Source organism: Parasteatoda tepidariorum, chromosome 6, assembly GCF_043381705.1.
Source record: "Parasteatoda tepidariorum isolate YZ-2023 chromosome 6, CAS_Ptep_4.0, whole genome shotgun sequence".
NCBI classification, from domain to species: Eukaryota; Metazoa; Arthropoda; class Arachnida; order Araneae; family Theridiidae; genus Parasteatoda; species Parasteatoda tepidariorum.
Window position 1 is genome coordinate 53,813,932 of NC_092209.1, and position 117,347 is coordinate 53,931,278.

Consider the following 117,347-nt stretch of genomic DNA (forward strand, 5'->3'; position numbering starts at 1 on the left):
AATTTTTGTAACTCGAGCTCTGCATTATTACTTTATGAGATAAAAGTTTTTTTACTGATAATTATCTTGTTTTCATGGTCTATAATTTATTCTATTTACTACACACACGCACGCACACACACACACGCACACATGCGCACGCACGCACACACACACACATATATATATATTGTCTACAACAAGGGTGTTTCCAACTTACATGGGACCGGGGGCCGCTATTAAAAACACCAGTCAAATGGCGTGCCGCAACTTTATCAAAATTTTTTATAGGACTCTTTTACGTTAGAAGGAACATTAAATATTAATGTCAGATTTTTATCAAATTGTACAAAATAAAAATATTGAATTACAAATTAAAATTAGAAGTAGATTACTAAGCAACATACACGATTATTTTTGTATTTGAATAAATATTTTCTTGGATGCAAAACCTAAGAAATATTTCTTTTTTTTTTTTTTCTGCATCGTTTGGTATGTTAAATTTCACAGAAACGAAAAAATTAGTTTTNTTAACGAAAGAAAAGTATTTTAAACCCATATAGATTTTTTACGAAAATTGTCCGCAAAAAATGACAGTTAATATATTTTAGTTCGCGGACCATAAGAAACCGGATGCTGCCAGCGGGCCGGCAGTTGGTAACCACTGGTCCACAACATAGATTGTTGGTCCATCTACACATCCCAACTTGAACGGTCAAGTTCAAGTATCCAATTTGTTCTCTGCCATAATCATTCACCCATGCAAAGATCTAAATTGTCATCATAAATAAGCCATCAGTCCCAACTTCTAATAATTTTCATTATATTAGTGGGGGTTACGACTTTCCTATGAATTCATATTATAGAGGGTTGATGATCTTTTTTTATTTTTTTTTATTTCTGCTGCAGGGAGGGGGGGAGGGCAAAACTTAAAAAAAATGCCTTAGTAATATTTGAATGGTCTCCGTAGTTAGCAAAACATTTAATGAAGAATTAAATATAATTTCACAAGTTTAACAAAAATTTTAGGTTAACACAATATATTCTTTGCATTTCAGAAATAAAAAATAGTAAATAATAATTTTTCCAATTATTATAATTCCCCCGCATTAAAAATAATGTGGGGAATTCCCCGTAATAAAAATAATACGGGGAATACCCGTATTAAAATAAATAAATAAAAATAGGAATTTATGAGGTCTTTTTATAATAAAATTAAAGTGACTTCTTATCACATTTTTATTACAATCCACTTTATATGGGCTTTTAATCAAGGAGCATCAAAAAATATATAGCAACCATTTGAATCACACAATTTTATTATTTGCAGCATTCAAAAGGGTGAAACAAATGGCTTTCAATTATAAATTTAATGTTTCTTGCAACAACATTTCCCGGAACAGAATAATAAAATAAAAAAATATTATCAAATCGAGTGAAGGGCATTCATCCTACAGCGTGAGCTTCCTAATATTGGAAACTGAAACTTATGAATCTATTACGTCATTTTACTTCATTCAGAAACTTATATAGCCTATATAAATATGCCCGGAACAATGCGTGACTTATATATTTCCTCGACGAAATTATCTACGCTGGTGTTAAAGTACGTGATTTGCTTTTAAAACATATCTTTTCGTAAGTAAAATTTTTTTTCTTCTATTAAGTTAATCATTACGTTAGTGTGTAATAGATTGTGTTGGTTAACATAAAGACCTTAGATAATTATAATATTGGCCAAGGGTGCAGGCAGAATAATATAAAAGGGGGTGCAACCCTCTAACAAACTACCCCCCCCCTCAAAAAAAAATTTAAAATATTCTGTTATTACATTTTGTTTTGTTATTACATATTCTTCCATCTGTTAATATTTTTTAAGATACATTACTTCATTGTTAACATATTTTTAAAAAAAAAAGTACGAATTTCTAGTGCTTGCAAATTTTGCCACGATAAACCGTATTGTTGGCGCTGGCATTGAAACACTAATAACTACAAACAGTAGTTTCGTATACTAACGTGTTTGTGCACGCTTAAAATTGATATTTATTGTGTTGATGAAGTTTTACAGTTGTGAGAAGTCAGTTTGTGTTATACACCTTTGTTAAACTAAATAACTAATAGAAAATATAATATTATTTATATTTTATTAAATGAAATTTAAAAATATAGCTTAGATATCTGCCAAGTTTGTGCATGCTCGGTGTGCATAAAAAAGAATTAAAGATGATTCAGAATTCATTGAAAAAGTTATAAACAGATTTGGACAGCAAACAAGACGATTACAATTCTTGTTTGATTAAACAATTTTTTAACTGTTGTGAATCAATAATTACTTAATTATTTGTTTTTGAATAAAAATATTTTTAATAAAAAATTTTTTATAACAAAATTGTTTTTCTGTATTGTTTTTTTTTAAAAAAAAGCCAGGGGGGTGCAAGTGCACCCCGCTGCCGGCGCCCTTGATATTGGCTACCATTTTAGTTTCAAAATCTCATGTTTGACCAATGTCTGCTTATTTTTGTATCGATGCATCTTAACCTAGAATACAAAATATTTAGTTCTTCTTTTCCTTCCGCTTTGCTTTCTCGTTACCAAAAAGTACGACCTTGAAGTTAAAACTTCACAATGAATGAAAAATGGGCGTAAATATCCTAAGGCACCCAGATAAATTATGATAATAATAATAATAACATCGGGTTCACTTAATTTTGGATGAATATGTAGGTACTACTCATATTATGAGCCGCGGTGACTCAGGGGATGCCTCCTCATTTGCCTCCCAATGAGGTGACCCAATTTCGTAAAATATCCTGAGTGGTACATGGATCAATGTTCTACGTCGATTATAATATAAAATAGTTATATTACAAATATATAATAGAACGCGAATGTTTTGTTTATTTTTTTTTTTCCTTACCAAAATAAATTTCAAGATAATTGGGTCACCAGTTTTCATCTTTTTTGAAAAAGTTAAAGGAAACGTGGGCCCTTTATGGATTAAATTCTTAATTGTTTGACGAAATAACTTTATTACTTGATGTAAGCAGGACGCACACAACAAAAATAATAGGGAATTATTATAATACTAAGTGACTATTTTACGATTTGTAGACTATATTAACTTCATACCAAGTCGCAAATTTAACACCCTAAAGTAAATATTTTGGTTATTATTTTAATGCAAATGAAATAAAATTCAAAATAAAATAACTTATAACCAGCTGTTAGCTTTGAAAGTATGAAAATTGTACTTTTAAGTTTCTTTGATAAATAAAAAGTTAAGAGACCACTTTCATAGTCTTAAAATTGGAAAAGTGGTCAGAACATTATTTCCTTAATTACATTCTTCTAAGAGCAATACGATCTTCTTATCAACCTTATTAAAATAAAAAATTGATTACTTATATTTGGTTAGGAAATTTGTGATTTTTATAAAGGCGTTGCATAGCTGCTAACTTTTATTCTTTTTTTTTTTTTTTTTGATAGATTTTTTTTTAGAGGAAGCAAAATATATTTATTAATGCTTGTTTATGAGTTAAAAAAATTTTTCCTTCAAGAATTTAGCTAAATCAAGAATTTTGAATTATCTTTTAAGTATTTTGAATTAAGTTTTTTTTTTAAAGTGTTAGCAAAATCTACGCTTTTTACTTCAATTCTTTTTATTTTATTTTGACCAGCTCAACATTTATAATCTTTTTTAAAAAAATTATTTCTATTCGAAAATCGCTGTTAGGGATTTCTGTTCTTATAATACTAAACAGCAAGATTTATGACAATATTTAAATCTTGATTCAATAAAATTGATTTAAAATTATTTAATCAGTCACTTCATATACCATAATTTAAACAAATATTTAATCTCTAGTAATCTATCAGACACGGTATTAAGTTTTAGCTAAAAGTAATTTATAATTTCTGCTTACTGTTGTTAATTTTTACAAGTTTTTTCCCCTGTAAATATAATCAATTTCACTAGAAAGGATAAAAATTACTGACCATTCATTTACGCAGAAAAGACAGATTTTTTCCTGTTTTTCTAAACAAGACAAAAAATTTGCAGCATCTGTATTTTATTATTAGTGTTTATTTTGGATAAGCTAAAAATACCTAATTGCCATGATATATTAGTAATAAAAGGTTTCTAATACGGAATTGCAATCATAAATCATCTGATGAATCACAAAATAATCTGTAACTTTTAAACGTAAATGATTTTTTTAGAAAAATTTAATTAAGGTAGCTAATACAACAAAACACTTACTTAATTTAAACATCGTACAAAGATGCTAAATTGTTCCACTTTGTAAAAAAATATTAATGGTAACGAAATTTAAGTTATTTGTTAAGTTTAGTATTCTTCATTATTTAGGTAATTTTTCTATAATTACGTACACAGCTGCCAACTATTTTGGTTATTCCGAAAGAATTTATTTTTATATTCAAAGTGGTAGCGAAGCTCATGTTGTTCCATTAAACTTTTTGAATTACAATAATAATTATAAATGAGTTTGACCACTTCTACATAATAATAATTACAACAAATACATAAAAGCCTATATCTTAATAAATTCTCTTTTTGTACCCCTAGTTTTATACTTGACCTTAATTTTGTATTATATTCCTTGTATATATTCTGTAAATATTTTGTACATAGTTTAGCTTAACTTCTGCTCATGTATATGATTAAACTCGATGTATAAATTTACATTTTGTAAATAATTTACTCACTATTTTAACAACTCATTGTGATATCAATCTCATTACTTAACAATAGAGAAAATATATTTCGATGTTAAAACTGGTCTATTTAAGTGAAATTAAACTTTTTATAATTTCCAGCAACTTCAGAAAGCGTTTGTTATAACTTTTTTAATTTTTCCAAACAGTACTACTTTTCACATCATTCCATAATAATCGACTGTTGAGGGATTAAAAATACTTGGTTATTTCAACGAAACCAATTTATATACAATTTCAGCGTTCAATTGCTCCCAATTTCAGCATTCGAAATGATATTCAAAATAACAAAATTGATTCTTGGTTATAAAATAATAATAACATCGAGGAACTCTTTTTGTTTTCGATTTATGCTACAGGAGATATTTGAATGCATATCAAAAATTTTCGGAGGCTGATTTCAAATCAGCAAAGAGTTTCTCCCTACAAGCTACAGTATTTATACAATTTAATATCGTCCCGCAGTGGACTCTGATGGTTAAGACACGTTTCCCAGCAGATCACCGAAGTCAAGCATCACTGGCTGCGGTCAGTGTGCGGATGGGTGACCACTTGGATCAGTCTGCGTAGGAACCGAGGGTGTGCGGTATTGGTCCTCGTTAAACTGTGCTACCGTAAAGTGCTCGACTTCGCGTGCAGGTCGTTGAGCTACCGAAGCGGGGGTGCCATCCCCTCCGCAGAGGATCAAAATTGTGATGGCATATCTTCGGATCATCCTCCGGGATGTTTCCCAGACCGTCGCCAATAGCCCATTGTGCAGCTCTAGTGCGACGTAAATTAACTACAACTACAACAACAACTACAATTTAATATCATATTCCCCTCCAGGATTTTTTAAAAATTCCCTCCAGGGAATACTAAGTGTCCCACTTCTCTGCAACGTAGGGAGTGGGAGTAGTGGAAGTAAAACGACAATACATCAGTTTATAGTTATCAGTTATATATCAGTTATCAGACTTTTATTTTTCGTTACTTATAAAATAAATTTTGTAAATGCTACAAAATTATACTTTTATACGTTCTCTTAAACTACCAATTTTATTCAAACACACTTCAAGAAAGCTGAAGTTAGGAACAAATGGAAACCTAAATTAAAAGTGGTAAAAAAGTTCGCCATGAGTAACTTCATAAATTGGTGGTAAGTTTACTTACCTTTGAAAAGGTTAAAATCTGCCCGGTAATTATGAAGAAAATCGATACATTTGAAGGTCAGTGCATTTGTCAAATTAATTTTACTTTTATTTTATAGAATATGGTGATAAAAGATAAAAACACTAGAGAAGTAAGTAAGAACACAACCATTTTGCCTTTTAAGAGATTCTCTCTTGATACTACAGAAGATCCGAAAAAGATATTCAACTTTCCATTTTTGATCAATAGCGAGACAATTTCTGTCATTAAAAACGATGGACGTGTTATGTTCATCATACGAGGACCACCTTACACAAAGAAAACGAAGCTCAGCAATATGTTGCGGGAAACATATCCAGCATCTCCTTTCTGCTGTATGGTAAAATTAACAGAAAACTATGAAACTAAGGATGACTCTTCTAATCTCAAGCATGAAACCTTAGAGCAAACAAGACAAGATTGTACAAAAGCGTAAGTATCTCTCTTTTTTTGTACTGTTTATCCAACTTAAATATCAGCACAACAACGCCGAGTTACAAAATCCAAATATTCAGTCTCTTGCCATACTATTAGACGCACTCTATGTAAAATTATACAGTACAGAATTCGTTATCCGGATATCAGAAAACCGGAAAACCGGAACGAAATTCAATAAATTTTCCCGCCATTTAAAAAAAAAAAAAAAAATTTTTCCTCATAAGATTTTGGGATTTTTCTTTCTTTTTTGAAAGATGTTTACCTTACCATCATTTTGGAAATAATCATTAGTGCATCGTTTTTTCTTCTTTTTGAGATTATTTCCAAACATATATATTTTTTAGTTGGGTTTAACAATAAAAAAACGGCTTTTTGTAGCGATTCACGGAAAAATCAGTTATCCGGAATAGCGATGGTCCGGATAATCGGTTCCCTACTGTAATTATCAGGTGATTCTATACAGCTGTATTGTTTTTACTCGGATGAAACCTATTTGCGTTTGTTTGCGCTCCTGTATCAATTGGTTAATAATGTAATAATTTAAAAATAAATACAAATAGGAAGTACAGGGTGTTTATAAAGTCCCGGACCCATTTTCATGTTTAATAACTCATAAAATAATAAAGATAGATTAAAACTAATAACATAAGTGGTTAGATAGACTCAAAAAGTTTCATGACCCTTGTCAATGAACTTCCACGTGTGCCCCCTTCGTGAGGATTGATCTTTTCGGTAAATTCTTCTGTAATTTCTCTGTGCTTGCACTATCGATTTCGTTTCTATGAACCACCCTAAAATCTCTGCTTTCTCTTGTGGTGTATGCATTCTCCTTAATATCCGCTCGAATAAAACATCACATAGAAAAGTATACATCGAACAAACACATCAAAAGTAAACATAACATTGCAATAGTTGCCAAAAACAAAAGAGAGAAAAATGCAATTAATAAGCAAAAGTACAGATATTTAGACTGGAAAATGAAATTATCTGAAATTAACCACACACGCTGACGATATTTACAAAAGTAAAGATATTCAAACCTGAAAAGGAAAATATATGAGTTATTCCATCAATAAATGCCATAAGTTTGCTTATATCTTCATTATTTTATGAGTTATTAAACATCAAAATGGGTCCAGGAATTTATAAGTATATAAAAAATCTCCTGAATAAAAACCCATTACATATTTGTTTAATTATAAAAGTATTGCATATAAACTTGTGCAAATCATATCATTATTAAAAAACAACAGTGCTTCTAATAATTTGATCTAATTATTATAATGCACTCATATAATGCTTGATGTAATAAATATTCTATATTTATATAATATATCGTCTAATTTAACCAATTAATACGCTAGCGTAAACAAGTGCAAACCGGTTTCAGTCACATAACAACAATAAAGCTGTATAGTATCACTTGATAATTAAGATTTTACCTAGAATCTTATAGTGCGCCGAATAAATTGGCCAGGGACTGTACTTTTGAAACTACCTTTTAGATATATACACTTTCCACCAAAGGTTTACATAAAGCGATCATCTTTTATGTTATGATCACTAAATAGTCTTCATGAATAAACATAGTTCCCATCGATTCTTTTTCTGTGCTATAAGCAAAAATAACCTTAATGCATAAAAATATATATACAAAATTAACTTAAACCCGGAAAAGAAACATTTTCGATGCTCCACTCCAGATAATAATCTAACACTCCGGCAATTTTACTATTACAATGTATATAAAATATGCACACCTTTGAGTTTCAGATTTTAATTAAAAAAATTTTTATAAATAAGAGCTTAATTGCTCAAAAAATACAAATTTAATTCGCAGTTCAGTTATTTGTTCAATCATAAATTCTCTTAAATTTAAATTATTATAAATGTTATATTTAATTCGAGGAATAGTTGGCTAATATGCAGTTACAATGCGGAAGACCCCTAGAATGTTTGAAGGATAAAATGAACTAGCTTCAGCTCTGGGTCTCTGATTTATTTATTCAGTTTTATAATTTTACATTCCAATGCCTCGTGAATTATCGAACCTATTTCAAGAAGGTTTTGAATTTTGTCTTAAAAAAAAAAAAAAAAAAAAAAAACACAGTCTTTTTTAAAAAATAAAAACTAGATTTTGAATTAGTGATATGATTATTTCGCACAAATGGTTCAAAGGGTAGGCCAAATTACTAAGTAAAGAGAATTGTTTTTTAAGTTTCGAAATCAGACACAAAAATGAACTTTCTCTCTTTCAACGGAATTTTTTACTCTTAAAATACGGGTGAGAGAGGAGTAGCCTCAGTTTGAAAAATATTGCCCCTCAAATCCCAATAGTTTAGTCAGGGGGGAAGCCGTAAGCTTTAATATTAATTATTAAACCTTTTCGCATATTTTACTATTTCTTTTTAACTATTTGAATGAAACAAAAACACTAATTTAGAACGATAATTTTTCCAAAATAATACCATGTAAAAAAATATTTTTCTTATAATTATTCATTGCGTTTCATTCTTTAGTTTAATAATGATGAAAATATGTTTGAACTTAAAGATGTTATTGTTTCATACCGCTATTCTTCAGTTTTCAGCTGGCATTCAGAACAGATATACTTTGAAAAGTAAAATCTATCTATTAATAATACTTTTTTTAAACATTTTTCAGGGTCTTAGAAGCATGTCGCTCAAAAAAGTCGACTATTATCATTCAAAACTCTCATATGCGTAAAAAGGAAATTCAACCATGGCTTGACTTGGCAGCCGAGTTTGACTACATTGTTATTATGGCAGCTACCATGTACAAATTTGATATCACACCAGAGGTATGATGCTTTGTTTATGTTTTTCATGGAAATTACTAAAATTGCATTATATTAAGGATAATCATACTTATTAATACCTGCAGAATGTCTAGCAAATTAGTTTTACTCCTTATTCTTTCTTAAGAATGTGTATAGCGCTAAAATAAAGAATGCATTTTTGATATTACAACTTAAATAACTCCTAGAAAGTGGAATTAGAAGGTTCTAGCATCAATTTTAACACATTTGAGCCAATATATATAAATATATATATTACTGTTTTGGCTGTCTATTGCTTACTGAATTTAATAATTAATATCGTTTTTCACAAAATTTGCCAATATATTCATATTTCACCGTGAAATACGTAAAATACATTTTATAAATTAATTATGGTGTTAGGAACTCTTTTAGGTTCTATTTTGTCTTTTTTGGCCTGCTGGTTCAACTTTCAAATTTTAGGGCTCAACCTGCCGGTAGGGTCCCATCTCTTCCTCTTTCCCCACCTCTTCTCGGAGATTTTCATATTTATTCTGAGCATCAACTTTCAAGTGTATAAAATAACGTATTAAAATTTCTGGCGTATTAAGTAAATGTATTCATTATGATAAGATGAAAACTCCCTCTCGTAGCAAGATAAATTACTGAAGTTAAGCAACATAATCTCACTAAAACGTTATCAAAAAGATTTGATTTTTTAACAATTAAAAAAAAAACTAAATTTTACCTCTAACAATGGTTTTAGAGTTCTCTCATTTTTAGCAATTGAAAATAAAAAATCTAAATTTAAACTCCAACAATGGCCGATGTTCACTCATTTTTCTACAAAAACGAATCTACATTTAAACTGTAGCAATATAAATATCCGTTGCCAACTATGTGTTGTTCTTTTACAACCGTCGTTGAACAGCCGACCCAATTTTTGAGTTTACGACTACTAATGTTCAACTCCCTAGCCTTATAATTTTAAACCCAATCCAGAAGACAAGGGAACTTCTGGATCTAGTATATTGAGAAATTTGCCTTCGTGGAGGACTTTTTGATGGAACTAACCCGCATTTGCGTTACATGGAATGGGAGACCTCGAGAATCTCTCATGGTTAGCCTGACGGCAAGGGCACTCTAACCCATGATCCGTCTACCACTGAGGATATTTGAAGTCAGCACTGAAGTCGGTGCAAGTCGGATGCGGATTCGTATCGACCAGCCATCGCCGGGATTTGAACCCGGTTCACCTCATTGGAGGGCGTACGCTCTATCCCCTGAGCCATTACGGCTCACTATGTATAGCTTGAAAGAAATTAGGACACTGATCTTAGTGTTAACTATCCTGTTATAACTTTTTTTAACCACTGAAATATAGTATCTATATTAGGGGTGCACAACCTGCGGCCTCCGGGCCAAATACGGCCCTTCGACTACTGAAGTGCGGCCCGCGAGAGCTTCTAAACACAATAAAAAAATTTTAAAAATGGCAATTTTTAATCGCACTTTTAAGTCATCACGTTTTGACACAATCAATTTTAACATATTCTTTAGTAAATGTACGGTTAACGCGCTTTCTTTAAGCCGATTTTATCGTAAATATAAATGATTTTTTTTAAACAGTTATTTCCGCTTTTCTACGTGTTTTCGAAAATGCTGAATTTTTATTACGACGCGAATTTCAGATCGCAAATTTAATCACTTTTTGTGCACTTTATTTGTGACGATTTCATCTTAAATCTAAGTGACTTTTTATCCTGCAATTTTTTCTTTTTTTTTCAAAATTTTTTTCCGTCAGTTATTGCTATGCGTTCTCTCGTATTATAAAAAATTTCAATTGTTCTATTACGACATACAAATTTTAAATCATGAATTTGGCACGCTTTATTCGTGCTGAGTTCAGCATAAATATATTTTCCCCAATTATTTCTATACTTTTCCAAATGATTTTGACGATCCCGTTATTTGACTATGATGTTATTACGACACGTGATTATTAATCGCGCAATTAAATAATCCCTTTTTGATACGGTATTTCGGTACAGTTTTATCTTAAATCCTAGTTATTTTTCCTTCGTTTTTATTTCCGCAACGAATATGATTTGGTCGAATGTGGTAATGAATTGTGATTTGATCAAAAATCAAATATTCGGCAAAAAAAGAAGAAAAAGTCGACTGAACGCCGTACACTTGGGGCCAAATAGCAAAATCTTTTAGCAGCATAGCAACACTGAAACTAAAATTTCAATGCTCAGAATAATATTTCCTGGAAAAACGTTTTCATAAATTAACTCTAAAAAATAAGGCCAATCAAGAACGTTTTTGAAAATATCGAAAAGCGAAACAGAGAACATAAAAATCAATCTTAATTTTTGAAAAAATTTTTTAAAGCTGAGCATCTCAGTTTTTCAATTACCAGAAAAAGCCAAGAAAAAGGAATTAAGTCAACAGAAATGCTATTAAAAATTACTACGTTATAATGAAAACGTCTAAAATGGTTTTTTTTTTTATTTGAAGAAAATAAAAAGATAGAAAAAAAGCGTTCTTAATTTTTTAAATGAAGATCTTATGCCAAAAATCTCAATTTAAATTTTTCTCATTGCCATAATTTTAGAAGAAAAAAAATTGCTATAAAATAAATTTTATTAGTAACTTTATTTATAAAAAAAATGCTGAGCCATAATAAAAATGCCTAAAAAAAGAAAAACAGAAAAAACAAATTTTCCTTAGTTCCTGAAACAAAACTTTAATACTGAATATCACACTTTTCTATGTTACTGGTTATTTATATTACAGTACAGGGAAAGAGCGGTAATAAACTCAATTCTCAAAGTATCGAAAAAATGACAAAATAGACTTGTCTGATTATAATTTTTTTTTTAAAAAAAAGTAATATCCATAAAAATTCAAAAATAAAATAAACTTGGAAAAATACATTTCTAAAAAATATTCTGCCGAATATTTGACTGATCATTCAACCAACTGGATTTTTCACAGAAGGGCCAAATACTTGTTACATCCCTCCCTAATTTAAATGCAATGTTATTGCAACTTAAGAAATTCATAAAATGACGGAAAACGTGAATTTTTAAACTGCTCACTGTTTGTAGTTTAGATTTCAATTTTTTGTTGCTTAAGTGATCTTTTTCGATAAAAAAAAGGGAAACTGTTTACGATATTAAAAAATCAAATAATTAATAAAATAAAATAATAAAGTACATTACAAAATAAGCATTGAATTTTATTTTGATCTATCACAGTTTTGTTTTTATTTTAGGCTTTTGTTTAAAACCTATAAATTTTCTTCAATTACAATATTTAATTTGAATTTATATTCCTTAATTATGACTAAACTTTTTCCTACTTTCATTCTGAGGGCATTGCAGTTTTTATTTTATTTATTAAAATTTAATTCTAAAATGAATTTTCGTATTGCATGATATGATAAAAAAAAACATTTCTTTTCTTCAATGTTTATTTATTTTGATAAATCTATTGTTCATATGATAAAAGTAGCAAGTTTTTTTTTTTGTAGAAAAAAAAGTATAAGTTTTTTTATTTTTGAATGAAATCTAATAATGGAACACTACTAAGTTATTGATATTACTAAGTTTATTGATAAAAAAAATGGAACGCTAATGTTTAAATAAATATTACTATATTTGTCATTAACATGTCTAAAGACATCTGCGGCCCTTCGTTAGCCAACCTGCTGTGCAAGTGGCCCTTCACTCAAAAAGGTTGTGCACCCCTAATCTATATTTAAACTTCAATAATCACCTTAATTATCACTATAGTGTTATTTTCCTTTTTAAACGTATTGGAAGCAGAAATATCTGAATTTAAATACCAACTTAGTGTTTGTTAATCTTATATTCAAAAAGCAAGAAATCACTATAAAAAATTATGGCAATAATTTGAAAAGTAAAGCTTTATAGTAAATTACTCACAACCCATTGATAGCCTTTTTCTTATCTGATGGTATACTATTCAAGAAGTATTGTAATTATTGTACGTAGTCTTTTTTTCCATTTATTACCATTCATATATATCAAACTGGTGTGACCGGGGAGCAACCTTTATTGTCGTTTTTCTTCCTCTTATAGTCCTTTGTTTGTCCGTTCATGAACTGAACTATATGCCTAGCTATGTCATTATCTTATTTCTTTGAGTCGTGCCAGATCCGATGAATCAGTGAGAGCCCTCTAGAGCTGGTACTAAGTAACCAAAACAATTCCAAATAAATCCGAATCGATACCGATCTTCATTTCCATTTTAATTGCTCTCATTTAACAGTCATTTGCCTACAAATCGAATGTTTCATACTTCCAGATTCATTTACTGAATATAAACAACTGTTTGCTAACTATTTGATATTTTTTTTATTTGTTTCAGGCTCTTATCAGAGAAGATGGTCTGCATGTCAGTTACTTACAAAAGAGATTTAATGAATGGGAAGATGTCCCACCCTTATTCACAGCATGGTTTATATCACCAAATGATTCAGAAAAACTGAGGAGCATTACGTTTGAAAAACTAAGGGTTCTAAATAAAATAAAGCTTATTCGATCATGGTTTGAAACTGGTAAGCTTACTATATCGATATCTAACTTAAAATTTATATATTTTATAACGCTGAGTGAATTGTTGGGTTAATAGGATTGCATTGTTTTTTGAAAATATGAATTCCCTAAATAAAAATCATTGAACGATGAACAGTTCGCATCAGCTTTACTTTAAAGTTTCTATTTAAGCTATGCAAAGGGAACTCTGGCTGAGTTTACAGGAATAGCCTGCGTTTCCCATTCGCTTGACGGTGGATTAAAATTAGAAATTAATTTCTAGCTATTGATAAAGAAATATATGCAGACAGATATTGCAATCAAATCTATATAATTATTTCTAAAACTAATCGGTTTTGTGAAGCGTTCATCCTAAGGTCAAGTTTGTACAGTTGCGTGGCAGAATTATCCAATATCATTCTAATGTTAACTAAATTATATGCATACAAATAACAAAAATTTATGAGATTTAAAAAGAAAAAAGCAATAGTCAGTTCTTTTTAAGGCCAAATGATGTTATGTGGACTAAGTAATATGATTTTTTACTAGTAGTTATATTTGTTCATCTAGCTTTAAAATATGATACTGTGTATGGTTCCCTTTATTTTGATGAGTTCTAAAAACGCAAGTTCTCAACTTTAAAAACGCAATCTAAGAACGTATAGTAAATCACCAAAAAGGGGAAAAAGAGAATTATTTAAGCTTTATTAACTATGTTGGTTTATACTTCTGAATTTTGTGCATGTTAATTAATATCGATTTATTGATTACTTGCTCTTTTTTTTTTTACTTCGTTCGAAGAATGGTTATTCAGTAAGTTTATAATAATTTAATTAAACACGTGATTAAAATCTTGTTCTCAAAGTTGGTTAATTGATGCCTGATTCATTTTTGATGAAAAGCAAAATATGAATGCTATGAGTTTAAAAAATTCAATTTTTTTCAACGTTAAAATGCTATTGATGATGTTAATTCTTTAAGCATCGTGCTATATCTCCAAATAATTTATTAAACTATTATCTATTTTTGCAGATGTTGCGAATTATTTTCAGCCTCGTGAAAATATGTGTAGTTTAGCTGGCTATTCTGCAAATGCTGATGCAATGAAAAAATATTATTTTTCAAACGACGTAAGTAATATCTGCAATTTTATCTATATGTATTCATTAATGTATTGAAAATAATCTATGCTAAGTAACTGAAACTGTAATATTAAGTTATTTACATAATTTTGTGATCCAAAACTAGGAAAATAGTTATACTGCGTTTCCCCCCCCCCCCCCCCNCCCCCCCCCCCCCCCATCAAGATGGAAAAAAAATGTGAAGTAGAACGGTTCAATAGTATACCTGAAAACATACTGTTCAAAAAATGCATTATTTAAAAAAAACAACATATTTTTCATTGTTGTCTCTTTAATAGTGTGCGCTGTTTTTTAAATGTGCATAAACTGTTATGTATAGATCAAAATAACGCAAATACTTTTATTTGAAATTTTTGCTTCAATGTTACTATTTTTTTATTAGTATTCAATTCAATGTGGAAAAAGAAATAAATAATTTTTGAAAGTTATTTTTTGTGCCATAATATTTTTATAAATTAGTTTTAAATTTGTGAAATAATTCAACTAGTTTAAAAATAATTCAACTATTTGTGAAATAATTCAACTGATTTAGTTTCAGAACCGCCTTAAAAAATAAATAGTGTTTGACACAAAATTTATGGATCATTAAAACAACGGTAAAGCATAAACATGTAAAGTATTGACTTTACATGTTTATTTGAATATCAAATTTGAAGAGAATTTATAAAACTAAACTGTCCAAACTCTACAGAGTAAAGTAAGCTAAAAAAAAAAAAAAAAAAAAAAAAAAAAAAAAAAAAACATACAATATGTTTATGATGGAAATTTTTTCAAAAGAGCTAAAAACAAAGTTATATACTATTTATATTAAAGGAGTTGAATCAGTTAATCATTAAAGTACCCAACTTTCATGAGTAAAAAGAAAGAAAGAAATATAACATAGTTTGATACAGTTAAGGCTGTTTTTCGAAGGATGTGTAGTCGCATTAAATGATGCTTTTTTGTGAATAATATGCTATTTTCATAATTGATCTGAGTTTGCAACTGTTACTCATAACCGTTAGGAAAAGTTTTGCCCATTTAAGTTATTCTCAAATTAGCGCAAAACGTTAATATGGAGAAAAGCCCCAGTTTTGAAAAGCATTTATAGTCTATTTTTTTAATATTTAGAAACTTAGTTCGATGCTGCATTATCTGGGCTCATAAAAATTTGTAGAAATGGGGGAATAAGGCATTGATTTTTATAATTTTCAACTAGATGAAAGAAATATGACAAGATTGGCGATTAAAAAAAAGTTCAGTAACTTTTAAAATATTTTAGTTATTTGTCTTTTCTAAAGCCCTGATAATTCTTTATAGCAAGACGGCATAAGCAGTTTAAAATTATAGCTTTGCTTCAAGTGTAAGGCACTAAAACTGCGGCTTTTTCATTTTCCTTGGCGAAAGAGCTACGAAAAGTTAACATGCAGAGGAAAAATCGAAATTCAAAAGTGAAACTTCGCCAAGTGTGGTAACCAATTTTGTTATCTTCTTCTTCCACTACCCTAGTATGGATGATCTTGAAACTGCTTGTCGAACTATATTAGAACAGGAACTCTATAAATATCTAACACACTAATAAATGATTCACACAGTAAAAATAATTAGTTTAATTTATTTAGTTTTTTTTTCTTCATAGAAGTGTACCTTTTAGTTTCCTATATTTTACATGCTAATATGAAGTACACCTTTTTGTTTTAGGTTCAACAGAGATATGGCAAGTGTTATCCAATATTTATCTTGGGATTTCTAATAACCAAAACAGATGTCATAGGCGTGGCTAAATTAAATGAAAATGGAATATCCCTAGTGATGGATGACTTGATTAAAAGGAATGGAAATAAAGCGATGAGGGAAATACCTAAAAGTATTTTACAATATGGAAAAACAACAAAGTTTCCTTTCGGAGCAGATTTACCACCGAAATCATCAGGATTCTTGTACAGGAAGGGAGAAAAAGTTTCAGCTAAATTGTGTCGCCCCATCCACGTTGCTCAGAAAGGTTTTGATGTCTTTAACTTGGAAAAAGTGAGCGAGCAATTCCAAGAAGGTCTACAACTGATGTCTGACAAAGACGGCAATTTGAATGAAAAATATTTCTTCAAGTCAAGAATTTATAAACTAAGTGATGATTTGTGGTTTACCAATGTTATGGAGAAGTTTCGTTTTTCAACTATTTTTACTGGATTTTATGTTTAATGTGAGGAGGAATTATTTATGATTTCGTTGACAAATGTAAATATTTTAGAAAATTAAATCTTCTTTTTAAAAGGACACAACTGATATACCTGAAAAATGTGTTTTATTATCTTCACAAACATACTGAAAACGCATAAATCATAGAAATAAAAAGAGAGAGACAAAAGAAAAGAAAGAAGCGTCACTTACCTACATTTATTAAAATATCTCTTAGATCTTTCGTACACTTAAGCTCTTTTAATTCACAGTGAATTACTAATGTATATCACACTTCCGACCACTTTATTTAATTATTAAAAATGATAATTGTCTTTTTGCAATTTCACAAAAGCAAAAAGATGTTGCACGATTTTCATTTCCATAACAAGCTGGCCAATGGCAGGCATAAACTTAGGTGTGCCCTTCTTCAAGATTTATAAATGCGCCCTATCTTAGACTTAGCACAAATATTTTAAAATTATAATAGAAGACAAGAACACTATGAAGAGACATTGGGACATTTATAATCAGTCATTTTATTTTAATTTATATAATTAAAATTTAAATTATTTTAATATAAATTAATAAAAAACTGATAATTGCGATGGTCAAGAGGAATTTCGAAAAAGTTACTAAATTGGTATATTGTATTGGTATTACCTCATTGGAATGAAATTTGTCTTAATAATACGACGAAATTTCTAGCTATCTTACAATAACTATATTCAAAGTTTAGTTAAGGGTTATTTTTATTTTTAAAGAAATATAAAAAAAATCTTATGATAAAAACAAATATTTTTATTGTAATTCATATAGCAGAGGTGCGTTCCCAAGAGTTTTAATATGTTGACGACAATAATAATAATTTTAAAGTAAATATGAGTGTTTCGGACTGTGTGTTTTCTTTAAAATTATTATCATCAAAAATTGATCAGTTTTTTTATCTGTTAACTTAGTAATATATTTGCATGAAATTAAATTCTTTTAAATAATTATAATTATGTTTTATTATCTTAATTTATTTCTCAATAAACTTAGTAATACATTTTCATAAAGTTAAATTCTTTTAAATATAAAAATTCAATAAAAACTGGAGAAAACCAAACTGACACTTTTAAAATCTAAAATATTTTCCTTTGTTCAAAAAAAAAAAAAAAACAAATAAATAATTTAGATTTATCGAAAAAAATATAAAAATTAGGGGAAAGGTAATGATTTTTTTATCACATCATGTAACAAGAAAGTGCACTTTAAAATAAATTATCTGTAATGTTCTAGAATAAAATAAGAAAAATAGATAATTACTTTATTGAGCTACATAAATGTGAAATGAATATTTTAATTAAAGAAATTGTATGGGGTGAAAAGTGATTTGAAATAAAACAAGACGCACTATAGCATAGTATTTCTGGAAAAAAATGCACAAACTTTTTTATTTGCGTAACACTTTTTTAATGGAAAAAAAGTAGAAGATGAATAAGGCATATAAAAAAACGAAAGAAATTTCCACCTAAAATCTGAAACTACGATCTGATCGGTAGACGACAAATCAAAGAATTAAGAGTATGTATAAGAAAAATTACTATAGTACTAGAATGATGTCTGTCTCAATACTCGTACGGGAAAAAATAAAAATTAATAGATGCTTACCATTCAAAGTTTGGACCTCTTAGTCTTATTTTTACTTTTTTACGTATTTCCCGAAAACTTATTAAGCGAAATGAACAACTTTTGCCTACAATTATATAATTCGTTTGTCTAAAGATAACTCCATGCAAATTATAATTTTTAGTAAATATTTATTATTTTATTTAATAATAGTTAAAAAAAATTGGAATTGTAAGATTATACAAATTTTTACATCATCTTAAAGAATTTAGTTTTAAATGGTAAAATTTGAGCTAAATTAGTCGCATAGTTCCGGAGAAATCTAATTTTGAAAAAGTCGTATTTTAGAAAAATATGGTATGTTTTTTCAAAGAAAGTATATTTTCGTGTCTGATCTTTCGTGTTAACTTAAAATACCGTCTGCACTTATTAATTAATATTTGAGGTCACACCCTCGAACTATTAAGATTGAGTCCTAGAATGTGAACATTCGATCAAAAGTTATTCATGGGGGTCTGTTTTTTATTTTGCGCACTGTATAACCCTTATCCCCCCAAAACCTTATTTTCTCAAAACCCTACGTAAAACCACAATTATTTACCTCTCTTTTTCAACTTCAATGCATTCAAAATGTCGATATACGGACAGATTTATTAAGTGCTGATCATGAATACAGGTAATGCAACAGAATTGTCTGTGGGGAAATATATTTTTTCCCAGGAAAAAAGTTTATGCAAAACTGAAGAAATTTCTGATTGAAAAAGTAAACGCATAACTTTTTGCACTACTTTTTTTTTAATTTAAAAAATAAAAAAAGAAAATATCCGATAGTATATCTGAAAACTAGAAAAACATTTTTTACAAAATGTGTTCCTATATTTTAGAGTATAAGATTAAAAAAAAGAAAATAAATAAAGAATGCGAGAATTACGAGTGTTAAAAGAAATATAGTTGCTCTGATGAATAACCCAATGACCAAAACGATTCAAAACAATTAATCGATTGCATGGTTACTGGAGATGTGCTCAGACTTATTTTTAGTATTCAGTGCCTGAGTCCGAAGACTTTAAATACGAGCCCACTCAAATTCAAGATTCAATATGTCAGATAAAGGCCTAATTTCTTAAAATGTGAAAGGCAAAGAGTATATTAGGACATAGGATACGCTATTTCACATTACTTATTTTTAGATTATTTAAAGCTAATAAATTTTCAAAACTAATGCTAATTATCATAAATAACTGTATCGTATAATTTTGAAACATACGTTTCGTTGAAGAGTAATAAATAAGAAAGTTTACGAAAATTTCAACTTGAACACGAGCTGGTAAACTGAAAGAATGACAGCCTGGTCTAGGGTTCTCGGGCTGAGCTCAACTCATGTCTATTAGCAACCATAAGTTGTGAAAGGGGCTGAAATTTAAAACTCTGCTTATTTTATGCAGAATAGCAGATGTCTCATCGCTCTTTACTATGTAAATAACATTAAAAAACAACAACAGAAATAACACTTAAAGAAGTTCTTTTATTTAAGAATAATCAATGCCTTTTTGCCCTTGGTTACGGTTAGGCGAGGGCGCGTGGGGAATAAGGGAAAAAACCCGAAACTTATATGCTTTGAATTTGTGGTTCGCTAGCCAATTAAAGAATTGGTATCATGTTAAACAGAAATTTTTAAGAATAGAATTTATTTTTTAAAATAATACCATTGCATTTGAACGTATTATTTTCTGTACAGCCCGTGCTAATACCGTTAGTTATCTGTTAGTAACGAGAAACTTTGCTTTATCCTGAGTAATAGTAAGTAAATTTTAGATTTGTTTTTGAAATCAATTGATATAAATATTTAAAACTATAAGTAGTATGTTTTAAATTTCATTCCATTAATTAAGTTTTGATCAAAAAGAAATCTGAGACTGATATTATTTTTTTATGGAAATTTTTTTTTCTCTAAAAAATATATAACGATTTAAACTTTTATATACTTTTTAAAAAGTATTTTAAATAATAAAATCTTGAGTTTTTTTTGTTCAACTGAAGTAGTGTTGTCGGATCCAAAAAGTGTGTTATGTTTGTCACAACTGTGCTTTCTTTTAATTATTGATTTATTTTCATATTCATTATATTATTAAAAATAAGTAAATAGTGTTTTAAAGAGCGATAATAAGGGTTTTGTCGATTTCATAATTGAAAACAGTCATATCCTTAAATTGAAAAAATTAAAATTCTTTGTAGTTTAAATATTGATTTGTGATCTCATGATAGGTCAAGTAATTAAATAATGTGTTTTTAATTACGATTTTTTTTTCATTTGGTTCATACTTAGTCTTTTTAGAGCGACTATAATGTTTTTATTATTATTTTTATTTATGTTGTTTTCAAACAATTGATAAAAATACTTAATTATTTTCTGAAATGTTGAAAAATTTTGATTAGTGATCATAATTACGTAATTAAAATAATTTTATGCTGTGATCTAAAATGTGCGTTTTTTTTTTGCTCATTTATTTTGGGTTAATCTGTTTAATTATTTTCTAACAATCTATATTAGTACATTTTGTAAAATAGTTAAGATGAGGTAAATGTTGATCTGTAATCTCAGATTATGTCGTATCAATAGATAATAAAAGTTTCGTTTTTTGGGTAATCTGTATTAAATTTGTTTCTTAGGATTTCATGTATTTAAAAACTGATAATAAAGCTTTTGTTGAATTTTTATAGTACGTTGAATTTTATAGAACAATTGATAATAGTAAAACATTATTTTTTAATTAAATAATACATTATTTTTTAATTTTATTTTTTAATTTTATTTTTTAAATAAAAGTTTTTAATGGAAATATATATTTGCGCTCACAAATTATATTAAGCGATTTGATAATATAATTTTGATGTGTTTTTAGTTTTTTTTTAAAAAAAATCTTTAATTAAACTTTTAATTATTAACGTTTCTCTAAAGATAATTTCTATCTGGTTGCCTTTCGAATAAAATATGTTTGTATCAGTTTACTTTTTAAGCAGATTTTTAATAAAAATATTTCATTTAGTTAGATTCGTTTTTCATTTAATTTCATGTGTTTCGAGAGCGATAATGAAAGTTTTATTTGATTTCCTCACAATTAATAATTTAAATAAAGCAATATTTTTTAAAAGTTAAAGTTATTAGTGGAAATGTTTATCTTTGACCTCAAATTATTCTCTAAGTAATTAGATAATAAGATTTCAATTTTTTAATCTACATTTAAATTTTCAATTACTGAATTTACTGTCTTTCTACAGAAGGAAATTCAGCATTGTTTTTCGAATAAAAAAAATGAAAGCAGTTTAAAATCATTAACACACGCCATCCAACGGAAATGTTTTTCGGATAGCTTCGCTCGAGTTTTCCGCCTAGGTCTTGTGTAGTACCAAATAAAATATTTTCATGTCTCTCAAACATTATATTAAATGGATAAGAGACTATTAACGGTATAGAGGCAAGAAGTCTAGAAATATATTGATATTAGTTTGGAAGGGGAAGCGGAATTTTGCAATTGCTTAAAATTTAATAAGAAATTCAAGCATTATAAAACATACTGTTCATCTTCAGATAGAAGAGTATGTGACTGTAAAAAATTATAAGTTTACTGTTTAAAGTCTTTGGCAAACAATATGCAGTGCAAAAAAAAAGGAAAAAACTCTTAAGTTAAGATACATTAAAAATCTAAAAACAAACGTTTTCTTATATGAATTATATTAAAGGCTACGCCCCCCTAAACACTACGCTTTTGACGCAGTTCCGCGTTTCTATAAATGTTGGCTGTCGCTCGCAAAAATCTCAGTTTAGGTTTTTTTTTTTTTTTTTTTTTTTTTTTGCTAAGTGGTTTTTGCAATCACAGCCGCTTGCTTGCTTATTTAATCTATTTTAAACTTAACATACAAATGTTAAAAAAATTATAATAAAATTATAATTGCATATTTTATATATTTCCGTTCGATTTAGAAACCAAAAATGGAAATTTCCTTAAAAATGTATTATTTCAATTTATTTAATTTCTTAATTTTTTACATTAACTTTAAATTACTGAAATGAATTAAAAAAATTAAATTGTGAACTATGTTAAGAATAAAAATTATGTTAAGAATAAAAAATAAAAGGTCAAATCGAAAAAATTTATAAGTTAAATTTACTTTTTTAATTTTTATCTAATTCAATTTGAAAGATAACTTTAGAAAACATACACAGATGTTTGAAAAGTTAAATTTAAAAATGAAAAAGAAAATGCATTGAAACCTGCAGGCAGATGCAGAATTAAAGATAATATACATGTTAAGAAAATACCATTACGATATAGTATTTAAGTATTCATCCGCGATTGCATATAGTTCTGATTTATCTCATTTTCTAAATTATACAAATATGAGTAATTCAAAGTTAAATACGTGCAGGTCGTCCGGCTGCCGAAGCGGGGGTGCCATCCCCTCTGCAGAGGATCAAAATTGTGATGGCATGTCTTCGGATCATCCTCAGGGATGTTTCCCAGACCGTCGCCAATAGCCCATTGTGCAGCTCTAGTGCGACGTAAATGAACGAATCAAATCAAATCAATCAATCAAAGTTAAATACGTCGAACAGAAATTTAAATCGGGCTATCTTTTACCATATATAACAGAATTATTAAAAAAAAGGCTATATATTTTCGAAGTCCTGCTGGAATCGTAGACTTGACGACATATTTCGACATATAAGGAGAACATTCGTTCCTGAAAAGGAATAACTATCAGGGGTCGTTATAACTATCTATAGGAATAACTATCAGGGGTCGTTGAGTTGAGGGGTCTGTTTTGAGTTATGACAGGGAGAACAACACTGAGTAAAAATTTTCTGAAATAGCAGTGACAGTGGCTGTAACTTATTTTTAAATATAGCGAGATACAGAGGGATTTTTACTGTACTGATCAAGGTGCCCCTCACAACCTGGGAAGTGTGCATAGTTTAATTAGTCTTTTACTAACGTTCAAAACGTAGAAAATAAAATTATTAAAAAAAAAAGAAACTAGAATAACTGCATGTAAGCAAGTTCAGAGTCGTGGTGGCTCAGGGGATAAAGCTCTCGTCGCCCGATGAGATAACCTGAGTTCGAATCCCAGCGATGGCTGGTTGATACGAATTTCACACTGCAAAGGCAAATTTCTCCTGATACTTGATCCAGGAGTTCCCATGTCATCTGGATTGAGTTCAAAATTACGGAGTTGAAACGATAGTTGTTAAATCAAAATTGGGCTATAAAATACATCAAGAACAAAGATAATGAATAAAATTTTATATTAAGAAAGAATACTATATTAGGAAAACATCTTTATTAACTTAATTATAACATTTTAAGTTAAAGAAATATCATTAAAAATTTTAAAACGAAATATTAAGAAAAATGAATGAAATTATTAAGTGCGATCGCTCCTCAAAAAATTAAGTTAAAGCTCAACGACATTATTACAACTGTATTCAAACGGTATAAAGTGTTTTGAAATTTTTGTAAGCAATAGAATTCGTAATTATATATTTAATTTTAACTGAAAATAATAAATACAATGTATAAAATAAAAAGAAATTATTTTAAAGAACTCCGAAGGCAATGATGCTTTATCTGTGCAGCATAAATTGCAATTTGGCGGTCCTTTTTCTGAACTCCTACAACCACCCTGGTTAAAGTTAATATATATTATTTAACATTTTAATTTAATTAATAAATACAAATATAGTACTACAGAATATAAAAGTATTTTTCACCTCATTTCCAAAATAGGTAACCGGAATCTTAGCACAAAGTTATAATCGGAATAAAATCAGGCATACATTTTTCTCGAAAACAAAAATTTATGGTATTTCAAACTTACTCCTTGTCAGGGTTGGAGTTTTTGCCGGCAAAAAGGGGTTTTTGCCAGGACAGTGGCAAAAACCTGGTAAAAACCGGCAAAAACTGGTAAAAACCGGCAAAAACCAAATTATCTAAATTGCTGATTAAATATGATTACAAAATACTTGAAACAAATTTAAATCAATCATAAGGAATAATAATTTTGATACATTACATGAAAAAATTATTTTTAACACATTAATAATTAAGGCAATAATTTTTACAATACAGGCTTACAATAAAGGCAATAATTTTTAAAAGATTAAAAGTTTTTGACCTCTTTTCATTTTAGAATCCTTAAATAAATGTTTTTTTACAAATAAATAAATATTATTTGTATAATATTATTATTTATCATAAGAAATTATTATTTGTACAACTACACATATTGATAGATATTTTATGCTTTAAATTATAGTTATATTAATTTAAAATAAGTTCATTTCACTGGAAAAAAGAGAATGATCTCGAATTTTCCAATCAATAATGTTTTAAACTACTAAAATGATATATTATTGATTAAACTACTAAAATGATATAACTATTATGATTTAATTATGGAATAATAATTTTGTTAATTTTTTTGTAATTATTTATATTTATAGTATATATTTCAATTTTTGGAATAATTTTGTATCAAAAATGTGTTTTTGTTCTCTCATCTTGGAAAATATAGGTTTTTGCCAATTTGCTTGGCAAAAACCTGTTTTTGCCAGGACGGTTTTTACCGGTATTTACCATGGTTTTTTCCACCTGCGGCAAAATCTTGCCAACCCTGCTCCTTGTCAATGCAATTGTTTTTCTTTTTAATGTTAGGGTAAGTAAATTTAAAGTGAAAATCTTTTAAGGCTTTAAGTTCAGGATAGTCTTTTTTTCTTTCCTTTTAAACTAAGCACTACAAGTGAACTTTTTATGTGTATTGAATAATAATAAATATTAAATTTAATTCTATAGAATATCAGATGAGATTAACTTAAAATTTAGGAAAACATTGTTGTGAAACTAACTTTACGATGGGTCCTTTTTAAAATATTAATGGGTTTATATTTGCAATTCGGAAAATACGTATTGTTTAAAACCTGCAGGATTATTTAAGGCAGAATGTGAATAAAAGTATTTTTTTTATTAACATTTTTATGTTCTTCGTCTGGTTATTTCGTTTATAAACCTTATTTTGTAATTTTATATTTTTTTCATTTAAGGAGAAAAATTTAATCAAAGATAGGCAGCAAAACATTGTTCAAATTAAGAGGAATTATAGAGTAGTTAATGGTTTATAAAAGAGATAATAAAGAAGTCAATTAATTTCATGTATTATAGAGAAATGAATGAATGCGCATTGAATGTCTATAGGAAACACAGAAATTGCTGGAACCTTGGAGCAGGGGAAAAATTAGAGCTCGAATTAAAACAACGGAGCGCTCCGGACTCTAGGTTCAGCTCCAGGTCTCTGATTTGTTAAATTGAAATGAGTTGTAACTCAAATAATATAGTAATATATGAGTAACTATAGGTTATAATTATAGATGAGTAAATTACTTTCCTGAATTATAAATTATTTGATGAATTTTGAAGTTTGGAGGTGAGAATTATTAAAGAGCAGAAGTGTAAATTCATTTAATGAGTTATTAGGAGTAAATTAATTCCATTAGTAATTGAGATACTGGCTGAATCACAAAAAATTTAATTATTCTTTTTAAATTGTTAACTGCTCAGGTCCGTTGTTTGAACACATGTTTCGATATGTATTGTTTATTAATTTTTTTTAATTAATTCTAGTAGTTTATGCCATCCAGACTCATCTAATATACACGAACGCTGTTCGCGGGAAATTTTTTACTAATGTTACTAAAAAAGAAAAAAAATAATCTGCCTCTTCAAAGAAAGTTTTTTTTTCGAATTCCCGAGGGGAAAAAAATCGTTTTAAGCTTTTTCCTATGAATTCAAACTTGACACACATCGAGATTCCTATTTACGCGATTTAAGATCACGTATCATGTTTTGTATTCTTACGATTTTATATCAAATATCGCGTTTCGTATTCACGCAATTTGAAAGCCACTATTATGATTCATTTTCAAGTGACTTAAAAATTATACATAGGAATTTGTATTCACGTGATTAAAATTGAACACTGAGATTCGCATTTAGGCGATTTTAAAATTAAATATCGAGATTCGTATTCGCATGATTTAAAAATGACACATTGAGATTCATATTCACACAATTTCAATAAACAAATGAAATTTCACGTTGATATTTTTATTAAAACTTTGATAAAGTGTTTTAGCACATAACATTTTTGGATTTCATCTTTTTTGGTATTTTACCAAACTTGTCCTTGTGGTAAGAATCAAAAATAGAATTCTATAAAAATTACACATTTTCATAAAAAAATCGGTGAATTTCAAACAAATTTTGCCAAAATAAGGTTGAGACGAAAGGTTTGAAAACAAGTTACAGGAGTTAATGCACGCAGAAATTTTTTTCATTTAAATTTTGTGTTTCATTGAAGTTTTTCAGTTTACCTAACTCTGATGCCAGCTAAAATTTAATTGAGAATATCTTTCTTGTAAGAGGTTGATTGTACTTAATTGATTGATTATTAGATTGATTTATTACTTAAAAGCAATACAATAATACCTGAAAGCTACTAAATACAAAACTGTGCATGCAAATAATGACTTGTTTTTTTAGTACTGAAGAAGTTCTGTAGTTTAACTAAAATTTTGAAAGGCGTTAGTTTTCCTGAGACAAGTTACTTCAATCAACAATTAATAAAAAAATAAATTTTTATTTGGAAATTAAAGCATCTAAAAGTTCTAATTACCAAATATATAGTTTGAAATATATTTTTACACTCTCACTTACATTTCATAAAAATGTAAATTTGAAATGTTTTTAAACAATTTATAGTATTATAAGTTCAACTAAGTAATATTTTTATCTTGTGTTTATAGGTTTTATTGCCTTTTTTCTCATACGATAAATCTAACCTTATGATTTTGAAGTTATTAAGCTCTCCAAAAACCTCTCCATTTGCTACAAAATTACTGTAGAACAACTTGAAATTAATAATTTAAACCTTTTTCATAATTTGTTATCACTACAAGTAATTTACAGTTAAAAAAAATCCCTAAAGTTCCTCCCTCCATTTTTATTTTTATTATTGAAAATTCTGTAATTAAATCTCCCGATATTTCAACGATGTTTCGTCTCCAAAATCACTCCATTTTCTATTTTTAATTATTACCTTTAATTAAAAGGTAATAATTGACTTCTATTTGTTTAGTTAACTCTGTCAAAACATTCACGTTTTTTTTCTTTTTTAAAAAAATCTAGCAATAAACTAAATTTTTTCTTCCTGTTTTCTGTTCAGGCTATGTCAAAATTGGGAAATCGAGTAAAAAATGACAGCAGAAGCCTGAAAAAGTATCCCCTGGACACCAAGGAAGATCCTAGAAAGATATTCAACTTTGAATATTTGACTAATGTTAACACCATTTCTCACATTAAATACCATGGACGGGTCATGTTTATAATACGTGGAATTTTTTCCTCTAAGAAAACTAAACTCAGCGACCTCCTACAGGAAACATATCCAGGATCTTCTTACTGTTCGGGTGTTAGACTATTGGAGAAATTTGATCTTAAGGATGATCCATCAGTTCTTGATTCTAAAATTTCGAAAGCCACTATTGATGAATGTATAAAACTGTAAGTAATTTTCCGTCTACTTGGTTACATTATTATTACAATTATTGCTACTTAAGAAAGTGTCGTTTATTCAGTAATATTCGAATTATTATCAAGCTACGAAACTGAAATTTCCGAATTTGTGTCAATTAAAATTAATTTTTTCTCTTTTTTCTTTTCAGAATTTTTTTGATATAGTAAAGTAAAAGCAAACTTAAACGCATTTTGATGTAGTAGATTGCAAATATTTTAAGTAAATGTTTACTTCTTTTTTAATGAATTGTCAATTTTTGTATTATCACATTCCAATCTTTTCAAATTCTTTACTTTTGTCTTATTGATGCTTTGTAATCAGTAAATATTTAATTAATAATAATATTTTTTTAATATTTTATTTTCGTTCATTATCTTCTTTTTTCTCCCATTTTTATTTTATAGAATTACATGTATATGCTTAACTTATTGTAGTTAATTAAGTAATGTAAAACTAATTTTCAGTATATCCCAACATACTTTATATTTTAAAATGTTTTGGACTTGTATTATTTAATAATATTTTTTGGTTAGATATGTTAATATGCCTTAACGATATTTAACCAAGTTTTACAAACACTTTCAATTAACAGCTGAAATGTTTCAAAAATTATAATTTAATTAATACAAACTAATTATGACATAAATAAAATCTCGGTATTTTTTCAAGCTATACATCTTAAAATGTTAAAGACGGCAAATAATTGGTCAGTTAGATATGCAATGAATAATAAATTAGTTTAAATCAGAAAACATTTAAGAAAAAAAAAATATAGTAATTTCTCCGGACAGAACAAGTATACTTTAAGACTGGTGTATTTGAAATATTTTAAAAGAACGTAAAGCATTTAATTAAACGTAAAACTTAATGGGTGTAATTGAAATATATTTATTATCAGCAAAAAAGTTTACCTGTGTGGCCAATTAAAAATCATAAATTAACAGTTCAATGTTACTCTATTCACTGATCAGACTTTAAAAAAGAATCACATCCTCAAGAATATATTTATAAAAATATTTTCGATTAATGATTTAGAAAAGTCAATTGGTTAAAATCTTTGATTTTCATAAAAAGACCACAGTTGACTTATATAATGACTTTCTTTAAACATCACAGTTGATAAAAATTAATGATTTTTTTTTTAAAATTAAGTTTAAATCATGCTAACTTTGCGTCAATAATAAAAATTAATACAGAACGCAATTTTACAATAATTGCAATGGCATTAACTAAACAATCAATTTATGAAACAGTATATTAATCTATATTATTATTAATAAAGTAACATATAAATCAGTGGTTTCCAACTGGCGACCCGGGAGCCGCATCTGGCCAGCGAAGCCTTTTTTGTGGCCTGCGAACTAAAATATATCAGTTGTAATTTTTTTGCAGACAATTTTCGTAAAAAATCTATATGGGTTTAAAATACTTTTCTCGTTAATAAAAACCTTATTTCTTCGTTTCTGTGCACTTTATCATACCAACGGTGAAAAAAAATTATTTCTCAGGATTTGCATCCAAGAAAATATTTATTCAAATACAAAAATAATCGTGTATGTTACTCTTTTTTATTTCATTTTTTTGTATTTTGTGAATATAATTTAGCATCTGTGTATCAGAAATTTTCTCGAAGAAAATCTCCGATTTAACTTTTTGAAACCACTCATTTTGGACGAAAATATTTACACACACATTTGTAAATTTTAAATTTAAAATGTAAATATCTATTCTCTGGTGATTGCAGCAGACAAACCTCAATTTTGCCATTGAACATATTGTGTGCTACTATTTAAGTTTTAATACCAACCTTTTTAAAGTTTTATATCTTAACAATTAGATATCTGTTGCACATTAATTGTTTAATACATGAGTGCACATCAAAGTTATTGTAGCCCGAATTTTTAAATATGCAATTAAATATTTTTAAAAATCTACTTTTTATTTTAATTTGTAATTCAATACTTTTGTTTTGTACAACTTGGTAAAAATCTGACAGTAATATTTAATGTTACTTCAATCATAAAAGAGTCCTACATAAAATTTTGATAAAGTTGCGGCCCGACATTTGATTTGTGTTTTTAATTGTGACCCCCAGCCTCATGTAAGTTGGAAACACCTGATATAAATGTAAGCACCAGTTTGAAACATGGCATAGAAAATATATTTTGTAATTTAATAAACATTATTATTAGCGATGTGCCATTGTATTATAAACATCTCTTTCAGTGTAGAGGAAGCTTGCCGTTCCAGTCAGCCCACCATTGTAGTTCAAAACTCTCACATGAGAAAAATAGAAATGCTGGTTTTTTTAAAACTGGCAATAAAATATGATTACATCGTTATTGTAGCATCTACTATGCACAAATTTTATATCACGCCTGAGGTACGTTTAATTGTTTGTACTTTGCGAACCTTAGAATGTATAAGACCACAGTCATTTCTTGTTTTTCTCTAACTGTTACGGCTTTTAAAGTTATAGTACTTGGTGAATTCTTAAAAAAAATATGTTTTTGTTATTTTTTAGGCTGTGGCCAGGAGAAGTCATCTGAATACCACTTACATATACATAAGATTGAACCAGTGGGAAGATGTGCCACCCTTATTCACAGCATGGTTTATATCAGCAAATGATTCGGAATTCATGAGGGGCATCACATTTGAAAAACTAAAGGTTCTAAATAAAATAAAGCTATTTCGATCATGGTTTGAAACTGGTAAGTTGTTGGTGTGGCCTATATATTGGTGCACGTGTTGCTAGGCATAAAAGAAAAAAAATATTTGTTAACTGTTACAAATTTAATGTGATTTTTCCTGACAACATAAGTTTTAATAAGCACTTTCAGATAGATAAAAAAGTATAACAATTAGAAAAAAAGAGATAAAAGAAAAAAGGTTAATATTATAAAAATTATTTTAAAATATTACCCAAAAAAGAGCTGAAAATATCGCTATCTAAAAACCGAAACCAGGAACGCTTTTATCTGAATAACATTCTAACAACAAGAAATTTCACTATCATTTTATGCTACTTTAAATTACTTCCTATAAAGTTATGCAAATACAGGTTTTTGCATAACTAACAATATGAATAATAATTTGCATAATAATACAGGTTTTGCATAAAATATAAACATTGCTGTCTGTAAGTTGATATTATGTCTGCTATCGCCTTACACATATTTACTTTTTTTTAAACTACATATTTAGCAGTTTATAAATGCAGGGTTCTCCTTAACCTGGAGAAGAGATAAAACTGATAATAAAATCATTTCTTTTCTGATTTGTTTTCACAATGAACAAATTCCGCGATACCAAGACTTATTAACAGTTAATTTCCAAGTGTAGGAAACAGTCTTTATTATGAATTATAATTTTCAAGAAGTTTTAGTAGCCAAAGTTCTTTAATTTATTCCCAAACAAGTTAAATAGGAAATGGTTTTAATACCAGCTTTTTTTCTCTGGCACAAAACAGCCTTGTAAACGCTTGTTTACACTAGTGTAAGCTGATTAGAAATACGTAAAAGCAACTATATTTCGATTATTAGCTATTTATTTGATGAAGCAGTAGCATTTTGGTGGGGTAATACTTTACTATTTTGCTATTTGTGTTATCCTAATTAGCTGCAGAAAAAATATTTAGTTGAATGATTTGGCTGGATATTTAGGTTTTTTGTCGGAAATCAAATAAAATTTTGATATTTATTAGAACTTTATTTAGTTTTCTGAAATTTTGTTCTTTAAAATATCATGTCTGTTACCCTATCTGGTACTAATGTTAGATGCAAAGCATCTATTTAAAATGTAAAAGAAAAAGTAAGGAGTCCTGTTACTCTAACGACAATTTTCATCTCACCTGGGCAAGAAAGTATCAACTAAAAACAATTGAAAAATAAAGGGAACTGCATGAAAAAATTTAAAACAGTTGTAATTAGTAAAAATTTAAAACAGTATACAAAATTTAAAAATTAAATGCATTTAAATATTCTTAAAAATACCTTATGTGGCAATTAATTTTTCTTTATTCAATTTTCAAATGGCGCAGAATTACAAAAATGACCCATATAACATTGAATTTATTTGAGTAACTTTTTAGCCATAACCAACTATTAAAAATAATTTCTACTTAATATAATGCATTTTTAGATTTTAATTCATTTATTATTTTATTTAATAATAGCTCGAAAACTTTTAAATTGTAAGGTATAAAATTTTTGTATCATTTTAAAGAATGCAATTTTAATTAGAAAAATCTAAAATTTACGCGAAATTAGTCGAATAGTTCCTGAAAAATCGAATTTTTAAAATGCGATTTTTTTCAAAATTTGATTTATTAGAGTTCTGAATTTCATTCAAAAAGTTTACTTTCGAAATTTTGTAAATTAAAGTAACATTTAAAAAATTCATCAATGTTAAGTTGCTTTCTTTTGATAGTTCATAAAACCATTGACTAACTAGTCAAGTTTATTTTATTGATTTACGAGATACACTTACTGCACTTGAAATATATATAAATTCGCTGAAAAGTGATTTTAGCCTGTATGCTATTCTGCATTTGTTGGAATAGTTAATCTTTTTATAAACAATTAGATTTTTATGTTAAAAATCGTACTACTATAACCTTGGTAATGACAATTAATGATATTAAAATAATTTTGAGCCTGCATAAGAATTTATATGCAAGAGTATTATAAATTTGATTATTTAAATTTCATAAACTAATATTTGAATTAATTTACTTTTACTCTTTCATTAGTTTTCTGAATGTTTAAATACATTAAACTTTTAAATTGGTAAATATGTTTCTTAAAAGAAAATATAAATTTTATCAAAACATATAGTTGGAGAAAGTTTTTAAATAATTTTCACTTTTTATCAGACGTTGATAAAATTTTGTCACAAAAATGAATAAATAAATTGATAAGTTGCAATCTCTTATTTCGAGGGATATAGCTTATTTCATAATTTTTTTTTAGCATAACATAATTCAATTTACAAGCCTAAAATTTACAACATATTTAAAATAAGAAAAAACTATTATGTAAAATTAAGAAAATATGAAAAAAGTTATTAATAAAATAGTTAAAACTAGTTAAGCAATATATAAAGTAAGCAAAAAATATATTTTAATCTTTTCGCGACCTACGTGTGTATTTCTTTATATTTTTGATTATTATATTTTAGTGATGCTAAATGCTCAGTACCATATAGTATATAGATATTGCAAACAGACTAAATTACCTACTAGAACATAAAGTTTCATTTTCAATAATCATTTTGTAATTTTTTTTTAAATGTATCATTTAATTCTCTTATTTTTAACTTATTTTTATTTTAATTTGCGTGCTAATATTTAGATTTTTACATAAAATTGGAACGTAAACGTTTTTTAGATTGTAGTTATTGTGAAAAAAATCGCACTCACTTTTTAAATATAGGATCTCTCATTTGTGTTGAAATATTCTTTTGATTGATTTGTGTGTTTTTTGCCAGATTTTGTAGTTGCAAAATACTTTGTTTCACTTTAATGACGACAAGGACGGTTTTAATTTCATAGATGCAGTTATTTAAAAAAAATTATAGCGAATGCAGCACTGAACGTTACTTGAATTTAATTTCCCATTATTAAAAAAAAATATTGTTCAGAAAATAAAATTAAAAATCATTTATGTCTTTCATCTCTTCTTTTTTAAATTATTAACCATAAGAACTAACCCCCTCATAATATTGTTTTTGTTTGTTTACAGACGATGTTGCAAGCTATTTTCAGCCTCGAGCAAATTTGTGTTGTTTAGCTGGCTATTCTACAGATGAGGACGTGATGAAAAATTATTACCTTTCACAAGATGTAAGCTATTCGATTTTCGTTAAACTATTTGAAATTTATGGAAGACGAACACAATTTTCTTCAAGTGATAAAAAGCTCGCGTAGTCCTGCGCGAAATAAAAAAAAATGATGCTTATTAATCATTTGGGGGCCTAACCTTAAATAAGCTAATCAATTGCATGCTATATTTTAACTTCTGATATCAGACACAAAAACGACTTTCTTTGCCTAAACACATTTTTTTTTCTCGACATAATAGGATTCTTGTCCCTCAAAAAATTATGGGGGATATCTGGAAAATTTGGTCATGATATCGGTCGAAAGCTTAGACCACTTAATGTTTTTTACTTTTTACGTATTCCACAAAAAAAAAATTAATTTTTGATGATTAAATGTAATTTTTGTGCTAAAGAGTAGACCACTAAAAATTGAGAATCACCAATTTGAATTACCTTTTGAGATAAAATAAATATTTTTCAAAATATTATACTAATAATACTACTATACGTTCAGTTTTTTATTTTTTAACTTGGAAAATGTAATTTATTAGAATATGAAAAATACGGATGGTATTACATTAAGCAAACTGTTTTTATTTTGGACCGCGATCTCAATTAATAAAATTTACATTTTTAGAGGACACAGTTATTAAACATGAAATATTTTTAATTGAAGTGTGAGTAAACAGAATTTCCAAATGGGTATAGGGAATACCATGTGCTACGTTTTAATAAAGCAAACCAACATGAATACAGGTGCATTTTATTGTGTTGTGATCCACGTTGTTTTTGCTTTACTCACACTCTAAATTTATTAATTTATTTAAAAATTGCAAATTTTTTTATGACAAAATCTAAATATTGTTCCTTATAATACGTGGGTGTATATTTTCTTCCTCTATCGTCTCGTTCCTTCAATTTTCTTAGTGACAAAAAAAAANAAAAAAAAAAAAAAAAAAAAAAAAAAAAAAAAAAAAAAACTGTACAAAAATGACGCTTAAATTGTAAATTTCTGAAGACCTTAGAACATGTTATTGTCAGAATGCAAAAATTTCCCTTCCTAAGTTAGCTGAATCAGCATTTTTATTCTATAATATGGAATTCACCTAATATAAAGTAATAATAGGTATCATTAATATTTTTTTCCTAGTTGAATTGGTCTGCTGTTGAAAAATTAAAGATATCGTTATATTTAGAATATTGTTTCGATCTTGAACAGTAATTTCAATTACAAGTTATTGGTGTCTGAAAAGAAAGGCGAAATTTTAATTTAAAAATACTTTCAAAATGTAACCGTTTGTTAGCAGGGGTCTGTCTAGGTTTTTCTGAGAGGTACCTATTTTGTGAAAATTTAGACATAATTTGTGAAAAATTTAAAATTATATAAAAAAAATCAACACAAAAATATGGTAAAAATATGGATTTATCGTTTCTTAAGGGATACAAAAACAAAATTTTAAGAAAAAGTATTTTGTGAAACTACCGTTTTTCCTTAAGTTGAATTTGTGAAACTACCGTTTTTCCTAAAGTTGAATTTGTGAAGGTACCGCTAAAAGGTAGTAAATTCGGCCTGGACAGACCCCTGGTTAGGGACATTCTTCGACAAAGTAACGTAGCTGTGGCATCAAGAAAGGATGGAAAATTCTTTTCTGCTAACGTTTATTGCTACATTTTGAATTTCTAGCCTAACCTTCAAAAATATTTTTTAATGTAAATTTAAAATAATTTAGTCAATTAGCTTCTCATAATAGCATCAGTTACCATACCCATATCTGTTAGATAATTGATTTACACTTCGATATTTACAGCTTTTTTCGCTATTCCGTTGATATCTAGATCAAAGTATCTTCTTAAAAATAAAATCTCACAATCTGTCAATCATTATAATCTGTTTTGACATAATATCTTCAAATTTTCTATCCAGCTGGCTTTCTGGCTATTTTATTGATATCTAGATCAAGCAAACTATCTCCTTTAAAATAAAATCTCACAATCTGTTAATCATTAATCCGTTTTAACATATCTTCATTTTTTTTTTCCTATTCAGTTCGCATTCTCGCTATTCCATTGTTATCTAGATCAAGCTATCTTCTTAATAAAATCTCATATTGTGTGAATCATTAATCTGTTGTGACATAATATCTTCATATTTTCTATTCATTTCAAGGGCTACAATGAAATAATATTCAATTTTATTTCAGGTTCAAAAGGTGTATGGCAAGTGTTTCCCAATCTTTATCTTAGGATTTCTAATAACCAAATCTGATATCATAGGCGTGGCTCAAATAAGTACAGACGCAAAATCCCTTGTGATGGATGACTTGAACAAAAGCAGTAGAATTATTACGAGTGAAACACCTAGTGATATTTTACACTATGGAAGAACAACCCAGTTCCCCGAAAAAGCAAAATTACCACCGAAATCATCAGGATTCTGGATGAAAGGAAAAAAACTTTCTGCTGAAATATGTCGCCCTATTCACATAGCTCAGAAAGGCTTTGATGTCTTTAACATGGAAAAAGTGATCGAACAGTTCAAGGAAGGTCTACAGCTAATGTCTGATAGCGATGGCAGTTTGAATAAAAGATATTTCGAGTCAAAAATTTATAAACTAAATGATGATTTGTGGTTCACCAATGTTATGGAGATGATTTGTTTTTCAACTATTTTTACTGGATTTTATGTTTAACTACATAAGAAATGAAGGAATTAATCATTACTTCATTATTGTTTGTTAATGTTTAAGTATGCAATATTTTGAATTGTTTTTTCTTTATGTATAAGGGTTTATTATTTTATTAAAGTTAATTAGATATATTTGTTATTTGTTAAAATTTGATTTAAATTATATTAAACTATAAATTATATTCGCAACAAAACGAGCTTTTTGTGGTATTTTTTATTCAAAGGCAAGTGCATGTTTATATTTCTTTAACTCAACATTTTATATATTATCTAATTTATTTAGATGCGCACATTATAATATATTAAAAGAAAAATCCGTATAAACTGAAAAAGTTTAAATTAAATAATTTAAAAAAAATTGGGGAAAATTCTAAATACTTATATTTTTTCCTGAGCTTAGTTTTTAATTATCTTGAGTTAAGATAAAAGGAAGTTGATGTGATTGTAGATGTACTTATTTAATTAAAAACACATTTATATCCACACACACAAACATGTATATATATATTTACTGCACTTATGCTAGGCTGCAAGTATATAAAACTCATAAAATAAGTTTAAAATATAAAGAAAGTATGGAAAATAATAAAGATAAATGAAAAGAGAAGAATAAAAATTATTAAAATGAAATATTTAAAATAAATTAAAAAGCCGAAAACAAAATATAGATAATCTAAGGAAAAGATATAATTTCTTCATCAGCTCACATGATTATATCAGTAAAAAGTAGTGCTTTCTAATATTTTATCATTAAAGCCAAAGCAAAGTGTATCAATACAATAAAGTGAGGAGCACTATTTTCGTTATTTACTATATTTCGTTTTGTTCTGTATTTCTTTTACATTTTATTTTCTGTTTTTTGCTTGATATGTTTTATTTTGTATATATATATATATTTACTTAAGGTGTTATATTTTCATTTCAATTTTGAGAGCTCCTCAAAATATTGTATATATTTTGCTTTGCCTATATTGATACAATATTAGAAAGCACTTTTTTTGCGGATATAACTGTGTGAGCTGATGAGGAGATAATATCTTTTCATTATTGTGTTTTGCAATTTATAATTTTCTTAAAAAATAAATAAAATCTTTTTTATATACTTTTTAAAAATATTTCATTTTAATTATTTTTTTCCCTTCTCTTTTCATTTATCTTTATTATTTTCCATGTTTTCTTTTTAAGACCTAGCGAATGCATTTGTACGAAAGTCTCCCAATCCCTTTTTTAAATTCTCTTAATAAAAAAGCATAAATGAGATGCCCTCTTCGCTTGCATTACCTTTGTATTCTTCGAATGATTTAAATTTAAAGAGAAAATATGATGGATGGATATAAATGATGAATTGATTAAATTACGAGCACCATTCATGAAAAACTCACGATCGATAAATTGTGTTAGAAATTGGCGATCGTTTGGCGCTGAAAGCGAAAAATCTTGCACATCATTGCAACCCTTATTTCCACAGTTAAAATTTACTCCCTCTGTTCTAGAAATGACAACATCGAGAATGTCTGTTAGTAGCGAAGACTTCATTGTTTTAAACTTCGGATGAATATAATTGAGGATACAGTAAGGCCGAAGGTATTAATTTATGCCTTTCTTTTCATTTTCTCCTTCAACTACAACGCCCCGGAAATGCGTTATCCAGTTTGATAGAATGTGACCTACATTTAAAGGAGCAGGTAGACAGCTCAGAATATTCTTTATAGCTTCCCGAAAAATTAAGTTGTCTACTATATGAAAAGTTGAGTGTTAAATACAATTAGTATTCTGTTATGCAATTTCTTATGAATCCGGGAAAAATGTAGAAAAAGCTTAGAATGTTCTCTATAATGTTACTTTCAGAAAAATTAAAATGCCATGTAAAAAGATGACTGATTAATATAACTTTTCGATTATGCTTTTTTTCCCCTTTCATTTTTCTATGAATCAGGAAGAAAAAAAAATGCTATTTTTATAGATTTCTTTCTCAGCATTGTGAGTTCAGTATGTATTTTCCAGTTATTTATGTATCAGAAAAATACGGAAAAAAATGCATGTTGAATATGAAATCTTTTAATGAAGAAAATAATTTTTTTTCTGTAATGATTAAGATTTTTATCACTCAACTTTTATTTAAATCTAGACATTGTATCAAAATGAGTAATTGAGTAATTTAATAAAGTTCATTGGTTGGGTTAAGGCTCTATAATTAAGGATGGTCTTCTAAAACAATCATTGCTCTAATATATTTTAAATTAAATAATAAATGAGATTCGGCAGAACATTACTTAATTTTATTTTTAAAATTTAGTAGATTTAATATGTTATCTTAAATGTAGTTACCTTTTTCTTACTTTAAATTATAGGAAGTTGCATAGGAAATCCTTCATAATAGCTTTTATATTTTAAATACCATGTTCATATACACCAGTGTTTCCCAAATTGTGGTACGCGTACCCCCAGGGGTACGGGAACAATTTAGCGGGGGTTCGCGTTCTTATGCGAAATATCTTGCAACAAACGAAAATTTCAAAAAATTTATTTAAAAACCAAGATAGCCATGAAAATTTACGATTACGTATTTTTCTATTGGCTATTTTTTGCAGAATTAACAATTAATAATTAGTGGTGTCAACAGCTAGTAGTAATTTTTAACTTTTGTACAATTTTTTTATGGTAAAAAATACATTCATTTTCTGATTAGTGATACACAGCGTTATGAAAAATTTAGTAAGGGTACATAAAAGTTTGGGAAACACTGAATATACTATTAATTGAAAAGCTTGATGTTAAGTTTTTTTTTTCTTTTTAAAATTTTGGGAACATTAACATTAGAAAAATACAACATCTGAAGGAATATGTTTACGAAATACATTTTCCCATTAAAATATCTTCTTATTCAAGGTCAGACAGAAAACAATAATTTTCCTTAACATAACATATTATTAAACCGAAAATTTGGTCCTTTCTCAGTTTCGTTCCTACACTTGGTACCTTCTTCTAAGCTTTTGTATTTATAAATAAAATGTGACTGAATCAATACAAATTTTAATTATTTTTTACTCTAAAATTTAGCCATAAATATTTTTTTGATATGCATAATATTTGCCGGCAAAAGTTCTTAATTTAAGGATCTTAATCATATGATTAACTTGTTGGTTTACATCTTACAGTGTAGTTCATTTTTTAGATAAATTTTGTACAAATAATTGCTCTCCAATTTAACTGTGGAAGTACTTTTTAATGGAACTGCATGATTTTAGTTTGAAATATAGAGTTTGATAGATAATTAAGCCAAATTTTAAGTTATGAAATCTAATATTTCAACTCTATTTTGATGAATTATCAAAGAAAAATTCAATAACGTAATTCTAGATCGATTCTACACGACACTGAAATACCCTAATGATATTCATTTAGCGTGTGTATTTTGCTATGTTTGTAAGACACTTTTTAATTGCAATACATTGAGTATGCGATATCTTAAGCTTTGAGTATAGCACGGCATAATTTGACCGGGCTTGTTCCTTTTATATTGAATTTAGTTCAAACATTTATGTTGCCAGTTCATAGAAAAAATATCCAGCAATAAAGTTTTAACCCATAAAACGCAGCATTTTGTAATCATGGAAAAATGGTCGGGCATTGGCAAAATTAAATTTTCTAACGTTGGCAAAATATCGTGCTTGCATAATTTCAGTTCAAAATATCGATATTTATATCATTAAGATACTATAAACATGAATGCCTAGTTACACGTTTAACCTGTATAGATTTCAAGTATGGTATAAGTGAATCATCAATATTAATTTTTTCGAAAAATGTATGGAAATGTTGACTCGCAACGGATAATAATCGAAATTAATGTATCTAGGGCCAGTTCAAATAGGTTAAGTACGTAAGCTAAGAGTTGCGATTCGCTCATATTATTTTTGCTGACTAGGAGTAGTATATCCCTGCTTTTGTAGTTTACTCTTTCGATAAAATTCCTTATAAACTACAAACATCACATAAATTTTGAGGAAAAAAAAACATTTTGAAATGAAAAATCACGTAAGCATATTAAGGGATTCATGATTTGCTTTATTTTTCGCCTCCAAGTCCAAAATCACCAACAATACGTTACGCCAGTGGTACCCAAAGTGTGGTACGCGTATCCCCAGGGGTACGGGAACAGTTTAGCGGGGGTACGCGTTTTTATGCGAAATATCTTACAACAAACAAAAATTTCAAAAAATTTATTTAAAAACAAAACTAGCCATGAAAATTTACGATTACGTATTTTTCTATTGGCCATTTTTTGCAGAGTTAACAATTAATAATTAGTGGTGTCAACAGCTAGTAGTAATTTTTAACTTTTGTGCAATTTTTTTTATTGTAAAAATACATTCATTTTTTAATTAGTGGTACATAGCGTTACGAAAAATTTAGAAAGGGTACTCAAAAGGGGCCGTTCAAAAAGTACGTACATCCCGAAGGGGGGAGGGGATTTGCTATTATGTACGGTTTTGTACGATGGGGAGGGGGGAGGTATTATACAAAGTACGTACTTTATAAACATGCACCAAATTTAAATTTGACTTTATCCTACACACTCCTTAAGTAAATATTTAATTTTATTTAAAATATAATTATTTTAATTTTTATGAAAAAGGGGGGTAGGGGGGGGAGTAAGACCTTATGTACGGTAATGTACGAAGGGGGGGGGTTTAAAATTTCTCCATTTTTGTGTACGTACTTTTTGAACGGCCCCAAAGTCATAAGTTTGGGAAACACTGCGTTACGCAATATTTGAACGCCTGGATAGAAGTTCAGTAAAATTTATGTTTACCTTAAAAATTTCTGTTTGCGTTAATTATCACTGGAACAATTATTTCGCATAAACTTAAAGTGTTGAAGGGTATGCATTTATTTTCAATTATCTTCAAGCATCTAACAGAAAAGAATAAAAAAAATTTAAAATATTTATAATTTTTAGAGCAGCGGTTCCCAAATTTTTTTTCTTTTTTGGCTACGGAGCCCTGAGCTATTGAACTTTATTTGGTAATACCCCGACTTTTATTTATTTACTTTGGAAATTTCCTAAAACTGTTAAAGTGGTTATTCGAAAAAAAAAATTCTTCATATTTGAATTTGGTTACTTCATTTTGAATTTTAAAGTTAATCATTCCGTATGAATAGAAAGAGAAATACACGTGAAAAAAAATTTTTTTTTAATTTTTCTATTCTTTTTTTATTGTTAATTTAGTAAAATAAACGAATTATTAAATTAATAATAGATTATTGGTTGGATACAAACCTGTAACATATTTCAAAAATTACTAGCTCAAGAGAAATAAGTCCTAAATTACGGAGCATGTGTGACCTTCCCACGGAACACTAGGGTTCCACAGAACACCATTTGGAAACCGATATTTTAGAGTGTTATTTTTTTTTATCAACTCACCTATGATACAAAAATGTATTTTTTAGCTTCTAAAAAACAAAAACAATTCTGCAATATTTTTGATCTTGAAATAAAATAAGCTATTAATAAAAACGCAGCGATAAAAAAAAGATAATTTGTAAAATTTTTTTCTCACTTCTCACTCCAACCATTTAAAAAGAAAGAACATTTTTAGATAGTGTTGAATGAGATGAACCAGACTTTCCGAAGTAAATTTTTCTCCCTTTTATTTGGAAAATCTCCAAAACTTCCGTAGAACAGGTGGCGAAAGTGTTTTAGACTACGTGACGCCATTTTATGCTGATGATACACGAAATTTGCGTGTGAATGTTTGGGTGTAACGCATAAAATGTCTCATTTCAAAAGCCTAATAAAACACCATTGTTTTCCAGTTTCGTTGGGAATTTTTTGCGATGAAAAACTTAAAGTTGACACTTGTGATTGAACAGTTTCCAAAAAATGTCTAATGCTTTTATATTTCTTAAAGGATGGAAAAGTTGACACTTGTGATTGAACAGTTTCCAAAAAACGTCTAATGTTTTTATATTTCTTAAAGAAAGCCTATAAATCCTGAGGAAAATAAACTTTTAATATTTTTTGATGATGTAAATGCTATTTTTATTTCTGTTTCTTTCCTTAATTTTTTTTTTTTTTTTTTTTTTTTTTTTTTTTTTTTTTTTTTAGATTTTTAGCAGCGCTGCGTGGTTACTTTTGGATTCAATGCAGGGATTTTTTAAATCCTCTAGCATCTTTCCCGATTAGGTGCCCTAAAAACGATAGTATAATCAGTAGAAAAAAAATTAAATGTTTTTATTTACAATAAAAAAGGGGGAAGACATGCACTTAGAAAATTCTAAATCCAGTGGCGTACATAGATGAGACTTAGGAGCGCCCCTCTGCAAGAATTATAATACGCCACGCCCTATCTTAGACTTAATAAAATTTTTTAAAAAATTATAATCGGAGGCAAGAACACTATGAAGAGACATTCGGGGATATATAATTATTTATATTAATTTATATGTTTTAATTTAAATTATTTTAATATTAATTAATAATTTATTTAGAATTACGATGAAAAGGCCGAATTTAGGAAAAAGCACTAAATTGGAGCATTGTATACACTTACTGACTAATGAAGAAATAACTCACTTTCTTATAATAAATATATTCAAAGTTTAGTTAAAGGTTATTTTTATTTGTAAAGTGAATTAAAAATTATCTTATATATTATAAAAACCTTTATATTGAAATTCATATAGTAGGATGCACAACCTTTTTGAATGAAGAGCAACATGTCCAAGTATTTATATATGTTGACGACTATTATGATAATTTTAATTAAAATATCAGGGTTAACATATCAGTGTCATAGACACAGTTCTTTCTATCAGTCAACTTGATAATATATTTGCATAAAATTAAATTTTTTGAGCATTACAATTCATTGAAAAATGAAGAAAACCAAATTGATGCTTTTCCAAATAAAAATATTTCCTTTTCATCAAAAATAAATATAATAAAATAAAATAAAAAATAGATTTATCGGAAAAAATTTTAAGATCACGTTGCGTAACACAAGAGTGTGTTCTAAAAAAAATTAACTGTAACCTTCTTCTTGAATGAATGCAAAAAATAAAAAAAAGGTAAATATTTTATGGAGCAACATAAAATGCAAATTAAATATTTCAGTTAAAGAAATTGTATGGGGATATAAAATGATTTAAAATAAAACCAATGCATTTTAGCTTGAAATAAGATTCAATATTCAATTGAGGTTAAGTTAAGTATATTTTTAGCCTTAAAACGTTTATATTCAGTGAATTATAAGACATTTTATGAATGTTAAATCTTAAAACGGTTTTTAAGCTACCAGAAATCAGAAACAAAGCTCAAAAACAGCAAATAGTTTAAAACTCACATTGGAATTTCACGTTTTGTAATAATATTGTGTTGAAAAAAATCAAGATATTTGAACGGAAAAAAAGAAAAAGAAAAAAAAAAAACGTGGAACAAAATAATATCAACTGTTAAAAATAGAGAAAAATAACATGGATTGACTTGACGATAAAATCAACACAAAATAAAGCTTACTAAAATTCATTAATTTTCGCATCACAATTTTGACGTATTAAAAATATCCGGAATTTTACAACGTTGGAAAGTCGTAGTGATCACTTAAAAAAAGCGATCGAAAAACTATATTGGTTTAGGTTTCGCGCGTATACTGCTTAAATAAGCAATTAATATTTTCAGATTTTTTATTTATTTTCTATAAAAAAAATTATTATAGTTTTTTTTATTATATTCAGGCCGTACATCAAGAGCGAACGAACCACAGGTTGTGCACCTCTTACATCAGGGGTCTGTCCAGACATTTTGTGAAAGGTCCGTTTTTCGTGAAATTGTGAAAAAATTACTCACATTCTTTCAACCAGGGTCCGCTTTATGAATTTGTGCAAATAGGGTCTGTTTATTGCAAAAATAAAATTTTTTCAAGGAGTTTTTAAATTGTATAGACATACAAGATTATGCTCAACACTGTGAAATTGTAATTAAAAAAATTAAATTTTAAAAAATAAACAACAATTGCTGCTTCTAAATTAGAGATGCAATATACAAATATTTGGTATTTAGCCTATACTGCTGAACGCAGAATATTAATTTCGGACGAATAATGGAAGAATCGTCTGCCGAAGACAAAACTTAATTCGTTTACATCCATCTTTCTTGTTTTCTGCCCTGGGAAGGGTTTATTCGATTAACAAAATAATAATGAAGATAAACAAACAAATTTGGGAAGGGTCCGTTTAAAAGAAAAATCATTTTGTGAAGGGTCCGTTTTCAAGTTAAAATATTTTGTGAAGGGTCCGTTTTTATGAAAAGAAATTTTGATATTTAACGGACCCAAATTTGTTCTAAACAGACCCCTGAACATACTATATTTTATTTTATAACCGTCGTTGAACAGCAGACCTGATTTTTGGTGTTTAGGATGTTTGGTTTAGTTGCGAGGATGTTATTCACGCCAATCTTAATCCTCAATTTGTAATATTTTTTCTCTTGCGTAAATCTTAGCAAAAATCATTCTATAGTTCAAAAATTATTTTACGACAAAATATCGTTAATTATTTATTTATTAATGTAAAGAATATTTTAATTTTTCTGTATCTCAATGATCTTCCGCGATAGCTCAGTGGTTAAGGCATTAAGCTGCTATTGTGAAGACCCTGGTTTCGATCTCCGGTGTTGACTTGAAGCCCACCCAGATCTATGGGTGTTAGCTTGTCTGGGAAGCAAAGGCGACCAATGCACAAAGCTGACCACATTGCCATGCCGTTGGTCATGAAATCGTTCAACCTGAACCTCCATGACCCACAACGAGTATTGTGGGAATACTTTACTTTAGATGATTTTTTTTTTTTTTAAGTGTTATAATTTTCCGAAACTTAATTATTAAATTTATTGAAAAACCATTTAGTTGTTCTTCACAATATATTTTCTAAGAATCAAATATTCATGTGCTAAAAAATTTAATTGTGTGATAAAATAACAGTGAAAGATTTAATGTGTTCTTAGTCCTTCATTGGATGCCCCCTTAGAATTTTGAATCTTTGTTTCCCTTATTCCACGCCACAATCTCTATTTCAAAAATGCTCCTTTAATAAAAGAAAACGGAAGTTGATTTACTTGTAAACATAAATTTTAAGCATATTTAAATAGAAATTTACTAATCATCAACTTTCTGTAAAGACCTATAAGGAGAATTTTATTTTAACATACACTTAAAAAAATAAATGAATCATTGGACCTATTATAATTTTAATTAAATAAAAGGTTCGAGGCATTTAACCTTGGTGCTTTTACTATGAATAAAATGTTCAATTTTCCTATCCTATCCAGATTATCTATGAATTGAAAATCTCACTTATATGTCATTGAGCCGCGATGGCTCAGGGGATAGAGCGTTCGCCTTCCAATGCGGCGAACAAGGTTCGAATTCCAGTCGATACGAATTCCACATCCGGCTTGCGCCGACCACAGTGCTGACTTGAAATATCCTCAGTGGTAGACGGATCATGGGTTAAGAGTCCCATTACCGTCAGGTTAACCGTGGGAGGTTCTCGTGGTCGTCCTCTCCATGTAAGGCAAATGCGGGTTAGCTCCCTCAAAAAGTCCTCCACGAAGGCAAATTTTCCCCAATATTCGATCCGGGAGTTCCCTTGTCTTCTGAATTGGGTTCAAAATTACAAGGCTACGGAGTTGAACATTAGTAGTCGTAAACCCATAAAATTGGGTCGGCTGTTCAACGACGGTTATAATATAATATATGTCATTTCTCTGTTTTCTGTATGTACATATATGTGTATAGAAAATCACCAAAAAAAGAACACCTGATTGTAAACTTATACGAAATAAACAAAATGAAGGTGGGAGCTTTCATTTCATTTATTATTTATAAATATTTGTTTATTAATCTTCTCACCGTTATTATATTTACACATTGTTATTCATAAGATGTATTAAGTCGGTAGTTTCAGAATATTATATTCTTGGTTATAATATGCATTTAGTTTTTCGTAATTTTATTTTATTTTTCTTAATATGTGACTATTACTTTACTGAAATACAAAACATTTTAAATAATAAGACAGCAAGCATATGATTCAATATTCATTAGGTCATTTTTGGTTTAGCTTTTTGTCTTATAAATAAAAAAATTCGAACAATGTTCATTTTTATCTACTATGTAACTGACAATATCAGGTTTATATATATCAAATATCAATACTTGAAAAGTTTTGTTGATATTGATTTTTTTTTATTCGTGATTACTTATTTATTTATTTATTAATTGGAATGACAATCAAACTGTTCAGTTTGTCGTTCGTCTGGATAAAAAGTTTTGGATATATTTAGAAATAGCCCTGAAAAGCCATGTTTATTTTTACGTACGTAGTTTACTACTCAATACTGTACAGTTCCAATAATAAAGATCTAGCAGCCAATTTGTTATTCATCAACTTTAAAGAGTTAAATTATTAATACATAACAAACAGAAAAATTTACCTTCTATTATTGTTTGTAATACAATGGTATAAAAGGCGATTGTTTGTCGCTGAATTGATTAAAACTATTCGTAATGACAAAAGACTTCAGACTTTAGAAATACACCCCTGGTAACGAATTTTCCGTTATCTTTTTTTTTCTGGTTTTCATTTTGTTCGATTTACTATAGATTAAACCGTAATGTTTTGAATTTGCTTACAGGCTAATTAGCCTATACCAGCTGCTCAATATTTTTTTTCGTCTATGAAACCCCAAATGATCGACCCTCTTTTGGCGGGATCACGAAACTAAATAAATTTTTTCAGCGATTGTGAACATAAAATTTAACACAAGACCTTTATTTTTAAAATATGCTATTATCTAAATTTAAATAAGTATTTAAAAAACATTTAGTGAATGAAATTTTTTTATCATATCGTTTTATCAATATTAGTCTTAAAATTGGGTCTTACATCAGACAATTGAATTTACATGTCTAAAGCGCAGAGCCGGATTTAAGTTTGGTGGGGCCCTAAGCTACTGAAAATGATGGGGCCCTTATAATTTCAATTCTATTTCCATACACCTAAAGTAAACTGTAACTATTTTTTATTGTTGAGTATTAACATTATATTATTAAAAAATTTGATAATATTACTTTATTGCTAAATATATTAATTGTGAGGAGACTATTATGTAGAACCTTTCTTTTATTGCACATATTTTTTGAATTAGGGGAAAAAGTTACAAAAGAAACACATTTTAAGAACAGATTAAAAATTTGGCGTGCTGGGCCACTATATATTTAACATAGTCTTTTTTCAGATTCATTTTGAATATATTTTATTTGCAATTTTTAATGATTTTTTCGCGAATTTTTTTCTCAATTGTTTTTTTTTACGTTACAAAATCTATAAGACTTAGAAACATGAAATTTTGAATGTGCCTAGAAAGTATGCAAAGAGTTAGAAAGAAAACAAGAAAATACAATTTGATTATTAGTTTTATTTTTTTTTATAACCGCCGTTGAACAACCGACTCAATTTTGAGTTTACGCCCTATCAACCAGGCTTTTTATTAGTTTATTTTATAACAGTCATTGCACAGCTACCCAATTTCGACTGCTAATATTCAACTCCGTAGCCTTGTCATTTTGAACCCAATCCAGAAGACAAGGGAACTGCTAGATTAGTACGCAGAGGTATTTATTTGTTATGAGAACTTGGAGGACTTTGTGACCCCGACAGATTTAACATGCACCAGTCACCATTTTATACATGGGTATTCTTCTGCCGGCTGGATTCAAACTCCCATTCTCACGAACTCGAGTCCAACGCCCTATCAACCAGGCTATCCCGGCGAAATTTATTAGTTTATTTTATAACAGTCATTGCACAGCTACCCAATTTCGACTGCTAATATTCAACTCAGTAGCCTTGTCATTTTGAGCCCAATCCAGAAGACAAGGGAACTGCTAGATTAGAACCCAGAGGTATTTATTTGTTATGAGAGCTTGGAGGACTTTTACCACTCTGAAAATTAAAATTGAAATAAATGTTATGTATTTTAGCCCTGTACCATCGGATGTTTATGAAACAGAAGCCACGACGACTGCTAACCGTAATTATCTCAATTCACTCAAATATACACTAGTCTATAAAATGAATGGGTGCTGCTCAGCCAAGGTATCAAAACAAACTAGGAACTATCGGATGTAATTTGAAAACACTTTATCTCTCTCGCATAAAAAAAAACTCAAATCGTAAAATGTGGGGAAAGTTTCGGGAAAGAGATCTAAGAAATAAAAGATAACTCATGTCCACTAAAATACATTAATATTTTAATACCTATGTTTATACTTCTTCATACCTGCCAACTCTTCCGGATTTTCCGGAAGATTTTATTTTCATATTTTAAGTGGTAGTAAATATATACTATTTTTTCTTTTATAAACTTAATTTTCAAATGATTTTGATCACCACTATTCTTACAAAAATTAAGCACATATATTAATATGCGTTACTATTATGATTGTCAACTTAAGTTTTCTCAAATACAACGTATTTGTTTGCTTAAAATTGAAGTTTTAATTCCATTTTAATACCACTGGAAAAAATGATAATGGAAAGGATTAAAAGTTGGCAGGTATGGAATATATATTCAAAATTAAAATGGTAGCTAAGAGAAGAAAATTTTTTACGAAGTTTAAATATGATTTAAAACACATAATATCACAAATATTTACACATTGCATTAGTACGTAACCCACACAATTATACAAGTTCGGTCGTAAAGGGTTAACACGTTATAAATTAGTTCAATGAGGAACAGACTAGATTTCAGAAGTTTTCAACTTGCAGTTTTGTTATTTAATATTTAAATTGCTAAAGAAAAGAAGCTATACAAATAATAGCAATAAATGACAATTAATATCCTAATGACATAAAATTTCTACATGATTTTATGTTTATCTAAGAGAACTAATACATCCTTAGCTATTCTAAATACGAAGTTAATATTTATATTTGGATTAGAATTTTAAGACCTAAATAAATTTAAAGTGGTTTAAAATAGCACTTTGTTCTGAAAGAAATGTATATCATATATAGAAATACAATACCACTGTATTAGTTATCTGTTATAAGATTAATTTAAAAATTAAGAAAAAATGAAATCTAATATTTTCTCTTTTTATGTTTATTTTCTTTTTTCTTTTATTTTAATTTTTAGAAAAAGCAATCAACGGAAATTTAAACCTTAACTAGAGTAAATTTTTATTCCTCTTTTTTGTGTTCTTTTTTTCCAGAAATTTAACCAATAAAACAAGTTTTGCTACCACTTTTTTCAAAGACAGCAAAAACATCAGAATAAATATTCACATACATTGATCAGTTAGCGTTTAACGTCATATTTAAAAGACCAGTTTTATTTTTTTTAAAAGAAAGGTAAATTTGCGGTAAGTATGTGATTTGATTATAAGCATTATCTTGGTTAAACAATGAGTATCCACTTAATTTACGATAAGCGGCATTCGTATCGCGTAACATATGATATTATAATTAATGATAGATATTTAAGGTCTACAAATTATATCAAATAATCATATATTCTGTTACAATAGTGAATAAATTATTTTTCAGGGCTTTCAGTAATAAAGTTCATGCACATCAATGAAAACCGATTTCAAGAAAACCATTACACCTGAATAATACAATGAAAAAAAAAACATGGTTTGCTTTCTAAAAAGATTGATGGACTGCTATATGATGAATTGATATTTTTCTAACAGAAAAGAGCTGATGTTGCTTTAAATATTTCATGTCAAATATAGAATTTCCTTGCTTAATGGGTTTAACTACAATGATTTTGTGAACAGAAAAAGAAGTTTATGATGAAATCTTTAGATAACGTTAAATTTACATAGTTGTAATCATTTCACGCCAATGCTAGCCAAACATGTGATTTTATATATTGTGATAACGGAAACCATGTTTTAATTATTAAAAGAAACACTTATTTAATCCACGTTAAGTGGCACCTGCTGGTCAGGATTGTTGTTTTATGCTTCCTCTTTATTTTTAAGTAAAGAGTTTTTTTTAACATATTGAATCAAATTTTCCAAAGATATCATATTTAAGCGCACAAATCAACGCACATTAATCTAAAAAGAAAAGAACAAAATGGTTGTTTTAGTGTTGTTTATGATTGCCACAGTAGTTGCTTTGGTGCTATTTGACTGGTATGTAGAAGAACATACAAGCCAACCTCAAAACTCAAGACCATTTGCAGAAGAACCTCGTGCGGAGAGATACTATAGTTCCAGTAGTATATTCACTGTACTTGGATTTTCAAGGGAAGATGTGAGAACTTTTACAGCATTTAGAGATAAATTCAGGAGCTATGCTGAGGTTACGAGTGCCATGAGACGAGCTGGCTTAGAAAGAATGAGGCTGATAGTGGCCATTGATTTCAGTGCCAGTAATGAATGGCAAGGAAGGAGATTTTTTAAAGGTACATTGCTTATTTAGTTATGCTATAGACATTTGTTATATTACTAGTAGTATGCATAATGTTCAATCCAATTTTTAAGCTTAGTTAAACGTCCTTGGAAAACAGAAAATCTGGTAGTTAAGTTTCTAAAAGGGTTGTAACATAACTTTCTAATTTAACTTAACCTTTTTCAATACTTAAACCTTTCTAATTTAAAATTCTCAGCACATAAATATCTACCCAGAAATAATTATTATTAGAAGTCTGAAGCAGTGGGTTATCGAATATCCCTTTAGAAAAGTAAGCATTTTTTAACAGTGTCATCAGGCAGGACGCTGGTAAGTCTAGTAATAAATTGTTTAATTTTAATAGTAATCTTTTAGTTAACATTTGAAATGGCTTATACAGCGTATACTTTTCGTATTTCTTATATTCCGCTCCGTGCAGTATAATATTCAATTGTATAAAAAAATACTCTATTCCACCCAAATATTTTGGAGCATTTAATGAAATAAACAATTTTAGACATTTATATTTAAAAAAAAGTATGACAACGAACATTCAAGCTCTAAATCTCGAAGCGGGTAAAAAAATATCTTCAAAGGCTTTTCTGCAATTGTTTACTTTTGTATCTGTTATGCACTTTAAGGTCTACATATTTTCTGGCTTTTAAATTTTTCTTAATTTCATAAATTTAATCATTCTTAATCCCTTTCAAACAAATAAATCAGTTTTTAAAAAAAATGTTCTGATGCTCGATTATTTTTAAATACCATAATTAAACTAGTATACTTTTCAAAACATTTAAACAAAAAATCACGTAAAGAATAATTAAAAAAAAACAACATTTAAAGCATATAATGTTGAAGAAATGAAATTCTATTTTACTACGATACATTTATGAACTCATAGGACACGTTAAGTGATAATAGAAATTAAAAATGAGAGTGAGCAAGATTTTTTTAAAATTAAAGTCGCACAGTAAACAACCGATAAGGATAATAATGTTCGGATAAGGATGCTTGTGGACTAAAATGGAGTATTAGTTTCCCCTCTTGGCTTAGATTTCGCTACAAACTTGTCTATCCTTAGGATAATGATTTTGCGGGAAGGCACTTGATAGAGTAGCTTTAGGGTAACCGTAACCGGAAAAAAACTCGATTTTAACTATCTTTCATGAGATGTCTTCCATGTGTTATTAAATGAATTTACTTTGACGATTCGGAGTGCATGTTTGCTTTCAAGCAAAGAAAAATTTTCTCCCCTCTATGTAGCGCTCGGCAGGGAAATTTTTTGTATACATTTTCCCTTCTTCACTGGGGTTAACTTTTAAAAAGGTTGTAGTTAAAATATTACAATTTGTAGCTTTAAAGTATCTTTTGGAAAACTTCTCCAAAAACTTTTTACCTGCACTTTTGAGATGTTCATTTGAAATGCTATAATGCAGTAATCAAACAGCGTAATCGCGACTTCTTATTAGACTGATTTAGTTAAATAATCTACGATTTTCAGGTGAAATGCTGCATGCTTTGAAAGGAAGTACAGTCTTCAATCCGTATCAGAAAGTGTTACATACTTTAGCTCCTGCATTCACTCCTTTTCTGCATAGTCAACCTATACACGCTTATGGTTTCGGAGATGTTCGCACAAAAGATTACGACGTGTTTCCCCTAAAACCATCGGGAGCAGCACTTGGGTGCATGGAAGATGTTTTAGATGCCTATAATCATAGTGCACGCAGAGTGAGTATGAATTTACGATAGTTTTAATTTTTACGCTTTCAGCTTAAGATCAGATTTTATGAAAATAATAATAAAGCAGTAAACTTTTTATCCCGACTTTGGACAAACCATAAAATGGATAAATTTGTTACAATTTCTTAATGAGGAATTTTCCTCAAAGGAAGGAAAAGGACTTTATCATCTTTATAAAATTGTAAAATAAAACGAAAAAATTCTAAGAAATGTCTGGCGGTCAAATTATTACGCACAACCTCATAGAGACAAACTATCATGAAGCAAAATTTCACTCTATTCAAATGTAACAGCAGATCACCGAAGTCAAGCATCACTGGCTACGGTCAGTGTGCGGGTGGGTGACTACTTGGATCAGTCTGCATAGGGACCGAGAGTGTGCGGTATTGGTCCTCGTTAAACTGTGCTACCGTAAAGTGTTCGACTTCGCGCGCAGGTCGTCGGGCTACCGAAGCGGGGGTGCCATCCCCTCCGCAGAGGATCAAAATTGTGATGGCATGTCTTCGGATCATCCTCCGGGATGTTTCCCAGACCGTCGCCAATAGCCCATTGTGCAGCTCTAGTGCGACGTAAATTAACAACAACAACAACAAATGTAACAGAATCTCAAGCGGGGAAAATACTTATTCGCCGTCTACCTTTATAGCTTTACTCCAGTGTTTCCCAAAATGTAGTACAGGGGTATGGGGATAGTTTAGCGGGGTGAAGCGTTCTTATGCGAAATATCTTACAACAAACGAAAATTTCCAAAATTTTCATTTAAAAACGAAGCTAGCCATGAAAATTTACGATTACGTATTTTTCTATCAGTTATTTTTTGCAGAGTAACAATTAATAATTAGTGGTGTCAACAGCCAGTTGTGATTTTTAACTTTTGTCCAATTTTTTATAGTAAAAAATACATTTATTTTTTAATTAGTGGTACACAGCGTTACGAAAAATTTAGAAAGTGTACACAAAAATCATAAGTTTGGGAAACACTGCTTTGAACATTGATTTCTGCGTGATGGGTTCGTAGGGAATTCAAACATCTTATTTCCAGACAACAAATTAGTACTTCCATGCATAGTGCACGAAAAAGCAGGTCAACTACCCACACTTGCAAACAAATTTTTCATCATCGAAAACAAATAATTATATTAAAAAATAAATCGAAAAATAATGAAGGGAAAAAATAGAAATCAATCCAAACCTCTACCACAAGTGAAAACAATCTCTGCAAATACTGCTCAATTATATTAAATAAGTAAAAAAATACAAAAAATAATAATAAATAAATAGAAATTAATACAAGCTAATCTTCTACCGGAATTCGAAACAACCTTTGCAAATACTGCCTCCTATCATGAGAACACGAAATACGGTCGAGATTTAGTCAATAGTAGTGGGAAAAATCGTAATTACTGTAACATTTAAACGCAACATATTGTCAAAGACCAGACAGCGATAAGATACAAAACCGATAATCGTGAGATTACAGAAATAAAATTATGAACAGCTGTAATGTATTGTTTTAAGTATTTGACTAATGTTACGTAACTTAAAATTGAACACTCTTTTTTTTATTTTTACAATCGCTGTTAATTTTGTAATTGTTAAATAGAATCGTGTACACCAGAAATGCTTTCTTAGAATTATCGAAGATTTTTCTAAAGTATTGGGAAAGTATTCACATACATTTTAACAGTTAAAGAGACTAAACGTAGGAAATAATTATTTTAGGGATTTTTTAAAAATCTATTTTTTACTGCAAATGTGACTAATATAAAATTTTTATTTTGGATACAAAAAATTTTTTTAGCGTAATATTTTCTAGATTATTTGTTCTACATTTCCCATTATGGTGGTGACTAACCGAAATTAAATTAATTACAACCTGTAAAAAAATTCCCACGGGAAACAGCTACTAGACATTCACTCCCAATTTACATTATTCTGCATAATATATTCCCGAGTATATTTTTATTCGCCTCGTGTGATTTGATCACGATAACTCATTTCATATGCTAGTCATAAATAAACAAAGTTTAATTTGAAGTCTGAGGCATGTAAAATTTTTTTTAGTTCGTAATATAATAAAACCCCGTTCTGGAATACTTCATAAATGTTAAAGGGCAATTCTATTATTTACGAATGACATATTTGCTGACTTTTTAGGCACATAATTCAGTTTTTTTTCTTTTTTTTTTTAAACAAACAAATAAAGCTATTCTAATAACACAAACCAGAGACTAAAAAATTGTTTAGAAACAAATAACTGATGCTAATAACTTAGGATATTGATTTCAAGATAAAAAGTGAAAAATTTCCACCTTTAATTATTTTTTCACAATTCAATTCCGGAGTTCCACAATTAAATACGGATTGTATTGTAATCCACTGAAAAAAAGAGTAAGCATATAGTGTCACAAGCTCCTCTATGGTCGTTGGTCGTACTAAAACAGAAGATATTTACGCTAGTTTGAGATGTAAATAAATAAATAAAAATTTTTAAGCAATAATATCTGTGCAATTTTTCTTCTTTTTTGATGGACTATAGTTTAAAATGCTTCTATAAGGGAAGAGGCTTTATAAGAATAGAAACTTGCTTATGCTGTTTATGAGTATGCCGCTTGGACAAGGCAACAAGCATGCTAGAAATGGCCCTTGTGAATTAAGTCAGAAAAAGTGCGCCTTTCGTTTTGACAAGAGAGCACCGCAATGGTGAAAGCAGTACGTCTACGCTCTGAACCTCCCAGATAGACAATACCACTCGTGAGGCAATTTCCACAATTTTGACATAGATCTGAAGAAAAAGGAAGTTTTCTCCAGATCCTTAAAACCATGGTACTGCTCAGCGACCGACCACAAAGCTTTTGATTCCATAGATTTTACGAACACGTATATCGCATGTACTTGGTGTGTCTTAGCGTAATCGAAGATCGAACCCCGGTCCCTCCGACCCAGAGTTCGATTCTCTAACCTCTGGGCTTTCACGATTCGAAAAGAAACTTAAATGTTTCCATCAATATAGTTGAAGAGTTGTTTCTAACTTATTGTTTTTTCACTGAATTGAACAAAATCAATCCCAAATCGATAGATAGCTTAGATGAAGTTTTTAATGATTTATGTACAAAAAGTACACTTTTGTACTAATTTGTACCATTTTTTTTTCACTTGGATCTATTCAAGCATCTGACATTTACCAACTCGGCTTGCTTTGTTTCTTACGTAATACAATTTTTGTGTTAAGTCCTATAAAAACAAAATTAAAATAAATTAAACTCTTATGTTTAGCTACTGATTTTCTATTAACGTTCTTTTCCTAGTGAATAAATGTTATTGTTTAACATATTAGATTATTTTAAAGATTTATTTAAACAATTCGAATATTTAAAATAAATTTGACAGATTTGATTAATATAGTTCGATTTGGAAGATTTACCGTTCACATTCTACACACATAGCAGTTTGTTAGATTGTGAAATATGTACAAATTTTATAATTACATATTTACATTAATTTTACATGATAAATACAAAAAACTAAAATGAATTAATGAATCATTTTTAAAATATGTACGATATAAAATTCAGCAAATAAAAATTGTGATTGTCAATTTAAATGGAATAAATTCATAGTCAAGTTATAAAATGTACAAAATATGTATAAAAGACTTACGAATTCCAAACTTAAAAGTTTGAGCCAGTGATTTATGAAAGTTCGAACATTTCGCTACTAATGCTAGAGGAAAAAAAAATAGAATTATTGCAAATAATTTTTCCATCTCTGGCTGTTGATGTACTCTTCAAGTATATCCTTAATACACAGTTAAACCAAAGAACCTAGAACTTACTTAAAATATTGTTCCAATTTTTTCAAAATATTATTTTTTATGCATCGGTTTAGTTCTTTGTCACAAGAACGCTATTTTAATTTATTTGAAATAATTTATCGTCTGCGTTTTACTTCAGAAAATTATTTATGCGTTTTTATTATTATTTTATTGCGAATAAAAAAGAAACGTTAAATTCACATGAAAAAGTGTGAAAACTCCAAATTAAGTATTATTTAAAAGTCGCCGAAAATAATTTTTTCTAAAATAATCTTCACCGATAACTTCATTTTGGCCAGGCATTCGTGCATTAATAATAGGTTTCCGCAGAAATGAGCCCTTCAAAGTTTAACAATACTGAAGTCCATCAAAAAGAACAATGGATATCTGTTTTAAAGCTATAAGTTGAGCTAAACCCTCAACTGCGGCTTTTTTTTAAAAATGAACCATTCAAATTTTAGAATAATAAAATCCTTCCATAAAAAGAAAAAAAAAACCATAGAAATTTATTCTTAAACTGAAAGAAATTTGAGTTGAACCCTGAACCGCGTCTAATTACTTTTTACGTCTGATTATTTTTTTATTGAACTATTCTAAGTGAAGCCCAGGGGCGGATCTACCTAAGGGCTTTTTGGGCTGCAGCCCAGGGCCCCGTGGATACGAAGGGCCCCAGTCCCCACTGAAAACAATAGGTGATATTTTGAATTTAAAAAAAATATCTAATATTAAAAAAAAACTTATAAGGTTGGCAACCCCGAGATCAATCAACCCATGCATGTGCGCGTCTATCGAACGGAACGGGAAATTCCCCATCACTTGTTTTTGGCCAGTGTATTTTTTCGTGTCTATTACGGGGGACTTTCCGCCGAGCCGCTTAACGCCTACGTAATTTTTTTTCCGCACTTCTGCTCTCGTCGTCAAAGTGACAAACTTGTTTAGTTTACTAACTTGTTTAAAAAATCATGAAGATTCTAATGAACATAAGAAACCAATGTTAGTGTGGTTGACACGAAAAGAAAATAGACCTGTTTTAGACAAGCAGCTTCAGAAACAATTAAGAAAAGAAACAGAATATTATCACTATGTCCTAAAACAGGTTATTGCAGTGGTCAAATTTTAAGTATAAGGGACTTAGCATTTAGAGGTTCCGAGGAAGTATTTGGCTCTCCACATAATGGTAATTTTATGGGTGCTCTGGAGCTATTGGCAGAGTTCGATCCATTCATTCGTAAACACAGTGAACAACGAGAGCTGAGACCAAAATCGATAATATCGTACTTATCAAAAACAGTATATGAGGAAATAATTGAGTTTATGGGCCAACAGATAATTAAACAAATTATAACTCAAATAAATAACGACGACACAAAGTATTATTCAATTGTGGTGGATTCTACTCCAGATCTATCTCACAATGATCAACTTGCTATTGTATTACGATACTATTTTCGGGGAAAAGTGTATGAAAGATGTGTATCCTTCATTAAAATTTGTAGTCATACTGGCTTACATTTATTTAATATTCTACAAGACGTTTTAGAAACAAATGGACTACTACTGGATAATTGTAGGGGACAATCTTATGACAACGCTGCTAATATGGCGGGTCACTACAATGGTGTACAAGCACTACTAAAACAAAGAAATAAATCCGCGGATTGTGTGCCATGTGCTGCTCATTCCCTTAAGTTGGTGAAGAATCTGTTAAGGTTGCAACCAAAATTGTGAACTTTTTTGGAGTAGTGCAAAAAATATACTTTTTCTTTTCTACTTCGACCCATAGGTGGGAACTGTTAAATCGTGAAACAAAACTCAAATTTACGTTAAAAAGTTTAAGACAGACTAGATGGTCTTGTCACTATGATGCTGTCAAAGCTTTGAAAAATAATTATGATGACATTATGAAAATTTTCGAAAGTTTCAGCGAAAATGAGGATGAGAAAGTTGATTTTCGGAAAGAGGCACGAAATTTATTCAATAAAATGGCGAAACTCGATACTGCAATTTTGATTATTTTTTTGGGAAGAAATTTTGGGGAGATTTAATTTAGTTAATAGAAAAATACAGAGCCCTGGATACATAGATGTAGATATTTGATATAATTGTGATATTTGTGAAGGCGACAAGTTAATTGTGTCATTAAAAGATTTCGTGAACAACATAAGGCACCAATCAGATCAGAAGCTAAAGGAATACGAAGAGAAAGCTAAAAAATTAAGTACTAGTGTGGGAATTGACAACAATGACATAAACAAGAGACGCATTACTCCAAAATTTTCGGATAAGTCTACAGCTAAATTCTCAGTATACGGCGCAGAAAAATTTAAAAGAGACACTCTAAACGTTGTGTTGGATAAGCTGATTATGGATTTAAATAAAAGGAGCCAAGTCTATGAGATGTATAGCAAGAAATTCAAATTTTTAATGGATTTGCAAGACGAAAATATGGAAAACATAGATCGTGTACGTAATATTTTTTATTATTATCCAGAACACGTAGACGAGCATTTAATGAATGAGTGCATTCAGTTAAAATCTTATTTACTTCAGCCTAAGCCAGTCTTACACCTCTTGCAGTGAAATTTTTATGCTAATTTAAGAAAAGAAACTTGTTGATGTTTTCCAAATTGCTATACTATCTTAAAGATTTTTTTAACTTTACCAATCACTAGCTGTGAAGCGGAGCGCTCTTTCTCCAGGATGTCATATACAGAAAACAAATATAGGACAACAATGTCTAACCATCGACTAAATCATTTATCAACTCTTTCCATAAATTCTGATTTAACGAAGGACTTACAATGTGATGAGCAAATAAAGGAATTTGCAGCACGAAAATGCAGAAAGGTTGCTTTATAATTTATACAACATAACTACACATAACCTGTCAATTTCTTTTGCAATAATGTTGTACAGTTGCTGTTTGTATACACAAATAAAAATAAATAAATAAAATTATTTTATTGTCCTATTTTTTTCTATATGCTTATCTACATCACTACAGAAAACAGTTTTTTTTTGACAAAATGGCTATTAGGGCCCCTAAGTAGTTTCAGCCCAGGGCCCCACAAATTCACGATCCGCCCGTGGTGAAGCCTAATGAAATATTTAAAGGACAGAAATAGCAATAGAAATTTGCTATTAATAAAGTTGAGTTGATGCCCTCAACTTACATTTAACATTAACAGTTTGGCAAATATTTAGCCATTAATGAAATTTCGATCGTTATTGATAGCTAATTTTAAGAATATATAGTTTAGGTAATACCATAAAACATGAATTATTCGAAAAGCTAGACACGTCATTTCATTTTCTCGTTCGATCGATAAAAAAGCCGTTATTAATTTTCACAACACAAGTAGTTTATAACTTTGGTAAACTCATTTGCAATTCTTTGTGTTTGTATAGCAAGAAACACTGCATTTTGTTCAATCGATACACAACATTTTGTTTGAACAGTTCTTATAAAAGTTTAATACGCAAATTTTTAGAGTCAGTTGGGGGGGGGGATGAAATCGTTTTTACAAAATTTAGCGCACCTTAAGCGACCTTTGACATTTACTGAGGGAAACTTAAAAAAAAAGGAGAAACTGAACATTCTACATCTTTTTTTCTTTCTTCTTCTAAAATTCTGAACTGATAGAAAATAACCTTAGTCGATAGATTTAAAAACAAAGTTCTGTATTTTTATTTTATTTTTTTAACATGGTATTCTACTTTTTTAATAAATTTTGAATTATAATAATTTCGAAATGTATTAAATACGAGTTACTTCGAAAGCTTTTATTGAAAAATTAACACTTTCAAAAATAATAATTTTCTATTTTAAGAGATTAATGATTAAATTCGTAAAAAACATGATTTAATAATTTCCTACAATAGCATATCATTCATCAATTTAAATTAATTAATGGTTTATTTCGGATTTACAGTTTAATAAAAGAGACATGATTTGTTCGTCTGTAATTTAACAAACAGCAAATTTATGTGTAGCAAGAAAAATAAATAAACGAATAAATAAAAGGATTGAATAATGTTAATCATAATGATCAGATTTCAACGAACAAACTGCTATTAGAATGCCTCAAAGGCTTGATCTCAAAGTTAAATAATACTAACGATTTATAAGTTATGGAATCTGACACAAAAGCGTATTTTCGCAGAATAAATAGAAAGTTTTCGACGGATTTTGATTTTTGATTATAAAAATATGGGGATAAGCCACAATTTGGAAAATATGGTTTCAATAGTTTAACCAGCGTCCAAGATTTTGGGCCCCTTAATGTTGATTTCATTTTATGCGTATTTGGAGAATTTTTAAAGATGATGAAATTTTTTTTAGCATTATCATAAATTTCGTTTATTTAAAGCCAATTCTATGTAAAGAGAAAAAGTTTTTTTTTTATTACTCATTAGTTTCAAAAATAAATTTTTATATAGAATTATCTTTGGGTAAATGATTTAATAAATTGAGATAAATTTTTTTATACACTTAAAAAGCTTTCGGAAACATTGTGAAATGTGTTCTGATCGTCCTCTTGACTTAAATATTGGGGCCATTTTTGCAAGAGAGCAACTAGTCCCTATATTTTAATTGGTCAAAAATCCAAATCTGTTAAAAATGATATCTTTATTCAGAGTTAGTATGTTTTTGTGCCTAATACCATTACTTAAATGATAATAAGCACAAATTAATTAGAATATTTAATTAGAATTATAAGTCAAACCTTAGAACAATAAAGAATTGCACTGTGTTCATTAAAATCGAACATAAGAATAAAAAGTTATTCTGGGGGTGATAACTTTTTCTATGTTTTAGTTTATTGCTTGGTGCAAAGAGAGTGGGTAAAATAGAACACTTGAAAATATTATGTTGCAGCAATGGGCTTAGTTAAAAAAGTCAAATAGGATACATATGTATATATATTATAAATGGGTCAAAAATTCAAATCTGCAAAAAAAGGGTATATTTAAAGAAAGAAAGTTTATAATCCTTGAAATAATCAAGATAGGATATGAAAAATTCTGATAAGTATACAATTTATTGAGGTGTTCCATTTATTGCACACTGTGAGCGTTATTTTAATTCCGTATTCTTTATATTAACTTTTTTAGGTGCAAAGAAGTGGTCCAACATCATTAGCACCCATAATTCGTAGAGCAACAGACATCGTTCGCCGTACTGGATTGTTCCATATATTGCTCATAATAACTGATGGCCAAATGCGACCCGAAGACGTGCCAACAAGACATGCTTTAGTAGAAGCATCGAAGAGTGCTCTTAGCATCGTTGCGGTAGGGGTCGGAGATGGCCCTTGGAGAGCACTTGAAGAATGGGATGAAAGAGTTCCAGACAGAAAGTACGACAACTTCCATTTCGTCAACTACCATCACGTCATTCGTTCTGCTAGGAATGCTGAAGCAGCGTTGGCACTACATGCTCTTATGGAGATACCAGATCAGTTCCAAACTATTCTTAAGTTCAATTATTTGAATAAATATTGATGAGAATAATATAATCTTAGATCTTTTATTTATTCATTTGTATGTAGATTTAAAATTAAGATATCAATTGCTTTCTGAGCCAAAATTTTGTTTTAGTTAAAAAAAATTATATGATGTAAACATGAAAATGAATGTTATAACACTTCTTTAAATACCATAAAAGAATTGAAGCAAAGATGGACTTTCAATCCCCAAGTAGTTAAAAATTGCCTGATAGAGGAATATGCATCTTTTTTGAAACACTAACCCATAAAGAAAACATAGCAGCATTATATTTCCTTCATCAGGCAGTGGAAAAAAAATCTACCCAATGAAAGAAAGTTTGCTCTTTTTAAAACGCGAATATTAATATTTTAATCTTTTATAATAATAAAATAAAGAGTGTGTGTCTCTTATAACTTCAGAACCGTTTGTGTTAGCGTCTTGAAAATTTAATAGTGAGTGAAGGAGCAGGTTTAAGCACCCAATGCTAAAAATTATTCAAGAATTTTATTCAAATCGTTCTTGAGAGATTTTGAAAAATGAAAGCCGAATTATTCGAAGTTTACACTGATAAAAATTAAACAGTAGATGTTTCTGCTATTTTAAGCAAATATTTTTAAGATAACATCAGTAACAAGCAAATGAAGTTTTTAATCAAGTAATCTTGCCGTTTTAGCTTCTTGGCATTATTTATTTAATAGGGGTAAGAGTTTGCTTTGAAATTCTAAGAGTTATCATACTGCAAACAATTTCAGAATCAGTTAATTAAAATTTAATTTATATAGGATTTATGAAAAAACATGTTATTTTCAAATAAAAAAACGTCAAATTTTCTATTAAAAAATTATTAAATACAAAATAAAAAGCTTCAAAGAAACATCAAAGTAATACATGCTTAAATAGTAATACATGTTTAAATAGTAATCTGAATTTAAAATTTATTTCTGCATGCATATATTGAGCCACTGCAGGTGAACTGCTATGCCACAAGTCAATTATTTCAGTAATTTGAAATTTTGAAGTCATTCTTTTCTTTTTTCAAAATTTTTAAAAGACAAAAGACATTTTTCAACATTAATGATTTTTAAAATCTCGTATAAAAAATAAAAATCAATTTAACACTCAAATATTAAGAAATAACTCAATATAATAAAAAAAGAGCCCTTTAGCAAAATTTTTAAATGGTTGTTAAAGAAATAATTTATACAATATCATTTAACACAGAAAATACCTAATGGGCCATAGTTAGCTTTTGATATCAATAATATATTTATTTAAGGTAAACAACTTATAATATACTTATTAAGCAAATAACTTGTTAATTTGAATTTAAAGAAAAGTAAAAATGAAATATATTTATATTTAATAAGAGAAACACTTATATTAATTTAAATCCGTAGATATGTATGCTTAATTATAACAGTAAAAAATTGGGAAATTCAATGAGATTTTATTGTTGTTATTTGTTAGTGATTTTGATAATTAGTGGGAAAGATACAATTCAGTAAATGACTTCAGAAGTCATTGGTAATTTTTAGGAAAAATGAGAAAATTGACAGTTTTTTTTTAAACATTGAGTAGTTAAATTTGGCATTTTCTCAGCATCCATTTATATTATTAGACTAAGAGGAAAACTCGGATACTGGTTAGACTTTGAGTTACTATAAAATCATAATACACACAAAAGAATAATATTTCAAACTCGATTTTGTCTAAGAATTAAAAATGTCATTTTCTTCATTTTTTCTAAAAACACAGATAAATAGAAAAGATCCTTATCTCAACATTAAAATATTATTTAAAATACCACAATAATATCATAAAAAAGAAAAGTTTATTATGTATTTATTTCCATAAGAAAAAAAGAGATGACAACAGAAAATATTTTTTTAAATGCATTTTTCAGTATTATTAAAAGACAATGTATAATTTTTATTACATATATTTATAGTTCTGAACACTTACTAAATTAGAAGTATAGCAAGTCGTAATGAACAAGTTGTAGGAATCCATGAATTTATAATTCGGGCAAAACCATGATAACTCCAAACCTGAGAATTTAATCTGTAGTATGATTTATCCTTAATGAAAATTTCACAATAATTTTTTTATTAAAACATCTAAAAATAATATTTAGAATTTTTTTATAAATTTCAAAAAAATTTTCAAGAATACTTAGAATTATAAAGTTTTTTTAATAATGTAATCAGAACTGAAAATATAAATTTTTCCTAACAAAGAGCAGATAGGGACCATTTATCATGGTCTTGCCCTTATGCTTTGTAGAAATTAATAATAAATTAATCATAAACTTAACAAATATAATAATGTTTTGAACATAAAAAATCATCAAAAGGGATGTAGTGTTTATTACAAGAAAGCTCCCCTGAAAGAAATAGAATTAACTCTTTTTTTTAAAACTATGTACAAACATAAGTGAAACTTATAAAGATATAACAAATATTACACAGATGATGATGATGCGAGAGGGACGGATAGAGTTCTTTCTCGAGCAGCAATATCATCTGGATACTCTAATCTTTTCTGTTCATTGGGTAAATAGTAACTTCCATGAAAAGATTCAAAGTACCGTCCAATTTCCATGTGAGTTATTGGAGTTTTGACATCATCAATCACTAAGTTTTCTGAAGGAAAAAAAATTGTGATAATAATGGGATGAAAATAGCATACAAAGTTATATTAATGATTTAAGTTACTCTAAGGATGCAAATTCATCAATTGATTTAGGAGGTCTTTATCCTTGGATTTTAGGTTAAATTTATAATTTGTTTTCTTTAATTTTCTTGTACTATACAAACATTCGGTGATATAGTAGTATTAGATAGCACAATACCTTTAAAAAAAGGTAGAAAATTAAAGGGTCACCTTATTAGATTAAAAGAAAGTGCTTAGATTAGATTAGGGCTTGATAATTTTTAGAACATAAAATTTTCCTTAAAAACTTAAAGCAATAAAATGATGCAATTTGAGGTATTGACTAAGTTAATTTAAAATGACACATTTATCAGTTTTTAGATTTTTTAAAATATTCTTTAAAATCAGTTTTAAATTTATTACTGTTTATATTGATGAAAACCGATTTGGATGACGTCTAAATTTTAAAAAATTTTAATTGCCTAAAAATAAATATACTTATCAAAAATCTAAAAACAGGCAAATTTATACTATTTAACTACCTATAAAAACTGTTGACTGTAGAACTGTCTTGGCATAATTTTGCCAAAAGAAAAAAAAAATTAATATAGAATCTACAATACCACTAACTTAATATCTCAAATTGTGATTGGGTGGTGGCCTTGTATTTTACATGTGTCGAAAAATACTGATAAATAGTGTAAATATCCATCAACAGTTCATTTGTGAAAATTAAATGAAGTGGATTAAAAGCATATTTTGAATTCCCCCATCTCTTACCCCTTTAACAGTTGAGTTCGGTGGGGAAAGGAACTCAATAACTATAACTGATATATATGAGTTATAGTTATTGAGTTCTTTCTCATTATTTTGTAAAAGTTTTTCATGTTGAAAATTTAAAAATATTAACAAGATAAGAGTGCCTGGTATAAGATTACTGCAGGCCAGTTCCTGCAAGGTCGTAGGGGTAGAACAGAATAAAAATTTTATTTTCTGAGACTAAGAAATTCTAACTAAATAATATTGGTCATATTTACTTTTAATTATGCAAACCTTTCATATATAAAGTAAAAGCTTGATAAAGAAGATAATTTACACTTCGAAATGTGAAAGGATAGAGACAGAGTGTTCTATAAAGCACGTTCCTAAGATAGTAATTTTAGAATCCTCATAAAAAAGCAAAAACATGCCCATAAAAAATATTTTAAGAATCCTCATGAGAAATGAAGGGATAAAGGTACGTACTTTGGAGGTAAAATATTTATGTTTAATTAGGGAAAACAGAAAAATACTTTTGAAATCTGACAAATCATAATTAAGGAATGCTGGTGTACAGAACATAAGAACCTGTTTTATGCATCAAATATTTCATAAAAATACAAATCCTCCCTTCCAAACAGATTTTAGTGTTTCGTACACTGCCTTACTAAATTGTAATTCGCCAGATTTTAATCGTATTTTTATTTTTTCTCCAGTTTCATATTGATTTACAACTACAATATACACACTTTTTTACCCTCATTTTTGAAAATAATTCTTAAAATGCATATTAAAGGAGGCCCTTAGGAAACACCTTGTATGTTATTCAAACTGTTCACTCACCTTGAGCAGCATAACGATTTGTACCATCAGCAACCAAAACATGATAAAATGGTTGTTTATCTTTATATTTTAACTTGTCAACACCCATCTGAATAATCCATTCTTTACTAGCAGTACATAATGGATCCCAGCCGTAAATAACACATCGATAGTCATACCTATTAGCAGAGAATAAGAAAAGTAAGAAACTTTTTTTTTGTAAAAATGTAAAACAAACAATGTAAAAAATACTTTTTACAAAGTTTGAAAAACAGTCTACAGATATATTAGATTGAAAATATTTGATAATAATTTCGTTAAGCATAATTTAGTTTAAGGCACTGAACTATCACTGTAAAGAACTGGCGTTTAATCCCCAGTGGTGGATTAAAGTCCACCCTGCTTGTCTGGGAAGTGAAGGCAGCCAGTGAGCAATGCTGACCACATTACTACAATCATGTTGTTGGAGACTTTAAGTCCATGAACCTCAACCTCCTGTCTGTGAAATTGTGGAGCCTTAACATCCATTGGCATACAGCAGGTTGTTGTTGTACTTTTTTTTATAATAATTTATTCCTTGAATTGAAAAAAAAAATGCATTTTGAATTTTCTGATAGTTTTGCTGTGGATTAAAATCCATAATTGTGAGACAAATTTCAAATATTAAAAAAAAATGTAACACATAAGAAAATTATTTAAATACTCATTCAAAGTCAGAGACAATTTTTGAACTTCTTTAGGTAATATTCAAAAATAAAAAGATGCTTGTAAAATATTTCATTTATATCAATTACTTATTAAACTTATTACACTTTAAAGCAAACCAAAAACCTCACAATTTACTTGATTGGAAGAATTATAGCAAATATCTTACAAAAATCAAACAATATAAAAAAATTACATAACAATTTTTTATATTGTTTTAATAAAATTTTTATATTGTTTTGTAGTTTTGGATAATTTTTTTATATAAAATTACATAACAATTAAAGATATCTAAAATATCTAAGTTTGGTCAATATGAAGGAGTCAAACTGTAACCTCACTATTATTGATAAAAAATAAATTGACTGATTTCTATGACTTAAAAGTTATCAGCTGGTTCTAAAGGCTAGCTAGTAATTTTATAAAACTAGTAAGAACTGCTTTATACGAGCTTAAGGAAGAGAAGATAATAATTAAAATGATTAATGGGTAGAATAATTAATGGGTAGAAAATTAAGATCAGCATTCCCATGTTTATCTGAACAATTAAAACTGAAATTCCGAATTAAAGAAATTCTTAAAGCTCTAAAGAGACAAAACACTCAAAATAAATATTTTCAGAATAATTCGAACTTTTAAGAGTAAACTCAAATGTTAGGTCTCAAAAAATAACTAAATAATCTTGGATTAAAAATAAAATTGATAAAGTTGGACCTAAAGCAAGAAAATACACAATCTGTTCATAAAAGGATAAATATGCTAGAAATAGGTTTCGAGAAGATAAATCAAATAGATAGTATGAGTTAATTTGGATTTCTAAAAATATTTATTTAGGAACTGTCTCTGAAGAGCAAAAGCCAGTGTTGCCATCCGAAAATGTACTAACTGTACAACCACCAATTAATCCTCCAGCTTAACTAGTGGACTGATCGTTAAGACACGGTTCCCAGCAGATCACCGAAGTCAAGCATCACTGGCTACGGTCAGTGTACGGGTGGGTGACCACTTGGATCAGTCTGCGTAGGGACCGAGGGTGTGCGGTACTGGTCCTCGTTAAACTGTGCTACCGTAAAGTGCCCGACTTCGCGCGCAGGTCGTCGGGCTACCGAAGCGGGGGTGCCATCCCCTCCGCAGAGGATCAAAATTGTGTAGGCATGTCTTCGGATCATCCTCCGGGATGTTTCCCAGACCGTCGCCAATAGCCCATTGTGAAGCTCCAGTGCGAGGTAAATTAACAACAACAACCAGCTTAACTAACATCTAAATTTCAATGCATCAAAAATTAACAAAACCTAAAACGAGAGAGTTTGAGAAATGTTTATGTGTTTTGAATAAATTTGCATGTATATGTGCTTAAAAATTTATATTGCATAAATTTTTATTTTCTAAAAATGGCATGTAAGAGATTGATAATAGATGGCACTGCTAAAGCTGTACAGTCCGCAAAAAAAAAAAAGATATCACCCTGAATAACTTTCGCTCTAATGATCGGATTTTCACGAACTAAGTGTTAATCTTAATGGTTCCTGGGGGTGACCTCAAATATGCTAATTAATTAGTGCTATCTATTAATTAAGTTACGAAATCAGACACAAAAACGTACTTTCTCTGAATAAACATATATTTTTTCTTACATATTTGGATTCTTAACCTTCAAAATATAGGGGGTAGCCGCAATCTGGGAAATATGGTCCCCATAGTTTGGTCAGGAGAGCGATCCAAAGTTCGTACCCCTTAATGTTAATTTCACTTTTTACGTTTTTAGTCATATTTTAAAAACTAATAAAGCAATTCGAAGAAAATTTCACCCAGTCATAAAACTCATTTACCCAAAGATAATTTCACGAAAAAAATAATTTTTAATAATTGTTAATTATTTTTTATTATTTAATTAAATTAAGGATGAAAAATTTTTGAATTATAAGGTATGAATTTTTTTATACCATATTAATCTACATATTTTTCAATTGAAAAATCTAAAGTTTCAACTGTTTTTATTTATTAGAAGCTGAGAAAAATTAAAATTAATTATTTTTAAAAAAATAATTTGGCGACAATGAAGAAATGATTAAATGGAGCGATTAATATTAAAATGTGATAAACTTGCGAGGAACTTGACTTCGCGCGCTTAGCATAAAATTTCATTCATATTTTTTTCGCTAATAATCGTTTGCTTATCTTTTCATTTTTATTTTTTTAAGCTATAAAATACGATGTTTCTTCTTTAGTCGTCTAAAATTCTATTTGCAATTTAGTAAAGAAATTTGAATAAAACATTTTATTGAATAAAATACATTTTATTCAGAGAATGTGGAGTTTTATAAAAGCATGCTTCTGATAGAATATGATTATACAACAGATTGTGCTTCTTTAATGTGATTTTTTTTTATTTTTTTTTTCTCAATAACTGATAAAATTTCAATAATATACATACGAATGAATAAATTTGGAATAAAATATTCATCAATTTCTTGAATATATATTTTATAAATATTAATAAAAATACGCAGTCAACATTTTTAAGCATCTCTCACAACATCGCAAATTTCTCAAAATCTTATAGGGTAAACTAACCAGTGAAGGAATACTTAAGCTTAGCTTGTCTTTAAAAAAAAATCATAAAAATTTCAAAATTTGTAATTTTAGCTAAATGACGTATTTGTTATTAAATGCATGTCGACATATTTGTTATTAAATGCAAATTATGTAAAAAAAATTTAGATAACTTACATAATATTGTTTTAAGCTTTTGGTGGTTTAAATAATAAGTAGTAAGATAACCAAGTGAAGGAACAGTTCTTAAATTGAATAAACACTAAATTTTCCAGTGAATGAACACTTAATTTTGAGAATGTTTGATGCTCGTTAGGAATCCTTAGGCCACACAGATATCTGTCGCCCTGTAGATGCCTGAATTGACGGATGTTAACACAGGCGGGCATTAGGAAAAAAAAATCTTTTAAGTTTTCGTGCCCCCATTTCAGTATCTTAAGGGCCTTACGAGCTCTGTTTAAAAAGAGAGTATCATATCAGATATATATATATATATAAGAAAACAAAAATAATCATAGTAGCAGTATTTGGTGGTAAATGTAGCTTATCGTAATTGAAGAATATGCTGTGCGACATTTTATGGTGAATTTGCGAACGTAAGTTTCAGAATGTATCGAAACATGTGGATGCTATTTGCTAATCATCTTTATCCAAAGAAAACCATGTAACGTAAATATCTAGCAAAATGAAGCAATTTTTTAAACAATGAATCATACAATATGCAACATATTATTTCTATATCTTATTCTTAAACATAACATATTTCAATGTTTTTAAAATGCCACTAAACATTCAGCAATTCATTGAGTTATAGAAAAAAGAAATCGTAAATTACAGAAAACCTTGTGAATGTGCATTAGAATTACTATACAATCTACATTTTATTTTTCATGCACTTTTTTTTCCTTCAAACTTTCATGCCTAGAAGACTCGATTAAAGCTGTAAAAATCATTATCCCTAAAATTTTGTATATAGCTATTATAAGTTATGTTAATTTGATTTTAGTATGAAATCCTCGAATAAACATAGCAAAAATAGCATAATCTAAATAATATCAGATAAAAAGTTCATGTATTTAAATTCTGAAAACTTATAAATCGATTCAAATTTTCTTTTCAAAAGAGATTAAAATAATTTTTTATTTTATTTATTTATTTATTTTTTTTGCTTTTTGGACATAAATGAACTTAAAAATTGTCTATTGCCTAGAAACTTCGAGGTGTTTTCTATTAACTATTAATTAAACCTCTCAGAGCAATCACAAAACATTATTTCAATTTTTTTACAGTCAGAAATTGGTTGCCTAGCAACCTAGTAAAATTAAGCGTTTCTCTTTTGAATCAGTCAAGGGTTATCTTAAAATATTTATTTGCGCAGGCGACTTTTTTTGGCGGTTTTCTGGACTATCGCCAAATATATAAACCTTTATTGCAACCCAATTTACGACCCAATTGTTTTAAAATTTTGTCTACCCCCCCTAATTCAAGTGTCTAGATTCCAAATATGTAAAAAAAAATATATGTTTATTCAGAGAAAGTACGTTTTTGTGTCTGATTTCGTAACTTAATTAATAGTTAGCACTAATTAATTAGCATATTTGAGGTCACCCCCAGGAACCATTAAGATTGACACTTAGTTCGTGAAAATCGGATCATTAGAACGAAAGTTATTCAGGGTGATATCTTTTTTTTTTTTTGCGGACTGTACACCTTTACTGTTGAACATCACAACAGAATAAGTTTTATCTGCTGGTCTCAAGATGATACTTTTTGAATTTGTCTAATAAATATGTGATCATCTAATTATGTCATTCCCTTTTAACACATCTCAACAACTAAAGGACATAAAAACTTTAAATGGCTAAATTGAAAATATTTAATCTGTTCATTTATATGCTTATTATAAAGAGCATACTTTTTGTGAGTCATTATCATTCCAACAGCAAAATCCACATTAGCGCAATTCTCAACCCTTTTTTGGGATTTTACCTAGAAAACAAAAAAATTTAGAGTAAATACATTAACACTTTATTAGTTTCAAAAACATATAGCCATCTAATTGAAAATGAAATAAAAATAGGTTCAAAGAATTAAAAAAGTCAGCACCATTTATTTCATCCAAAAACATTTTTTGCAAAAAAATAATTTAAACATTATTTACATACTTTCCTCTTATCTTTTTTTATTTGTTGAGTTTCAAGAGTAGTAATAGCTGTCCGGTACATATAACCGACAAAGCCAGTTGAGACTGGATCATTTTCAGCTATTTCTTGTAATAAGCTTATCACCTAGAAATTATAGGAAACAATCATAGCATTAATCAAACCTTATTCAACTATGGCTTACAATTCAACTACATAATAAACATCAATGTTAAAATGCATGTGATTTTTTAATAATGTAATATTAACACATGCATTTCCATCATGACATTCTTTTTAAAATAGTTATAAAGTAAATAATTTATAAAAAATTAGTAAACAATAATCTTTACATTTGACTGCTTTGACTATTGTTATCGATAACTTTTCCTGATTTGGCCCAGAAAAATTGCTTTTTACTAGGTGCCAAAAGGATATTTAGAATCAATATATGACATTTAGCATTCAGAATAAATAATAAAATCAATAGTTTAGAAGATTAAACAAAACTGATTTTATAAAACTGAAATTTAGTACAGTTTTTAACTCACTCTTGTTATGTTGACACATAGATGCATATATACTCGAGCTAGCAACAATTTATGTTCAAGATCATCAGGACACAAGATAGACAACAATTCTAAGGAATTGCACAAACAGGATAGACCTTCACTGGATTCATCATGTTGGCGTCCAACTTCTACCAAATTCCAACACATTGTTGCAAAAACCTTAATAATAATAAAAAAAAACTTTAAAAATTTCATTAATAAATTATTAATTTAATGATATAGCATCATAAATGAAGTATGTTTGATCACATAATTTATAGTGCTAAAGTGCCACAATGGGAAAGTAAACACCTGTAGTTCATTTCCTAAAAGATGGCACAATGAATCAGTTAAAGAGATTAGAGGTAGACATTTTGAAAACCACCAAATTTTAAAGTTAAAGATCTTAAGTTCATCAGTACATATAGAAAACAAAGCAATTTTTCTCGGTAATTAAATAATTTGCAATGAAAAAATATTTTTTTAAAAATAGCTTGTTCATGTTTATATTCATTTTTTTAACCCCATTTCCCTAAGGAAATTTTTTCTTAACTCTTCAAAATCAAAAATAAAGCAGATAAAATTTTTTTATACTTTAATTAAATTTTATTTAAACTAAGTAAAAACTAAAAGCTTAACATATAAAAAAATAGAATTTATCAATAACTTTTACAGCTCTGTAATTAAGAAGTAAAAATCTCAAGTAAATTTTAGTTTAGAATGCTTATTAATTAGAATCATTAGGATAACAAAGTTATTTTTTTAATTTCTAGTAAGTTTAAACACTGAAGTAGACAGGAAAAATGTTTTATTTGACAGTGCTGAAAAAAAATAATTTTGTTTCAAGAAATGACCTTTCTAAACTCACAAAGTTTTGATACACACATGAAAAAGCTTTGAAAATAAAAATTAAATATCTTTTTTAATGAAAAATAAACACTTTATTTGGAGTTTACTGATAGACAAAACTCAATTGAGCTACTTATGATTTATTTAGACTAGTAGTTTAAACTCAGACAGGTAATGGCAAATAAAAATATTTGCTTAAACACATGAAACTTATCTATAATTTTTACAGCTATATAAAAAGAAGTTAACATCTGAAGTAAATGTAGATAATGTTTAACTCATTAATGCCTAATGTCCTGTGAAAAGGATGATCCTTTTTCTAGTCTTTCATTACCCACTTGGAACAAATATGTACTACCACTTTTTTTTATATAGGTGTTTTTTGCCCACTTTTTTGTGACTGGGCAGTCACGGGTTAAATCAATACCACTGGAATAACAAATTAGCATAAATATTAATAAACAGGGGTGATTGTGAGCCAAACTCAAAAATCCTGAAAATTTCTTGAGTAAAATCATTAATGACACATTCCAAAAAATTTATGTCTTTATAAATTTAAATCATTGATATTTTTAAAAGATGAAATTTTAAATAAATTATATGCAGCCTAATTTAAATGAATAATTATGCATAAGTTTACTTTTATCTCCAATCACATTTATTATTCTACCAGAAAAATATTTACAAAGGAAAGAGATGCCAAGCATAAATTCTAGCTCTAATATTTTTAAATAAAATATACAAGAGTTTTTATACATAAATGTGATTTTTTAAAACTACTGGACCTTGAATTTCCAGAAACTTTTGGATCATGATTAGTGAAAAATCCGGAAATCCTGATTTTTTCCCGAGCACAATCGTCTCTGAATTAATAATGTAAACTGAAAATAATTAATACAGTTTAAGATTGTTATTATTCAATATTAAAATTAGCTTAATATACCAAACTACAAACTAAAATTTGCTATGATGGTTCAGTGAATAAAAGCACTGAATTGTCATAGTGAAGAACTGGGGTTTGATTCTCAGTGGTGGCTTGCAGCCCACTCAGCTTCAGATAGAAGGGTACCATTTAACTGGTCTAAGAAGTAAAAGAAGTTTTGGGGCAATGCTGACCACAATCAGGCCGTTGGTCACAAAACTGTGATCCTTAACATTCATAACCCTTATGCCCACAATGTGCTGTTGCAGGAATGTTTTATTTTTTTTTATCAAACTATTATAATAAAATCATCTGGTTACATATATTAATATGTCTCATTAAATATAGAGACATTATGAAGCAAGAAAATAAAAAATTATTTCAGTAAATTATTCTAAGAACAACACATTTTTGGCTGATTTGTTGTTTCATAAAAATTCATGCTATGACACTTTTTTGCGAAAAGTTACTTTAGAGCAGTAAGTTTAAAGTGTAAAAACTATTTTGTTCATAATTTTTTTAAAGAGAATATAAATGTATGGTTGTTCCAAAAATCTAACATAATTAAAAATTATTTTATACTTTTACAGGTGGAACAGATTCCAACCATGAAGGTGTGAAGTTGTTATAACCAGGGGCTAGATCTTGCAATTCATGTTCTTTTTTGAATGCACCATTAGAAAATATGTCAATATATGTCCATGCCACTTGCGCATCATTCATCCTAGATAATAAATTAAATAAAACAATGTAGAAAAATGTATGATATACATTTGATTTAATATAATATATAAAAATTATAATAGAACAGAATATAAAAATTAAAAATATTTGAATATTTTAAAATGAAATCAGAGAATAAAAATGTTGCATATGTTGTCTACATTATTATACATCTTGTTGTGAACATGATTGATAAACATCCAGAGAATTAGCAAACTACAGAATAAAATGTGATGCACTTGTTCTAGAGATATTAGTAAACAATGAAAGTAAGTACATACTAACAAACTTTCCATCTTATATGAAGGGTTTGGTGTAATATAGCAATAAGCCACACTTTTATCAAAAGTGACATTTTTACAACAAAGTAATTTTATTATAGTTTACAGATATATACTTCACAACTTTTTAGAACTTTCAATATATAACAGCATAATGCACAGAAATGTCTTGTTTTCCACATAAAAATCCACAAATTCTCCTTAGAATAATTTTAAAATCTTATAATTACATTGCTCCAAGATCTTTACACATAAAGAAAGTACCTTTTAAGTATAGAAGTACATTTTATAAAAATATTTACTAGCATGACAAGGAATTACGACAAGCATAACAACTTAAGAAAGTTAGCTTGACTTACCTATTCATAAAAAATATAATTATTTTAAATATAATGATCTTTGATGTTTTTTCATGAAATTTATTTATTTTTTTAAAGTTTAGAACAAAAAAAAATTATTTTGCTAAAATTTAAAAAATGGTAACAGGCATGAAATCTGACTGCTTTCTATGGAATTCACCTTCAATGATTTTTTTCCAGTTTTTAACTGCTCTTCATAAATAATAACAAAATGTTATAAGTTAATATATAATACAACTTACTCTGGATGTTCTAACCACTTGAGAAGAAAATGGCCAGGAAAGTTTACAGACAACAAACGCACCCCTAACTGATTGGCAATAGTCTCATATAGAATACCTAGTGTAACTGGTATTCCAATATTTTTGTCTAATGCCTGAAAAAAATGTTTGAAATAATAAATGGGATAGTTGTAAACCACAAAGACTTAAAATTTAAATAATATTCTAGATAATTATTAGGTGAGTTAAACAAGTTATTATTAATTAAATTTTTTTTATATAAATGAAAATTATACTAATATGCTTAAATCTTAAGAATGAAAAAGAGTTTAAATTTTAAATATATATATATATATATGTTTGTGTGTGTGTGTGTGTGTGAAGCCAGTGGAAAGTATTAAAAATTCAAGTTTTTTATTCAATTGACCTTACTTCATTAAAAATATCATGAACCAGTTTGTTGAAAAATTGAAAAAATTAAGAATAAAATTTTTTTGAGAGATACCTTTTTCATCCCTATGAAAAATGAGTGATTTTTTTTCCTTACCAGGATCCATATAAGTTACATTTCAACATTTAATTGCTTGATAAAAATAAACATGTACAAATGTTATTTTTAAGTTATTTTATGATTTTAGGGAGAGAGAGAGGGGGGGGGGATGTCAGACGGAGGACAGGGATTTGTCATACACAAGTAATGTGAAATATTTGTTTCACTCTTAGGATATATATAAATTACATTATAACTTAATATATTCCAACCATAAATCACATTCCAACTATTCTAAAATGGAAAAAAAATGAGTCAAAAAATATTATTTCATATGTACTTAAAACTTATGGTTTTAGGGGTGTGGGGGTCCTCCTTAGAGAATATGTACAAGTTTTTTTATTACTATAAACTGTAGATGAGTATTTTTCCAACATTTATTTACTAGAAAACTAAAATAAAATGTTCATTTAAATTTTATTTATAAAGTACTTAATTATAGCTTTAGGGGAGAAAGAGGGAGAAGTTTACACAAGTTTTATAATTGAAATTTGATGACTAATTTTACTTATGCCACATATAAAATTTGATAATTACATTTACTTGTTCTAATTTTATTTATTACATAAAACTATAAACATTAAAAAGAAATATTGAGTGACATTGAATTAAAAACGAATGAAAGAAGATAAAATCCTGTAAGGAACATTTAATCTCATAGGCCAACACAATAAAAAAAAATTAAAAAAAGAACATCATAGTACTGAGTCTAAATTATCAGCAGTGATTGTGTTTATATTGCAGCCCAAAACTACTCCAAAAGTTAAAAATTGCGTAGCTTCCAACTGGTCAAAGCATCTAAGAGCTATGCATTTTTTAAAAACATGTTGCAGTTTTATAATTTCAAAGATCAAAGAAAAGCTTATTAGATCAATGAAAATGAACTAAAATTATAAATTTTTTACCTAAATAAGCTTTTTTTTTTTTTACGTTGCAAATCTTACAAAATTTAAAAAAAAAAAATAAATGAATCATCTATAGGTCTGATGTTATTTTTCTCTACTGTTTCAAGTCTGCAAAAACTACTATAATACAGGAACGTTTTATTTAAGAAATATTTTAATTAAAATTAGCTTTCACATTTTTCAGAACTGTTCGGGTAAAAAAAAATTTTCTTCTAAAAGATTATTATTTTCTGATTTTTCATTATTTAAAAAAAAAAAAAATTGGAGGGATTTTTTTTTGTTGTTGAAGTAAATAGTTTTACATTGTAATATTTTTGATATTGCTTTCTATGCTTTAGTTAAAACTTTAATTGGTGATTAAATTAAACATATAATTAGTTTTTTGGGGTAAAAATTAATTTATTGTTCATTTTAAATTATAATTTGCTATAATGAAATACTTTAGAAGATGTAGTAAATTTAAAACTTATTTTTAAATGTAGTTTCTATCAAGCATATGAATTTCGTTTTCTAATATTTCTATAAAACTAATATCACATCCACTTAAAAAAATCTAAAATTTAAAAAGGAAATATAATTAATAAGCTAATCCCGGCAAACAAGAATCAAATTTGAATTTACCAAATCAATCAAAACTTTATTTTTACTTATAAGTAAAAATGAATTAAATAATAAATTGTAGAAGAAAATACATATTTAGATTATATTCGAAAATATCTTTTCATAGAAATAGGTATGAAATATAGCATAAAACTGAAAAATAAAATATAGTGAATTCTAAAAAGATACTAATAATGAACATTTTGGTTGTTAATACAAAAAATAACACTATGTGTAAATCTAATTTAAAAGAAATAACTGATTCAATAAACTAAATAAGTTTAAATACAGTACCTTGCCAATGTATATATTTTCAAATGTGTACATGTATTCAACACAACTCCAGCCAAGCTTTCCATATAGAATGCTATTTATGCAATTCAAAATAACTTTGCATCGATAAGGACTCCACAGAGAGTTTTCAAGCACTTCTACTAAAATAGAAAAAAAAAATTTTTTTTCTTAATTATTTAGTGTTTTGAAACAACTTTCTTCAATTCATATTTTTGATTGAAATTTTAATTTGGACGGCATAATTGTATGTATATATATAGAGAGAGATTTTCTGTCACACAAAATGTTTTAATAACAGCTAGATTATTTATTACTAATTTTTTTTATTTTACAGATATTCATTTAAATTTAACATATTCCAATTATTATGCTGAATTCAATACAAAATTTATTGCAATTTTTGAGTAGTTATGCATATATTTATAAACACATTAAGTTAAAATGCAGATGAAAACACATCTCAGTCATGTTTTCAGTTTTGGTATAACTATCACATCAAAAATGCTCATGACTAAAAATATGAATTAATAAAAAGTGTATTAAAACATACTTAAAATTTTCTATAATTTTGAATTTTCTTTTTAATAATCAATTATATTTTTGAATACAGTGAAAGCAAATTCTGAATGAATAAAAAATAATTCAAAGTTATGGTGAGTATCTCTTTCTCTTTCTGTATAATCTCTTTCGTTTCTATTGTTTTCTTTTTCTTCTAATTTTCAGTAAATAAAATCCATATTTAAATTTCATTTAATTTTTATAGTCATCATGCTACACTTATATCATTGGCTTATTTACAGTTGATTTTTCTTCAGTATAAGACAATGTACATAAATGTCTATAACAATGGTTTCAAACTATTTTGACTCAGTTTATTTTTCACTATAGTTCAAAACTATAGTTCCTTCCCTTCTAAAAGCAATAACTTAAAATTACTACACTTAGGTTTGTGAAAATTGCCAAACCATCAAGAAATTATGATCACTTTGTGTGAGATTGAAAGGATATAGAGAAAGAGATTATCACTTTTAAATATATTTATATAACTTATTTCTGAACATAAAATCTAGAAGGCATTGTTGAAGCAGAAACTTTTTCCAACAAAATTAAAAATCAAACAAAGATATAAGTACCATTTTCATCATGTAAACTAGAATACCCTTTCTGGATCACAGGATGACTAGGGCATACTACTTTTATTTCATTGAAGACCATTTCAATGAGCGAATTAACCTTATTAGAGACCTCTATAGTACAATCTACTTTGGAAGGTTCACACCACTGCTGAATGAGACAGGCACCTAAAATATCAAAATGAAACACATAAAAAAAAAATAATAATTATTTGTCGCAGAAAATTATCTAAAAATTAGAGATTACATAGCTTATAAATGAAGATATTGAAAGTTTTTTTTCTCTCTATCTAGTAAGATTTGGTCTTAATACCACAAAAAATTGTTAAAATATTAACAATTTTTTTATTATTATTATTACTTTTTAATGAAGTATTGTTTGACTGAAAGCTATTCAAAAACTATTAGATCAGTTGTTAATCACTCAATAGTTACTGCAGTAGGAGTGTCAATATTTATTGATAAAATAGATAAGAAGTATGTAATTTTAATAATATTTTTTTTTTTTAAATTGTTCAATTTTGGAGCCAAAGAAAGTTATGCCATTTTATACAAAATAAGAATTACTGATTTTTTTTATGAATTTAAGACTGAATAAATGTATTTTTATTAGTTTTTATAGATATTGATGGCTCTTTGAGAAAATTAATATTTGCTCAATTTCGCTTTAAAAATACTTTGTGCTGTTTAACTTTACATTTGTAATTTGGAAATTATGCCATTTGACAACATTTTTGAATAAATAACAAAATTCTAAAGATATACTATTCATATTCTAGGTAAACAGAAATAAATTTCTGCATCACAGAACAATAATTTTTATCAAATCCCATATTTCTGTATATTCTATACATAACACTATAAACATATACACCTTGTTAAAAAAAATGTAGCATAAGAGGTTTTGATATGAGGAAATTCCATGGCAAACTAACAGAATTTAAGTAATTGACTTATGTATTTTGTGTAAAAGTAACATATTTTTTTCCCAAGAGAACTAAATTTTTATTTAATTTAAAGTTTCTAGCTTATGCTTAAAATATAGCTCTGAGAGACTCAAATGCTTATTTGAATTCTGCTAAAACAGTATGCTAAACAGGTGTAGACTTCTTTTAAATTTAAAAATTTCAAGTATAATTGCATATTTTAAACTTTCAAATTCATAAAATTATGTCCATGTCAGACACTTTTAAATGCCTGGTAGTTAATTGGTTTAAAATTTGCAAACATTGTAATACTTATCTCAGGTCACATATATATGACCATCACAGTTTTATAATAATAATAACCTTATAAACATGCACATGCATTACTACCAATACAAAATGGAAAAAATATCTAGCAGATATTACAATACAATAAAAATTTTAAGCATCATACATATATAATTTTTAATTGTGTTTGTTATATTTTTAAATTCATAATTATAAATACTAAAAGATAATGATGACACATTCTTGTACAATATATAATTTAAAAAAAATAAACAATAACAAAAATAAGTAATTTTGAATTAATTTAAAAAATAAAGTTCCCTTTAAAAATGTATTAAAAATCAAATTTTTTTATTCACTCTCTACTCAAGGCTTATTTCTTAATTTTACTTAACAGTATTACTAATTAGATTTTTTTAAACAAGTAATTAACTAAATTATATATTTTGGGAGAACTTTACACAAAATTTTCTAAAATATAAAAATTATGACTTGAAATAACATTCAGTAATAAACTGAATAAAAAGTTATTTTGATAGGATTCTTTTTTTGGAGCATACAGAATTTGCTAAAATAAACAAAAATCATGAGAATTTTGCAGGAGAAATCGGTACACTTGGCTGCCATCCCATAACAGAATGAAGTTAAAAGTTTCTCAGGGAAGGCACAACAAACCTTTTAACAAAGATGGTCTTGGCCCAATATTCAAAAATGTTCGCCATATTGTATCTAACATTGTATGTCGCACATATATAAGTGCCTTCTCTGCATAATATTTTAGAGTAAGATTGGAGTGCCTAAAAGAAAAAAAAAAATAGATACTTTAGTAAGGAATAATAAAGACATTTTTAAAATAAGCAAATGCTATAACTTTAATTTTACAAGTTATAACAAACTTTTGCTTAAAAAGTTCAATGAATTACTTAAAAAAAATTTGAAATAACATTGCTCAATGCTCATGTACTTTTTAATCTTTAGCAACTAACTTTTTAATACTAAATATTTTATTTACAGCCAAATTGAGTGCATTAGTCAAATGGTACAAAAATTTAATGTATACCATCCATCTGCCTAATTCAATAATAATACAATTGTGTTTTACAAAGGCACAAAATTTGAAAATAATGTATTTTTCATAAACTATTTTGACAACAGGTACTATTTTATTTATTTATTTAAATTTTGGTTACCTTTTACTATGTTACATAAATACAGAGATTAATAACACAAGGGTGAAAAACTGCTAAATTGCACTAAATATAAGTGCTATTGCAGAGTCAACCTTGTTAAATAAATCAGTAATCAAAGCTAAAAAGATCAAGTGATTCAGTAGGACATATATCTTTACATTCAGAAAGTAAACTGCGAAAGGGACTTTAAAAGGTTACTCTTAATATTGAAAATAAGTATTTTTAATATATCAATGTGTAAATTAAGCAATCATTGAAGTGTATCAGAGCCTAAAAATTAAAGGGGAATGTTGAGTTTTTATGAGGACGCTCATTAAAATTAATAATGGTTGATATCGAGAAAAAAATTAAAACTGCCGAAAAAAAATTAGTTTGAGTTAAAAAACATTATAAATGTCTATACAAATTATATTTCTTGAAAAGAATGAGCTAAGTGGTCTGAAAGTCAAGCAGTTTAGTGGGAAATAACAAACAGAGGACATAGCCTCTTATATTATAAAATAAAGTATGAAAGATATTACAGAATAAAAAGTGGGATATTAAACAAGAGTAAGGAGAAAATTGAACATAGCGATCTAAAAGAAGTTCGAAGGTTGACAATAGGGTCTACAATAGGTTCTACAAATGTTTGTAAAATCATACGAATTGGCAACAAATGTATTGTCTTGAAATATGTTTAGAATTTACAAAATAGTACGAAAAATAGTTTTTTGCACCCAATTTCATGTATTTAAATTTTTTTTTTTTACTAATCTTATTGTTTGATGCGTCGTATGGAATACGTATGGTATTCAAATAAAATTACTAAAAGTGTCTGGTACAAAAAAGTTTAAAATTAAATATTGAATTTCCAAATTTACGTATTATGCAGTGCTTCAAAATCATATACAGACAGTATAATTGTTCATATATAAATTAGTTTTCTGTTAGAACTGGCTAAATTTAAAATTTTAAGATAGTTTTTAATGCAATATTTTTTCAGTTCTTAGCATTTCAATCTCTAAGTTGAATCTATTTGACATTTTTTTGACTTAATTTTCATAAATACAAATCTTTAATCATTATGAAATAATGAGCCTAATTAGCCATAGGGTGTTATAAATTATTTTAATTAACAAAATATTATTTATATCAACAAAAAATAATTTTTAATGTGTAACATAACATAAATTATGGTATTATAATTTATTAATCACTAACTTTAACTAAACTTTCATTGCTGGTGTGAATCCTACCTATTTGGATCTTTGAGAATTCTCATCAGTTCATCAACAAGAATATAATCTGTGAATGGATGATTCTCACAGACACTTTTAAAATTATGAAATGAATCATTTGAAACGTTGTCAACATGATAGAAATCTTTAGTCATTTCACACAGCTCTTTAGAAATAGCCTTCCTGATATTGATTCTTCGCTGGAATTCTTCGCTCCAGTCAGTACTGACTGGGTCAAAATACTCATCCATTGTAGGCCACCTAATTATATGAAATGATACAAATTAGATCAGATAAGAATCTAAAATAATAGTGCTAAAAGGTAAAAATTGTTTCCCCCCCCCCCTTAAACACATTTAAAACACAGTAAAACTTAGAAGTAACTTTTAAGTTTGTAAGTCTCATTAATGTTAAGTACAGTGTTTATTCCTTAAAAAAAAAAAAAAAAAAAATCCTCCCACATTATTTAGGTCAATTTACGTTAAATTTCATGTTTTAAAAAAATTAAATTATATTTTAATACAAGAGAATATATTTAATACAAGATATGTATACATTTAATCAATGTATATATTTAATACAAAAGAAAAATAAATAAAATAAATCATCACATTATGCAAATTGGGTTTTACCTTTAAAGTGATATACAATTTATTTAAAAATAAAAAAAAATCAAAGTTAAATAAAAATGTACCACAAAATTTGATTCAAAGTAAATTATTAAAATTCCAGTGATATAATCTGATTTTCCAAAAATTTAATACTAATTTATTTAAATCATTAATGTAAAATTCAATGATAAAGATAATTCCTAACATTTTAGATTTTTGAGAAGTGAGAACACAAAATATAATCTTTCTAAAGTAATAAAAAAATTTACGTTTTTTAAACAAACACATTTATATAGGTACAACTTGTATACCCCTTGTTATTACAACAGTTTCTCAACACTTCTACTTCTCCATTGCACATGGAAATGCTTTTTACCTTGATTAGATCCTCTTGGCCACAGTGATGTTTGTTTGTTTTGTTTTTCCTCTTTTTCTCTCAACTAAAATGCTGTTTTATTTTTATTTCTCACCTTTATTTTTCCATTCTTTGTTAACTCAACTATTCGTTTTATATTTCAAATCGCATTTGTTTTCTCTAATTCATGGCTAGCAAGTCTAGAAAATGGGCATCTATTTTTGAGCGCTTGAAACATGACAGCTGTATATTTTTGAAGCAAATAAAGGTTTTAATCAAGGAAGCCTATAGTATAGTATTTTTAGATATATAGCAATTATCATAACGAGACGGTTGAGAATGCACAGACAATGGATGTATGAAAATACCAGGTTTTTAAGCTCAGAAAACTTTATATTTTACCTTTTTTTTCAGTATGTATAACAATAGAGGAGGTGGAAAAACTTGTAATAATTTCCATATAAATATTTTCATGAATAATCGAAAAAGATTGAAATCGCAATGACAGAAGAAACCCGGCAGAGCAACAGAAGAAGAAAAAAACTATTATAATTGTTAAGTCTTCCTTAATAATGTTCAATTCTATATCCTTGTATTTCTGAACCTAATATAGAAGTCAATTGAATTATAGCTTTCCGGACTTTAAAGGGACTTTTTTTAAAATTTAATTCAAGGCATCCTATATATCAGAGTCTAGGCCTCTCTTATAATCCACAAGTTTAAATAAATTAAAATAAACTTAAAGTTTAAATAAAAATATTTTTATTTTATGGCTATTCTCTATCATTCAAATCAGAATGCCTGTTTATTTAATTATTCAAAAGTTTTTTCCTTTTATTAATTTTTTTACGGTATTAGATTCGTTATAAACACTTCATAGTTCTAAGTTCGTTTTTCTATGCCATGGCTCTTTCAACTGTGTTCTGTCAAATCCAATTTGAGTTCTCTGCATTATCTCTCAAAATTCATGGAAATTTCCTTACATTTTTCGTCATTATCTAAACTTAGATGGAAAGGGGGGAAAAATATTGAAATGGAGGTAGAGTTTAATTGCACAAGATAAGATCACATTAAATCAATATAAATTTCAATTATTGAAAAAAATTATCACTTGATTTTTGAATTTTTACTTTACTAAACAAGACTTAATCCTAGTAAACGTTACAGGGTGGATTTGGCAACATTGGCGAACAGATTTTTTCATTGCTACAGGAGATTTTAATTTCATACGTTACAACAGGAAATATTTATTAAACTATAACCTTAGTTTATTATAATACCACAATACCAAACATCCCGACTTGAAACAAATTCATACATTATTCTTTTAGAACATTTATATTAATAACTATTTGGAAACTCATACGTACATTTGAGAATATTTGGTATACCATAGTTTGTTACTTTTGGATATGCAATTGAATAATTTGGAAACGGTAGCTATTTTACAAACATCAATGTAAGAAATACTATCAACACATAAAATTTGTTCAATTAACTCAGCAGGTAAAGAATGAAGACTAGGAAAAATTTTATTCATTTTTTAATCCTTTAAAAAAGAGCAAGAAACTGAAGTATATCTGTTTTATTTAATAGACAATTAGTGTCAACGAATTCTTAATTAAAAAATAGACTAGAATCTTCATTTCAGCCCAAAAAGTACTTTAAACAGTTGACGAGTATATTATTTTCTATTTGTAAACAAATATTGAGTGTTTTGATTTGTATAAGCGCACAATTCATCATTCAATTAATGGGGATTATCAAAACGTTTGAATCTGTTGACGTTCGTAATTATTGAAAGGGAGTTAAAATTGAACTGGATGAATTAAACTCAAAAGTTAGTGGTGCGTTTCACATCTTAAAATGCACTACGTCGAATTTTATGAGCATTAAGAGTTTAAGTGTTTATCAATAGAATCAACTTTATTAAGACTAATTTCATATAATAATCATTCTAAAAATTAAACATTATTTAAAAATTTAGATACGGCGAACTTCTAGATTTTATTCTGAATAAAAAAAAATGACCCAACTAGTAAGCTACAAAACAAACTTCAGACTATAAAGCGAAAATATAATAGAAATACTGTAACCGTGGTTTGTACCATTTGATTTTGATCACCGGTATTTATGATTCTTTACTATATTGTTACTTATTACATGTAAACAATATTATATAGCATCCTATAATATTAAAGATGAAATTAGTGCGTTTTCTCATGAAGCTTAGTCATGAAACAGTGACTATAGAATTGAAAAATGGAACACAAGTACACGGCACAATCACTGGTGTTGATGTTGCGATGAACACGCATTTGAAAGCTGTAAAGATGACTGTAAAAAACAGAGATCCTGTCCAACTGGAGACTCTTAGCATACGTGGAAACAACATTCGATATTATATTTTACCTGATAGTTTGTCTTTAGAAACCTTACTGGTTGATGACACACCGAAAGCCAAAGCTAAGAAAAAGGAAGCAGCTGTAGGAAGAGGTAGAGGACGAGGTCGTGGTAGAGCTAGAGGACGTGGTCGAGGTAGAGGAAGACGTTAATTGACAACAATTCATGTATTATCTATCATTCTACATAATCATTTATTTCCAATTTCTTTCCAATTAAAATTGGCATAAACGAACAATAAAAGTGCTTAAGACTTTTATACATAGATATACTAATAAGTAATTGTTATTCTGTTTTCACCTTCTATTCTCATATTGTGTTAAATAAAGAAGCATTTTGCCATATTTACATGCATCAGTTATTGATATTTGTGTAAATCAATGTTAATTTAATTGTCTATTTAATGCTTGATTGTTCCATAAAAGGATTTAGCTTTATAGTAATATGTTAACTAATTTTACCCTTTGTGTTTGATATTTCCAACCTCAAGCATATGTTTACCCTTTGTGATATTTATATTTTTAAATATAATTTAATTCTGGGATGAAAATTAGCAGGATTATGCAGACAATACAAGTTTATTGGACTATCAACATTTGCTTAAATGTTAGCTTATTTTCTATTCTGAGTGGGAAAATGGGGATATTTCCATGTTGCACCTACTAACACCAGGGATGCCCGGACTAGGTTTTAAATTTGCATATGTTTATATTATAAAAGTAGAGGTTTGTCCTGGGGTGACTACTACCTTTCGAGTAAACAATACATTAAAACAAGTTCAAGGCAATCCTAGACTAGTAATTATACAGGTTTTTAAAATTTATTGTAAATTGGGCAGTGGTATGTCTTTTTGTAAATTAGAGAAGGTTTTTTCTTTGTTTTTTTTTCCTCTGTGGTGACAACATTTGTAACTATTTTTTTATTTTATTAACTTAAGGGTGATGATACATATTATGTGAGATATATTAAACAATCTAGAGTTAATCTTGTTTGGTTATTATTTGGAAGTGAATAAAAATTTTTTTTGCTACATATAGCCTTACGTATTAATATTCATTTTTTAAAATTTTGCTCAATATACTATTATATAATAGTTATTATATAATTTATTATTTTAAATGAGTGCTTTTTATTTCCAAATATAATTTCCAAAAACTTTCTAAAACTAATGAGTTACAAATATATTTCGAAACAATGTGTTCAAGTTTTTTCTTGATATATGTTCAATTATTTCTAAAGTTTTTAAATTCTTAAGTGTTTTAAGTAGTTTTATTAGTGTAATAAATATAGAAATATTATTTGTTGGCAAAATTTTTCTAAGGATAATTTTGTCGCTAGTTGACACCATAAATATCGTTTTTCTGTAGTTTTTTTTTCTTCCTTCAAAATATTATTTAAATATTAATGATATATTTTTATTCTATTTAATTTTTATGTCATTAAAACTAGTTTTTTGGTAATAATATTTAATGTGGTGTAAAATAAAGTTGATTTCTAAACTTAGTGTACTATTTTTAAAAGTTTTATTTCCTAAGTTAACACAAAAGTAGAAATTTTAATAAAATATTGTTCATATTATAGCAGTTTATAATTAAATATTGAGATTCGTATTTATGCAATTTTAAGCTTAAATGCATAGATTCGTATTCACGTGATTTAAAAATCACATATTGAGATTCATATTTACTCAAAATTACATAAAATGAGTTTTGCACATAAAATCTTAAAATGTTTATTTTCAGTGTTTTACCAAACTCATCTCTTTGGTCTGAATCAACATAGAGTTCAAAAAATTTATTTTTTAATAAAAAAAATCAGTAATTTTTCGAACGAATTTTGCCAAAATGAGTGGCGGTGAAGGGATGGAAACAGTAGTTGTTACAAAAGTTACTCAATGCGTGCAGAAAGCACGCATGTTCGCAAAAAGTCTTTCATTACATTGAACTCTGTTGATTGCTGTATCCAGAAAATTGCTTTAGCGGAAGAAAAAAAAAAGATCTTTATTGAGGATGCAAAATTTTTGTTTTTCTAAAATGCAAATAAAACTAATATTTCCAAAAACTGCCAGATTCTGATACGGAACATAATCGTACCTGTTTTCAACCAAAACATAGATGAAGACGTAAATAAATAAAGGGGTTGAACCACGCATCACAATCTCCACACAATGGAGAACATTGTGTAGATTTTACAGAGTTAAATTTTCAAAGTTAGTTTTGATTTTGTTAGATACTTTCACAGTTTGGCGCAAAATGTTGCAAGAAAGTTTAAAATATGGGGTCACTAAATGTCGTAAGTTTAAGAAGCACACTTTGTTGCAGCTGCATTATCCTTGCTGCAAGCAATTGATCTTTCTTCTGCTGTTTTCACTCTAAATCATATTAGGAGGGAAATGTGTTTAGCCAACTTAAACGAAATATGATCAAATTATATTTTAGCTAAATTATAAATAGATCTTTTGCAAGAAACACTTTTAATACTAGGAGAAAAATTATAAGCATTAAAGCTATAGAATTAATACTTATCAAATTTTTAGCAACATTTAAAAAAAAATTTCACCCAAGAAGTTATATGCTAACAATTTGAAACTTATATGTCATGTTGCTCTGAGTTCTAAAATCGTTTGTTATGTTGACTTAATTGTCTTTAATACTTAACTACTCATTTTTATTTTATTAATATGGAAATTATTTATTGTTATCATTTGTCGCCAATAGGCAAAATTTAGTTATTCTGATTCTCTTTGGAGCTTTACGATTCACATTGTAATTAACTACTCATTGCTGCAGTTTTTTTAAATTTTATTTACCTGATTTACAAATTAACATATTTCAAATTGATCTTGAATTGCTTTTTATATACAAGTAACACTGTATTCACATAATTTTAAAATTAAATATCGTGATTTGTATTCATAAGATTTTAAAAAAATCACATAGTAGATTCGTGCAATTTTAAAATAAACCGTCGTGATTCGTGTTCATGTGGTTTAAAAATCACACATCAAATTTTAAACTCTGTTTTATTAAGACACTATTCGTTCAAACTTTGTATCTCGCTATTAAAAATTACATTCTTTAAACTAAACTCAGTGGCACGACAGCCCGTAGAGGGCCAAGGCCTACTGTGCCCATCTCAGTTTTCTTGGGCTCTGGGGTGCAGGAGCAGATGCCCCGATCAGGTGGTCAACTGAACGCGGAACCCCAGTGTTTAGTTCCCAAGCATGCTTGGTACTCATTTATCGACCGGCTGAAGGGATGAAAGGCTGAGTCAACCTTGCCCGGCCCGAGGATCGAACCAGGGACCTGTGGCACGACAGCGCGAAGCGCTACCGCTCAGCCACCGGGCGTCACATTCTTTAAAGTGATGTAAAAAATTCTGTACCTTACAATTCAAAAATTTTTCAACTATCATTTAATGAAAAAATAAATGATTAAAAATTAGAACAATTTATGCAAAATTAGCATGAAGTGGTTTAAACTTTATACCACTCTCCTGACCAAACTCTAGGGCCATACTTCTCAGATTGTGACAGCCCTTTATAATTTGAAGGTCAGATATCTGCATCCGCCAAGAAAAGGTCTGTTTATTCAGAGAAAGTTCATTTTTGTGCCTGATTTCGTAACTTGAAATATCGTCTGCTCTAATAAATTGCCATATTTGAGGTCCCCCCCCCCCCTTCAAAACATTCAGATTAAAGTCCTAGAACATGATTCAATTAATCATTAGATCAAAAGTTATTCAGAGTTGTTCGTTTTTTATTTTATTATTATTCTGCACACCGTACTCTCTAAATTAGGTCTTGATGTTCACAGTAGGAACGTGATAATATTGCAGAGGTCTTTTAATTTATTCTTTTTAATTATTTGTTTTAATAAAATTTATATTTGAACAGTATGCATGCTACGTTTGATTGGTATAAGAAACAAAAACAAACAGTAGGACTTGCAAAAGAATACTGAACAAAATCAAGTCAATTACAGTGAGGGATAGCAAATTCACTAAGTGCATGTTTGCATTGGCATTTATTCTCAGCCAGTGTTACCAAACGAGCGATTATTTTTGAAGAACATTTTAAGAGAGCAAATAGAAAGTTGCTTTATTTTTTATTAGAAATGAACTTATTCCACATTCAAAAATACTAGCTCATATCAGTTATTTAAGTAAATTGTATGAAATAGGTGCACAAAAAGTTTACATGAAAATCATGTCATTGTCCCATGGTAAACTGGGTATTACAGTACTTTTTTGTCATTGTTAAGACAAACAATTTTATACAATATACAAAGATATAATAAGTACAAGAAGATTTGATCAAAATCGGAAATTCTGAATACTTGTCCATGAAAAATGCTTGTTGATTAAAGTGAATTATTAAAATGCAGTTAATTAAAGTGAAAATACTAGCAGAAAACAGATACTTAGTTATTATTTTTAATGAAAGTCTTATTATTAAAAATATTGAGATGACTAAATACATGCAGTTGAGCATTTTAATTCTATAGATTTGACATTTTTTTTCAATAAATGTGAAAAACAATTATTTTATAAACAATAAAATGAGATGTATATTATTACTTATATTGTAATCAAAATACAGCTTATAAAAAAACTAAATTTATTTACAAAGAAAAAAAGATTACAAACAGTATTCTTCATTAATATCATAATGAAACAACACAGTCACCAATCGTCTTGTGGCATTACAAAAGTTTCATTGTCTCTTTTGAGAATAGTAAGCTTTGGTCCAAAGTAACTAATAATGTAATGAGAGCCATCTGCTGGTCCAACAACCTAAAAAATTACCAGCAGTTAGTATGCATAGGGAATTCTTTTTAGAAATGAGAACATTTAAAATAAAGATAACAGTTTCTATGTTTATACAAATAAAATCTTAAAAACAACTTTAGATTGTTATATTTATCGAAAATGTAAAATTAAATTTTGATTTCCACTCGAGTGAAAATAAAATCTTGATTAAAATTGTTTTAAATTACTTATGAGGTAATTGAAATTTTTTGGTTGCAAAGTAGAATGCAATGGATGCTACAATTAAGAGCTTTATGACATCCAGAAAACTACTCTGTGGAAAAACGTTAATTACATTATTGATTGTTAAATGGATCAAAAAAATTTCATGTTAAAGCTTAAATACATAATATATTTCTTTATTCCTATGCTTTTAATACCCTCCAAAAAATTTCTTTATAATAAAATATTCTTCTCATCGAACTATATATATATTATTAATTTTTTTGGTAAATTTGGTTTTTTGGATGATAAAAAATACTTGTTTTTTGACCAGGTAATACATCAGCTTACATACAATTGCAATTTGTTTATTTACGCAATGCATTTTTGTACTGCTAGTTTGAAGTTTACATGAAATTTACATTCTTATTTATACTACAAAGCTTAAGTTTATTGTGTTCATTTTGGAATTGATTCTATTTTTCCCCCCCAAAAGAACAGAAATTTTAAGCACATGAGTCGAACATATATATTTTTTTAATAATAGGATCTAAATAGTTTGTTATAAAGGACACTAATTTGCAAAAAAAGATCAAGAACTTTAAAAAACATAACTTAAATGACTAGAAATAAAAGTTTCACTAGAGTTTTAAAACAATTTACTTACTTGCAGTGCAATCAATATAATGTCCACTAATTGTCCCAGAAACATAAAACCAAGAGTACACAGCTTAGCTAATCCTGAAAATATATTTTGTTATATGTAATGTTTTCACTAAAATGTTGCTTTAAGAACAAAATTTGTAACTCATTATCAGTGAAAGCAAGCAGGATGTATTCTGTTAAAAAACAATTAAAGGCTGACAAATTTTCTAATCATCTACATCACACATTAAATAATTTGAATTAAAAAACATTTTAAGCCAAAATTATAAATCTTATTTTAACAACTTATTCAAATTAAGTAAAACAACAATATTTGGATAAATTACAACTAATAGCACAATTTTAATAAATGTTTGTTTTTAATTAGATAAAGATAATCAGTTTCTTCAATTTAATACAAATTGCTAGAAATTACATAATCCAATTGGATATTAAATATCAGGACTCACCAATAGCGTAATATCCAAGGTAAAACCTATCAAATCCAAACATTCCCAAGAAGAGTGACAATAATAACGCTGTTTCATATGAATAACCATTTCTGAAAAGGAAAGAAAATTAAAAAGAAATAACATTATCAAGGCATCAAGTATATCTATTAGATAAAACTATAGTTTTCAAAATAGTAAATCCTACTGGCATTGTGCTTGCTTAGTGCGTACTAAAAATCAACATAACTTACAATACTAAAAATTTTAATATTTTTTTCTCCACTTTATACTATTTATCTCAATTATAAATACAGGGAGATAAAAAAAATGATTTGCCTTACCAACACATGACCTTCACGGAAGCAAACCATTTAAATATTTTTTTTTTGGATAAAAGTATGAGCTCTAGAATTTCGTAAAAAGGATCGTGCCGCTTTCATGGCCATGGTTACAGAGATAGAATTATGAAATTTTTATGCAGCAACATCTCGTTTTTCTCATTGTAGCATCATCTTCTCAGTTAAAAACTTAAAAATGGAGTTGGAAAGATATCTTTAACACAGAAAGATGCAGCATACAAATTCAATACAAGCATGTTCAAAATTTATAGACTACTTTTTTTTCATAACTGCTGAACACTGCCATTTTTCGTGCTAAAAATATTGCTCCAAATCCATTTCAAGATTTTACTATGATGCTGTTTATATATATATATTCCTTCTCTCGAACAGTAAGTTAGCCAAGGGCTCATATGTTAGCAAAGTTCTTTGATAATCATCCAATATATATTTTTTAAGGTTCTCAGGTTCCCTCTTTAATACTTATAAGTTCACCATGACACAGTAAAACTATTTTATTTTATAACCGTCGTTGAACAGCCGACCCAATTTTTGGGTTTACGACTACTAGTGTACTACATAGACTTGCAATTTTGAACTCAATCCAGAAGACAAGGATACAACTTATACTGTTTATCAAGGTTTTACAGCTTAATGAAATTTCATGTCATTTAAAAACAATACTTTTAATTTATAGTTTTACAAAACTACAAATCAATTCCAAAAAATAATTTATTTTTTTTAAACTTACGTATATTGACACTCTATATCTCTTTCAAACATTGTTTGATTTAAACCTGTACCATTTCTGCATTTTATTCCTTGAGCTGGCCGGCACAAAACTGAAAATATAAAACTTCAATGAATAAGGACAAAAAATACTTTTAGTTTAATTTAAAATCAGATAATTAAATTGCTCTATGCTTCAGTACTATTAACTATTTGTCAAGAACACTAGTTTCCACTTTTTCTAGTTGGGCAAAAATTCTATATATAATTATGATCTAGACATTACACCATAGTTGTAATTTCTTATTCCAAGTTTTTGCTCTCATAGGAAAAGCAGAAAACAGTTTTCTTTATAACTTTCTCGAAAAGTAGTTACCAGGACTGAAAATCTTTATGCATATGGGATTCTATTGAACTTAGAAAATTAATAAAGCAGTCACTTTGATAGAACTTAAAAGGTAATATGGAATTAATTATCTGCATAAATATTTTTCAATTTACTTAAAATACAGTTATAAATTGCAGTCTCATTCAAAAATATGAAAAGAGATTCTAAGCATCCGAAGATATATTAGAAGCGGAAGATGATGAAAGCAAAGAATTTCAGCAAAACATACATAAAATTACATGAAGAACTTAACATATTTACATCAGTCGAATTAGCGGCATTTTGAAGAAAATGCATGCCATACCAACTTTTAAGAAGCCAATACAGTTATTAGTTTGACTGAATTTTAAAAATATCTGATATTCAATTAAAATACTTGATTTTTGGTATTACAAAATTTTTAGTGCCAACCATCGAGTTAAGGATTTTAAGGTTTGACTGTATAAACAAATTAATATTGAAACATTTATGTTGAACTATCAACCAAGTTGTACTACCTTTAAAAGAATATGAAAAAAATAAAAATGTACACAATGCTAATTAAAGCAAAAGGCAGATGTAGGATTTAAAATGGTAATAAAAAACAGTGAGATGAACAAAAATATGAACATTTGATAACATATAATAACTTTTACATTACATTTATAACTACAATAAAAATAATCGACTTAAATATACATACCTTTTGCCAAATTATTTTTCTGACATGACCATGGTTGTTGGGTTTTAGGATCAATATCTGGTGGAAGACAAAGGTATCTGATAAAATTAAAGAAAATATATGCAAAAGTGACAGCACAACAATATGAATTATACTGAATGGATGGTTTTTTCAGTACAAATGTAAGCAAAAACAAATCTCAAGTTCTTTATCTTCACGAATTTCTATCAGGAAATTTATTTCCTGCATGGGACATTTTCAAGTATTTAAATTTTGTTGTCAATAAAAGAAATAAATAATATAATTTCAGAGCTCAAATCTTCTGTATGTCATAAGATATTAATGAAATTAAGTAGTTCTGGTGAATTTGAAGTGAAAATTTGTTTTAGTTATAGAATATTGTTTAAAAAGCCAGCATGATTGCTATATTTAGAAACAACTCGCTTTTTTGGTTTCTTTTGATTTGTTTATTACTATTTGTTTTTGTTTCAAGCAGTGCACCGTATATATGTTAGATGGAGACAAGTTTATTTTGCAACACAAATTTTTTTTTAAATTTCAAAGTTGGTATACTGTTGAAAAGTGTTTAATAACAATTCTTATTCTAATATTAATTTTAAGTTTTTATTGCTTCTCAAACTACATGTTTACTCTCTTTACACTATTTATGTTTATTATTCTATAACTTGCATTTACTGTTTTTTCCCATTTAACGTCTTTGCGTAATTTACTTATTCACTGTTAACATAGTGAACATGTTGAGCCAAATGTCCTCAAAATACATGGAATACGGTAACCGCAGATTTGGGCAGTAATAAGTAAAGTCTACAGTGCTTTCTAGAGTAGAAAACACCATCTATATAAAATATCTAGAAAAACTATAATTTCTTAAATGAAAAATTAGTTTATAGCAGAACAAATTTTCTTGCTGAGTGAAATATAAAATTTAACTTTCATGACTATTTTTCTTCTGCATTAGTATAGTTCGAAGACTATTTAAACATTACATAAATCAGCTATAATCACTTTATTGCTTCAACTTTAGAGAAAAATTTATAAAAATTCTAAACATTATATTTCTGAGTCTAAAAAAAAATGACACCATTAGTTTTAACTTTTTTATAAAGCTACTCTAATCAAACCATACTCTGGCATCAAAATTTTATTAAGAATAATTTTATAAAATGGAGATGTAAGGATTTTTAACAGTAGAAAAAACATGTTTGGCATGCATAAAGATTAAATAACTCCCAGATGAATAAGAGAAACCTGGATGTATAGTGTCACTGAAATAAAGTCAGCTCGATCTTATGCCATAACTGGACACAAAAAAAAACCCCAATAAGAATCAAATATATATATTAAGAGAGTCTATATCCAAAAACATATTTACGAAGAGTAACTTAATTCCTACCCAACCTGGGCATGAAAAAGAATTAATTAACTTTAAAAAAAAGTGGAAAAATAGTATTCTGCCGAAATAAAGTTACTATTGTTAACATTTAACATACCAACACATCATAATGTAATACAATACAGTGTATATACAGTAAAACTTGTGTAAGTTGACCACTTGTGGTGCATTGTTTTAGTGGTCAACTTATAGAGGGGGTGGGTCATTGTTTACTTTTTCGTTTCCTATATCAAGTTGCTATATATTTAATTTTTTTTTTTAATTGACTTAAACATTTTATTCAGAAAATATGCAAATGAATATGTTAAGAAATGTGTTTAAACCTGAATGAACTTCAATTTGATACATATAATTCTAATATTTAACTAATTTTTTTAAAAAAAAAATTATTTCGTTAGTTATGCATGTGAAGTGTTTAATAAATATAATTTCTTAAAATATCAGAACACGAAAACATGTAATTTGAAAACTTTAACAAAATAAAATTATTTGAACACTTTAAAATTTATTTACTACACTTAAAGATCAAAGACCATAAATAAAGGATCAAAGCATATTTCAGAGAATTCATTTATTCAAATGCTCACTATTGCAACAAGAGCAACTTTTCAACTAACACACCTGTTTTCAATGAACGGATGGGAGAAATGGTAAAAAGCTGACCCCTCACAGTTTCCCCTTAGGGTCAACTCACAAAAGGGTTTAGATTAGCTTTTTACGCTATTTCACCAAATAAGTGAAATTTTAACATACATTGCCAAAATGACAAAATTTTCTGAATTTTTTTTCTGGTCAACTTATGAGGGTTCTAGAATAGAATTTCATAATACTCCAAGACAAAATTGACTTATTTCAGTGGTCAACATACAAGATAGACAGGTGGTCAAGTTACAAAGGTTTTGCTTCTTTATACAGTAGGGAACCGATTATCCGGAACGATCGGGACTATCGCTATTCCAGATAACTGATTTTTCTGGTTTTCTGAATCGCTACAAAAAGCCGTTTTTTTTATTGTTAAATCCAACTAAAAAAATTTTTTTTTTGGAAATAATCTTAAAAAGAAGAAAAAACGATGGAGTAATACACTAATGATTATTTACAAAATGATGGTAAGGTTAACATCTTTCAAAAAAGAAAGAAAAATCCTAAAATCTTATGAGGAAAAAAAAAATTTTTTTTTAAAAATGGTGGGAAAATTTATCGAATTTCGTTCCGGTTTTCTGATTTCCGGATAACGGATTCTGTACTGTATTATATAGGAAAAATTCCGTTCTTGATAATTGAGGTCAACTTATGCAGGTGCCCAACTTACAAGGGGGGTCAACTTGGCAGGTTTCACTGTAACTGGTCTTTTGACTGGTCATGGTATGTTTAATGTTAAAAGCCTATATATTCACCATGTTTATACATGATCTGTAATATATGAACGCTGTGTATCATTAAATAAATCCTTGAGAACATTAGCTTCAATATTATCCCAGGTTTCAATGACGGCTTCAATTCTGCTACAAACTTTTGTGACCACCCTGCAATTTTATTAAAATTAATTTAACTAACGAACAGTGGTCAAATAAATTTACAAATCTTACGTTAAATTTCAGTTATTTAGAAAAAAAAATTGATAAGAATATTGGTTATCTCTAAAAATATTTAAACCTATTATACATACTTAACATTTCTCTGTGATAGAGGAAATATAATTTCACAATTTTAGGACCAGTTGCAAAAGATTAAAGTTATTGAAATCTAAAACACTGTTTTAAACATCTTATTGCACAAAGAAAGCAAGAAAATTCAGAAGAAATAAGATAAATTGCTATTCTGGTGAACTAGAATAGCATGATAGCGGAATGCGACATGTAAATCATAAAATAGTTTTGAACCAGATGCTTTTTGCCATGTAAATTATTACATGCCCCAAGCATGGAATATTTCCGTATCGTGATCTGTAACGCCAACTACAATCGCCAAGGTGCTAAATAAATTTTAAACTTGCAAATTTTTTTAAAAAAAATATGTAGATGTTTTCCCGGGGGTGGCTACGAGTTATACCTTTCAAGTTGGTCCCTTTCTGTGATGTTTTTTTTTAGTTTCTCGCGGGCCACTGCCCGGAAGTTTCCAAGACTTGGCGATAATTCTGCCACAGATCACGATACGGAAATACGAAGCTGAATACATTACTTGCAGAATTGTAATTTATAAAAGAAATGAAATGAAGCGGTAATGTATCATTCATACATTGCTAAGCCAACTTGACAAAGTAGTGTATTAGTTAAAAAAAAATTTTTTGGTTAACATATTGCTTAAATCACAACACTATAAAAATTATGCAGTAATTGTATATGGATATACCCATAAAAGGATACTGTCCCATTAATAAATTAGAGCAGTTAGCTTCATAAAAATTTGCAAAGGTCTTCTGGGAAAGCATCAAGAAAATTAAAAGGCAATATAATGAAAGTTTCATATTTAAAATTTAACAGTATTAGACAATAGAATTGTCTGTTTTTCAACCAATTCCTGTTATTTCCATAAAATGTAACAAACAGTCAATTTTGTAAGATATAAAACTAATAACTAATTGATTTTGCAATTTTCTTTTCTCTCTAATGTTATGTTTGTTTATTAGAAACGTTTCCGACTACATACTTCTGTCACTTCTTATACTTCCGTTCAGTCCTCGTTTTCTTCTTTTCCGGTATTTGTTAAATAACATTGAAAAATTTGATATTCCTTGAAATTATTGAATTAATTCATTGAAATTATTCATTATTTCAATTTGTAAAAATTCGCTGCTTTTGAATATTTTTCGTTAAAAAAAATTATGGGCATAAGTATGAAGTGAAGAAACTTTATTGACATTTTGAAAATGGAAGTTCTTTATGTTTGTTATGAGTAGTCTGCATTAACCAACGAGTATTAACATTTCTATAAATGATGCCGGAAATGTTCTTATTCAATTGCTCTGCAATAATTCAAATGCAGCATGAATGCCCTTCCTGGCCGTCTATATAGGAATCGATGATTTATGAAAACTTTATGGCTTATATTTTTCTAGCATGGAAAATGTAAATGTAAATTTGCCCAGTGTTGACTCAGTTACCTATCATTCTAAATAAGGTTATTTACATTTAAATTGTTTGAAATATTTGTCTGATGCATGTGTAATATTAACAAATTTATTTTATTGTTCAATAAATGCGTAGTGTAATACGGTGTTTGATTAGTTAACTTTGCTCCAATTTGATAGGTGATTGATTTTGATTCTTGATTCTGTTACTTCAATTCTTAAAAATATTTTTGTATTTATCATTAAATTAGTTTAAAAAGGCACTAAGCGTTATGTGACTTAATAATTTGATATATCTATTTATATTTGTACTAACAATGTCTGCTGTTTATAACCTTTTTCCATTATTTGACTTAAAAATTGTATCGTTATTCTTTTTTATTTATATATGCTCTCACTATTATCAGTTATGCCATCCCCTTACACATTGAAAGGTGACTATTAATAAATTACATATTACTAATATTATACAGAAACTAAGGGTTTCTAAAATATTTTGTTTATATAAACATTGTAAGTTATTGGAAAGTTTACATCCTAGTGTAAGTTATTATCTTTTTCATTTGCGGCATGTTGCGGTGCATTTTGTTGCAAGGTATGTGTAAAACACAATACCTTGTTGGCACATTTCCCTTGCAATGTGTCTGAAAAAAATTGTGTTCTACTTCAAATTATGTTCTACTTGAAACTATTTAAAAAATTTAGACATTTTGAGTGTATCAGAGATGATTGTACTCCGGAAAAAATCCTGATGTCCAGATTTTTCACTAACCGCGATCCGGAAATCCAAAGTCCAGACGTTTGCAGAAACCATCGATCACATTTATGTATAAAAATTCTTGTATATTTTATTTAAAAATATTAGAACTAGAATTTATACTTTGCATCTCTTTCATTTGTAAAAAATTTTTCTGGTAGAATAATAAATGTGATTAGAGCTAAAAGCAAATATAATTCCATATAATTTCTTTAGAATTTCACGCTGTGAAAATATCAATGATTTTTTTAAATGCGTCATTAATGATTTTACTCAGGAAATTTTTAGGATTTTTGAGCTGGGCTCACAATTACCCCTGGTGTATGTTAATTTATTTTTATAAAAACTTGAACAATATCTGAAATGTTATGATTGTTGGGGGAGCATTTTCAGGTGTATTCTGAAAAGCAGAAGTTGCTTATGGTCAGTAAGATATTGAAATTGTTGAGCTTGAGAACTTAACTGCAAAATGTGCTACTAAAAGTTCATGATCATGCCTTAAGTATTTTTGTTGTGCAGGCGTCAACTTTGCAAGAAAAGATTTTATGAATATTATCGCTTATTTTATTTTAAGTGTTGCAAAACACCACCAATTGCAATAGAAGCAGTAACTTGCAAAGACCATGCGACTTCCTTAGTGATGTTCCTAAATAGTGAAACTAATTTGCATAGATCCTGTAAGTTGTTCAAGTTCTCCAGGTACTTGCAAGAGCTTATGAACTTCAGAAAATAAAATGGTTTGATAAAGCTAAAACTATCTGCACTTGCGGCAACTGCTGTGTCAAGGCTTTTTTAGATGGCTGCTGGAATCTAATATATCGACAGGTTTGAACCACTACAAGACCAAGTTTTAAAGGGAATGGAAAGTTCTATCAGTTAATGTTAAAATGGACATCTTAAAAAAGTTTTTTAAAAAGCGACTTTGTTTTTTCAAAACCTTTTTTTTTTGTTTAAATTCTTTAATCTGTTATACTGGAATATTTAAAAATCAGTATTATTATTTTTTGCTTAGGTGAAATGTAGAAAATTCGACTTTTACTATTGAAATTCGGAGTTTAAGAGCTTCTTGTTAAAAAATAAAGTTTAAATGTAAATAAAAACCTGTTCTAAAATATGCTTCATTCTGTTTAGAATATTTGGTACATTAACAAACTCTTGACAATTTACTTTCATGAAAACTAGTTTTTTTCAAAATATTTTATCTTAGAAATAGATTTGTTAATTTAAAATTGGTCCCTTGTCAAATAAAAAAAAAAACTATTATATGTCATTAATTCGCACCCTGTGTGTTGTAGAATTTGTAAATAGCAATGAATAAACTTGTTACTTTATTAAATGAGAAACAGAGATTTTTTGTTCAGTCACAATAAACAAGACCCTGATTGAAAAACTTGATTTGATACTAATTTAAAATTCTCAAAATTATGAGTAAATTTTTTTAAATTTTACTAAAACAAGACCTTTAAAAAAAACCCTAATCAGTAACAGAAACTCTCCAGCATGGCAGTGGGTGCTGTGAATTATTTTTCATTAATTTTTTTTTTTTTTTTTTTTTTTTGTTAAAGTGAACATGCAATTGAGGGTGCTGGGACTTCTTTAAAAAATGTCTCTGTACTTGCTCGTAATAAAAAATAAAAAGGTGAATTGAGAGAATGCCACTAAAAAAAAAAAGTAAATATTTTTTTCTGTTACTTGGTTAAAGGCTAAACTGTGTAGGAATTTTTTTTCTCTATTTTTTTTTTTTTTGGCACATTGTATAAAATTCAACCTAAACTTAAGCAACATATATTTTTATGTATTACTTTGAGCACCTTATATTATAAAATTTTGCTGCATGTATGTTAGATTAAGTTGTAATTTTGCAATAATAATCTCTGCATAACTACATTGAAGTTGCAGATAAATTTTGGTTTGTGAAGATAATGGAACAGATTCAATTTGTAAATTCTGCTATCAGGATCATAACAAAAGGAAGACTAAGAAAAAGCTTCTGAAAATTATTTAGTAGTTTTTTTAAAACATAAATGAAACAATAAACTACTTTTATTTTTATGTGGGATACAACAAGCGTGTTCTCCCATATTATCTTTTGCTTGTAATAATTGATATAAATGTTTTCGAATGGTTTTACTATTTAAAACAAGATCATAATATTTTAAAATGTGCTAGTTGTTTTGAAGTATTGCATTTGCCGAGGTGCATAGATAAAAGATAGATTCAGAGGATGAAAATTCTGTTTTTTTAAAGATAACAAATTTGTGAAATCAAACATTTTTTCATTTTTTGTTTGTTCTAATTACATAAATTTTTGTTTTTTTGCAAAATAATATGAATTTCAATTATTAATTTTACTTAATTCTTACAGGTTATATTTCATGTGAAACATTTTGCCTAGTAATCATCTTTGTAACTTCATCATGATGAATACAACTTTTAAGGAAAATACTATAACAAATGTAAGTATTTAGTACAAATTTTAACATGATAATTAGTTTTTGTCTTTAATTATTTAAATGTAGTCAATGCTGTCTATATAATTTAAATAAAAATTGTGTCAAAGTTAAATGAATCAAATTTGATTCATTATATGTAATTTATTGATCAATTTATTATATATAGTTAAGAACATTTTACTGCCAAATTTACTGAAAAATTTGTATTACAGTTATGCTTATCAACAATTTTATGAAAATTCTGAACATTAAATATACTAAATTTCTTATCACTTATGCTGCATATAATAAAAATTGAAAGAAAGCAAGAGACTTAACTTTTGGTTGCTGAAGATGTGAATTCCAGTGTAAAATCATTTGTGCTGTCCACTGAAAATATATTTTCCTATACTACTCAGAAAGAGATTGAGCAAATTCTGGGACAGACAGCCAGTGGTGCATGATCTGAATGGTTAAAATCATTACTGTACATAAAGACTTAAAAATGTTTAATTTTTTTAAATACCAAAGACTAGATATATTACCTTTCTTTTCTTTCTTTATATGAAAACAAACAATTTAGAGTTATTTTTAATAAACTATTTGTGATAAAAAAATATGCAGCACTCTATTTCAGAGTTTGTCATTATGCATCTGGACCCATATTTCTTTCATCGGGATGCATATTTCATGCAACAGATTTAAGTTATACTCCAAAAGATTTCTGGGGAAGAAATACTCCGTGCAAAATAGGAAACTCTGCCAGTATATCTAGAGCAGTGTTTCTTAACCTTTTTGGTATAATGGACCCATTTTAAAATATTTTAAGAAGTCACGGACCACCCCCCTGTGAAAAAAATAATTGCAAAAACCATCCATCATTAGAAAACATTTAATTTTATTATCTTAATAGTATACAAAATTTTGATAATTAAGATTTTTAATGTGAAGGTTGCTGCTGCTTTTCCTTAATTAACAAGTTGAATTGGGGGATAGTTTTCGACAAAGTAACGTGCATATCGTGTTCAACATTCAATCGATTTCGATGTTTTGTTTTTATAGTCACGAGTATGGAAAATCCCGCTTCGCAAAGATACACCGTAGCAAACAGAATTATAGCTGCCATAGATTGCTTTACAATCAATGGGGGCTTCCAAACGTTTTAAAAATTAGGACTAGTTAGCGGACCCCCAAAATATGACTCATGGACCCCTTAGGGGTTCATGAACCACAGGTTAAGAAACCCTGATCTAGAGGAAGGGACAATAACTTCTTTCATGTATTCTGAATTTAAAAAAAATTAATTCTTATTGCTCTAACATAACTGCTAATAAGAGCAGCTGATTTTGAAAGAGATTTGCATCTCAAAATGGAATTAAATTTGAAAAATCAGCTTAGAAGGAATTGGATAATCTTTCCAGGTTGTTTTGTGAAGGGCACATTTTTTTTGCTACTAATTAAGGTGTCAATTGTAACATGAATTTCGAAGATGCTATTAAGTAGTAGAAATAAAAAAAAGTACTTAAAAATTTGAATTCCATTTATGTTAAATAAATTTTTGTTTACTTTAGAAACCATAGTCTGTAAATAGTGAAAATAACAGAAAATAATGAGGATTGATGTTTTTTGATCAAATATTGAAGCCATAATTCTAGTGTATTTTCTTTGAATAATTTATATGTTAGTTATATTCTGTGTTGTAAAATAACTGTTATCTATAAATGTAATCTCTGTTTTGAAATTCACCACTCTATTTTAAAATTAACTCCTTAAATATTAATGGACAAGTGGAAAAAAATTTCTTAGCAAAACACTGCTATACCAGAGATGCCAACTGCTCCGGACACGCCAAAATAATTAAAATAACGGTAAAGTAAATTTTGCAAATATCTGACTATATTTGTTTGTTCTTTAAAAGACATAGCATGACATAAATTCTATAAAGTGGTGAATTATATAAGCCTGCGAATTATTTAGAAATAGTGGTGGATAAAAATCTACCAAATTGAATTTATTAGACCAAGAATCACAATTTATAAACAACCACTTTGAAATATATAATTGATGTCCGGAGCAAGTTGGCATCTCTGCTATACTAATAGTATTTCTTATTATAACATTTTCACTAAACTAAAAATTCATATAAATTATGCATAGGAAATTTAAAAATCTGATTGGTGCAAATTAGGAAAACCAACTAAACTGAAGTGGAAATGGTTCTTAAGTTCCTGATAGTTAAGAACCTGAAAGTTATGAGCTAATTTTTTGTGTATTATAGTGCTTGCTGCTATAGTCTGCTTTTTTTTAATGGAATTGTTTAAAAAAAATTTAACAAAAAAAGGCAACCAAAATTTTTGATAAATGAAAAAGTCAAGATGTCATGGTGAAACTATGAACTGGATTGTTCAAATAAAAGATTTGAAGCTAGATTGATAAATTCTCTATTGTAGAACTTGCTAATTGTTATCAATAGTTTAATTTACTACACAGTTGCAGTGATGTTAAAAATGCAGAAGATGGCTTTTGAAACTACTGGAAGTATTCCTTATAAACTACAATTTCATAATTAATAATTTTTTTTTTCTTACTGCATCTTTTTAAAAGAGTTCTGATATAACTATATATAGATATTTTTTTAAATAGGATTGTCCTATTATGTACTTCAATGTTTGAAGAAAAATTTAGCCTGTATTACTGCATGCAAAACTAAATTTATTGTTACAATCTAAATTGGTTAAAAAATTTATTAATGTTTCTATCTATTGTTCTCTTTCATAAATCAATTTTCTAATTTTATCTTGATAAACTAATTAAATGAAATAGTTTCTTAAGCTGTAACTTATTTTGAATTTAAATTATAAAATGAAAAATATACATTTTTTTTTTAAATTTCTGTTTGATATGGTTATGTTAATTCATATAAATAATTATATATTTACATACTATTTAATAAAGCATTAAGTTACAGTATCATATCTATTATTTCAAATCTTTCATTTTATTACTTAAGATTTTAAGTAATCTATTTCAACTATATTTTCAATTCATGTTTAAATTTTTGAGTTTAAAGATTTACAAATGTTTATTTATGTTTGATTAATAATTATTAATTGATGTTATGCTTATTGATAAGTATTAATTGACCCATGTTTTATCAGCCACAATTCAAACTTTCAGATCATATTTTTTTTACATAATTCAATATCTTTTAAGCAAAACTACCAACAACTACACAAAACTACCAACAACTACACATTTTGCAAAATATTTTATATTTTGAAACTTTTTAAAAATGTAGTTAATTTGCCAGCATTTTATGTGCTCTACTGCAAAAGAACTGGAAGAAAGTGACTTTATATATAAACTTTTAAATCATTCACTTGTTGCAGAGTGGAAATTAACTTTAAGTCGAATTTAGTAAACAAGGAAATAAAAACTTTGCTCGCACTAAAATAATAGAAAGAGCATAGGAGCAAAGTGTAGAAAGTTGGTATTCCAGAGGTAGATCATAAATATGAGAACTAAATTGTCTGTGAAATGCCAAATTTTTCTCCTCCTCCTCATGCTTTTAAAGCATTGTTATTGATTATTTTTTTGATATTGCTTTTACCCTTTATTGGGCAAAGCTTTTTTGCCTCTATTTTTACACTTTGACAAATATTTTTTTTTAATATTCAATATTTTCTAATATTTCATAAAATGTTTAATTTGGGGCCTACACCATATTATAAAATTTTAATTTAAATTAAGCATTTAATAGTTGAAATTAAACATTTAATTTGTTAAGTAGTTGAAAATGTTTATAAATCAGTCAGAAAAATTGAAGGGCTTATTCTCAAAATCAATCAAGATAGAAAGTTGAGAATTGAGGAATCATGAAAGGGCTTGACAAAAATAATTTATTTTTATTTTTTATATTTGCTTATCTTTGCTCCTCAGTTTATGGTAATATTTAAAATAAGCTTGACCTTTTCCTGCTATGTCATGTACCTTTATTGACATTCAACTAGAGCTTCTTTCTTTGTTCCAAATTTTAAGTGTTTGAAGAGGCTGTAAATTAGAGTAAATGACTGAGGAACTTGTTCATGTTTATGGACTGAGATTTTTTGCAAAACTCTTATCCCAGTAGGGTTTGTAAATAACTCTTTTTCATTCACTGTAAATAAAAACTTCACGATTTCATTGAATCTAATAAATTTTTTTTACTCTTTACTCCTCTAGGTATCTGATAATTGGTATACGAGCTTCACCTATTTGTTGCTACTCATTTCAATATCTGTGTGCTGCATGATACAATATGTGCTGAGAAAAACAAAATCAAATTTACATTCTACAAATAATGAACATTTTCTCAAATTTCAGAGGAAATACTATGTTGTGTATTTTCTTGCTCTCTTTGGTGATTGGTTACAAGGTCCCTACATTTACAAACTTTATAGCCATTATGGTTTCACGAGCACCCAAATTGCTGCATTGTATGTTGTGGGTTTCTCTGCCAGTGTTTTGTTTGGCACCGGCACAGGTGTGTTGGCAGATTACTTTGGTCGCAAGCGTATGTGTATGGTGTTTTGTGTCACTTATTCTTTATGTTGTTTTCTTAAAATATTTCCTAATTATAATATTTTACTTTTGGGGAGGTTACTTGGGGGTATTTCTACATCTTTGCTTTTCTCAGTTTTCGAGTCTTGGTATGTTTACGAACACGTACAGGTATATGATTTCCCAAAGGAGTGGATCTCTATTACATTTTCAAAAGCAACATTTGGAAATGGCATTCTTGCCATCGTCGCAGGCATCATTGCTAATTTCACATCAGATGTGCTGAACTTCGGTCCTGTGTCACCTTTTATCCTTGCCATACCGTGTTTTATGTTGAGTTGTGCCGTAATGTCGAAAGCTTGGGGTGAGAACTACGGAAAGAGGCAGAAAAGTGCCAAAAATATATGTTTAGAAGGTTTACAAGTAATTTTAAAGAACAAATTGATACTTATGCTTGGTATCGTTCAATCTTTGTTTGAAAGTGTGATGTATGTATTTGTGTTTCTTTGGACTCCGATATTAGATTCTAAACACCCACCGTTAGGTATTGTTTTTTCTGTTTTTATGGTTTGCATCATGATTGGATCTTCTCTTTATCAATTGTCCATATATCTTCAGAAAAAGCCATACGAAATGTTATTGCTTGCCATTATATTAGCCACAATTTCACAAATCGGATGTAGTCTAGCCACTAAGTCTGCAGATACAAATATAATGATTGCTTATTTTTCATTTTTCCTTATTGAAATAGCTGTTGGGATTTACTTTCCCTCAATAGGGTACATTAAAAGTGAATTTATACCTGAATCCCATCGGGCAAATATAATGAATTGGTTTCGAGTGCCGCTGAACATCATAACATGTATAATGTTGTTGTCGCTTCACAAGGAATCGGCTACCAGTGGCAATTGTGTTATATTTATGATATGCTCTGCTATGATGATGCTGTGTTCTTTTATTATGATGCAGATAATCAAAGTTCTAAGGTCTATGAATACACTTCCTGATCAAATTTGTTAATTGCTTAATAATATTTTTTTGTGATCAAATTTATCAATTCATCTTTTTTTCTAAATTAAATAAAAATTAAAAAAAATATTGATTTTTATGTACATAACATTAATAAAAAATTTTGATAAGGTTTTTTCCTATTGCATTGTCTTTTGATTAATAAATTTTTAAAGGAAAGAAACAAAATAGTGACTGTGTTTTGTTATGTTTTAATTGTTTCTCTTCTTAGTGGTTATTGTTATTCTAGATATTTATTTTATTAAACGGAATAAAAATTATTTTTAATGAAAATTGTGTTGAATTTTTTTTAAAAATCATGTCACAGATTATTTTGTTTTTATATCACTTTTTATCAGTGAATAACATTTAAGATCAGTGAGTTATTTTGCTTTTCCGTTAATTTTCTTTTTTAATGATAACTTAAATTTTCTCTGTGAATTTATTATATTAACCCTTTGAAAGAAATTTCAACTTTGATTTAAATAATTTACTGTTACAAATAAAATGAATTTGCTATATTTGCAACCTAATTTGTATAAAGAATTTTTTTAATCAGAATTAAAAAGTGTAAGCATTTGTTATGTAATTTATTTTCAATTTCAGTAATTTTAAAAATTAAATTATTTTCTTCCAATTGTAATAATTTCTATTGGTCTTTAAATTGAATTAAATTTTCTTTCAGAATATGTGAATAATTCTGTAATCTGAAATTTAAATTTCTTAACTTTCGCAAAATCCTATCTTGAAATTTTTTCCTCTCTTACCAACTCCTTTTTTCTTCCAAAAGTTCTTCAACACCACGAGACTCAAAGAAACATTCCTTAATGAATTAATAATGCAAGAAGTAATTTAAAAAAACGATTGCACTTAAGTAATCGTTTGGTGTTCTTTCATTTTTTTATTTTTTTTACTTAAATACAAATTTTACAAATTCCGATTTGTTACCAAAGAATTATTAAATTCATGTGGTATATTTGTCCTATTTTTTTTCGCTTTCAATTAAATCGAATCAATATTTTTTAATGATATTATGACATAAAATTACGAATCTGGCATTGGAGTAACACTTTTCAACGCTCTGGATTAAATCGTAAATCCATGTGGTATTTCAATCATATTTTTTGAACGAGGGGGGGGCAGTCTCTGCTAATATTTTTTATAGTTTTTAAAACCTATATTATTACATAACGCAAAATACTGATCTCGGATTTGAGTAATCACTTTTTGATGATTCGCGTCTATACCATCGTAATTCCATATGGTGTTTCTTATGGCAGTTATTGCTTCGAACTTTCTTAAGTTAAGAAAGTTCGTTCAGAACTGTTTTAGAATCCCTTTCATTTATATACAAGATGATTTATGGCACGCGAAATTAGAATTGAGCTTGATAAGTTACCTTTTAACGTAACGTTATTTTTTTTTTCGATCGACTTTTTCGCAATTATTGCTGCTGATTTTCACATGATTTAATCCCGATATTTTTCATATGACATTATTGTGGGACGAGATATTCGAATCGTGCATTTAAGATATCACATTTGGACACGCTCGATTTGCTTCGAATCCATGCGTTTTTTTCTGCAATTGATTTTTTAAAATCCCGGTATATTCCACACGATATTATTACGATTCATGGAATTCAAATCGTGCATTTCACTTCACTATTTGACGCGATGATGCACTCGATTTTTTAGCAGTTGCTTCTGATTTTCGTTTTTTTTTTTTTACAAATTATAATATTTATTGAGTACAATATGCTTTATTAATTACTAGCTGAATACCCGTACTTCGCACGGGGTGAATTTAAAAAAAAAGAATCAATAAATCAGTACTGAGCAGGATTGGAGTTTTTGCCAGGGCAGTGGCAAAAACCGGCGAAAACTGGTAAAAACCAAATTATCTAAATTGCTGATTAAATATTATTACAAAATACTTGAAACAAATTTAAATCAATCATAAGGAATAATAATTTTGATACATTACATGAAAAAATTATTTTAAACATATTAATAATTAATATAAAGGCAATAATTTTTAAAATATTGAAAGTTTTTGACCTCTTTTCATTTTAGAATCCTTAAATAAATGTTTTTTTACAAATAAATAAATATTATTATTTGTATAATATTATTATTATTATATTATAAAAAATTATTATTTGTACAATAATTAACTACACATCTTAAAAGATATTTTATGCTTTAAATTATAGTTATATTAATTTAAAATAAGTTTATTTCACTGGAAAAAAGAGAATAATCGCAAATTTTCCAATCAATAATGTTTTAAACTACTAAAATGATATATTATTAAATTATGATTTAATTATGGAATAATAATTTTGTTAATTTTTTTGTTATTATTTATATTTATAGTATATATTTCAATTTTAGGAATAATTTTGCACCAAAAATGTGTTTTTGTCCTCTCATCTAGGAAAATATAGGTTTTTACCAGGACGGTTTTTACCGATATTTACCATGGTTTTTTCCACCTGCGGCAAAATCTTGCCAACCCTGGTACTGAGTAACACAACGCAATCATGCTCAAAAATGAAAGGTTTAATACCGACACAGATGATTAAAGAGCTTGATGGAAGAACCAGGTGAATGACATTTTTAGGGGAATTAATGAGTTAGATAAAATAACATAAAATCGTTGCCTCAATATGGGTATGTTTAATGTAACAGAACTATTTTTCATTTCACTTTTATCTTAACATAACTAATCCATGTTAGTTTTTAGTATGCTTGCAAGATTTTTATTTCAAATTAGGCAGTGGTAAGTAAAATAAAGCAAAGAATTATTTGTCCCACCTTCTAATAAATTGGTAATAAAATAATTCGCATACAACTTATTTTTTTGTCCTGAAAATGTCACTTGCTTGGCTCTTCCACTAGGTTTTTCAATTAATATAGCTTAAATAATTTAATTTTTTTAAATTTAATGTTACATGTTGTAATCTTCGGTGTCTTTACGTTATTGAAGTAACCAAAACTCGTTGTTTGTAATTCATACCATTGGAAAAAGGATGAAATGTATTTAGCATCACTTGGCATGATGCTAGTGCTAGCGGCCAATTCATGATAGTTAAAATTTACCACTGTTACGTGATTTTTTTCCAAGTACATATCCCTTTCGAAGGGCCGTTTGGTACTTATTACCTAACCCTTCAACATTTGAGTTTATGCATATCTTTGGGGCATCAAACTAAAGCCCATTAAAAAAAATATTAGAACTTCATAAGAATTTTGGAGTATGACCATTTCTCTTTCTGACTTTTAATTTACTATTTAAATATTTATAAGTAGTAGTGAAAAAAAGTTCTTTTAATTCTAATTCATTAAAATATTAATATACTATCTTAACTACCACTGAAAAAAATATTTTCTGAAACTACGGAAAACCCGTTGTAAAATTCTTATCAAAACCAATCGGCCAATTACCATAATACCAGTAGTACATATTACCGGCAGTGATACATATGAATTAAGCGTCAGCTGTGAATGGCGGTGTTTTACGGTTTTCTTAAACGAATTTCCCATTAATCTTTCCTTCAGGAGCTTGACTTTTTAGCACATAACTTACTTTATTTTATTTCAATACACTTTATCAATATTAATTGAGCATTAGTGTCAATATTAATATGCAGATTTTTTACGGTTACCCAAATTGCGAATAAGTATTTTTTTTTCTCCTTATTTTTGCTTTTTAGTTCAGAAATTACTTCTTTTTTTATTTCAACTAAATACACATTACCAACATTTATTAAGCATCATTGTCGTCAATGATAGTATGAAATTTTCTTACGGTATTTCAATATGCATACATTATCTTAATTAAGCATCATTGGCGTTGCTTTTTTATGTTTCTCCTAAACGAATTAGTACCACTTTCCCATTAATTTTCCTTTTGAATACATAAATATTTTTTACTTCCTATTCCATTACTGTTGGTCGTTTTAAATAAGTAATTTTTCAGAAACACGTTTAAAAGAATTAATATAAATAAAATAAGATCGCCTGGTATCAGGCAAAGTATAAATTTGTTATAATTTAATAAATTTGGTGATAATGAGAATCATGTGTGATAAAATCTGCTTATTTAATCTTGACATTTTAGAGCTTGGCATAATTACCGGCGGTTCAGTAAAATTTACTTTCCAGCTTTGAATTTTTACTAAATGATAGTGATAATAAGAATCATAATTTTGAAAATCAGAATTTCTGGTAGTATGCGCCACCATGTGAACGGAAAAATTACCGAATGAATTGTTTAGATACAATATATTTTGGTTTTATTAAGATCTTTGTTATTAGAAATGGTTATTACCATACTAGTAGATATGGTAATGACCATTCTTCGGTGCTTATGGAATCATTTTATTGCATTTTCATGTTGATTTATGTATTGAAGTTGAATTATCCCGTTTAGTAAAAGATTCAATTTTAATTGTGTTTTTATGTTGGTCATAAAAATGTGGAATTAACTTCCATGACGCCCATGGCCCGCAACGGGGTGTTGCGGGAATGCAAATATTCAAATTTGCTGACTTCGATTTTTAATTTTTTTTTTCAAAGTTAGTTTATTAAACATTTTTATTTATGTTTTATGAATTTGTTTTTACTAAATAACTAAAAAGAAATTACTTATAGTGGTGCAATGCTGTTCCTATTCTGTTTATTTTCTTCAAACCACATATTTGGTCCCAAATATAGGCCAAATGTATTTTATAAATGCCCCAAATTCATTTTTGCTGTTTTTCTAATCGCTCTGGAATAAAAAATTTCCACAAGTGGAAAATTTACTGTAAAACTTTTTTTGTTCTTTTTTCAAAATTGAATTGATTTAGCATTATGTTTTCAGACATGATATTTTTAAATAATTTAAAATATAGTTCCAAGTTGTTTAAATAGTACTGAAAACAATTTCAAAGTTAAAAGTTGTTGCTCCAAACTGCTTCAAAATTGTAAAATCGATGACTCATATTTCTCAGAACATTCAATTACATGCCTATAATAAAAATTATGTCCTTTTCATTTAAGTACAGTTTTGAAAAAAATTATTGCTTTTAACGTCCGCCAGCTTTTCTAGGTGTTTTAAACTGCTGAAAAGTAAATAGATAATAATAATAGTAATAATAATAATAAATACCCACCTTGTTAATAATAGAACTAATATAATTATAATATTATAATAAAAACTAATTATTATAATATTATTATTATAATGGTAACTAATCGTGTCCTTTTTATTAAAGCACAGTTTTTGAAAAAAAATTACTTTTAACGTTAGCTAGCTTTTTTAAGTGATTAAGCCCACAAAAAGTAAATAAATAGCAATAATAATAACTGCACGCTTTGTTAATAATAGATAATTTAATTATAATATAATAATAACTAATTATTATAATATTAACTAATCATATCCTTTTTATTAAGAAACAGTTTTTGAAAAAAAAAGATTACTTTTACGTTAGCCAGCTTTTTTAAGTGTTTAAACCCCCCAAAAATTATTAATATTAGTAATAATATAATAATAATATTTAACTAACCGCTTTTGGCGACCCATTTTGATCACCTTTCACAATTATCTTGTACAACATATAAAATGGTAACCCAAATCGAATGCATAGCACAACTATATTCCAATATTTGAATTATACAACCCCTCCTCCATTTCTAACACTTTAACTAGTTTTAAACACTATATTTTTCCACCGTCTAGTTGTCGATTGCACGGAAAAACTTGGATTTTGACTATTTTCAGGAAATGTTCGCGATATTGTCAAAGTTCTTTATGTATTGAAGTTTAGTAATAACTCTTAAATCTGTCCGTCAGACATAAATTACAGAAACGACTGTAAGTATTGATTGAGACATAGCAGCATAGTAGGTAGTCGAAATATTAAAATTATTTCCCCCTCTGTCAAGAGATAAAATAGAAAACTTATACCAATGCTCCATTTCTTGCTGTACTACTTCCTTACGCATCCCTCTAGCCATAACTTTTGTATTGTATAATATAATACTCAAAAAAGATAAACTTCGTCTCCAATAATTGGTTTTATGGTATGCCGCGTCACATCACCGCTAAAACTTATAAAGCTACAAACTAACTATAAACTTACTAACTAAACTATAAACTTATGAACCGTTAAAACTTATAGAACTTTAAAAAAAAAAAACTACAGCCAGATTAGAAAAGTAAGTATATAAACTTTACAAATATAAATCTATATAATTATTTCGTTTTTTTACTTTCTCAAAAATACAAAATTATTCTAAATAAATACTTAATATATAACTTACTATTCAACTGTACGTAAATTATTTAGACAACCTAACAAAATTACTTTAACAGCGAAATAAGTACTATAACGTAATTATTTAGCACTACTTAAATTATCCCTCAACCTAAAAAAAAGGAATAATAACTGTTGCCAATAGATAGAGGAATATCCAAATTTATAAGAGAAGACAAAATTATATATATATAATAAAAAATGAATAAAATAAAAATACTTTTCTTAGCTTGATTGGTATTCCGGATTCATTCAGAGAAAATATGTTATAGATATAATATTCTAACTTGATATCAAATAATTAACTAATTAATAATTATGTAATAAGATTTGTTTCTTGAAATACGTGAATAGCCTTATGCGTATATATGCGTGTATTATGCGTGAATAGCGTGATGAACCTTAGTAAGTGAAGATCCGTTCATTGTTTCAAAAGTTATTCAGGGCTGTTATTTTAGGACTTTGATAGTATGTAAATAGTTTTGAAAAAAAAAATAGTTTAAATACCTTTAAAATTTTCATAACTCAAAAACTTTTAAAAATGAAAATTGCGCCAATTTTGTGTCAGTTGCGCCAGTTTTTGCTTCGTTTCTAAATCATTAAATGGTTTTAAATAAATACAAAAATTTTCCATTTTATTTTTTGGGTGTGTTTAAAATATTAATAGGAAAATTCTATGAAATTATTTTTTGCCTTTATTAAGAAATGGAAATCAAAATCAACGTGGGATTAGTCTTTCAGTATGACTCAATTTTTTGCCAAATTTCTCTGAAACAGATTACTTAAAAAACCCGCTAATTCCCTTGTTCCAAAAACATATAATTTTATCACTACTGTCTTTCCCTAAAAAAATCCCATTTTATTCATGTTCTATTGAGTAAAATCTCAGAAATGTGTTTTATCTTTTTCACAGAAAGTGAAAAATCAAAGTGAATAATGCATTTCAACTTAGAACATGACTCAAAACTTTTTGAAAAATTTCTCTAAAAGAAATTAGGGAAAATCTCGTGAATTCCTGTCATGCTGCAGGAGAAACTACCAACTTCTGGGAACGATATATATATCGCGTGTAAATCTACCAAGTAATAAAGCTGATCCATTATTCCAGTTTTCCCATGTGCGTGACCCAATGATATCACCAGATTGCTAAAATTAGCCTAAGTGACGTAATTCTGTCTTGAAAATGAACACCGTAAGCATGTGTCATCATCATTTAAATTTAATTAAATACTTCGATTACTAACTTAATATATATTATTCAGGTTTACTGAATATTTCATATGAAATCTAAAAATAACGTAAAAAGTATGAGCAATAATTGCATTTTTAGAGGAAAATTTACCTAAAATACATTTCGAAATGAGTTATCTTTTTACCACACTTCTTTGTAAGTTGAGTCGAAAGAAATATTTCGTGATCAATCTATATTTGTCATCATTATTATTATTTTAATCTGGAAATTTCGGTGTGTCTCTAAAAGAATTGATTTGCGAACATTTTGCTAATTGAAATTTTTAATGAAAATAGAGTATAGAGAGTAATAAGTTTGTAGCAAATTTATTTCGCTTGATATGCTTTTAGCTTAATTGTGTTATAACTTAAGTCAACTATTCTGGTGTTAAAAATTAGGAGACATTTTTTTTTTTAATTGGGCAAATTAGGCAGGGATAATTGACATTTTAATTTTTTTTAAAGTTTTCAGAATATGTTCTTTTAAAAAATTTTTTTTTGCATCGAAGATCAAAGGTCATTCGAAAAACTTTGAAAAGAGGCTATTTTCTTAGAATTTGACAGTCAAAATCTACTTGAACCAACAGTGAATCACAATGCTTACAAATTGCTGTGAATGCCAATATTAGTTAATATGGCAATATTACTCATTTGCATTCACAGTATTAGGCATTAGCAATATTAGTTAGAATGCCAATATTGCTGTGATACCAATGAGTAGAACCATAAGAAAATAAACATATGTGGGGTTTGCATTTGGCGTGAATTTAAAATAGACCATAAAGTATCAAGAAACTGAAATTTTGCACAACTTTCAATGTCATTAAATACCTCCGGCAGAACCAATCAAATGTGAAATCGGCTGGAAGAGGAACCGTAAGTATTGCAGAAACAAAATCAATTCACAGACCTATGGCTACTGATTCAGCTTTTCTATAATAAGGTCCTAAAAATTGAATACAGTATTTGAGTAATTGAATACAGAAATAGTTAAGAGAAAATTTAAAATTGTTTATTATTTTTTTAATGTGATTTATGCTTAATATAAATACATGATAGATGGCCTAGAGAAGGACCTTTTGGTCTTAAAAACTAAAAATTAGAAAACTGGAAAACACTAGCAAAAAGAAAAAAAGGTTAGCCTGGAAAAAACTTCTTGAGAAAGCCAAGGTTCACCCTAGGCTGTCGAGCCATTGATGATGATGATGAATACATGAAGTTAACACTTCCGCCGGGTGAGCTGCAGTTTCAATTTAGAACTTAACTGAGGAAATTTTGGGTAGCCTTGACAGAAATGTAAAAGCGTATATACGTGTGAGTCAAAAACTGTATTTTTTTATACGTTGAATCGTTTTAACTCTTACAAATTAAAAATTATTAATTCTATTAATTTTTGTTTCGATCTTATTCGATGTAGAATAAATAAATACGCATGATCAAAAATACATTGCTTTTTATATAGCAATGTCGAGAGCTTTAATAAAAACAAGCACAAGACAGTACTTTTTATCCTAATTATTTGTATATGCAATATCATTTTAGATTCCACATTTTACAGCATTTATAACACTTTTACTTCTTTTATAAATATGTAATCAAGTCAACATAATTATAATGATCGCCCTAATATGTATTTTATTTTATAACCGTTGTTGAACAGCCGACCCAATTTTGGGTTTACCACTACTAATGTTCAACCCCGTAGCCTTGCAATTTTGAACCAATTCAGAAAACAAGGAATCTCCTGGATCAGTACCCCCAGAGGTATGATTTGTTATGGGAACATGGAGGACTTTGAGACTCGACACAGATTTAACGTGCATCAGTCACCATTTACTACACGGGGAGTCTTCGGCCGACGGGGATCGCACCCAAGACCACTTAACCATAGACCCAGTGCCCTACCAACCAGACTATCCAGGCCCTAATCTGTATTAAACTTAGTATGTTTTAAGGATTAAACTATCCTTAATATGTATTAAACTTAGGCCTAATATACAGTTATTTATTTATTTATTTTAAATTTTACAGTACGTAGTCCGCCAATGATTCAAAAAGGCATCTACTGTAGAGATCTCTAGACGTGTATATATATATATATATATATATATATGTATGTGTATATATATGTGTGTATGTGTGTGTGTGTGT

The 117,347-nt window shown here is 28.0% G+C and overlaps 7 protein-coding genes across 12 annotated transcripts; 5 read left to right on the forward strand and 2 right to left on the reverse strand.

The window, feature by feature from the left end:
- The first annotated feature begins 1,490 nt into the window (after positions 1-1,490).
- On the forward strand, positions 1,491-17,091 carry LOC107441103 (uncharacterized). Of its 2 annotated transcripts, XM_016054255.4 has the most exons (6): positions 1,491-1,617; positions 5,969-6,321; positions 8,992-9,148; positions 13,508-13,697; positions 14,707-14,804; positions 16,497-17,091. In XM_016054255.4, the coding sequence occupies exons 2-6, from the start codon at positions 5,972-5,974 to the stop codon at positions 16,992-16,994; spliced, it is 1,293 nt and encodes a 430-aa protein (XP_015909741.1). In that variant the 5' UTR covers positions 1,491-1,617; positions 5,969-5,971; the 3' UTR covers positions 16,995-17,091. The 2 variants fall into 2 exon arrangements, with proteins under 2 accessions (XP_015909741.1, XP_042897388.1); XM_043041454.2 differs by lacking the exon at positions 1,491-1,617 and having other exon boundaries at positions 3,774-6,321.
- A 10,769-nt stretch (positions 17,092-27,860) lies between these two features.
- Positions 27,861-36,841, forward strand: LOC107441104 (uncharacterized). Its single transcript, XM_016054256.3, has 5 exons — positions 27,861-28,195; positions 30,435-30,591; positions 30,733-30,922; positions 33,953-34,053; positions 36,233-36,841. The coding sequence occupies exons 1-5, from the start codon at positions 27,861-27,863 to the stop codon at positions 36,719-36,721; spliced, it is 1,272 nt and encodes a 423-aa protein (XP_015909742.1). The 3' UTR covers positions 36,722-36,841.
- A 1,302-nt stretch (positions 36,842-38,143) lies between these two features.
- LOC107441102 (uncharacterized) lies at positions 38,144-62,274 on the forward strand. Of its 3 annotated transcripts, none has more exons than XM_016054251.3 (4): positions 38,144-38,301; positions 50,338-51,208; positions 52,700-52,929; positions 61,871-62,274. In XM_016054251.3, the coding sequence occupies exons 2-4, from the start codon at positions 50,878-50,880 to the stop codon at positions 62,258-62,260; spliced, it is 951 nt and encodes a 316-aa protein (XP_015909737.1). In that variant the 5' UTR covers positions 38,144-38,301; positions 50,338-50,877; the 3' UTR covers positions 62,261-62,274. The 3 variants fall into 3 exon arrangements, with proteins under 3 accessions (XP_015909737.1, XP_015909738.1, XP_015909739.1); XM_016054252.3 differs by having other exon boundaries at positions 38,169-38,402; XM_016054253.3 differs by having other exon boundaries at positions 38,181-38,464.
- A 1,783-nt stretch (positions 62,275-64,057) lies between these two features.
- LOC107441100 (F-box only protein 21) lies at positions 64,058-85,753 on the reverse strand. 2 transcript variants are annotated; one of them, XM_016054248.3, is made up of 12 exons: positions 85,223-85,753; positions 82,905-83,147; positions 81,155-81,276; positions 79,266-79,433; positions 78,133-78,272; positions 75,805-75,938; positions 74,782-74,923; positions 72,429-72,608; positions 71,902-72,024; positions 71,652-71,725; positions 66,500-66,657; positions 64,058-64,887 (listed from the first exon to the last, which is right to left on the reverse strand). In XM_016054248.3, exons 1-12 carry the CDS (start codon positions 85,390-85,392, stop codon positions 64,706-64,708), a joined length of 1,836 nt encoding a protein of 611 aa, XP_015909734.1. In that variant the 5' UTR covers positions 85,393-85,753; the 3' UTR covers positions 64,058-64,705. The 2 variants fall into 2 exon arrangements, with proteins under 2 accessions (XP_015909734.1, XP_015909735.1); XM_016054249.3 differs by having other exon boundaries at positions 78,133-78,269; positions 85,223-85,725.
- A 175-nt stretch (positions 85,754-85,928) lies between these two features.
- Positions 85,929-86,599, forward strand: LOC107441101 (small ribonucleoprotein particle protein SmD1). The gene has a single exon (XM_016054250.3). The coding sequence runs from the start codon at positions 86,054-86,056 to the stop codon at positions 86,405-86,407; it is 354 nt and encodes a 117-aa protein (XP_015909736.1). The 5' UTR covers positions 85,929-86,053; the 3' UTR covers positions 86,408-86,599.
- A 4,257-nt stretch (positions 86,600-90,856) lies between these two features.
- LOC107441099 (TM2 domain-containing protein 1 biscotti) lies at positions 90,857-98,515 on the reverse strand. Its single transcript, XM_016054247.3, has 6 exons — positions 98,220-98,515; positions 94,461-94,537; positions 93,413-93,503; positions 92,342-92,433; positions 91,894-91,967; positions 90,857-91,049 (listed from the first exon to the last, which is right to left on the reverse strand). The coding sequence occupies exons 1-6, from the start codon at positions 98,318-98,320 to the stop codon at positions 90,939-90,941; spliced, it is 546 nt and encodes a 181-aa protein (XP_015909733.1). The 5' UTR covers positions 98,321-98,515; the 3' UTR covers positions 90,857-90,938.
- Positions 98,516-98,703: 188 nt separating this feature from the next.
- LOC107441098 (molybdate-anion transporter) lies at positions 98,704-107,953 on the forward strand. 2 transcript variants are annotated; one of them, XM_016054245.3, is made up of 3 exons: positions 98,704-98,973; positions 102,046-102,136; positions 106,334-107,953. In XM_016054245.3, the coding sequence occupies exons 2-3, from the start codon at positions 102,098-102,100 to the stop codon at positions 107,669-107,671; spliced, it is 1,377 nt and encodes a 458-aa protein (XP_015909731.1). In that variant the 5' UTR covers positions 98,704-98,973; positions 102,046-102,097; the 3' UTR covers positions 107,672-107,953. The 2 variants fall into 2 exon arrangements, with proteins under 2 accessions (XP_015909731.1, XP_015909732.1); XM_016054246.3 differs by having other exon boundaries at positions 98,711-99,103.
- Positions 107,954-117,347: the final 9,394 nt, after the last annotated feature.

Excerpts from the sequence above, each read along its gene's own strand:
- LOC107441104 (XM_016054256.3), top strand. The coding sequence starts at position 27,861 with ATGTCAAAATTGGGAAATCGAGTAAAAAATGACAGCAGAAGCCTGAAA. Across the intron at positions 28,196-30,434 it reads ATTGATGAATGTATAAAACT|TGTAGAGGAAGCTTGCCGTT; the intron begins GTAAGTAATTTT and ends CATCTCTTTCAG. Across the intron at positions 30,592-30,732 it reads AATTTTATATCACGCCTGAG|GCTGTGGCCAGGAGAAGTCA; the intron begins GTACGTTTAATT and ends GTTATTTTTTAG.
- LOC107441098 (XM_016054245.3), top strand. The coding sequence starts at position 102,098 with ATGATGAATACAACTTTTAAGGAAAATACTATAACAAAT. Across the intron at positions 102,137-106,333 it reads AGGAAAATACTATAACAAAT|GTATCTGATAATTGGTATAC; the intron begins GTAAGTATTTAG and ends TTACTCCTCTAG.
- LOC107441100 (XM_016054248.3), bottom strand. The coding sequence starts at position 85,392 with ATGAATAAAATTTTTCCTAGTCTTCATTCTTTACCTGCTGAGTTAATT. Across the intron at positions 79,434-81,154 it reads AAGACCATCTTTGTTAAAAG|GTGCCTGTCTCATTCAGCAG; the intron begins GTTTGTTGTGCC and ends TTGATATTTTAG. Across the intron at positions 78,273-79,265 it reads TAGTTTACATGATGAAAATG|TAGAAGTGCTTGAAAACTCT; the intron begins GTACTTATATCT and ends TTTCTATTTTAG.
- LOC107441101 (XM_016054250.3), top strand. The coding sequence starts at position 86,054 with ATGAAATTAGTGCGTTTTCTCATGAAGCTTAGTCATGAAACAGTGACT.
- LOC107441103 (XM_016054255.4), top strand. The coding sequence starts at position 5,972 with ATGGTGATAAAAGATAAAAACACTAGAGAAGTAAGTAAGAACACAACC. Across the intron at positions 13,698-14,706 it reads TCGATCATGGTTTGAAACTG|ATGTTGCGAATTATTTTCAG; the intron begins GTAAGCTTACTA and ends CTATTTTTGCAG. Across the intron at positions 14,805-16,496 it reads AATATTATTTTTCAAACGAC|GTTCAACAGAGATATGGCAA; the intron begins GTAAGTAATATC and ends TTTTTGTTTTAG.
- LOC107441099 (XM_016054247.3), bottom strand. The coding sequence starts at position 98,320 with ATGAAACTTTCATTATATTGCCTTTTAATTTTCTTGATGCTTTCCCAG. Across the intron at positions 93,504-94,460 it reads GAAAAATAATTTGGCAAAAG|TTTTGTGCCGGCCAGCTCAA; the intron begins GTATGTATATTT and ends TTATATTTTCAG. Across the intron at positions 91,050-91,893 it reads TTATATTGATTGCACTGCAA|GTTGTTGGACCAGCAGATGG; the intron begins GTAAGTAAATTG and ends GTAATTTTTTAG.
- LOC107441102 (XM_016054251.3), top strand. The coding sequence starts at position 50,878 with ATGGTTGTTTTAGTGTTGTTTATGATTGCCACAGTAGTTGCTTTGGTG. Across the intron at positions 51,209-52,699 it reads AGGAAGGAGATTTTTTAAAG|GTGAAATGCTGCATGCTTTG; the intron begins GTACATTGCTTA and ends TACGATTTTCAG. Across the intron at positions 52,930-61,870 it reads ATAATCATAGTGCACGCAGA|GTGCAAAGAAGTGGTCCAAC; the intron begins GTGAGTATGAAT and ends TAACTTTTTTAG.